Here is a 144,179-nt window from a genome sequence, read left to right as displayed (position 1 = left end):
AGTTGCTCTGGAGACTGAACTGTAGTGATTTTATTTTTAAGTGAAATGTCTGTTTATAAATGACTAGAATTGTTTCCAGTGATGTTTTGACAGGTTCAAAAATTTATACTAACTTGCTGCATTTTGTGTTTATTTTTGTTTGGAAAGTCAGGAAAGAGAAAGTTATCCCATCCTGTTTGCTCTAATAAGCTAGACCATTGGATCAAACCCGTCACGCACAATTTTACATCCTGTGCCTAGAATTTTTTCCATTTATATTCTCCACTTGTAACTTTGAATAATTCTTAACAAATGTTTTCTAACTTTTAAAAATCCGGCTCGCGATGATTCATCCAGCATGTTGCAGAGCCAGACACACGAGATAGGTGCTGCTCTGATCTCTTCTTTCTACTGTTAGCTGATCTCTGCTAGGTTGTGTGCTGCAATTGGCTTAAGTTCCTCTGGATTAGGGAGAAGATCATTGGGCAGGTACCTGCTCCTGATTGCCATTAAGTTACCCCTGTTGGAAGTGTGCATGCATGGATGCCAAGCAAGAACAATCAGGCTTAGTTGTGAACCCACCATGGTCAAATCGCTTGCTCACATTCACTTTTAAGGCTCACATGAATAATTGCTATTTGGGCATGGTACTGGAGAGCGATAGCCCCCAATGAATTGTTTCCAACAATGCTTTTAGTAGGGGAGGGATAAGGTTTTCAGTAACTTTTTAAAAAGTTGAAAGGGCAGCTATATTTGTTTATTTTGACAATACTTCAATTTTTAGAATTGGATAATCAGTCAATTAAGTCCAAGGCTGGCTTAATTCAAATGATGGAGTCAGTGAATCTATTATAAGGTCCTTGCTACAGATGACCAGGAATGAAAATTGCAGTTTGCTCAACCCACCCATGTTCAAATAGCAGACTTGGTGAGGTAGCAGGAGTTCTACTGCACTTGAAATTAATAATTTCATTATCACTTTTTTGGACACAAGCATAAGATCTTTGTGCGTACTTCCTAGAAGGTTAGTTGGGTAAAATTCTAGTTTTTCTTCCTTGCACCTTTTTACAGCTACTGCAATGATTGTTTCAGGTTTGTGAGTTGGCTATCCCAATTGGACAGCTTCCCTTATGATGATTCCCTGTTGTTGGTCAGCCACGCTTAGTCTGTGACTAGCTACACAAAATGGAGCCCTGTTTGAATACTGTAACTGTCTTTCTGAAGTATGACTATCAAACTTATATACAAGTATGGATTAACTAATTCAGTAGAGATGCTGGTATGTTATCTACCTGGATTTAAAATCTAAAGACTAGATCTAAATCTAAAATACATATAATTGGAGTAATAGATCTAAAGTAACTAATATGTTACCATTTAGAGATGCAGTTTGAGTATTATTTGCGATAGCAAAATACTGCAGATGCTGGAAATCCGAAATAACAACAGAAAATGCTGAAAAAACTCAGCGGGCCAGGCAACATCTGTGGAGAGAAATTAGAGTCGACGTTTCGGGTCGAAACCCTTTTTCAAAACTGGAAAGGAAATGAAATAGATCGAAAGGCAGGGCTGCGATAGAACAAAAGAAGTGAAGAGACATTAAGAGGTATTCAAAACGAGACGAGATGGTGAGAGGACAGTGGAGAGACAAAAGACGGCTCAGATTAGGTGTGAAATGAACCAGACAATTTCATTCACTTTGCCTCCAATTTCCACCCTTCCCTCACCTTCACATGGTCCATCTCTGACTCTTCCCTTCCCTTCCTCGACTTCTCCGTCTCCATCTCTGGGGATAGGTTATTGACCAATATTCACTACAAGCCCACTGACTCCCACAGCTACCTGGACTACACTTCCTCCCACCCCGCCTCCTGTAAGGACTCTATTCCATTCTCCCAGTTTCTCCGTCCCCGCCACATCTGCTCCGACAATGCCACCTTCTACACCAGTGCTTCCGACATGTCTTCCTTTTTCCTCAACCGAGGATTCCCCTCGACCGTGGTTGACACGGCCCTCGACCGTGTCCGTTCTATCTCCCACACTTCTGCCCCTCCCTCCCGGAACCACGATAGGGTTCCCCTTGTCCTCACCTTTCACCCCACCAGCCTCCACATTCAACAGATCATCCTCCGCTATTTCCGCTACCTCCAAAGTGATCCCACCACCAAACGTATCTCCCCCTCCCCTCCCCTTTCAGCATTCCTTAGGGACCGCTCCCACCGAGACACCCTAGTCCACTCCTCTATCACCCCCAGCACCCCTTCCCCTTCGCCTGGCACCTTCCCGTGCAAGTGCAGGAGATGTAACACATGCCCTTATACTTCCCACTGTCCAGGGCCCCAAACACCCCTTCCAGGTGAAACAGCAATTTACTTGTACTACTTGCAATCTAGTATACTGTGTTCACTGCTCACGATGCGGTCTCCTCTACATTGGGGAGACCAAACACAGATTGGGTGACCGCTTTGCGGAACACCTCCATTCAGTCCGTAAGGGTGACCCCGAGCTTCCGGTCGCCTGTCATTTTAATTCACCGCCCCATTCCCACTCGGACCTCACCGTCCTTGGCCTCTTGCATTGTTCCACAGAAGCTCAACGTAAGCTCGAGGAACAGCACCTCATCTTCCGATTAGACACTTTGCAGCCTTCCGGACTCAATATCGAGTTCAACAATTTCAGATCATAACCTCGGCCCCTATTACATTTTTACTTATATTTTTTATCCACCCCTTTGTTTTGGTTTTCCCTCCCCACCCCCCTTTTTTTTCTCTCTCCCACATGGCAGCTGTCTCTCATTCTGCCAGAACATTTCACACCTAATCTGAGCCGTCTTTTGTCTCCACTAGTCCTATCACCATCTCGTCTGGTTTTGAATACCTCTTAATGTCTCTTCACTTCTTTTGTTCTATCGCAGCCCTGCCTTTCGATCTATTTCATTTCCTTTCCAGTTTTGAAAAAGGGTTAGACCCGAAACGTCGACTCTAATTTCTCTCCACGGATGTTGCCTGGCCTGCTGCGTTTTTCCAGCATTTTCTGTTGTTACTGAGTATTATTTAGATCGTTTTCTATGCTTTGAAATATGGTTCACTGAACAGGAATTTTCAAAACTCACACCACCCCCCCTTGCTAAATTTACAGAACTATAAATGGTATTTTATTCCTGGTTTTCAGGATTGATTTGCTAGCATTTGACTTCATTAATACATGATTGTGTTATTCTATACAACATGTAATTGAGGGCTTTAACTGCATGTCTTCTAATTGTTTATGATCTGGAGGACTAGGTATGTATAGCTGTTTTTTAATTCTGGTTAGTTATTAAGCTATTAGTGAAGATTGAGTTAGTTATACTTTGTTTTAATAGCTTGATTCAGAATCCAGGCCTGATAGAGCACTAACAGTTGTACATATTTCACTGTCTGAATTTAAGCAGTCATATCTTAACAGCCAATTCCATTTTTAAATAGTCTTTTAAGATTCAATTTCTAACTGCATATTGTTTTTGAGTCTCTTAATTAACTATTTATTCAACAGCCTGCAAGAAAAGACTTAAAGCTGTATTTTTATATATATCTATATATTCCTGTAAGTTTAACTTCAGTAATTAATGAATATTGCCCTTTCTTTAATTTCAGAGTCTATGGTAGTTTAATTGGGTCAGTACACTGAGACATGAGCCTGCTTAAATAGGGCCCAGGAAGGGAGATTGCTCATAAAGACACCCAGCTCATTGGAACTTGTAGTGCAAGCTGTTGCACACTGTTACAATGAAGGTAGCAGTAGAAGGTTGCTGCCATGGTGAACTGGACAAAATCTATGAGAGTATTCAGTTTTTGGAGAAAAAGGACAATGTTAAGGTGGACCTCTTGTTGTGCTGTGGAGATTTTCAAGCAGTCAGGAATGAAGCTGACATGAATTGCATGGCTGTCCCCATTAAATACAGACATATGCAAACTTTCTACAAGTAAGTAGGTGTTCAAGGTCATTCTTTATATCACAACTTCTGTTTCTTTGTCCTATTCTAAACTAAACTCTCATTAATTGTTTATAAATTAAGATTGAGTCCCACCTTTTAAGCTGCTGTGTTCCAATGCTTGCTGTCGTGAGCATTTGCATTAATTTCTGTTTGTAATGTAAAACTTTTTAACATTTCCATCTAGAGTTTTTATACCTGATGAAAAATATACCGAACCAGCTACATTTTATAAACTTTAGTTTAATAACTCTTTGTTGTATAAAATGTACTGTTTGTAAAGTTAAACTGTTTGTTGCATTGTTAAATGTAGATATTACTCTGGAGAAAAGAAAGCCTCGGTTCTCACCATCTTCATAGGAGGCAATCATGAAGCCTCCAATCACTTACAGGAGTTACCATACGGAGGATGGGTGGCACCAAACATTTACTACCTAGGTATTAAACTATTGAAGTATTTATACAGTATATCAATGTATCTTGCAACAAATCTAGGCTTCAAGCCCAATGTTTCATCTGATATTACAATTAATTGTTTCCTAATTTTGGCTAAGATATGATGATCACATATTGTACTTTCTTTGGAAAGATGGAAGCAAATTTATTTTTAAGGATCGGTAAATCACACAGTAGAGTTATGTCCTCGACTTTAAATTGTCTAATTTTGTTTAAAAACTCGTTCATGCTGAAATCTTTGTAGTCTCTCAAATAACGTTCCTTTTGAAATTGTTAAAAATGTGCATTTATAAATAAAAGCAGGTTTAAAATTGCTGTAAAATGTTAGCTGACAATTCTAGGTGATGTACTACAAGTATTGTGCAGGAGGTGGGAGGGTTAGGAAGAATAACAACATGGTTTGCATCATCTAAGATTTGACAACAAGCAATGCAGAGCCAATGTGAATAGGCACTTTACAGCCTTCCGGACTCGACATGGAGTTCAACAATTTCCGATAATAATCCCTGCCCCTATTTTTCATGCTGTGTGAATTTTGCCATTCCCATTTGCAACATTTTATCTTTCAAATCAATCAATCAAATCAAATCAACTTTTATTGTCATTGTTAGTGCACAAGTGCAGTACAACGAAATGTAGGCTTGCGGCTCCCGAGAGTGTACACTTTGGATTAGGACACTTAAACATTTCAACATACATTTTTGTACATATATATTAGCATAAATATGACCATAATAAAGTGCATCGGCAGATGTGCAGGCTTTAGTGTTTATTTGTGGAGTTCAGTAGGATGACAGCCCTGGGAAAGAAGCTGTTCCTAAATCTGGTCGTACGGGTGCGAATGCATCTGTAGCGTCTTCCAGATGGTAGGAGGGCGAACAGACTATGGCTGGGGTGGGTACAAAAGTACAGTATGTTCTTTCAATTCCTTCCTCTCCTCCTAATCCCAGACCTGAAACGTTAACTCTGTTTCTCTCGCCACAGATGCTGCCTGGCCTGCTGAGTATTTCCAGCATTTTCTGTTGTTATTTCAGATTTCCAACATCCGCAGTATTTTGCTATTCTAGTCTCTCTTGCTTTATATTTTTTAATTGTTCTGCTGAAAAAGACAAGGAATTTGAATGACAACTCGGCAATGATTTGAGACAACTGGCTGATATTTATTTTTCTTGTAACAACAAGGTGTGAATAATAAAGGTTGTGGTGGGATGCTGCAACTTTAACATCTTCACCTTTTAAGCTGTGCCTGCAAATGTAGCGAATGTATGTAAATGTGCTTCTCAGAAAGAGTAACAGATTTGTTACTTGTTTCTAGGGTATGCTGGCGTGGTGAAATACCGTGGTGTGCGTATAGGAGGACTCTCTGGTATTTTTAAACCACACGACTACAGAAAAGGTAAATTGATGTAACTTGCTAAAACACAGTTTCCCAAACAGTGAATCCAACTAAAAGTTGCCATGAGCCCATAATTTTTGTCCAAAACAAAATGTATGAAGGCTTAAGTGCAGAAAGCTATTTTGTACTGAATAATAGATTTTAAAAATAATGCTTTTTTTTAATCATCTTTATAAATTTGTTGGGAGCATTATTCCAATCAATGAAACCAAGTTTAATATAAAATTGATATGAGTCATATATAGTGTTACAGATTAATGTTGGGCAAAGAACCAGTGATGATCACATAGCTCCACTTCTGAAGTTCTTCGAAATGCATCTCCTACTTTTTTTCAATGTGATAGGCAGCATATCAGGTTTTGTGGAGTATAATAAAGGAAACTTTCTAATATTACAAAAATATTAATTTCTATTACATTAAAGCTCTATCATGTGTGATTTCTATGGTTTCCAGGTCATTTTGAGTATCCACCATATAATGGGCAGACAATACGGAGTGCATATCATGTCAGAAATATTGAAGTCTTCAAACTGAAGCAGGTTAGAAGAATTAATGCTGTGCACGTCATTTTTATTACCATGTATTTTGCTAATTTGATCTGTTATTCTGTTACAATATTTATTCACTTATTCCTAGTTTTTAACATTTTAGTTTTCTGTATCTAACTTGTTTTACACCAAACTAAGTGCAACCATTTCCTGTAATATCCTTAAGTTAGTATAGGAATGTTCTTGTTTGTTAGATGTGGTACAATTGTAATACAGAACAGGAAAAACTTGAAAAGGTAAGTCTGCATTTGCCTGACTTATTTCTCCTGATTACAGGGCTTTTTAATTTCAGCAAGAAATGTGTCTGGAATTTATCTTGGGTCTGTCTGGACTTGTATGTCTGCTCCCAAGCTTTCATCAGTGCCGCCTTTGGCTAGCTGCTGTGAAGTGAGGTACCAACTAAGCAGAAGATCCCTCTCCAATTTACCTTCCTGCCCAGAATAGAATCAGGGGTCGAACCTGCAACCTTCTCGCTTAGTGCCCGAAAGACATTGCCGATTAAGTAATTGCCCAAAGTAACTGGTGTTCTTTGTGTTAATCGAGGCCAGGAACAAGTTCAAGTGTAAAGAGTAAATTATTTTATCATATTTTCTAGGTCGTCCCATTCTCCAGTTAATTGATAGCTGGGTGAATTGACCATGGGCCTCTACTGATGCTGTTTAGTAAGCCACTACTAGCAGGAGGTCTAGAACAGCCAAGGTGCCTTGACTGACCAGTTTATCTTTATTTCGGTATGATGGGAAGGTTCCTCCATTTCTGCGGAAGAAGTGTCCCACCTCAACACGAGAAGTCACCTGATGATCTGGTTCAGATTGTGAATTGGACAAGTGAGGAATCACAAGCATAAACTTGCCTCTAAATCAGGGGTGTCCAACCTTTGGAGCAGAGGGCAAGATTCTTGTTGCCATAATCAGTGAGTGAGTTGCATAGGAGTACACCAAACTGCAAGCTTCCCATTCATAAGAAATGCAAGCAATATAATATGTGATCTAAAGAGAGTAATAAACCATGGGCCATCCTTAGTAAGTTCTCTATTTCTAACATGTCTGTATTGCACACCAGCATGTAAAGAAGAAATGAACCACAGGCCTGCTGGAAGGAGCTCATGGGCTGCGTTTTTCCTTAGTTTTGGACCCCGCCGTTATAAATAGCATGGAAGACCTTCACAAAAAAAAATGTGCCAAACAAACCTATTTGTTTAACTGCAGTGCTGAAACTGGGTTGACAGTTACTAGTCTATTTAAATAAAATAAGAAAAAGCTATCCATCTAACCCAAACACTTTGTAGTCAATAGTTTGCTTTTAAGTACTTTTCTCATTATCGCTCCTCTATTTATTTGTAGTTAAAACAACACATGGACATCTTCCTGTCGCATGACTGGCCGCGAGGTATCTATCACTATGGTAACAAAAAACAGCTTCTTAAGATGAAGGCTTTTTTCCGCCCAGAGGTGGAGGCTAATACCTTGGGGAGTCCCGCAGCTACAGAGCTCCTGCAGCACCTCAAACCTTCCTATTGGTTTGCAGCACATCTGCACGTGAAGTTTGCAGCTTTAATGCAGCATCCGGTAAGAGATGAGCGAGGAAAAGTGCAGACTCTGTCCTCACTTTGTATTTTACTTGCACGTTACAGAAATGAATGATATTTGTTGTTTGGGGTGTGAAACTGGAGAAGCGAGACTGCAGTTGGTGAAAAGTAAACGTGCCTGCTAACAGCTGTCTCTTCATTATCACATTGATTCATCGTGAAAACTAGGAAATTTAGTGTTTTATTTAGGATTTTGCTTTGATTCTCAGTGTGGAGGGAGTTTTGTAATTAATGTTTGCGCAGAATCTCCAGTAGAAGCAAAAATCTGGCGTTTACCAGTATGGCATAAACCGGTTTATTTTCTAGGGCTAATAGAAATAGATTAGCAATGGAGAGGAGCAAGGAACAATCTAAAGTGGAACTTCTAAACTGGAATAGGGCTAACTTCAGTGGGATGCGAAAGGATCTAGCCAGGGTAAAATGAAACCCAAGACTGACAGGAAAAACTAACGGAACAATGGGTGATCTTTAAGGAGATGTTCCAACTTCAGGCTAGGTACATTCCAACAAGAGGGAAGGGCTTCTTTGATGACGAGGGAGATGGAGAAGATGATGAAACCAAAAAAGAGGCTGTATGATGCATGTCAGGTGAATTCTTCAAGGGAGAACCAGACCAAATACAATAAGTTGAGAGGATGTGAAGATGAAAATAAGATTGGCAAAGAGAGAATATGAGAGTAGAATGGCGGTTAACATAAAAGGGAACCCAAAAATCTTCTACCGGCATGTAAACAGTAAGCAGGTAGTAAGAGGCGGGGTGAGGCCTAAGGTGATATATGCTTAGAGGCGCAGGGCAAGGCTAGAATACTCTGAGTACTTTGTATCGGTGTTTACTAAGGAGGTGGATGCTGACAAAATATCGGTAGAAGTGGAAAAGGTAGAAGCAGTGAAAGGGGTAAAAATTGATAGACAGGATGTACTAGAAAGGCTGGGTATGCTTAGAGTGGACAAGTTGCCTGGTCCAGATGGCTTTCATCCCAGGTTGCTAAGGGAATTGGGGGAGGAGATAGCGGAAGGGCTTGCCATAATTTTCCAAACTTCCCTAGATGCGGGGGAGGTGGCTGAGGATTGGAAAGTGGCAAATGTGACACCATTGTTCAAGAAAGGGTGTAAGGTCAGTTTAACATCAGTGGTGGGTAAAGTTTTAGAAACAATAATCGAGGAAAAAATTAACAGGCACTTTGAGAAGTTTAAGCTAATTAAGGAGAGCCAACACAGATTTGTAAAAGGCAGATCGTGTTTGACTAATCTAATTGAATTTTTTGATGAAGTAACAGAGAGGATTGATGAAGGGAATGCAATGGATGTCGTCTACATGGATTTTTGGAAGGCATTTGATGAAGTACCACATAGAAGGCTGGTTAACAAAATTGAGGCTCATGGAATTGGTGGGTCAGTGGCAGCTTGGATAAGGAATTGGCTTAAGGACAGAAAACAGCGAGTTGTGATAAATGGCTGTTTTTCAGACTGGAGGATGGTAGACAGTGGTGTTCCCCAAGGGTCAGTGCTGGGGCCACTGCTTTTTTTGATATATATAAATGACCTGGATATTGGAATACAGAGTAGAATTGCTAAATTTGCCAATGACTCCAAACTTGGGGGTGTGGCAAACAGTGATGATGATAACCAACCGACTGCAACAGGACATAGAAAGGCTAGCAGAATGGGCAGATGGAATTTAATAGAGAGAAGTGTGAGGTGATGCATTTTGTCAGAAGGAACAGGGAGAGGCAATATACACTTCATGGCACTGTTTTAAAGAGTGTGCAGGGACAGAGGGACCTGGGAGTTAATGTGTATAGGTCCCTGAAGGTGGCAGGACATATTGAGAGAGTGGTTAACAAAGCATATGGGATCTTGGGCTTCATAAATAGAGGTATTGAGTACAAAAGTAGCGAAGTTATGCTGAACCACACTTTAGGAAGGATGTGAAGGCCCTTGAGAGGGTGCAGAGGAGATTTACCAGAATGGTTCCGGGGATGGGGGATCTTAGCTACAAGGACAGGTTGGAGAAGCTGGATTTGTTTTCATTAGAGCAAAGGAGGTTGAGGGGTGATTTGATAGAGGCATACAAGATTATGATGGGTTTGGATAGGCTAGACGGGGAAAGGCTGTTCCCACTAGTTGATGGTACAAGGACTAGGGGACACAGATTTAAGGTTTTGGGCAAGAGATACAGGGGGGGGAAGTGAGGTGAAAATGTTTTTACGCAGCGAGTGGTGATGACCTGGAATTCGCTGCCGATGGAAGCGGAGACATTCAATATTTTCAAGGGGAGACTGGATAGGCACCTGAGGGAAATAAACTTGCAGGGCTACGGGGATAGAGCAGGGAATGGGACTGACTGGATTGCTCTACAGTGCCCCGGCATGGCCTTGATGGTCTCTTTCTGTGCCATTATGACTGATAACTCTTCAAATACACTTTTTTATTGAGGATGGGAAGGAAGCAAGGGTATATGAAATATGTCACAAATTTTAGTACTTCAAAAATATTTTTAAGGTCACAGTTGTTAACTTTCAGGGGGAATTGGATATACACTTAAAGGAAAAGATTGCAGGGCTCTGGGGAAAAGAGCAGGGGCGTGGGACTAATTGGATAGATCTTTCAAAGAGCCAGCACAGGCACGATGGGCCAAATGCCCCCTTTCTGTACTATTTGATTCGATGATACTGCTGGCTATGACCTTTGTCATCCTGCCAAGCAGTACGACTAGGGTGGTATTTTTTTTTAACTTTTTTTTTGAGGGGAAGAGAGGAAATCATTTTCTTATTGTTTATCTGTTGGAGGCTGTTCTGATGGGTCAAAGGATAACTGTGTCACCTGGGCTATTACAGATTGTTGCGGTCCATGGTTTGATCCCTATTCTGGGTTGATTAAGTAAACAACCAAAGCAGCAGTGGGGGTCTACAGTTAGTTTGTTTACTCAGGCTAGGGAAGGGCAAATAAATGAGACGCTCCCGATTGCCATCCAGTGACTCCTGCTGGAAGATGAATGAACGTGAACATTAGATGAGGACAAGATCGGGCTCTGCAATCATACAGTCAGACATCAGATGTGACATGAGATGGGTCAAACAGTAATAAAGATTATTACTGATTAAAGATTAATAGCTCTATCTGATACTATTTTTTGTGAATTCTTGTACTCGGAGGTAACCGTCGTCAACTTCCAGTTTCTGCACCCATTATCCACATCAAGTACTCCTGTGTCAAATGGGAAAAGGGAAATCAGCCCGGTTCCACCCTTTGAAAATTTGAAAATGAAATAGAACTCCACTCCTGTGTTTCATGAAGGCATGTCACAGATCACTTGCAGAGTAAAACTGCTGCTCAGTCCCAATAATGTGCCTTCACCCAACCTCAAAACCAACTCCTGCTGCACTAGTGTGACTGTCGGAAGCTGCATGTTTACTATTGAGATGCATGGGAGATTGGAAGAAATTAGTAAACCTGAATCAAGGAATGGGAGCGAAGACTACTATCTTAATGAGCTGTACAGGTGCAGCCAGTACTCATCTATACTGTGCCCAAGCAAACTTGGCTGTATGCTGCTTCAGTTTCCTGGAGAGATAGCAAGGTATCCATACTGGCAATATGTAGAAAGAGGTATTGCCAAATGACAGCTCTTCTGACTTGAGATCAGGAGATCACTCCAGTGCTCCATATTTTCCAGGACAGTTGGGAAGTTTGCCTTGTATAGTTAAGGTCACGTTGATTGCTAAATACTTGAATCCTGCAAGATTTGATCCATTTCTCCTCCCATTGACATGACCTGTATGTTTGGAGTAATTGATCATGTAACTTTGTCCTTAACCTACACCTCTTTGACCAAGCTATTGGGCATCTGCCCCAATTTCTCCTTTTGGGGCTCGGTGTCAAATTTTTGTCTCCTGTGAACCGCCTTGGGACGTTTTACTACGTTAACGGTGCTATATAAATACAAGTTGTTTATCCATAATAATGGTGCTCCTAACATGAGTGATTGGTAGATGTGTACTGCGGTACCTCATTCACATACTGTGACGTGCAGTGCTCCTGACCTGCTTCTATTCTCTTTGGATAATCTCTGGCAGGGGTTCAGTGACCAGTGTGGAGAGGGGAAGAGAGTTGGCATCCCTTCCTCAGTATGATAGTGTAGTGGTTATGTTATTGGACTAGTAATCCAGAGAATGTGAATTCAAATCCCACCTTGGCTGTTTGAGAATTTGAAATCACTTATTTTAAATTAAAAAAAAGCTGTATCAATAAAAGTGACCATGAAGCTGTCGGATTCCCGCTCCTGCACCATTGGGTACCCCCCAAGAAACTATCCTTGGCCCCCTTCTAGTTCTCATCTACATGCTGCCCCTCCGCAACATCATCCGAAAACATGTCCGTTTCCACATGTACGCCGACGACACCTAGCTCTACCTCACCACCACCTCTCTCAACCCCTCCACTGTCTCTAAATTGTCAGACGAGCAGAAATTTCTTCCAACTAAATATTGGGAAGACCGCAGCCATTGTCTTCAGGTCCCGCCACAAACTCTGTTCCGTAGCCGACTCTTCCCTCTCCCTGTCAACTGTCTGAGGTTGAACCAGACTCTTCGCAATCTTGGTATCATATTTGAGATGAGCTTCTGACCACACATCCACTCCATCACTAAAACCGCCTTGTTCCACCTCTGGAATATTGCCTGACTCCACCCCTGCTCATCTGCTGCTGCTGAAACCCTCATCCATGCCTTTGTTACCTCTAGAGTTGACTATTCCAATGCACTCCTGGCCGGCCTCCCATGTTCTACCCTATGTAAACTTGAGGTCATCCAAAACCTCTGCTGCCCGTGTCCTAACTTGCACCAAGTCCCGTTCACCAATCACCCCACTGCGCTCTGAGCTACATTGGCTCCCAATTAAGTATTGCCTCAATTTAAAAATTCTCATCCTTGTTTTCAAATCCCTTCATGGCCTCGCCCCTCCTTATCTCTAATCTCCTCCAGTCCCACAACCCGCCGAGATATCTGCACTCCTCTAATTCTGGCCTCTTGAGCATTCCCGATTTTTAATCGCTCCACCATTGGTGGCTGTGACTTCAGCTGCCAAGGCCCTAAGCTCTGGAATTCCCTCCCTAAACCTCTTCACCTCTCTACCTTTCTTTCCTGCTTTAAGACGCTCCTTAAAACCTACCTCTTTGACCAACCTTTTGGTCATCTGCCCTAATATCTCCTTATGTGACTCGGTGTCAAATTTTGTTTTATAACGCTCCTGTAAAGCGCCTTGGGACATTTTACTGCGTTAAAGGTGCTATATAAATATGTTGTTAGTGTTATAAAAACCCAACTGGTTCACTAATGTCCTATAGAGAAGGAAACCTGCTGTCCTTACCTGGTCTGGCCTATATGTGACCCCAGTTCCACACCAGTGTGGTTGACTCTCAAGTTCCCTCTGAAGTGGCCTAGCAAACCGCTATTGGCAGTTCAAGAAGGCAGCCCACCGCCACATCAAGGCAACTACGGATGGGCAATAAATGCCAGCCTTGCCAATGACACCCACATTCAGAGAATTCATTTTTTTAAGTTAGGTGAGTTCAAACCATTCTGTTTACCAAGGTCCTGATGAGTGAAGTCTATGGTGTAAGTTTATTACAAGTGTACACTGACCCAACTTAACGGCAGGTTTATTCTAAGTTTTTTTTTTTGTTTTTTTTTACAGAAGAATGATGGTGAGCAGCTACCAAAAGCAACAAAATTTTTGGCTCTGGATAAATGTCTCCCTCACAGAGATTTTCTACAGGTATTGTACAGCAATGTTATCATTTTGATTAGAAACAAATCTACCAGTTTTTTCTTTCGGTTACTTTAAAAGTGTGGTTAAATCCATGTGTTCATTCAGTATTGTTGGAGCGAAGGACAGATATAAAATACAATGCAGTTGTAGTAAAGGTAAATTAGCCTTGTAAAATAATTGATTAATAAAACCTGTTGCTTTCTAAATCTTTAAATAAAAATGTCAATTGAAGAGAACATTTACTTAGGTTGTTTTGCATTTTGGCATTCTAAATATATCTATCTGGCTGCAGCATAGTTTACACTTTTGTTAAATTTAATTTGCATTTTCAATGCTTTTCTTTTTTTTTCCTTCTGACTTTAGATTGTGGAAATAGAGCATGACCCAAATGCTTCTGATCACCTTGAGTATGATTCTGAATGGCTGGCCATTCTAAAAGCAACAAATGATTTGATTAATGTCACCTCTAAAACATGGAACATGCCAGAAAATAACAGTCTGTATGCAAAGTAAGTCTAGCCTATTTGCAGTATTAAAATGAACGCTTTTTACAATAGTACAAATACATGGAAAAATCAGATTATTTATGTAATCTACACATTTTAAAGCTGAAAATTTGAGAATGATGTAAGAAATGCACATATTCAGAAAGGGGAGCTAGATAAGCATATGATGGAGAAAGGAATAGAGGGTTATGCAGATAGATTTAGATGAGGAAAGATGGGAGGAGGCGCGAGTGGAGCATAAACGCCAGCATTGACTGGTTGGGTGCTGTATATCCTATGTAATACAACCCCCCCCCCCCCCTTTTAAATTGGCTCATTAAAGTGTAATAATTAGTTCTCAAGCTTCCCATATTCTGCGTTGTCTGGGAATTATACAGGGGGGAGTGTGCATTGTGTGTCTTCCAACACTTAATACTATTGTGCATCCTAATCATCACTGGCATAAAATCATAGTCCTGACGTGTGCGCAGACATCTTGCATAATCCAATATTGGTTTGGTACTCACTGGACTGTCCCTTACCAACCCTCTGCCAATTGAAGGTTGGATTTTTGAGTCCCACCTGATCTCCATTTGGCGATAATGTGATCACACAATAGGGACATTGGCAAAGGAGGAACTGACGCAAATCAATATCTCTAAGGATATGGTGTTAAGGAAGCTAAAGGGATTGAAGGTGGACAAATCCCCAGGGCCTGATAACATGCATCCTAGGGTACTGAAGGAGGTGGCCCTAGAGATAGCGGATGCACTAAGGATGATTTTTCAGAATTCATTAGACTCGGGAACAGTGCCGATGGATTGGAGGGTAGCTAACGTTACTCCACTATTCAAAAAGGGGGGTAGGGAAAAAGCAGGTAATTACAGACCTGTAAGCCTTACATCAGTTGTGGGCAAAATGCTGGAGTCCATCATTAAGGATGAAATAGCGGAGCACTTAGCAAATGGGGACAGGATAGGACAGAGTCAACATGGATTTACAAAGGGTAAATCGTGCTTGACTAATCTATTGGAATTTTTTGAGGGAGTAACTGGTAGAATAGATGGGGGAGAGCCAGTAGATGTGGTGTACCTGGACTTCCAAAAGGCCTTCGATAAGGTCCCACATAAAAGATTAGCATGGAAAATTGAGGCTCATGGGATAAAGGGGAAAGTTTTGGCGTGGATAGGGAACTGGCTGTCAGATAGAAAACAGAGAGTTGGAATAAACGGCTCATTTTCTGAATGGCAGGCAGTAACAAGTGGGGTACCACAGGGATCTGTCCTGGGCCCCCAGCTGTTCACAATTTACATTAATGACCTGGATCAGGGAGTCGGATGCAGCATTTCCAAATTTGCAGACGACACTAAACTAGGAGGGGGGGTGGGCTCAGAGGAAGAGACCAGGAAGCTCCAGAGCGATTTGGACAGACTGGGCGATTGGGCGGATAAATGGCAGATGCACTATAATGTGGACAAGTGCGAAGTTATCCACCTTGGGTGCAGGAACGGGAGGGCAAATTATTATTTAAATGGCAATAGATTGGGAGAGGGGGAAGTACAGAGAGACCTGGGTGTTCTTGTACACCAGTCACTGAAGGCGAGCATGCAGGTGCAACAGGCGGTCAAGAAGGCAAACGGTATGCTGGCCTTCATAGCAAAAGGGTTAGAATACAGGAACAGGGATACCTTGCTGCAGCTGTACAGGGCACTGGTGAGACCACACCTCGAGTACTGTGTACAGTTTTGGTCGCCTCATCTGAGGAAGGATGTTCTTGCCATGGAGGGGGTGCAGCGGCGATTCACCAGGCTGATACCAGGAATGGCGGGAATGACCTATGAGGAGAGACTATGTAGTTTAGGGATGTACACACTGGAGTTTAGAAGATTGAGAGGGGACCTCATAGAAGTGTATAAAATTCTGACAGGTCTAGACAGACTGGATGCAGAAGGAATGTTTCCCTTGGCGGGTGAGAACAGAACTAGAGGACATAATTTAAGGATAAGGGCTAAACCATTTAGGACAGAGATGAGGGGGAATTTCTTCACTCAGAGAGTGGTGAACCTGTGGAACTCATTGCCACAGAGGGCAGTGTACGCCAGCTCATTAAATATATTTAAGAGGGAATTAGATATATTTCTACGGGCAAAAGGGGTTAAGGGTTACGGAGAGAAGGCGGGGACGGGATACTGAATTAAAGGATCAGCCATGATCTCATCGAATGGCGGAGCAGGCACGAAGGGCCGAATGGCCTACTCCTGCTCCTATCTTCTATGTATCTATGTATCTAACCTTGGTGTCATATTTGACCCTGAAATGAGCTTCCGACCACATATCCACGCCATAACCAAGACTGCCTATTTCCACCTCCGTAACATCGCCTGACTCCGCCACTGCCTCAGCTCATCTGCTGAAACCCTCAGCCATGCCTTTGTTACCTCTAGACTAGACTATTCCAATGCACTCCTAACTGGCCTCCCACGTTCTACCCTAAGTAAACTTGAGGTCATCCAAAACTCTGCTGCCTGTGTCCTAACTCGCACCAAGTCCCATTCACCCATCACCATTGTGCTCGCTGACCTACATTAGCTCCCAGTTAAGCAACACCATGATTTTAAAATTCTCATCCTTGTTTTCAAACCCCTCCATGGCTGCTCCCTTCACTACCTCTGTCATCTCCTCCAGCCCCACAACCCTCAGATATCCGCGCTCCTCTAATTCTGACCTCTTGAGCCTCCCCGATTTTAATCACTCAACCATTGGTGGCTGTGCCTTCAGCTGCCAGGGCCCTAAGCTCTAGAATTCTCTCCTTAAAGCTCTCTGTCTCTCTTTGCTCCTTAAAACATACCTCTTTGACCAAGCTTTTGGTCATCTGCCCTAATTTCTCCTCGTGTGGCTCGGTGTCAAATTGTGTTTCATAACGCTCCTGTGAAGCGCGTTGGGATGTTCTACTATATTAAATGCGCCATATAAATACAAGTTTGTTTGACAGTTCATTTACTTGTATTTCAAAGGTCTATATGGGTGTGCATATGCACACATCTTTGTAATACAAGAATAAAGTCCCTCTAATTTTCATATTGAGCAAATCTTCAATTAACCCAAGCTGCTAAAAGTACACTTGAGTTCAGTTAAGTAAATAGATTTTGTTTTAACCCTTCCACTGCTAGTTCTGATTGTATTGTGGTCTATTTTGTTGTGCTATCTGTAGGCAATTGTATTGATCACTTCTGTTCTGATGCAGGTGGGACTACAGTGTGTCTGAAGATGACATTGGGGAACTGTTGGAAGCGCAAGGTCATGACCTCCAGATCCCCAGTAATTTTAGCCATACAGTCCCCGTCTATGACCCAGCAAACCTACAGAGATCAAGAGAAGCTGTTCATGTGATTAACCCCCAGACAACTGAGTTTTGTGCCACCTTTGGCCTCACTGATCTGAATGCCAAGGTGAAACAGATGGAAGATGAGGGTCTTGTAGAGGGAGAGGAAGAGGAGGATATGGACAGTGCTGATAACCCAGAGGAGCCCAGTGATTATACCACAGACACTTCTGGACTTTCTTCCTCCATAAATCCAGATGAAATAACACTGGAGGATGATGATGATAATGGGGAGCTCAGCGCACATTCCATAGAACCTTCCCCAGACCACCCCTTTACAGACTCAGCAAATTTCTCTGATGTGAGAGATCTCCCTGATTCTATGATTGTGTCATCTGATGAGACACAGGACTCTGCAAACGAGGAACTAGACAGGTCTGGAGACAGCAGCATGACTGAGGGAGAAGGAAAGAGCACACGCACCAAGGCTGTGAAACGAATTAGTAACGAGCATGAGAATGGAAGCAGTGGAATAAAACTAATTAAGAGGCGCAATCAGAGTATATACCACACGCAGAGCAATGAAAATGAAGATAATGAATGATTATACATGTTGAAGGGATACTGAACTTCAGGAGCAGCAGCTTCTGTACACAATGAGTTTTTAAGATCGTATTCCAAGTCATATTCGTGTCAATCAGCATAGGTTTTCTGTTTTAAAAGCTGGATTCATCTCGCAAACATCATTACTAAATATGTCTGATTGGTATGGAAACGATGTTGGAATACACAATGTATTTTTACTGTTAAAAATAATAAATTTTATGCATACATTGGTTCTCTAATGCGTTAGTTGGTCCAGATAGTGATGGTGGACTAGCCCAATCGTTTTATTGTATTGATGTGACATGTGCTATCCTTTTCAAATCTAACCCATGCACACACAAACAGGAAAAAGCTGATCAAAAGTGGCACATAATGCAACATTTCCAAAAGCTCAAGTCCCTTTCACGTGGTTTATTTGCCTGATAACTTATTTCCCACAAAGTTAAAATTTGCACCATTGTTTTGATCTTCCTCCAGGTGCAACTAGCCATTTTATAAGTTTTCTATCTGTTCCTTTTCCCCATTGACAAGATTCTGTGCATCAAACTTGCTTGGTTCATGTAAATTATGTAATATTGAAATCAGTCTGGCTTTTTTTCCAAGTAATCTTGACAACATTTCTTGGAACAGTTTTGTTCTGTTTGTAAATGTGAATATTGAAAATGACAGCATTTCAAAAAATTCCCCTCATTACACTACATTTATCTGGATTTTATTTTCAATCTTCTCCCCTCTTCAGAAGCAGTGATCAGGAGCAGGCAGCTTGGCTGATTTTTTTTTTTCTCTAGCCAGTGGATTCTGAAGCCACGACTACAATGAGTTAAGATCAGCCAACTCAGCAGAGACCAGAGATTAAATCTAGGACCTGACTGCTGTGTGCAGCTCAGTAGTTACCCACAAGCCCAGACTATATAACCTGGTCTCAGATGCTGTCTTGTAATGAGGCTTTGCTACAAAGTATTCATGATTCATTTTAAAAATTGCAGAATAAATGCACTGTGAATTTTGGCCAAGAGGAATACAGGAAACTTTGAGATATCCGGCACCGAGCTGTTGCCGTCCCATCAAAACTGCCGGACAAACCAGCGCTAATGTTAAAACATACGGAGCTTTTGAGCTCCGTATCTAGCAACAAACCCTCAACAGCTTCTAAACAGTCGGCCGTAGCTTGCAAGCGTCTCTAGCTAAGCAACAGCTTTAGCTAGACCTTGCAGAGCCTGACTGGTGGGGAAAAAAAAGCAACGAAAAGAAAAAGAACTTACTGAACCGACTCCTGAATTTTGCCGGTGGATCCAGCATTCCGGACAGTTAACCTCTGGATAAACCACAGTTTCCTGTATTAAACTGTGCAAATACCACTTGTGTCTCAGAACCCAATAATTACATGGGGCACAATTATTAAGGGTTTGCCAATTTTAACAAATTAGAGATTTCTAAAAGTTTTCGAGTATAGTACTGATGTCATTACTTTATGCTAAATCAGTTAATTTGCTGGTCCATTGAACAAGGAACCTGATTGATTTGTGTCCACTGATGGGCAAGGCAACTGAGGAGTCATTTTCCAACTTTGAGCTCTGCAGGAAACCTCGCTTGCTAGGGGTTTATTTCCGAACTTTGGCTGCACACTGCACGTGACTTTCCAACCATATTGGAGAGATGATTGTATGTAGCCTGCTCAAGTTTCAAATATGCATTCGATAGAGACTCCACACACATTCTGGTTTCTGCACTGATGGGTTGTATTAGCCTTGGCTGCTAAATCTACCTATTTCATCACAACACGAGTCGTGTTCCTATTTCCACTATCCCCAACAATTTTTTCATACATGAACAACCACAAGTTTCTTTGAGTCCAAAATAGTGCGCCAGCTCTATCATCATCATTAGCTTTCTCACTTTAATTTCCTATCATAATTGTTCAACATATGTCTAAAGTACCACTGCATTAGAAGCAGTTTAAAATTACACAACTAACTGGGTAATATATTGCATATGAACAATTTGGCATTGTATTTTTCCCCAGTAACTCCCCTCTTTGTGACCTATTACCGTAGTGCTGTATACACCTACCTTCCTATTAAGTACACTAAATATAGACTGCATATCTTCTAAAATGATTTCCACATACCTTAGAATTGCAAGCCATGATAAAATATACAATCTTAATATATCTTGAATGGGACAGTGACTGAATGTGTTCTAGATCTTGGTGTCTTTATATACACCTTATTCTTCACTCCTAGTTAAAACGTCATGAGGATCTGTCTGGTGTGCTAAAACTTAACACATTCTCGCATCTCTTATTCCCTATACAATATTCCAGTCAGTGAATGTGTGCAAGACCTAACCCACCACTGTTTAGAGCAATGTGCCTTATATTTATCTCACCATCTTAAAACTACACCTAGGTATAGTGAGTTAAGAATGTAGAAAGGGTTAATTAATAATCTTGTAAAGGGGCCTTTAGGGAAGAGTAAAAATATAGAATTTTATATTGAGTTTGAAAGTGATTTAGTTAAATCCGAAACTAGGGTCTTAAATCTAAACAAAGCAAACTACATCGGTATGAGGGGCGAGTTGGCTAAGGTAGATTGGGAAACTACATTAAAAGGTATGACGGTGGACAAGCAATGGCTAGCATTTAAAGAATTAATATATAATTTACAACGAATATACATTCCTTGAAGGCACAAAAACCCAATAGGAAGAATGGTCCAACCTAGCTAACAAGAAGTTAATGATAGTATTAGATCAAAGGAAGAGGCTTTTAATGTTGCCAAAAAGAGCAGTAAGCCGGAGGATTTTAGAATTCAGCAAAGGAGGACCAAGAAATTGATAATAGAATGACAGTAAACTAGCCAAAGACACAAAAACAGACAGTAAAAGCTTCTATAGGTATGTAAAAAGGAAAAGATTAGCGAAAGTAAATGTGGGTCCCTTATAGGCTGAGACAGGAGAAATTATATTGGGGAATAAGGAAATGGCAGAGAAATTAAAATACTTTGTGTCTGTCTTCACGGAATCAAAAAACTTCCCGGAAATAGTGGAGAACTAAGGGACTAACGAGAATGAGGAACTGAAAAATTATTAGTAGTAAAAAAGTAGTACTGGAGAAATTAATGGGACTGAAAGCCGATAAATCCCCTGGAGCTGATGGCCTACATCCTAGGGTTTTGAAAGAGGTGGCTATAGAGATAGTGGATGCATTGGTTGTCATTTTACAAAATTCCATAGATTCTAGAACGGTTCCCATGGATTGGAAGGTAGCAAATGTAACCCCACTATTTAAGAAAGGAGGGAGAGAGAAAACGGGGAACTACAGACCAGTTAGCCTGATATAAGTAGCAGAGAAAATGCTAGAATCTATCATTAAGGACGTGGTAACGGCACTTCGAAAATAATAGGATTGGGTAGAATGAACAGAGATTTATGAAAGAGAAATTGTGTTTGATGAATCTGTTAGAGTTTTTTGAGGTTGTAACTAGCAGAATAGATAAAGGCGAACCAGTGGATGTGTATTTGGATTTTCAGAAGGCATTCGATAAGGTGCCACACAAAAGAGGTTACTAAACAAAATTAGGGCTCACGGGACTGGGGGTAATATACTAGCATAGATTGAGGATTGGTTAATGGACAGAAAACAGAGTAGGAATAAACGGGTCATTTTCAGGTTGGCAGGCTGTAACTAGTGGGGTACCGCAAGGATCAGTGCTTGGGCCTCAGCTATTCACAATCTTAATGATTTGGATGAGGGGACCAAATGTAATATATCCAAGTTTGCTGATGATACAGAGCTGGGTGGGAATGTAAGTTGTGAGGGGATGCAAAGAGGTTTCAAAGGGATATAGACAAGCTAAGTGAGTGGACAAGAACATGGCAAATGGAATATAATGTGGAGAAATGTGAAGTTATCCACTTTGGTAGAAAAAATAGAAAAGAATATTTTTAAATGGAGAGAGATTGGGAAACGTTGGTGTTCAGAGGGACCTGGGTGCCCTTGTACACAAATCACAAAGTTAACATGCAGGTACAGCAAGCAATTAGGAAAGCAAATGGTATATTGGCCTTTATTACAAGAGGATTTGAGTATTACTGCAATTATATAGGGCCCTGCTGAGACCACACCTGGAGTGTTGTGTATAGTTTTGGTCTCCTTACCTAAGGAAGGATCTACTTGCCATAGAGAGAGTGCAACAAAAGTTCACCAGACTGGCTCCTGGGATGGGGGGATTGTCCTATGAGGAGAGATTGAGTAGACTAGGCCTATATTCGAGAGTTTAGAAGAATGAGAGGTGATCTCATTGAAACATACACATTTCTTACAGGGCTCGACAGGGTAGATGCAGGGAGGATGTTTCCCCTGGCTGGGGAGTCTTGAACCAAGGGTCACAGTCTCAGATTAAGGGGTTGGCCATTTAGGACTGAGATGAGAAGTTTCTTCATTAAGTGGGTGCTGAATTTTTGGAATTCTCTACCCCAGAGGGCTGTGGAGGCTCAGTCATTGAGTATATTCAAGATAGAGATCGATAGATTTTTGAATATTAAGGGATATGGGAATAGTGCAGGAAAGTGGAGTTGAGGTAGAAGATCAGCCATGATCTTATTGAATGGCAGAGCAGGCTCAAGGGGCCAAATGGCCTACTCCTATTTCTTATGGTCTTAGTCCACACTAAAGATTAAATCCAATTTATTAATGGAGCCGTGATGCAGTACTTTTGAGACAAAAAAATATCTAATTTCAAAGTGTATACAAAATGAAAATTGATAAGATTTTTGTAGCATTTCTGCAGGTTCCTCGTTCCCTACAGCTTGGTGGACTGTTTTAAAGCTATTAGAAAATAACCTTATCATGTGGTAGAATGCCTCACACCTTCCCAAGAAGGAAATTAGTTCTCTGTTCCCAGATTTCATTAGATCTGCTTTGTAACTGGACTGTAGGAGGTGTAAATGTGTGATATATCTCCATTAGGTGCCACTGGCAACTTCACTAATGTCCCTACTCTGTTGTACAATGTGTCATTGCAAACCTGGGTCACTTTACATAAATTACACTGCATTGTAGTGTCAACAGTGGCTCGGTTGGTAGTGGCTCTTTCACCTCCGAGTCAAAAGGTTGTTAGTTCAAGTTGCACTACAGAGACTTGATCACAAGAAAATCTGGGCTGACACTCTGGTGCAGTACTGAGGGAGTGCTGCACTGTCGGAGGTGCCATCTTTCAGGTGAGATGTTAAACCGAGGCCCCATCTGCTCGCTCAGGTGGACATAAAAGATCCCATGGCAGTATTTCGAAAAAAAAGCATAGGAGTTCTTCCCGGTGACCTGGCCAATATTTATTCCTCAATCAACATCACTAACAGAGATTATCAGGTCATTATCTCATTGTTGTTTGTGGGAGCTTGCTATACACAAATTGGCTTCCCTGTTTCCTACATTACAACAGTGACTACACTTCAAAAAGTACTTCATTGGTTGTAAAGCGCTTTGGGACACCCGGAGGTCATGAAAGGTGCTGTTTAAATGCAAGTCTTTCTTTTCACTTTAAATAACCAAATACTTTTTAAATTCTCATGTCTTCAGTAGCATTACAATGTAACCTTTCAATTAGTTTGTGTTCCCTTCAATTTTAAACCTCTAACATCCAGATCAACACAGTATCAATGAGAGCAGATAATCTTCTGGCAGCTGGGGAATGGCAAGTGATACAGAGACAGCTAAACAGAGGAATGAAAATAAATGTAAGATTAGCTTTGCTCTTGTGACCCCATTGCCGCTGGCAAGGAAAGGTTGAGGGTCGTTATTGTTATACTTTGCACTAGGCTGAATAATGGAAGTAAAGTTGTAATTGCCTGAACTGTTTGTAAAAGATTAGTTTGAATTAAATAAACATAAATTATTTACCTCAGATTCCTACTTTTTATTGCTTCCCCTTTGTATATGTTGAAACATTGGACATTTTGAACCTTCAATAATTACAGTGTTCCCTGATTAATGTATCTAGCAATGGGCTAATCTGTTTTTTGAAATCCATGTTACTTTCATGTAACATCTGCAAAATTTGTTTTCTGTAAAAGACTAAAAGTAAACCTCTGTCACAGCCTTTCTTGTCACCCTCTATTTTATCAATTCTATTATGATCAGTACTTCTCGGAACTATTGTTTTAAGCTATCTTACACCTTCCCCCATCGCGCCCCCCCCCCCCCCCCACCCCAACACACACACACAAACCCTTTACTGTGTTGAAATCAAGACCTATTGTACAGTCTTCTATCCCAACTCATTCTTTCTGAAGAACTTCTTACCCCTAAGTCCTACAGGGCGACCAGCCCACATCTGCCATTATGGAGGAATCAATGGGTAGAATGACCTATAAACTACTTAATAGAAGAAGATTAATAATGCAGTCATGTAGAAAGACAAAAGGGTGTGCAAATAAAAATGCTGGAAACACTCAGCAGGTCAGGCAGCATCTGTGGATACAGAAACAGAGTTAATGTTTCAGATCGATGACCTTTCATCAGAACTGGAAGAAGTTAGAGATTGAACCATTTTTAAGCAAGTGCATAGCCAGGGGAAAAAAGGGGGAGGAGGAAATAACAAAAGGGAAGCTCTCGGATAGGGTGGAGGGCAGGAGTGATTAAATGACAAAAGGGATGATGAGATAAAAACAGAAAATGCTGGAAATAGTCAGCAGGTCAGGCAGCATCTGTGGAGAAAGAATCAGATCGATGGAATTATGGTGCAAGGCAAAAGGGGGTTTTAATGGGACAAGTAAAGAAACAAAAGATGGGTCCAGAGGAGCTGCAAATGGCAACTGAAGAACTATTACCAGCACCTGCTGTCTGAGGAAATGGGAGCAGTGGTTATGATCCCCTTATGCCCCCACCTCAAATGCTCACCTAAAAGGATGTACAAATATTGTTGGGGGGGGAGAGAAAGTGGAAAAAACAGTACAAAACGCTAGTTAGGCCACAGCTGGACTACTGTGTGCAGTTCTGGTCACCACACTATAGGAAGGATGTGATTGCATTGGAGAGGGTGCAGAGGAGATTCACCAGGATGTTACCTGGGCTGGAGCGCTTCAGCTATGAAGAGAGACTGGACAGGCTGGGGTTATTTTCCTTAGAGCAGAGAAGGCCGAGGGGGGACCTGATTGAGGTGTACAAAATTATGAGGGGTATAGATAGGGTAGATAGAAAGGAACTTTTCCCCTTAGTAGAGGGGTCAATAACCAGGGGGCATAGTTTCAAGGTAAGGGGCAGGAGGTTTAGAGGGGATTTGAGGAAAAACTTTTTCACCCAGAGGGTGGAATCTGGAACTCACTGCCTGAAAGGGTGGTAGAGGCAGGAACCTTCACAACATTCAAGTAGCATTTAGATGAGCACTTGAAATGCCATAGCATACAAGGTTACGGACCAAGTGCTGGAAAATGGGATTAGAATAAATGGGCTTGATGGCTGGTGCGGACACGATGGGCCGAAGGGCCTCTTTCTGTGCTGTATAACTCTATGACTCTATGACAGGAGAGATCCATATATAGAAAAGTGAGAGAAATAAAAAAAATTGCAGATGCAGGAGATACTAAATTCAAACAGAAAATGCAAGCAAATCCCAGTAAATAGTGGGAAAAGAAAAAGAACATGCCCACACCAGGGGCTCATATCTCTACCCACACAGTGCTCTGATGGAGGGTCTTCCAAACCCAAATGTTAACTCCGCTTCCCCTGGACAATAATAGCCCCGCCCTATACTGCAAGCACCCGTTGCTGTGAAGAAAATGAGAGTGTAGCTAAGATTTGAAATGACTACAGTCAGTGTTCAGACCGGAGAGCTGCAAACTGCCCAACAGACAGTTGAGGCTTGCATTGAGCTTCACTGGAACATTGTAGGAGATCCATGATGGAGAGGTCAAAGTGGGAATGGAAGGAGGAGTTAAATTGGCAAGCCACAGGGTGGTCAGTGGCACACTTCTGGACAGAACAGAGGTGTTCAGCGAAGCAGTCATCTGATCTGTATTTGGTCTCCCCAGGAGACCACACCATGAGCAGAGAAAACAGTATACTAGACTGGAGGAAGTACATTTGAATTGCTGCCTCTGATTTATCCTGGGTTGTTTAAATAAAGATTGAAATACTGGTGAACGCTTTCTTCTGCTAATTATACTTCTTCTCCAGGCTGCCCGTACCCAGTGCAGACCAACCTATTATCGGCAAATATGTTGGATATTGTCAAAAGTATAAGGCAACAAAATTTAAGCATGAACATATTTAATTGGAGCTGGCAGTTGAATTTAAACTGCTTTGGATTGGTAGAATCAGAGATGATGAGAATTTTCTTTTTAGAAAAATGCATTCACGAAAAATGCTCCCCCAATGGCTCAGTGAGTTTATCCACTGAGCTATGTAGATAAGGATAATCCCGACTCTCTGCTAGTTAATTTGATCTTAGGTTTACAGTAGGAATGCTACAATTCACTCCAGGGCCCCTGGGTTAGGGAGGGGATATTAACCAAGGTTCCAACTCTTGATCACTATATCCAGAGATCCAGGCATTTATATGGTGGGTGGATTGCTCCTGTAGTTGAATAGCCTGCTAACACTCCACATCAACGTTCACACATGAATAACAGCCACTTAGAACAGGGTACTGGAGGGTGACTGATTTCAATAAAATCACAGCCCAGCAAGAAATCAACACCTTCTGGACAGGAGGGGAAAGAAATTGAGAAGAATAAAAAAGATAAAAATGTCACTACGTTTCAGTTGTCTAGGCCCTAAGCTCAAGAAATTCCCTCCCTAAATCTCTCTGCCTCTCCATTTCTCCTCCTTTAAGACGCTCCTTAAAACCTACCTCTTTGACCAAGCTTTTGATCACCTGTCCTAATGTCTCCTTTTTTCAGTGTCAATTTTTGTCTGATTACACTCCAGTGAAGCACCTTGGGACGTTTTACTATGTTAAAGACACGATATGATTGCAAGTTGTTGCTGTTGTTCTATTTCCTGTCACATGACTGGCCTTTATGGTAACAAAAACTAGCTCCTCACAAGGAAGACTTTTTATCACCCAGAGATGGAGGCTAATGCCTTGGGGAGTCCTGCAGCGCCTCAAACCTTCCTATTGGTTAGCAGCAGAATCCAGTAAAAGATGATAGAGGAAAAGATGCAACGCCTGTGCCCCGACTATATTTTACACGTGCATTATAGAAATGACTGCTATTGGTTGTTTGGGATAAGAAAATAGAGAAGCAGTGAAATAAAAGCTGGACAATGACTAATACAGTTCAGCAGTCTCCCCGTTAGGTTGCATTGGTTTTTCCCGTGCAATTCACCCAAAATTATCCAAACCAGTTCAAGAGAGCGAGGTATTTCAAGCGCAAATAACTTCCAGCACAAATCAAGTTTCCGCGATCATTTGTGCGGGTTTAAAAAACATCTGGCCCACCCACAAAACTGTCCACGCCCCCAGATCGAATTAATCACCATGGCGAGTTTCCGCTAATTGCGCCTGTTTGCGGGCTTTCGAGGAGGATCTTAAATTAAGCTTTTTTTGGCACAAGGGCACTAGTTTACAATCTTTTGGAAATTACTGCTACCAATATCTTGTATTAATTGGCTTGTATTTCAATCTTTATTTAAACAACTCAGGATAAATCAGAGGCAGCAATTCAAGTGTAGTTCGTCCAGTCTAGTATACTTTTAAAAGCTTTTAAGTATTAAAAAATATTTAATTTACTCAAACTTTCTACTGTACACCAATGAAACGAGTACATAGTTCTGTATAGTTTTTTTCAAGTCATTTAAATCACGTTACTCACAGATGGTGCACCAGACACTCTTATTGAAATGCTTAATTTTTGTGATAAACCCATTTTCAGCTGTATTAATAAAATTACACCAGGTTACCACTCGTAAATATATCAAGGAATATTTTTTAATGGAAGTAAAAAACAAACCATTACATTCTAAAATGCTGCCCGAATACACTGGTTCATGGAAGATTTTACGTTTGCGATTATGCAAATAAGTTTGAGCAGATTCTTGAACCATAAAATCAATTCGGAAAACTAGCACAATTTGCGCCCGAATTGGTGGTTGCGCGCAAACCAGAAACTCTACCCCATTATTTGGAATACTTTACATTATTAAAATACTGCCACCGACCTGTCAATTTAATAAACTTTAGAATTCATCAACCCCTAGTTTCAATACACTTGGGCTGGCCTATCAATAAACAGATTAGTTATAATGTATATAACTTTAAGGGGGGAACTATCTTTTACAGCTCATGTATACTGCAGTACCGGCAGTGACCACACCAGTATATAGCACTGAGTTGTAATCTGTACAGATCAGTTCCAGTGTGAGCCACGTTGAGTAAACACCTGTTGTACCATTCTCCTGCAGTCTGTGTCTTATTATACACAGACACAACATTGGCGACAAGGCAAGTTCGAACCTACCTGCAACTCTGCATCACCTCCCGGGGATTCGTTCCTGGAGATCAGTGGATTGGAGGTCAAGGCCAGAGACTCAGGCGTCGACCACGGGCAACCGCCCAGTCATCCAGCAGAGACTCGAGAATTGCGGGGGAGGCTGTCGAGAGCCAGGCTTGGCTTTCCAGTCGAGGTGGTCCAGCGAAACGGGCTGGCAACAGGTAGTGTGCAGACCCTTCCCGGACAGCGGCGGGCTAGAGCCCGACTGAGCGGCACAGCAAAGGGCCGAGCAGCATCGATGGGGGAGAGAGAGAGAGAGAGAGAGAGAGGGCAGAGCGCACAGGGCGCAGCCGGTGTTCAGGTGCCGAGCAGCGTCGAAGAGAGGGAGAGAGAGATGCGCAGAAACCCGCAAGGCGCCGCCATTGCCACGAAGACCGCCGAAACAGCGTTGGCAGCAGCGCAGGAGAAGCGCGCGAAACCTACAGGGCGCCGCCATTGCCATGAGAACCGCCGGGAGCGGCGTTGGCAGCAGCGGGGGAGGAAGGAAAGCACAGGAGACGCCATTTTAAACCACACCCAAAATGCCGAAGAGTGGCAGTATCACCGCATTTGACAATGAAGTCGAAGATTGGACTACATATGTCGAACGAATAGAGGTATACTGCAAGGCAAATGAGGTGTCAGATGACAAGAAAGTGTCGGTATTGTTAAATTTAATGGGTGCAAAGACGTATGGTTTATTACGAAATCTAATAACCCCAACAAAGCCAATGGAAAAGAGTTTTGAAGACATAGTAACGATACTACAGGAACATTTAAACCCCACACCGCTGCTGATAGCAGAAAGATTCAAGTTTCACAAACGGAACCAGCATAAGGATGAAAGCAATGCTGATTATTTAACAGAACTGCGCAAACTATCGAAACACTGCCAGTTTGGAGCGGGACTGGCAGATACCTTAAGGGACAAGTTTGTGTGTGGGCTTCAAAGTGAAAGAACCCAGAAACGGCTTTTATCTGAAAAGGACCTTATGCTGGAAAAGGCTTTCAGCATTGTGGTATCATATGAAGCAGCAGCACGGGGCGCTGCAGAGATCCAACAGAGACCGCAAGAATATGGCACAAACAAAATGTCATATGGAACAGAGAAGTGCTATCGCTGCGGCAGAACAACACATGACCAGAATGATTGCTGGTTCAAAGACAAAGTGTGCAGACAGTGTGGAAAAGTAGGACACATAGCACAAGTCTGCAGGTCGGGAAAGAAAACCAGCAATAAGAAACCTACCAAAGAAAAGTACAAGAAGGTACATAAGATGACGGAGAATAGTTCAGACGAACAAAAGAGTGATAACGACTCCGAAAGCAGGGAACTGAGTTGTCTGAAACTACATAATGTGATCACAACGGAGGATCACCGAACCATTTGGGTCACTCTCAAGGTAGCAGGAGTCCAGATAAAGATGGAATTGGACACAGGATCAGCCCTAACAGTCATAAACCGACAGGACTACGAGCGGCTATTCTCACACATACCCTTGAGAAACACAAAAATTTTGAAGACGTACACGGGGCAAAAAGTCTACCCCAAAGGAAAAATAAGGGTGACCGTTATATATAACTGTAAGGAAACACCAAAACTAGACCTGTCAGTGTGCCGGGGGACCTTGATGTGTGGCTCCCGAGTGGTAATTCCACCCAAGTTAAGGGATAGAGTGCTCAATGAGCTTCATGAGGGTCATCTGGGAGGGGTAAAAATGAAAAGCCTAGCCAGGGCTTATGTGTGGTGGCCGGGAATCGATAAACAAATCGAGGACCTGACCAAGAGTTGCTCAGGATGCCAGAAAGTCCAAAATGCACCACCACAGGCCCCTCTATACCCATGGGAGTGGCCCTCATCTCCATGGCAACAGGTGCATATTGATTTTGCTGGTCCATTCATGGACTCAATGTTTTTAATAGCCGTGGATGCGCACTCGAAATGGCCTGAGGTCATCAAAATGTCCTCCACCACCACGGAGAAAACTATTGCAGTCCTGCGGACCATTTTTGTCAGGAATGGCTTGCCAGAACAGATTTGCTCCGACAACGGACCACAGTTTGTGTCCGAAGAGTTCCGGAGGTTTTTGAAAAAGAATGGGGTAAGGCATTACACATCCGCCCCGTATCATCCAGCCACAAATGGATTGGCAGAGAGGTTCGTACAAACCTTTAAGAAGGCAATAAAGGCTATGTACAATGACAACATTCCGCTGCAGCACAAGGTGGACAATTTCCTGTTCGCCTACCGGAATGCGACACATGCAGTCACCAACCAGGCCCCAGCCATGATGTTCTTTAACCGAAGGTTAAGATCTCGCCTGGATTTGCTCAGACCAAACGTACGAAGAGATGTTGAGAGTAAGCAATTCCAGCACATCCATGAGAAGCCAACAAGGAGCTTCAATGTAGGGCAACCAGTCTTGGCCCGTGACTACCGAACAGAAAAATGGCAGCCAGGAACGATATGCACATGGCAGGGCCCACTAATGTACACAGTGGACATTGGGGAGAGCATCGTGAGACGCCATGCTGACCAGATCCTACAGTCACAGGAACAAGTCAACCCCATGCCTCGCCCATACGTACCTGGTGATGAACCCGACGTACAGGTCGCATCTACCCCAGAAACAGTAGCATCGGAAGCTGATGAACCAACCGATGACAGGGGGCCAGAATCGCCTCCGCACCAAGAGCGAGACACTCGGGAAAGGCGCTATCCAGAAAGGATCAGGAAGCCTCCCCAAAGACTGAATATATAAATAGACTATTTTCAGCTAATGTTGCATGTTAAAAGTGTTAATTGTAATTAGTTTGATATTTAATTGTTGAGTGAGTGTTATGGTACTGTTAATCTAAAAGGGGAGGAATTGTAAAGTATATACCTTTAAGGGGGGAACTCTCTTTTACAGCTCATGTATACTGCAGTACCGGCAGTGACCACACCTGTATATAGCACCGAGTAGTAATCTGTACAGATCAGTTCCCGTGTGAGCCACGTTGAGTGAACACCTGTTGTACCGTTCTCCTGCAGTCTGTGTCTTATTATACACGGACACAACAACAGTAATAATAAAAATGAAAATAATTCACCATTTCCTTAAGAATTTTTTTTTTGGTTGGATAACTGAATAAAGATTTTGGTGATTTTTTTTTCTCTCTCCACTCTACAGACAATATTACGGCAAATATATACAGAAGGCAGAAGAGATATTTCGGTCGGAATGGAACCATGAAGGGCTAGTGCCACAGGCGAGGGAGTGGAAGATGTAGAGGTCAACGGTATCAAAGGTCACAGAGAGGTTGAGGAGAATGAGGGATAATATGGCACAGTTGCACATGATATCTCTGGTGACTTTGTCACGGTGCTGTGGTCGAGACAGAAGCCAGACTGCAGAGATTTAAACAGGAATGGTGGATTGGCAGGAATTCGCATCTGCACAGATGAAGACATTCATTCATTCCATTGTGAAAAATGATTACACACCAGTGTTCCAATTTATCAATGGTTAAAGCAGCCAAACATCCTTATTGAGCTGTGGTATCTTTTAGGAGTGCACAACTTTACATATCATTGACCGCCGCAGTTTCATTATAAGGTTCTTTTTGTTTTCCCACAGAAGAGTGCTAAGCAACTCCTAAAAGCAACAGCATTTTTGGCTCTGGGCAAAGGTCTCTCTCACAGAGCTTTTCGACAGGTATTGTACAGCTGTGGCGTACCGATCACAGAACGGACACAATCCGCTTTCCAGTCCGTAGACTATAAATCAGGCGTCATGCCTTTAAGAAGCATCACACCTTTAAGAAACTCAGTCTGCATATAGTTAAGCCCAGAGTGGGGGAGGTGCAGTCGAAGCTGTGCACTGATGAAAGGCAGTTGTACTTTGTGTGGTCTCTGACTCCATTTTGTGTTCAGCATGCAGCCTCAACAATTAAACCTTTCCTGTTGAACCTCTCCGAGTGCAATATTTTTTGCTAGGAGTACGTAGACTCCTACATTGGTGACCCCGATGCTCAGGACGACTCCTAAGCATAACCATGGCTGACACAAACGCAATTTCTGTGAAGCTGCCAGAGTTCTGGGAGAACCTGGCCGCCGCCTGGTTCCTTCAAGCCGAATCGCAATTCCAACTCCGCGGCATCACCGCCGACGCAACGATGTACGACTACCTCCTCGCCTCCCTGGGCAGCTCCACAATAACGCCCTCGCGATGTCAGCGGTGGTGGTGGACAATCGTGGACCGTACCACCTGCTGGCCCGAGGCCATTACACTGACGTCCACCACCACCGTCGACATCGCGAGGGCGTTCATCGGTACCTGGGTCGCTCAGTTCGGCATCCCCTCTGACATGACGTCGGATAGAGGCCCGCAGTTCACCTCTGATCTGTGGGCCGCCATCGCCCGAAACCTCAGGGTGGCCGTTCACCGCACCACGACTTACCACCCCCAAGCCAACGGACTGTGCGAGTGATTCCACAGGTCCATGAAGGCGTCCCTCCGCGCCAGCCTCGAGGACGAGGCTTGGATCGACCACCTCCCGTGGGTGCTACTCGGCCTACGCTCCGTGGGCAAGGAAGACCTGCAAGCCTCGGCAGCGGAACTCGTGTACGGCCAGCCGCTGTGCGTACCCGGAGAGTTCCTGCCCACCGCCACGACCCCCTGGTCGGCTGACCAGCAACGCCGCGCTTTCGCCAACCGAGCACAACAGTTCGCTCCGGTACCCACCGGCCGGCATGGCGAACCAGCAACCCACGTACCACCTAGCCTGCACATGGCCAAATTTGTTTTCGTGCGCCATGACGGCCACTGAGGACCTCTACGGCCCCCATATGATGGACCCGACAAGGTACTCCAGATGGGGAACAAGTTCTTCCTCCTCGAAGTGGGCGGCAGAACTGACAAGGTGTCGGTCGACCGGCTCAAGCTGACGCACCTAGAGCCCGACGAACCCGTTCAAGTGGGCCAACCCCCACCGCGGGGCAGACCGCCTAAGAGCCCGACCGCCCCGCTCCCAACACCAACCACCAAGAGCCGTTCCGGCCGTGCCATCAAGCCGCCACACCAGTTTGTACACTCCCTACTAGCGGATTCTGGGGGAGCTCTGTGGCGTACCGATCACAGAACGGACACAATCCGCTTTCCGGTCCGTAGGCTATAAATCAGGCGTCATGCCTTTAAGAAGCATCACACCTTCAAGAAACTCGGTCTGCATATAGTTAAGCCCAGAGCGGGGGAGGTGCAGTTGAAGCTGTGCACTGATGAAAGGCAGTTGTACTTTGTGTGGTCTCTGACTCCATTTTGTGTTCAGCATGCAGCCTCAACAATTAAACCTTTCCTGTTGAACCTCTCCGAGTGCAGTATTTTTTGCTAGGAGTACATAGACTCCTACACAGCATTGTTATAATCTTGTTTCCAAAGAATTCTTCCAACACATAAACTAACCAAGTCAAAGGCCTATAACCTTTTTATTCTGCCACTTTAAATTCCCGGGGGAGCGATTTTTCCCGAGGTGGCCAAGATAGGGCCTTAAGCTAGAACACTGGTTTAGCCCACATTTAGCACAAGACGCCATCTTGGTAAAGGAGTGGACGCGCACACTAGGAATGGCTGCCCAGAGGCTCATTAAGAGGCTGATTACTACTTAAAATGCCTGCTAGTGCTCATTAAGGAGGCTGCGTGGCCTTTTGGTGGCTGGCACTTGTCCTAATGCCCTCTCCTAACAGCGACCAGCTGTTTGTGAGTAAACACGGCGGTTGATGTAGATTTCAAGCACAACTTAAAAGGGATACTCACCTTTTCATGGTCACTTGCCGCTGGAGCTGTGAAGAGGACCTCAAACACATCGGGAAACTTTCTGGGACACTTTGTCAAGACTTCAACACTTTAGTAACATTTATTCTGTAAATTCTCTAATGACTTCACCTAAAAAGAATACGTGCACTGCTATTCCATTTTATTGGAGTTCTTATAGGAGTCACCAAGAGAAAGGGAGTGATTGGTCATCTGCATCTTGTTAGGGGTCCCCTTTGGTCTGAACGAGGATTGAGAGAAGGACATGAGGCTAGACAGAGGAGCACCAACTGCAGGAGAGAAGGACGAGGAAGGTGATGTGGTATCCTTCCCCCCTGTAGGTACAGGACATCCCTCCTCCTCTGGACCTCCTCCACCAGGACCTCCAGTGTCACAGCCGAGAACCTGAATGCCCTCTCCCTCAGTCCCTGAGCCATCCTGCAACATGTCACTGTGTGCCAGCCAGAGCACACCACACCTTCAGTGGAAGTGAATGCGCGGAGTCTACATATACTGCTCGACGAAAATTGCATCTAATCAGCACTTGAGTGCTAAAACTGCTGATATCTGGTTTAGCACCTCCAAGCAAGTTCAAATTATGGTAATCGGCAATTAGCTCCAAAGTTGTGTGCTAAATCCAGACTTTACCACCTGTTTTCACTCTTTGGCCAAAATAACCCCCCTTGTGTTCATTCAGTGATATTGCAGGGAAGGCTGGACACAAAATACAAGACAGCAGTTTGAAAGGTACATGAATCTTGTAGACTACTTGACGAGAAACACCTATTCTTTTTTCACTCTCAAAAATGTTATTCTGAGAATGTTACCTCTGTTACTACCCCACATTTTCTCCATTATTCTGGTCCCAATGACCACATTACTCCAGCAACTAAGATGATGAATTAGATCTGCTTCAGGTCCCTGCTCATGCTTCCCTTAATCCAATTACTAGGCAATGCAGAACAGTGTATGTAATCCTGATACTCTCTCCTCGTCAAGATGGCATCTGCCCACAACAATGCAGCTGAAATTGGGAACTTTGCTGAGTGTGGGATTGAAAGGTGTCAGCCGTGACAGCACTCTCGCCTGAATCAGAAGGTTGTGGGTTCAAGTCCCACTTCAGAGACCTGAGCACAAAAATCTAGGCTGACACTCCAATGCAGTACTGAGGGAGTGCTGCACTGTTGGAGGTGCTGCCTTTCGGATGAGACTTTAAACCAGGTGGTCGTAAAAGATCCCATGGCACTATTGCAAAGAAGAGCAGGGGAGTTACCTGGCCAATATTTATCCCTCAATCAATATCACTAAATCAAAACAGATTATCTGGTCATTATCACATTACCGTTTGTGGGAGCTTGCTGTGCGCAAATTGGCTGCCGCGTTTCCTACATTACAACAGTGACTACATTTCAAAAAAGCACTTACTTGACTGTAAAGCGCTTTGGGGTGTCCTGAAGTCGTGAAAGGTGTTTTTTTTCCCCAACCCACCACTCTATGTTACAATCAGTCCCAGAAAACATTTCAGCCAATTGCTCCATTATTCAACTATATGCATAGTTGGATAAACTCCAGCAGAACCTCTGCACACATTTGGGGGTACCCTAGAGTTGGCTCAGCTGACCTCTTGCTAAGCTCTCTGGATTTGGTTAAGTGGCATGTTTGGCTTTGGGGAGAGAGTGTGCATTCCACATTGGCCAAACAGAAATTCTCCAGGTGTCGATTTCTCAGTTACTCTTAAACACAATGGCCCATAATTTGCGGTCAGCGGCAAAGCAAAGGTGTTCCCCTCTGGCCCCGAAGTAAGTTTCCCACAAAGATCTCGCGATCTCTGTGGCGAGTTCGGCTTTTCCGACGTACATTTGAGATCAGCATAGTTTAGCGGGAATTCCATACTGCTGTGACATCAACAAGCTGTCGAAGCAGCCAATCACAATGCAGAATTCTCACAGACCGAGAACAAGGAATTCAGTAAGCTCCTTTGATTCTAACTTTTTAAAAATATTAGAGAGCAAATCAAAGATGGGGCACTCACATGGGGAAAAGGTAAACCCGAAATAAAGATGAATATACTTAAAAAAACATTTTTGAAAGTGTCTTAAAAATTTTTATTTTTAATAAAATGGATAAACTTGTGTGGTAAACCACTGTTATCGTTCACAACCGTTCACTATTGTTACACTGTTATCACTGTTTACACTGTTGTTATCACTACACAAGGTTACCTCTTGCCACGCACGCTGTTATACCTAGGCATACCTCAGCTGACTCCGCCCATGGCTCCGCCTGCTTGCCCAGGTATAAAGGTGACCGCTTGGCTAGTATTCTTCCTTGTTGGAACCGATCACCCACGAGGGTGGGCTCTGTTATTTAGCCAATAAAAACCTATAGTTACTATCTTAACTCGTCGCTTTTCATGGAATGAATTGATAGGTATATCAATTTTATTGGCTAAATTTTGAAATGACTGACCAGCCCCAGCAGCCGACTTGGCTGCGAGCCCTCCGACCGCCGTACCTGGATCTAAACCCACAGGCAGCGAATTCAGCCCTCGACTTCGATCACTGGCTGAGCTGCTTTGAATCCTACCTGGTAGCCTCCGGCGTGCCATCGGAAGCCGACAAACTAAGAGTTTTGACCGCCCAGGTGAGCCCTAAAGTATTTGCACTCATCCGGGACCTTGATACATGCGAGGAGGCCCTCGACCTGCTAAAAGAGCAGTACCGGAGCCCAGTAAATTCAATGTATGCCAGACATCTCCTAAGATCCCGCTCACAACAGCCAGGAGAGTCTGTAGATGAATTTTTACGGGCGCTACAAACACTCGGCAGGGACTGTGACTTTAAAGCTGTATCGGCTGCACAACATGCTGAAGGAAATATCCGTGATGCCTTCGTGAAAGGCCTTCGGTCCGACTACTCACGGCAAAGACTGCTTGAATCAAAGGACCTCGACTTGAAAGCAGCTACAGCCCTCGCTCGCTCCCTGGAAGTGGCCCATCAGGACCTCGGGGCGTACTCCGGGTACAGTGCTGCGCGACCGTGGGACTCAGGCCCGACTCCGGCCGCAATACCCCTCGCACCGCCGCCCCTGGGACCTACTACGGCGTCTGTGTCCCGGAATCGATCGGGACCGCCACCCCCGGGACCTGCTGCGGAGCGGAGCCCCGCGATCGGGCCGCCAGCTGCTATTTCTGTGGCCAGGCGAGACATCAAAGGGCGCGCTGCCCTGCAAGGAACGCGACCTGCTCCGGCTGCAGAAAAAAAGGCCACTTCGCGAACGCCTGCAGAGGGAAAGCCACAGACGCCAGCAGTGCCTCATGTGAGTCGTGGGGGCGGCCATCTTCTCCGCCATTTTGTTCGCCGCACTCGGCCGCCATGTTGTCTCCAGACCCGACCACCACCTCACCTGCCGACGACAGCAGCTCACTCAGCCATACACTGGCCTCCGTCACGCTTGACCAAGCTCTCCCGCATCATCTGTCCAGGTCCATGATGGACATCGAGGTAAACGGCCACGCCACGACCTGCCTGTTCGACAGCGGGAGCACGGAGAGTTTTATTCACCCAGACACGGTGCGCTGCTACTCCCTCACTGTCCGGCCAACGCGCCATCGGATCTCGATGGCGTCGAAGTCCCATTCAACAGACGTCAGCGGATACTGTGTGGTGACCCTGTCGGTTAGGGGCACGGAATATAAAAACTTTAAACTTCTCGTCCTGCCCCAGCTCTGCGCTGCCGTCCTACTAGGGCTGGATTTCCAATGCCACCTCCAAAGTGTCACTTTGGCATACGGTGGACCCCTCCCCCCACTCACAGTCTACAACCAGCAGTTTTTAAACCGCCCGCGCATACCACCTGCGGCCTCTCCACTCTCAAAGTCCCGCCCCCCTCCTTGTTCGCTAACCTCACCCGCGACTGTAAACCCGTCGCTACCAAGAGCAGGCGGTACAGCGCCGGGGACAGAGCTTTTATTAGCTCTGAGATGCAGCGTCTCCTGAAGGAGGGCATCATCGAGGGGAGCACCAGCCCCTGGCGTGCTCAGGTCGTAGTCGTTAAGACCGGCAATAAAAACCGCCTGGTCATCGACTACAGCCAAACCATAAACCGGTACACCCAGCTGGACGCATACCCCCTCCCCCGCATATCTGACATGGTCAACCAGATTGCACAGTAACGGGTATTCTCCACCATCGACCTTAAGTCGGCCCATCACCAACTCCCTATCCGCCCTGAGGACCGCCAGTATACCGCCTTCGAGGCGAATGGCCGCCTCTACCACTTCCTTCGGGTTCCCTTCGGCGTCACCAACAGGGTTTCGGTCTTCCAAAGGGAGATGGACCGGATGGTTGACCAGAACGCGCTGCAGGCCACGTTTCCTTATCTAGATAACGTCACCATCTGCGGCCACGACCAGCAGGACCACGATGTTAATCTGGAGAAATTCCTCCGTACGGCCCAACGGCTGAACCTCACTTACAATAAGGAGAAATGTGTGTTTAACACCTCGCGCCTTGCCATCCTCGGCTGCGTAGTAGAGAACGGAGTCATCGGCCCCGACCCCGAAAGAATGCGCCCCCTCATGGAGCTTCCCCTTCCCCACTGTCAAAAGGCACTGAAGAGAACCCTGGGGCTCTTCGCTTACTATGCCCAATGGGTGCCCAATTATGTGGACAAAGCCAGACCCCTCATGAAGTCCACCTCCTTCCCCCTGACAGCAGAAGCATGCGCAGCCTTCTCCCTCATAAAAGGAGACATTGCGAAGGCCACAATGCACGCAGTGGATGAGTCCATCCCTTTCCAAGTGGAGAGCGATGCATCCGACTTCGCCCTAGCTGCAACCCTTAACCAGGCAGGGAGACCTGTGGCCTTCTTCTGAAGGACCCTCCAGGGCCCTGAGATCCGACACTCTTCTGTCGAGAAGGAGGCCCAGGCGATTGTGGAAGCGGTACGACGCTGGAGGCATTACCTGGCAGGCAAACGATTTACCCTCCTCACCGACCAGCGTTCGGTTGCTTTTATGTTTAATAACAAGCGGAGGGGCAAAATCAAGAACGACAAGATCTTGAGGTGGAGAATTGAGCTCTCCACCTACGATTACGATATCTTGTACCGGCCTGGTAAACTCAACGAGCCCCCAGATGCTCTATCACGAGGTACATGCGCCAACGCGCAAGATGATAGACTGCGGACCCTCCACAACGACCTCTGCCACCCCGGGGTCACTAGACTTTACCACTTCATTAAGGCCCGCAACCTGCCCTACTCCATCGAGGAGGTCAGGACCATGACCAGGAACTGCCAAGTCTGTGCCGAATGCAAACCGCATTTCTATAGGCCGGACAGAGCAAGCCTGATCAAGGCCACCCGCCCCTTCGAGCGCTTGAGCATCGATTTTAAGGGGCCCCTCCCGTCCTCTGACCGTAATGTGTACTTCCTCAACATTATTGACGAGTACTCCCGTTTCCCCTTCGCCATCCCCTGCCCAGACATGACCAGTACCACGGTCATCAAATGCCTGAACGACCTCTTCGCCTTGTTCGGGTTCCCGAACTATATACATAGCGACCGGGGCTCATCCTTCATGAGCAAGGAACTTCGCCAGTTCCTGCTCGCGAGAGGTATTGCTGCGAGCAGGACCACCAGCTACAACCCCCGGGGGAACGGCCAGGTGGAAAGAGAGAATGCAACAGTTTGGAAGGCCGTCCTCTTAGCCCTAAAGTCTAAGGGCCTCCCAACCTCTCGCTGGCAGGAAGTCCTCCCGGCAGCGCTCCATTCCATCCGGTCACTGCTTTGTACCGCCATTAACGCCACCCCTCATGAGCAAATGTTCGTTTTCCCCAGGAAGTCGACTACGGGAACCTCGCTACCAACATGGCTGACTTCTCCGGGGCCCGTCCTGCTGCAGAAGCACGTGAGGACCCATAAAACGGACCCCCTGGTCGAGAGGGTGAACCTCCTGCACGCCAACCCCCAGTATGCCTATGTGGAATACCCAGACGGGCGGGAGGACACAGTCTCCTTGCGAGACCTCGCACCCTCGGGCACCCCTGAGACACCACCATTATCCCCCACCACTCCCCTAAATCCAGCTCCTGTTGGCGGCATGCCGGAACCCCAGGGGCCTTCGTCGACCACGCAGACACCAGCATTAACATCGGATACTGCACCACCGCCGCCGCTGCTGCGCCGGTCAGAAAGGCTTACGAGGCCTCCTGATAGACTGACATACACGAACTAGTAGTACACTTCACCCCACCGGACTCAATTTTAAACAAGGGGTGAATGTGGTAAACCACTGTTATCGTTCACAACCGTTCACTATTGTTACACTGTTGTTATCACTGTTTACACTGTTGTTATCACTACACAAGGTTACCTCTTGCCACGCACGCTGTTATACCTAGGCATACCTCAGCTGACTCCGCCCATGGCTCCGCCTGCTTGCCCAGGTATAAAGGTGACCGCTTGGCTAGTATTCTTCCTTGTTGGAACCGATCACCCACGAGGGTGGGCTCTGTTATTTAGCCAATAAAAACCTATAGTTACTATCTTAACTCGTCGCTTTTCATGGAATGAATTGATAGGTATATCAACTTGACATTCCACAAAATTTAAATCAGGGCCATAACCTTTGTTTAGCAGTCGATACACTGTTATAACCCCAGTTACACCTAATCCAAAATGGTCTCACTTTTAATGGGATATTTAACAGCGGCATTACCGTGGAAAATCCAAAGTTTTCGTCAGTTTCCAGAATTTCACAGATTACACTGATCGCTGGCTTTGGGGAGAGGGAGGGGCCACATCACAGCCAGTGTCCTAGCTATGCCTGCCTTTTCGTGGGATGTGTGGAACACTCTTTGTTCCAGTCCTACTCAGCTCCCCTCCCTCACCTCTTTTTCCAGTACATTGATGACTGTATCGGTGCCGTCTCCTGCTCTCGCCCTGAACTGGACAATTTCATTCACTTTGCTTCCAATTTCCACCCTTCCCTCACCTTCACATGGTCCATCTCTGACTCTTCCCTTCCCTGACTTCTCCATCTCCATCTCTGGGGATAGGTTATTGACAAACATTCACTACAAGCCCACTGACTCCCACAGCTACCTGGACTACACTTCCTCCCACCCCGCCTCCTGTAAGGACTCTATTCCATTCTCCCAGTTTCTCCATCTCCGCCGCATCTGCTCCGACGATGCCACCTTCCACACTAGTGCTTCCGACATGTCTTCCTTTTTACTCAACCGAGGATTCCCCTTTACTCTGGTTGACACGGCCCTCGACCGTGTCCGTTCTATCTCCCTCAACCCTGCCCCTCCCTCCTGGAACCACGATAGAGTTCCCCTTGTCCTCACCTTTCACCCCACCAGGCTCCACATTCAACGGATCATCCTCCGCCACCTCCAGCGTGATCCCACCACCAAACGCATCTTCCCCTCAGGTTCCCTTTCAGCATTCCGTAGGGACCGCTCCCTCCGCAACACCCTAGTCCACTCCTCTACCACCCCCAGCACCCCTTCCCCTTCACCCGGCACATTCCCGTGCAAGCGCAGGAGATGCAACACATGTCCTTATACCTCCCCCCTTCCCACTGTGCAGGGCCTCAATAAGAACATAAGAAATAGGAGCAGGAGTAGGTCAATCGGACCCTCGAGCCTGCTCCGCCATTCAATAAGATCATGGCTGATCTGATCCTAACCGCCAATCCACTATCACAGAACCATCTCCTGAATCTAACAGAATTAGACACACGAAATAGGAGCAGGATCAGGCTACACGGCCCCTGGGCCCGCTCCGCTACCCACAGGGCCATGTCCAATCCGAACCTAGACTCATGTCCAAATTCCTGCCCGCTCCCCGTAAGCCTTAATTCCCTTTACTTCTAGGAAACTGTCTATTTCTGTTTTAAATTTATGTAATGTTGTAGCTTCTACAGCTTTTTGGGGCAGCATATTCCATGGACCTACCACCCTCTGAGTGAAGTAGTTCCTCCTCATCTCAGTTTTGAAAGAGCAGCCCCTTATTCTAAGACTATGCCCCCTAGTTCTAGTTTCACCCATCATCGGGAACATCTTCCCCGCATCCACCCGATCCAACCCCTTCACAATCTTATATGTTTCAATAAGATCGCCTCTCATTCTTCTGAACTCCAATGAGTAGAGTCCCAATCTACTCAACCTCTCCTCATATGTCCATCCCCTCATCGCCGGGATTAACCAAGTGAACCTTCTTTGTACTGACTCGAGAGCAAGTATGTCTTTTCTTAAGTATGGACACCAAAACTGAATGCAGTATTCCAGGTGCGGTCTCCGGTCTCACCAATACCTTGTACAACTGAAGCAATACCTCCCTATTTTTATATTCCATCCCCCTAGCAATGAAAGCCAACATTCCATTGGCCTTCTTGATCACTTGCTGCACCTGCATACTAACCTTTTGAGTTTCGTGCACCAGGACCCCCAGATCCCTTTGTACTTCAGTACTTTCCAGTTTCTTGCCATTAAGATAATAACTTGCTCTACGATTTTTCCTGCCAAAGTGCATAACCTCACACTTTCCAGTATTGTATTCCATCTGCCAAATCTCTGCCCACTTACTTAGCCTGTCTATGTCCCCTTGCAGGTTTTTTATGTCCTCCTCACTCACTACTTTCCCTCCCATCTTAGTATCATCTGCAAACTTTGATATGTTACACTCGGTCCCCTCCTCCAAATCGTTAATATAGATTGTAAAGAGTTGGGGACCCAGCACTGACCCCTGCGGAACACCACTAGTGACTGATTGCCAGTCTGAGAATGAACCATTTATCCCAACTCTCTGCCTTCTGTTAGATAGCCAATCCTCTATCCATGCCAGAATATTACCCCCAATCCCGTGATTTTTTATCTTAAGCAATAATCTTTTGTGTGGCACCTTGTCAAATGCCTTTTGGAAGTCTAAATACACTACGTCCACTGGTTCCCCTTTATCCACCCTATACGTTACTTCCTCAAAGAACTCCAGCAAATTTGTCAAACATGACTTCCCCTTCATAAAACCATGCTGACTTTGTCCTATTAAATTATGATTATCCAAATGTCCTGTTACTGTCTCCTTAATAATGGACTCCAAAATTTTACCTACCACAGATGTTAGGCTAACCGGTCTATAGTTTCCAGCCTTCTGTCTACTGCCCTTTTTAAATAAGGGTGTTACATTAGCAGTTTTCCAGTCTGCCGGGACCTTTGCTGAGTCCAGGGAGTTTTGGAAAATTATTACCAATGCATCCACAATCCCTACCGCCACTTCCCTCAAGACCCTAGGATGTAAGCCAACAGGTCCAGGTGATTTATCCGCCTCGAGTCCCATTATTTTACCGAGTACCACTTCCTTAGTGATTTTGATCGTGTTTAGCTCTTCCCCCCCTATAGCCCCCTGTTTGTCCAGTGTTGGAATATTCTTAGTGTCCTCTACTGTAAAGACTGATACAAAATATTCAGTGTTTTTGCCATCTCCATATTTCCCACCATTAATTTCCCGGTCTCATCCTCTAAGGGACCAACATTTACTTTAGCCACCCTTTTTCCTTTTATATAACTATAAAAACTCTTACTATCTGTTTTTATATTTTTTGCTAATTTACTTTCATAATCTATCTTCCCTTTCTTAATCAATCTTTTTGTTATTTTTTGCTGTCTTTTAAAGTTTTCCCAATCCTCTATCCTCCCACTAGATTTGGCTACCTTATATGCCCTTGTTTTTAGTCGAATACTGTCCTTAATTTCTTTACTTAGCCACGGATGGCGGTCTTTTCTTTTACACCCTTTTCTTCTCAGTGGAATATATTTTTTTTGGAAGTTGTAAAATAACTCCTTAAATGTACACCACTGATCATGTATCGTCTTACCCTTTAATCTATTTTCCCAATCCACTCTACTCAATTCCGCTCTCATACCTTCATAGTCTCCTTTATTCAAGCTTAGCACGCTTGTTTGAGATCCAACCTTCTCACCCTCTAATTGAATATGGAATTCAACCATGTTATGGTCACTCATTCCAAGGGGATCCTTTACTAGGACATTTTTAATTAATCCCGTCTCGTTACACAGGACCAGATCTAAGGTTGCTTGCCCCCTGGTCGGTTCAGTTACATACTGCTCAAGAAACCCATCCCGAATACACTCAATGAACTCATCCTCAAGGCAGCCCTGCCCAATTTGATTTGTCCAATTAATATGATAGTTCAAATCCCCCATAATTATAGATGTTCCCTCATTACAAGCCTCAACTATTTCCTGATTGATACGCCGTCCAACAGAGTTGCAACTGTTCGGAGGCCTATAGATTACGCCCACTAGTGTTTTTTTCCCCTTATTATTCCTTACCTCCACCCAAACTGTTTCATTATCCTGATCTTTTGACCCAATATCATTTCTCTGTATTACAGTGATTCCTTCCTTTATTAACACAGCCACCCCACCTCCCCTTCCTTCCTGCCTGTCCTTCCTGATCGTTAAATAACCTGGTATGTTTAATTCCCAGGCATTGTCACCTTGCAGCCATGTTTCTGTAATGGCCACAAGATCATACCCATATGTAGTTATTTGTGCCATTAACTCGTCTATTTTGTTACGAATGCTACGTGCATTCAGATAGAGAACTTTCAAAGATGTTTTGTGACACTTAGTTCCTGCTTTTGCCCTTTTTATTACTTTACCTTTTACTCCATACCTTCTGCCCCTTCCTGACATGCTCTGGTTTTTAATTTCCCCACTGCTACCTAAGTCTATGACCTTCTCTGTTGTCATTTTTATTATTTGCTCTCTAGGAACTTCCCCCCCCCACTAGTTAGTTTAAAGCCCTCTCTGCAGCCCTAGTTATATGATCCGCCAGGACTCTAGTCCCAGCACTGGCCAAGTGAAGCCTGTCCCAACGGAACAGCTCCCTCCTGCCCCAGTACTGGTGCCAGTGTCCCAGGAAGCAAAACCCATTTCTCCCACACCAGTCTTTGAGCCACGCATTTAACTCTCTAATTTTATTTGTCCTAGCCAAATTCGCTCGTGGCTCAGGTAATAATCCAGAGATTATTACCCTTGAGGTTGTGTTTTTTAATTTGACCCCTCGCTGCTCATACTCCTTTAACAGAACTGGCTTCCTAGTCCTATCTACGTCGTTTGTACCAACATGGACCACGACAACTGGATCCACCCCCTCCCACTGCAAGTTTCTTTCCAGCCCAGAGGAGATGTCCTTAACCCTGGCACCGTGTAGGCAACACAGCCTTCGGGACTCTCGCTCTCGGCTGCAGAGAACTCTATCTATCCCCCTAATAATACTATCCCCTACCACTGCAACATTTATATTTACTCCCCCCTCTTGAATGGCCCCCCGTTCCATGGTGCTGTGGCCAGGTTGCTCATCCTCCCTGCAGTCCCTGCTCCTGTCCCCACAGGGAGTAAGAACCTCAAACCTGTTGGACAAGAGCAAGGGCTGCGGCTCCTCCAGCTCTCCCTCCTGGATCCCCGTACCTGCCTCACTCGTAGTCACATCATCCTGTCCCTGACCATGGGCTACATCTGAATTAATTAACTTCATAGGTGTGACCACCTCCTGATACACAGGGTCCAGGTACTTCTCCCCCTCCCTGATGTGTCGCAGTGTCTGAAGCTCAGACTCCAGCTCATCAACACGGAGCTGGAGTTCCTGTAGCAGCAGACACTTGTCACAGACGTAATCACCGTGAGCCTCAATGGGGTCCACCGGCTCCCACATCTCGCAACAGTAACACATCACCTGCTCCATTCTATGTAATTCATTAAATTTTTTATTGTTAGTTATGGACACCCTCTGCCCGATTTTAGATGCTAGTATCCCCTTTAATTAATTGGATTTAAATTAAATCAATCCCTCTAGTTTCACCAGTTAAATGGTTTACCAACAGTCACTCTGCACCAGAAAGGCCTTATTAACTACAACCCACAGCGTTAAAGTTTGAAAAGAGCACCCAACACCCCACGTACCCTAACTCACACTTACCCAAACTCACAGCACTCTTTGATGACTCGCACTCAGTGCTTGCTCGCACTAGGACTGGTCTTTTTATACTGTTTGTTTGTTTACAGCCAAATGAGTCACCCCTGCTGATTGGTTAGAAAACTGGTTTCCACTGCCTGCTGTGCCAATTTACTCCTACTGCAGTGTAACCTTGTTTTACTCTTCTTAAACCAACAGAATCCCAAATATTTAACTTTTCCCCTTTACTTAAACTGCTTAAGTAATCTTATCAAGAATGATTTAAAGAGAAATAACAACTAAAGAACTCTCACACTTACCCAAACTCACAGCACTCCTCCAGGTGAAACTGCGATTTATTTGTACTTCCTGCAATTTAGTATACTGTATTTGCTGCTCACGATGTGGTCTCCTCTACATTGGGGAGACCAAATGCAGATTGGGTGACCGCTTTGCGGAACACCTCCGTTCAGTCCGTAAGGGGGACCCCGAGCTCCCAGTGGCCTGTCACTTTAATTCACCGCTCCATTCCCACTCAGACCTCACCATCCTCGGCCTCTTGCACTGTTCCACGGAAGCTCAGCGTAAGCTCGAGGAACAGCACCTCATCTTTCGATTAGGCACTCTATAGCCCTCTGGACTCAACATAGAGTTCAACAATTTCAGATCATAACCTCGCCCCCTATCACATATATATACACATCTTTTATTATTTTTTTTATCCACACTTTTGTTTGGCCTTTTTTCTTCCCTCCCACATGGCAGCCATCCTACATTCTGCCAGCGCAATTCACACTTCATCTATAGCCATCCTTTGTTCCTTAACCTGTCCCATTACCACCTCCTCTTGCCTTGAATATCTCTTAATGTCTCTCTTAGGCCCAGAAATTCGGGTCAGGGGCTTCCCGCGGGTGCAAGCCCCCGATCTGCACTTACCTTGCGCGCCGGCTGTTGAGCTGTAGGCCCCCATGGAATTCTAATCCGGGGCCTGGTCCAGCTGCCGGCACGCAGTGCTTGCGTATCCCAGGGGCGCAGTTAGTTCGATATGTCCCCTGGGATCACGTGGGCCATGGGCAGCCAATCGGAGCAGGGAATACTCCATTCATAAGTCGGACAGGAAGTGCTGTCAAGACTTATAAATACTACGGCCCCAAAATAGCACTAAATCTTCAAATAAATTTTAAAAAACATCACATTTTTTAAATAAACTATAAATTACATGAAATAACTATTTTAAACAATAATTTAAATTTTTGAAAAAAAGAATTTTATTTTCTAATTGGGCTAAAAATATACTTACCTTGTAAAAATAATAATGCTGTGGAAAAAATGTTTTAATTTTAATTAATTCACCACTTACCTTGTAAAAAGCAGGCCTTACGTCTGCTTTTTATATTTCTAAATTCTGCAGGCTTACCCTCCCGGGAAAACCTGTAAAAAAAAACAAAGTTCGATGCGCACGTGCAGCCTCCCCCGCGCACGCGTTCGACCTCTGAACCTCTTCGTTCAGAGGAACGGAAGTGCCAGTTTCCCGCGGACGCGCAGTGCATGCAGGAAACCGGCACTTCCATTGGGCCTACGGGCGAGTACGCCGTGCGTACTCACCCGTGGAGACCCGAATTTCTGGGCCAATGTCTCTTAATCTCTCCTGCTTTCTATCCCATCACTGACCTTCCCTTTTGTTCTTTCATCCCCTCCCCCTTTTCCCAGCCCCTAACTTGCTTCACAATCTGTTCCTTTTCCTGCTTTTTACCAATTCTGACGAAAGGTCATCGACCTGAAACGTTAACTCTGTTTCTCTCTCCATGGATGCTGCCCTGGCCTGCTAAGTTTTTCCAGCGTTTTCTGTTGTTATTTCAGGGCAGTGAATGACTGACTGCAACTTCAGGATTTCCATGTTCGGATGCACATGCGTTACATCCTGAAGTTGCGGTCCATTTCAAAGGGGTAATAACAATGAGCTTTGTTAGTTCCCCGTTATTACCCACCACAAATTCTGGACCAATGGGTTTCCACATCGCAGAGACCCAGCTGACCCTCCAAAAAATAATTAATGGGTTCATTACAACCAATAAATCTAATTATCTTCCTACTTTGTGTTTGTCATGATTAAGAATATAAACTGCATTAAAAAAAATTAATTTATTGGCAGCAAACCGTGTTCTACTGCATCGCTGCTAGTCAGTGAAAACTATAGTAGAAGAGGAGAGTTTATGGATGAGCCTTTCCATAACTCAGTGTTAAATAAATTTTAGATGATCATGAAACTGTTACAGCACATAAGAGAACTAATAGAAGCTGTGCTACAGTCATACCTATTCAGTGAGTTCTTGCTATGCTGCCAAACTGAGGTTCCAAGTGTAACATTTGCATATTGAATTATCATTGGCCCGCAGGCATCTGTAAGGAATACCTATTATATTCATGTGATCACATGCTGAGTTGTCATTGGCCTGCAGGCATCTGTAAGGACTACTATTGTTTTGAAGACCCAGGCTAGGGGTCCTAATGCCATGCTTTTCCCCACTGCTGCTATGAGTAAGATCACAGACCTAATGCTTAATAAAAGAGTTAAACTGTAATACTCCGTTGTCCTGCAATTTATTATTTTATACAAAGTGTGTAAAACAAGACACCAAGCAGAGTCTGGGCTTTATGTGCAGGATGAATGCATAAGTCCTAGGCGCAACCATCTTCAGCTGCTTAAGAATATAAGAAATAGGAGCAGGAGTAGGCCATACAGCCCCTCGAGCCTGCTCCACCATTCAGTAAGATCATGGCTGATCTTCAATCTCAACTCCACTTTCCCGCCTGATCTTCATATTCCTTGGTTCTCCTAGAGTCCAAAGATCTATCTATCTCAGCCTTGAATATACTCAAAGACTCAGCATCCACAGCCCTCTGGAGCAGAGAATTTCAAGGATTCACAACCCTCTGAGTAAAGACATTTCTTCTCAGCTCGGTCTTAAATGGCCTACCCCTTATCCTGAGGCTCTGCCCACTAGTTCTAGGCACTCCAGCCAGGGGAAACAACCTCTCAGCATCTACCCCGTCATCCCTTTCAGAATCTTCTATGTTTCAATGAGATCACCTCTCATCCTTCTAAACTCCAGAGAGTATAGGCCCATCCTACACAATCACAGGAAAGCCCCCTCTTCCCAGGGATCAATCTAATGAACCTTCATTGCACCACCTCCAAGGCAAGTATATCCTTCCTTAGATAAGGAGACCAAAACTGTGCATGGTACTCCAGGTGTGGTCTCACCAAGGCCCTGTACAATTGTAGCAAGACCTACTTACTCTTATACTCCAACCCCCGTGCAATAAAGGCCAACATACCATTTGCCTTCCTTATTGCTTGCTGTACTTGCATGCTAGCTTTCTGTGTTTCTTGCACGAGGACACCCAAATCTCTCTGAACACCAACATTTGAAAGTTCAGAGAGCAAGACACCCCAACAATTGTTGTGCAGAATATTGTGACGAGTTACACAGCAAATTATTGTAAACAGGAGGGACTCATTTATGACAAGTTTTGTTTATACGTTGCTTCTAGTCAGTTGTATTGATCACTTCTGTTCCGATGCAAGTCAAGAGGTCATGAATGAAGAGCTTGGCCATGAGCTTCAGATCCCAAGTAACTTCAGCCACACCCCATCCATCTATGACCTAGAAAACACACAAGAGATCAAGAAAACCTATCCACATGATTAACCCTCACACAACTGGGTTCTGAGCCACCTTAGGCCTCACAGATGAATGTCAAGGTGAAACAGATGGAAAATATGGACAGCGCCAATAACCTAGGCTTCCTTCTATAAATCAAGATGAAATAATGCTGCACGATGTTGATGATAATGGGGAGCTCACCACACATTCCATAGAACCTTCACCAGACCACCCCTTTACAGACTCATCAGAAATTTCTCTGATGCAAGAGATAGCCCTGATTCTATGATTGTGTCATCTGATGAGATACAGGACTCTGCAAACGAGGAGTTGGGCAGATCTGGAGACAGCAGCATGACTGAGGGAGAAGGAAAGAGCACACGCACAAAGGCTCTGAAAAGAAACTTCAAGAATGGGATCATAAGAAGATGGGAAAAGATTAAGAGACACAATCAGGATATATACAGAACGAGTAACTGTAGAGGCTGAAAATGCACTGATCTTTGCGGACATGTTTCTACAGACAAGTTTTAAAATAGAATTCTAATTTATGATCAGCATAGTATTTTGAATATGTAGTATTTTGAATGCCCGTTTTAGTAAGCATTATTTGAAATATCCCGAAGCAAATTTTTTTAAATGCTCAATCTATTTTTAGTGTAAAGTTAAACTATTTGTGCATATACATTGTTTCACAATATATTTTAACTGTTTTAACCAGTGATGGACTCAGTATGAAAGCAATTCATGCCTTTGATATAATAAAGAGCAAACTTGTAGTTAATTTGAAGAAAATATCTCTAACATGAAAAAGCTAATTTTTTTTTTTTTTAAAGCACCTGAAAGGTCTCTCCTTGCCTAGTATAGGTATCACCCTGTGAAATACTAACCCATACAGACCAGAAGGTACCATATTCAATTCTCAAACTGTGCTGAGTTATCTGATCTCTGCCAGAGGGGAGTTGGGGGGAACAGCTGTAGTGGTATTAGAATTGGCCTTAGCAACCCTGGGCTGGGGAAGAGAGCTGGGAATTACTTTTTAAATCAGCCAGTTCCAGCTCCTGATCACTTTCCTGTAGCCCTGCTATAAAGTGGGAGTGTGATGACTTTAGGTGAGGACAGTATTGACTTTGGTGGTGATGCTCTCTATAGCCAAATAACTTACTGCAAATGTCAACACTCACAAATGAAGAACTGCTACCTGGGGAAGATGCAAGAGAGCTGTATTCCTGCAAGAATCAGTGCCTTTGGGAGAGGAGCGAATTGAAAGAAAAAAAGTACCACACAAGATATTATGTAATGTGCAATTTTAAATCTCTCAGCATCACCACAGACATAGGTAAAGCAAAAACATAAATCAAATTAAAAAGTGTTAATATATTTTTCATCCACTAAGTTGAAACTGATTTGATTCTAAAATAGGGACATCGGAATTGCCGATTTCAGGCATGCGAAGCGCATGCGCTGAAAACCAGCATTTCCGATCTGTCAAGAATCCTCTTGACAGATCGGACACCTGCTCTGGAGAAGGGCCTCTGCGGGTGGAGAGTTTTGCTTTCTGCAGAACCTCCGCCCGCTGAAAACCCTTAGAAATCTTACGCCTGGTAAAAGCAGGCGTAAGGCCTGCTTTTACCAGCATAAGAGTTTTAAAAAGTTAAAATAAAAAATTCCCACTCATTTATAATTTAGGTAAGTTTGTTTTTAGCCCTGTAAAAAAAAATATTTTTTCAAAAAATTAAACTTGTTTAAAATATTTAATTTAATGTAATTTTAAAAACGTGATGGTTTTTAAAAAACTCATTTAATGTTTTGATGTCTTTTTTCAGTGATCCCCATTCATACTTTTGACAGTTCTGTCAAAAGTATGAAGGGGGATTCCCTTCTTTCATTGGCTCATCTGGCCCACGTGATCCCAGGGATGCTTGCGAACCGCATGCGCCCCTGGGATACGTGGGCCCTGCGCATTTCGACTGTGGACAGGCCCAGGATCAGAAGTGTCCGGACCTCGGTAGCCCTCAGGTAAGTGCATAGATTTTTCTCCATGGAGGCATCCGCACGCAGGAAGTCGCCCATCGGAAATTACGGGCCATTATTGGCTGCTAAATGTGGATTTACTAAAAGGAAATTAATTCATCCTTTTTTCTTCATGAGTTTACTTACCAGACCACAGCACCTTACAGGGAGGAAAGAGGGGCAGCCTGTCCAGAAGCCAAATGGAAAACCAAACACAGCTCAACCGAGCTTCTTCCTTTTCTTTTGTAACACTTGCTGTCATCTTACAAGCAGCTGCAAAATAAGATAGGACGAGCATAGATGGGTGGTGGCTTGTATAAACGGCCAATACATCCTCATCAGAACGAGGATATGCAGCTTGGGGATTTCTAAAATTATATTATTTGTGTTCAGACCCATGCTCGGGTTCCAACATCGAGTCTGGGTAACCATAAGATGCGGCATCTTCTGGATAAGGACTAGAAAAATCACAGGGAATTCCCCAGAAAATAACTCATCTTTTGGCTACCAGAGTCAGGTGACAAGAGCATTATTCATACCTTAATAATATTTTGCCATAGTGGCATCTTGCAGGGGACTCAATTTCTACATGATGGTGAGCATATCATCACATACACCCAATTAACCATTAGAAACTATAACAATAGTTATCACACACGAGAGGAATGGAACACGTAGATACCACCAGAAACTTTTCAATCCACAGGCAATGAAGAACAATTCCACTTCACCAGGAAACATGGCTGAGATGGTACAGAACATAGTACAGGATCTGGACATTTGAATTCCAACAGGACTAGCAAGAAATTACAGAAATATGATAAAGGCCAATTCTCGCCCATCTTCTAGGTTCAAATAGTGGAAAAAGGGCATACCATAAACTGGATCAAAAGTAGACACAAAACTTCTTGCCCTTCAAGTCATACACATTGCTCATCAAACTCTAGCAAAGGCTTCCTCCATCACGGTATCTCAAACTATCCTTGTGTGGGGAAATCTAAAGTGGTTGGTTATCCAATGTAACAGGAAAAGAAAGGCACCCAACACTGGCCTTTATTGGGGTGATGAATTAGCAAACAAGCAATAATTGAGTTAGAAGGGTTGTGGGTTTAAGCTCGACTCCAGGATTTAAGCAGATAATTTAGGCCGACCCACCAGTGCAGTACTGTTGGAGGTGCTGCCTGCCTGTTCAATTGGACATAAAAAATTCCATGGCATCATTCAAATAGGAGCAGGGCGTTTTACCGGTGTCCTGAACAACATTCCTCCCTTGACCTCCATCATCAAAACAGTTTAACTGGTCATTCATCTCATTTTGCTGTTTGTGGGATTTTGCTGTGCGTATGTTGACTGCTGCCTTTGCCTCCATAATAGTGACTACCCTTCAAATGTAATTGATGCGCTATGAAATGTTTTGAGGTGCCCCACGGATATGATGAGGTATCTTATATAAATGGAAGTTCTTTCTCTTCTAGTAGCAAGTGATGACATATGATCAGATGAGCACGAGCTTGTGTCTAAAAGAAAATAGTTTTGAACGGAAGCCATAGCTATGCAACTGGCAAATTTAATTTACATCAACTTGAAGGATTTTTTTTTGTTCTGAGTTTTACCCAATGGAAATGACATTTAAAAACAGTGGCCTAGAAATTCAGTTTGGGCCCACCAGCTGGTTTGCGCCCAAAAGTTAGCGCTGGGCGGGGAGCCATTAGTGACCGTCAGATATTTGGCTTCTGCGCCCCAAGTCGGAACCGGGCGCTATTCCAGGGTGTGGTCGCCCCTGCTTGGGGCGCTGAAACTGAATTTCAGCGCTGTAGGCGCCGCTGCGCCACCCGATGCGGTGCGGCAGGCTGCAGTACTGCAGGCCTCCTCCTTCTCTTAAGGTGGAGGTGCCTGCAACGGGGAGATCGCCGCTGGATTGTGCCGGCAAATGAGCCCGGCACCACGGAGAAGTGCCGGGCTCGTGGAAAGCAGCCGGCAATGCCGCGGGGGGGGGGGGGGGGGGGGGGGTGGTGGTGGAGGCGGCCGGGGAAGGAGGTGCGGGCAGGCGGCCGCCGAAAAAGCGGCCGGCCGCACCTCCACCTTTATACGCCCCACTAAGGCCCTGGTCTCCGGATGTAAGTAGCGGCCGCCACGGAGGAGGCGGCGGCAACTGAATATGGGATTCGGGCCGGCATCGGGGCGGAACCGGGGCACTGCGCACACCGATGGATACAAAGTTAAATCCACTTATATTGAACCCAAGAGTATTAGTGTGTTATTTTATATAGTGTTTATTTTAAAACTGTACTCAAGTTACAGCACTGGTTTCCATTAGAACAGGGATAACAGTTCTAACACATCTGTCCTCCATCTGTGCAAGAAAAAATGGAATAACCAGTCTTCCGAATTAATTTTGCCTCCTTTGAAAACTGGGCCAGGGAAAATATTTCCCCCCCAATTTTCTGCCTCCTTTCCTGATGCTGGGCTACAGTTTTATGAATAGGAAAACCCTCTGGCACCTTGCTATTTCTTGATGCATAAGCTTAGACCACGAGCGACTATGGGCTATTTGACCATGCAGTGCACCACAGCAGAGTCCAATCCTGCCCTCATCCAATGTCCACACATGCACTTTTTCCAGCATTAGTTAGGAATCATAAGCCTCCCTAGCACAGGAGTGCCCAATTACAGGCACGGCTGAAATCAGATAACATAGACCAGGGAAAGTACTTTTAAACAGCTCAGTCAATTCTGGCTAGCAGGGCAGTTCTGCTGAAGCTGCCAAGTTTCTGATGCATTGTTTTCACTAGTCAGATTTATGCTGTCTTTTACTGCAACCTACAAATGCAAGGCCTTTGTGTAAGTCATCACTGTTTTAAAAACACTGCTTTTTAAGCACTAAACAAATTTTGCTGTTTAGGATTTATTTTTAGAAAGAATAGTATCTAGGTTGCGTATAATCTGATTTGGACAGTACTCTTCATTTTCTTTTTGTTTTACAATTCTGGGGAAAAAAAAAGTTAAACCACACACTGTTCTCAAAGATTTCAAAAACTAGTCACCATTACATACAAGCCCTTAATGAGAATAAAGCTCCACTTAAAAAATATGTATTTGATATGGGGAAGAAACATGAAATACCAATAATATAAACAATTAGAAGTAATGCTACCACTTTTAAAGAGTATTACAAACTGAATTTTTGAGGAACAAAGCAGAATGCATCAACAGCACCATGATAGAGGTTTACACTAGTGAGAAAATGTATTGTATGTAAATAGGGCCAATTCTGGTATCCCAGTGTACTGGAACACCAATATATTGCATCACCGCAGTGAAGCCCAAGGTTTCATCAGATCCACTCTTACCAACCTGCTTGGGGAGTTGGGGAACGGTGGTGGTGGGGGGGCGGTGAGGAAGGAAGGGAAGAAACAAATGAAGGGGTACCCATCACTGTTTCAGTTGCAAGAGGCATATGTGCCATCAAGACAACAAAGAAAAAAGTAACATATTAAATAAAACCAATCACACACTTCAAAGGTTAAACTTTCCTTTAAACACAGCATAAACTAATACTGTAAGGAACATTTTCAAAAGTTGAAAACATTCTAATGACAGATGTTAAACGTTGAGCAAGTCTCATCTCCTCCATTTCAATTTATCCCTATCCCAGGCACTCACCTGTATGTTATTCTTCTTTAAGGAAAATGAGATATGCTTCCATACAACAAGAGGCCATTGTATCTCCTCCACTCCCCCCACCCCTCACCCTCTAGTATGGTCAAACATCTCCATTTAGCAATTTAGTAGGTAACTAATGTAATCTACTACATCTATCAGATTAGATTTGAACAACTGCACTCCTGGTACAAAGCTTCACCCATCAGACCACATTCTGGGAATTCAGGCACGGAAGTCAGCACGACCCACAGGATTTTCCATTATGGATGAAAAGTACCCTGGGACCTGTTGAATTCTTTGCCAGAATTCCCAATATGCAGTCCCAAACAGGGAAAGCTCAACTCGGAGTGCAAATTTGTAAAATCTACCCTATAGTGTAAAACACACTCAAGTGATAACTGCACATAGAAACATAACAAATGCACGTCTTTACAGCAGGCTTCGATTGGATTTAGAAAGGCACGTCATTCAATTTCAGATGCACTAGTCCTCGGTGTTAATCTTCCACATTCCATGGATAAATAAGGCAAACCAAACCGATTGTGAGGTGGAGGGTAGCTGAAAGGGAGAAAAGTGATGCCTTTCCCTTCATGAAATTTTCACATTGCACCAAGTTTCCCCCCCTTCATGAAATTTTCACATTGCACCAAGTTTCCCTTATTATCACAACTTATTTTCAGAGTACAGGTACAGTACTTCTTGTATTTCCCCACTCCAAATGTTTTTCTTTTTACTCTCTCTGCTCCTGAGGCAGTGACTCATGCTGGGGTGCAGTTCCACAGGCAGGAGTAAAGGAGCATCTCAACCAAGTAGACATTCTCCATATACAAACCTGAAAATTAAGTTGATGGGCTATTTAATCATTGGACCATCACAGTCTATCCCAATCATGTCCTCATCTGGTGTCACCACACACACACACACACTGTTCCACCAGGGTACTTGGACAGCATTCCCTAGTCTAGCCCTGGGACACAAGTGCCCAACTGCCACCACGGCTAACTCAACACAAACCAGGGATTGAGACTTCACAATTTGTACGGCTCAGGTGTCCCACTTTGTGGTGCATTTACTAACTAAGGCATTAACAAGCCCTTGATTTTCCTAATTTATCAAAACCATTAAATTAAGCATTAAGTACAGAAGATTGAGGGGTGAACTGATCGCGGTGTTTAAAATGTTAAAAGGATTCAATAGGGTAGGTAAAGTATTTCCTTCGGTGGGGAATCAAGAAGATGGGGACATAATCTTAAAATTAGAGCTGAGCCATTCAGGAGCGCAATCAGAAAGCACTTCTTCACACAAAGGGTAATAGATTGTCCTGTGAGAAGAGATTGGTAGATTGGGCCTATAATATCTGGAGTTTAGAAGAATGAGAGGTGAGCTCATTGAAACATATAAGATTCTGAGGGGGATTGACAGGGTAGATGCTGAGAGGTTGTTTCCCCTGGCTGGAGAGTCTAGAACTGGGGGGCCTAGTCTCAGGATAAGGGTCAGCCATTTAAGATTGAGGGGAGAAGGAATTTCTTCAGAGGGTTGTGAATCTTCAGAATTCTCTACCCGAAAGGGCTGTGGATGCTGAATCATTGAGTATGTTCAAGGCTGAAATAGATTTTTGGACTCTAGGGGAGTCAAGGATATGGGGGTCGGACGGGAAAGTGGAGTTGAGATTGAAGATCAGCCATGATCTTATTGAATGGGGGAGCAGGCTCGTGGGGCCGTATGGCCTACTACTGCTCCTAATTCTTATGTTCTTAGAAAACTGGAAATCTCTCCCCCAAAATGGGCTGTGGATTCAGGGACAATTGAAGCTTTCAAGACTGAGCTCGATTGATTTTTGTTAGGTACGGGTATCAAGGGATTTGGAGCAAAGGTGGGTAAATGGAGTTGAATACGGATCAGCCATGATCAAACTGAATGGTGGAGCAGGCTCGAGGGGCTGAATGGTCTACTCCTAATATTCCTAGGAGATAAGATTACCTGACATCTGCAAAGTTAGTAAACACAGTTTAGTTCGGAGAGGCAAACCCAGTGCTATTTTGCTATTGTACCAGTGCTATTAAGTATTAGTACAATACACACTGATGGACCCAGAAGATATGGTGATAAGGATGGAGCTGCAGAACAAAGACTACCTACAACAAAGATGCTATCTACCCCCAAAATCCGTGATGATCAAGATGGAATCTTATAATCTGTGATGCAGCTTCATTAATAGCCTGTTTAACTGCACTAAATCCTTGCCTCCGGTAGGTGTTAATACTACACAGTAATCTCAGGAGAATAAATCAATGCTTCTCACCTTCTTTCCCACACCAACTCTAGTCCCCAAAATATTGCCAGTTCCTTGTGGAAATGCATCTGGCAATCCCCACGTTTCAGGATAACTGGCCAAAATGAAATCCCAACACTCAACAGTATTGTATCAAAGTTTCTTATGTCTTCCAACAATGTACATTCGCCCTGCTGTTCTCCTGACAAATGGCTTAAGAGTGTCTAGTTTTAAGTCATCTGGCTCAATATGGCAATGAGAAATCCATTAATGGTACAACAATTTTCCACTGCAATTTAGGCAGAAAATAATGCTTGGTTGCAAAACTACCTAGGTTAGCCCCTATCCTCCATGCCAATCTAGTTGGTCAATAAAAGATCATCATTACTACATTTCTGTGCATTTTTTTGGTTTCCTGCAATTACGTACCTGATGCAGACTTTAATGTTGAAGCAAACATCAAATACAGAGGGAAATTTGCACCTCCAGGAATAGGTTTTGAGCGAATACATCAAATGCTTTCCTTTGGCATGGACTTAGGAAAAACAAGACTTGTAGGACAACTTTACACACATCTTGAGGTTTGACGAAAAGGGAGTCATCACTTCAGACTATCAATTTTAAATGCGCTGCAACCAACTTATGATCTGTCACAAGTGTGTTAAAAGAAAAAACTTCCTGCAATCAATACAGATTTGAAAACCTGTATATGGCCTACATACTTACTTTATGCAAGAATATTGAATGTCCACTCAAAATTTACCATACTGAAAATAGAAAAAATAGACATACACAACAGACTGTCAGTAGACCATTTTCTCCTCTACTGATATATAGGAAGAGAGATGTACATGGCTGCGCTATATATAACGTGTGCAAAGCAAAATGTCACTCAGTGAAGCACAAAAATCAGTAAAAGAACAGGCAACTGTAACAATTTACCCCAATAGCTTCCTTTGACTTAGCCATGATATGTGGAAGATAAATGAAGAAGGGCACCACCACTTGCATTATAGACAAGCCTTGTTCTAAGCAATATTTTTGTTCATCTTCATTTATTGAATTAACAGGATTTCATTGTATGTTAGTATGGGTTAGACACTACCAGGGTTTTACACTACAACAGCGGAAAGCAGTGTCGAACTTCTATAATACTGGGCCCAAGTAATCAGAACTAGCGTACTGTTGTTCTTAAAGATTCTCATAAGCAACTGCTGAAATTTTTTCCAAGCTGCATTATTTTACATTTTAAAAATACTGTCCCTCCCCACAAGCTAAACCTATCTGTGAAATTATGAAAAAATGCAGTTAAGGAAGGAGATTCTATGCATCGCATTTCAGAATATTTGCAAATCAGGCTTCTGTATTCTTAATGTACATGAAATTGTATTAAAATGAGTTACAATCGGGGAAGAAATTATAGTGGATAGGGTAGGAGAGTAGGAAAGAGTGGGAGAATATTTTCCCTCAACAAAGTTTGATTTACAGAGAAAGCCTTCATTGAATCTGGTGAAAAAGGGCGAGTAACTAACCTTTACATAATGATTTGTCACGCTATTTACATCATTTACTTTCTACAGGCGCCTGATAAAAGCAGAAGAGACCTGTAGTCAACTGTGAGAAGAATGACTCATGCAGTAGTCCAAAAATGGAGAATAAAAGGAATTAGCACAGCATTGTGTGCTAATAATATAAAAAGGAAGCCAAATCTCCAATATCCACATTTTGTATTGTTCATGTTGTTCGAGGCCCAAATACTGTTAATTGCCGCAGCAACCCCTTTGGCTCTGCTGATTCGTTTCCTGAAGATTTACCCCTCGATTTCTGGCAGCAGTTGCTGGATTTTGAGGATCATTTTTTGGCATTTTCTTAGCTGTGGGGAAAACAACAGAATTCAGTTAGTAATGTGGCTAAATAGCCCACTCTGAAAACAGTTTCAGCTTCCAAGGAAGGTTTGTGTTTCAGCATGTGCTGTATATGCTGACGTGCTACCTGCTGCAGAAGAGCTCGGTATACGTTAATATAAAAATTATAGCAGCATACAAAATCAAGGACAGGTTGATGTTATGACATTATTGAGTTATTGTTCATTTCTCTGTTCTCATGTTATGTTAGAAATGATGAATCTGATTTAGTCCTTAGTACCAAATGCACTTTGGCATTATGAGCTACTATTTATACACTGAGCTGATTTTCCCATGCAGTGTTCAAATTTTGCAAATATTTTTCCTTGTTCAACTTCTGAAAAAAAGTTTTCTCCTGACAGCAAAACCTGATGTTTGTAAGTCTGAGCTTGAGAAATGTACAGCGCCAGTATCTCCTTTTAAATCCATGTTTTTTAGTGAAACACTGTGTGCACTAATGAAGAAATATCATTGCTGAGGAACTCCGTTTTTTCCATTTTTGTCACTCAGTGCTAGCGAACAATCTCAAGTGATTCATCACCTGATGCAGGGTACAAAGCCCTTCTCTTCACTATAATGCAATGCCTTGGAATTCAATTCAAACTGTCTAAGATCATTTCATATAGGATCCATACAGCCAGAAAAGAGAGAGATGGATACCTCCATTAGTTTGAACTGAATTCAAACCCAGATCGCTGTTGAAAGGATAGTGTAAAAACATTAGTGTGCAAATGCAGTTAAAAATGTAATATACAAATGCCACTGCAATCTTCAGAGTGTTAATCTGGTTAGTAAACTTCAATTCAAATAATAAAATATCAAACAGTTCCCTCACTGTCAGCTACTGTAAAATCTCACAAGGAGCTACACTGTTACTGGTAACTATGAGTGAAATAACATGAGGGTGCAAGTTATACAAAGTAGCATCTGATTTAACCAAGATGGTTCTGGTTTGAAGTGTTAGACAGGCAGGATTCAACATTCTTACATTTTGTCCTTTTTGCGTGTACATGAGTGTGAACGTGGCCACCTAGTTTCTCCACCCATATAAATACAATCTGGCTATGAACTTTGTGTGGGAGGTTTGATGGGAGAGGATGACAACACACACATCATTCACCAAAAATACAGCATCATTTATAGCACTACCATCTCCACAGTAGTGGTCCCAGGCCTGGTGAACAGCCAGGCCAGAGGATGTCTGAAAGCACATGCACTCAGGATGCTAAGAGACTAACTAAGGGTTTTGCCCAAAGACAACTTTTTACTTAAAAAAAAAAAAAATCTGTATAATAATGATAGAAAGATAAAAATTTGTATGGCACAAGAGAAAATGTAGCAGCATGAACAGAAACTTGACTGGTGGGCAGGAAGCAAAAATGGGTGTTCCTCAACTGCGAGGGTCACTGGTGTTCTCGGGATACATATCAATCATTTGAACTTGGGTATAGGAAACACAATCTCGAAATTTGCTGACACAAAAGTAGAAGTGTCTGCAAATAGTGAAGAGGTCTGTAACAGACTTTAGGGACAGAGACAGGTTAGCAGAATGGGCAGACAGGAGGCAGATGTAACTTACTGTGGATAAGTGTGAAATAATATATTTTAGATTAAAAAAGAAATGGATTATACACTTAATGGAAAGATGTTGAAGGATGTGGATGAACAGAGAGACCTAGACGTTCAAATACGTAATTCCTTGAAAGTACAAGTGCAGGTAAATAAAGCCATAAAAAAAGCCCAGCAGAATTTTGTGTTTCATAAATAAGAATATACAGTATATAACATAAGAAATAGGAGGAGTAGGCCATACGGCCCCTCGAGCCTGTTCCGCCATTCAGTAAGATTATGGATGATCTTCGACCTCAACTCCATTTTCCCGCCCGATCCCCATATCCCTTGATTCCCCCAGAGTCCAAAAATCTATCTCTCTTAACCATGAATATACTCAACGACTGAGCATCCACAGCCCTCGGGTAGAGAATTCTAAAGATTCACAACCCTGAGTGAAGATATTTCTACTCATCGCAGTCCTAAATGACTGACCCCTTATCCTGAGACTATGCACCCTAGTTCTAGAGTCTCCAGCCAGGGGAAAACAGCCTTTCAGCAGTTAAAGTACAAGAGTAAAGAAGTAATCATGAATTTATACAAAACGTTGGTTAGGCCATGCTTAGAGGGTAATGTGCAATGTTCGGCACCCCATTATAGAAAGAACATTAAATCCATAGAAAGCATACAGTGTAGATTCACTAGTATGATGCCAGGGATGGGCAACTACAGTTATAAGGAGAGATGAGTTAAGAACATAAGAAATAGGAGCAGGAGTAGGCCATTTGGACCCTTGAGCCTGCTCCGTCATTCAATAAGATCATGGCTGATCTTCTACCTCATCTCCACTTTCCTTCACTATCCCCATATCCCTCAATTCCCTTAATATTCAAAACTCTATCAATCTCTGCCTTGAATATACTCAACGACTGAGCCTCCACAGCCCTCTGGGGTAGAGAATTCCAAAGATTCACCACCCTCTGAATGAAGAAATTTCTCCACACCAGTCCTGAATGGCCGACCCCTAATGAGACTGTGACCCCTGGTTCTAGACTCCCCAGCCAGGGGAAACATCCTCCCTGCATCTACCCTGTCAAGTCCTGTTAGAATTTTGTATGTTTCAATGAGATCACCTCTCATTCTTCTAAACTCTAGAGAATATAGGCCTAGTCTACTCAATCTCTCCTCATAGGACAATTCCCCCATCCCAGGAATCAGTCTGGTGAACCTTCGTTGCACTCCCTCTGGGACTACTTCCACTATAGCAGAGAAGGCCACGAGGAGATTTGAGAGAGGTTTTTTTCAAACAATTAGCAAGAGTTTTAATAAGAGTGAATAGGAAAACATGGACCCGTATTTTCCGATCGCAGGCCTCACGCGGGCAGAGGCCTGCGATCTGGAAAAATCTGCGCCCTTATCCGAGGGCTCCTGGGACGCGCACACCTCCGATGCTGGGCCTCACTAAACTCCAAGTGTGCAGGGCCCAGGTATCCCAGAGGCGCATGTACTTCGCAGCGTCCCTGGGATCACGTGGGCCATGGGGAGCCAATCAAAGAAGGGAATCTTCCTTCATACATTTGACAGGAAGACCTGTCAAATATATGAATGGAGATCAATGAAAAAACATAGTAAAACTTTAAATCACATTTTTTTTTAAATCACATTTTTAAAATGACTTGAAATATAATTTAAAAAAAATTAAAGTATTTTACGGGCTAAAAATAAACGTACCTTTTTTAAAAAAGTATTTTTAAAATGATAAATCAGTGAAAAAAATTTTTAAATTACTTTTTTCTACTCTTATCCTGGTAAAAGCAGGCCTTACGCCTGCTTTTACCAGGTGTAAGAATTGCAAGGGTTTTCTGTGGGCGGAGGGTCTCCAAAAAGCGGAACTATCCGCCCGCAGAGGCCCTTCTCCACAGCAGCCAGAGGATCTGTCAAGAGGATTCTTGACAGAGCGAAAATGCCGGTTTTCAGCGCATGCGCTATGCATGCCTGAAACCGGCATTTCCGATGTCCACATGTAGGGATCGGAATATCCGGCCCAAAGTGTTTCCTCTGGTTGAGGAATCAGTGACGAGGCATCGTTAATTTAAAATTGTTACTGAGTTAGGGGAGGGGTTAGAGAAATTTCTTTATGCAGAGGAGCCTAGAATGTTTTGTCACAGGGAGTGGTTGAGGCAGGGACCATTGCTTCTCCGAAGCAAAATTGAACAAATATCTGAAACAGAGGAAGATAAAAGGCTATGGAGAAAGTGCAGGGCAGTAGGCTTAGTTTTGGATTGCTCAAGACAGTACAGACATGATAGCCTGAATGGCCTTCTTCACTGCTGTAAACAGCTCCAACTCCAACTTTAGAAACATATAAACTTTATTACTTTCCGAATCTTTAAAAACAAAACTTGAACAAATTAGCATTGAGAGGGAGGAGGTACCAGCGGTTTTAGCGGGCTTAAAAGTGGATAAATCCCCAGGCCCAGATGAGATGTATCCCAGGCTGCTGTGTGAGGCAAGGGAGGAGATTGCAGGGGCTCTGACACAAATTTTCAGAACCTCTCTGGCCACAGGGGAGGTACTGGAGGGCAGCTAACATAGTACCATTATTCAAGAAGGGTAGTAGGGATAAACCAGGGAATTATAGGCCAGTGAGCCTAACATCAGAGGTAGGGAAATTATTGGAAAAAATTCTGAGGGACAGAATTAGTCTCCACTATCCGGGCAGGGTCTTCATAACTAATAAGAAGAAATTTAATTAATTATATAGAATGGAGCAGGTGATGTGTTACTGTTGCGAGATGTGGGAGCCGGTGGTCCCCATTGAGGCTCACGGTGATTACATCTGCGACAAGTGTTTGCTGCTAGAGGAACTCAAGTTCCATGTTATGGAGCTTGAGACCGAGCTTCAGACACTGCGACACATCAGGGAGGGGGAGAAGTTCCTGGACTCTATGTTTCAGGAGATGGTCACACCTATGAAGTTAATTACTGCAGATGTAGTCCGTGGTCAGGGACAGGACGGTGTGACTACGAGTGAGGAAGGTACAGGGATCCAGGATGTAGTGTTGAAGGAGACGCAGCCCTTGTTCTTGTCCAGCAGGATCGAGGTTCTTACTCCCTGTGAGGGCGGGAGCGGGGACTGCAGGGAGGACGAGCAACCTGGCCACAGCACCGTGGTATAGGGGGCCATTCAAGTGGAGGGAGTAAAAAGAAATGTTGTAGTGGTAGGGGATAGTATCATTAGGGGGATAGATAGGGTTCTCTGCAGTCAAGAGCGGGAGTCCCGAAGGCTGTGTTGCCTGCCCCGGTGCCAGGGTTAAGGACATCTCTTCTGGGCTGGAAAGAAACTTGGAGTGGGAGGGGGAGGATCCAGTTGTCGTGGTCCATGTTGGTACAAACGACGTAGATAGGACAAGGAAGACGGTTCTGTTAAAGGAGTATGAGCAGCTAGGGGTCAAATTAAAAAACAGAACCTCAAGGGTAATAATCTCTGGGTTATTACCTGAGCCACGAGCGAATTTGGTTAGGATAAATAAAATTAAAGAGTTAAATGCGTGGCTCAAAGACTGGTGTGGGAGAAATGGGTTTTGCTTCTTGGGACACTGGCACCAGTACTGGGACAGACTCCACTTGGCCAGTGCTGGGACTAGAGTCCTGGCGAATCATATAACTAGGGCTGTAGAGAGGGCTTTAAACTAATTAGCAGGGGGCAGGTTTCTGGAGAGCAAATAATAGAAATGACAACAGAGAAGGTCATAGACTTAAGTAGCAGTGGGGGAATTAAAAAACAGAATGTGTCAGGAAGGGACAGAAGGTATGGAGTAAAAAGTAAAGTACTAAAAAGGGAAAAAACAGGAACTAAGTGTTACAAAACATATTTGAAAGTTCTTTATCTGAATGCACGTAGCATTCGTAACAAAATGAATGCGTTAACGGCACAAATAACGACATATGGGTATGATCTTGTGGCCATTACAGAAACATGGCTGCAGGGTGACCATGACTGGGAATTAAACATACCAGGTTATTTAACAATCAGGAAGGACAGGCAGGAAGGGAGAGGAGGTGGGGTGGCTATGTTAATAAAGGAAGGAATCACTATAATAGAGAAATGATATTGGGTCAAAGGAGCAGGATAGTGAAACAGTTTGGGTGGAGATAAGGAATAATAAGGGGAAAAAAACACTAGTGGGTGTAGTCTATAGGCCTCCGAACAGTTGCAACTCTGTTGGGCGGAGTATCAGGAAATAGTTGAGGCTTGTAATAAGGGAACAGCTATAATTATGGGGGATTTTAATTATCATATTAACTGGACAAATCAAATTGGGCAGAGCAGCCTTGAGGATGAGTTCATTGAGTGTATTAGGGATGGGTTTCTTGAGCAGTATGTAACTGAACTGACCAGGGGGCAAGCAACCTTGGATTTGGTCCTGTGTAATGAGACAGGATTAATTAAAAATGTCCTAGTAAAGGATCCCCTTGGAATGAGTGACCATAACATGGTTGAGTTCCATATTCAATTGGAGGGTGAGAAGGTTGGATCTCAAACAAGCGTGCTGAGCTTGAATAAAGGAGACTATGAAGGTATGAGAGCGGAATTGATTAGAGTGGACTGGGAAAATAGATTAAAGGGTAAGACGGTACATGATCAGTGGTGTACATTTAAGGAGTTATTTTACAACTTCCAAAAAAAATATATTCCACTGAGGAAAAAAGGGTGTAAAAGAAAAGATAGCCATCCGTGGCTAAGTAAAGTAATTGAGGATAGTATCCGACTAAAAACAAGGGCATATAAGGTAGCCAAATCTAGTGGGAGGATGTAAGATTGGGAAGTCTTTAAAAGACAGCAAAAAATAACTAAAAGATTGATTAAGAAAGGGAAGATAGATTATGAAAGTAAACTAGCAAAAAATATAAAAACAGACAGTAAAAGTTTCTATAGTTATATAAAAAGAAAAAGGGTGGCTAAAGTAAATGTTGGTCCCTTAGAGGATGAGACCGGGAAATTAATGGTGGGAAACATGGAGATGGCAAAAACACTGAACAATTATTTTGTATCAGTCTTTACAGTAGAGGACACTAAGAATATCCCAACACTGGACAAACAGGGGGCTCTGGGGTGGGGGGGGGGGAGGAACTAAATACGATTAAAATCACTAAGGAAGTGGTACTTGGTAAAATAATGGGACTCAAGGCGGATAAATCACCTGGACCTGATGGCTTGCATCCTAGGGTCTTGAGGGAAGTAGCGGTAGGGATTGTGGATGCATTGGTAATAATTTTCCAAAACTCACTGGGCTCAGCAAAGGTCCCGGCAGATTGGAAAACTGCTAATGTAACACCCTTATTTAAAAAGGGTAGTAGGCAGAAGGCTGGAAACTATAGACCTGTTAGCCTAACATCTGTGGTTGGTAAAATGTTAGAGTCCATTATTAAGGAGACAGTAACGGGACATTTGGATAAACATAATTTAATAGGACAAACTCAGCATGGTTTCATGAAGGGGAAGTCATGTTTGACAAATTTGCTTGAGTTTTTTGAGGAAGTAACATACAGGGTGGATAAAGGGGAACCAGTGGACGTAGTGTATTTAGACTTCCAAAAGGCATTTGACATGGTGCCACACAAAAGATTATTGCTCAAGATAAAAAATCACGAGATTGGAGGTAATATTCTGGCGTGGGTGGAGGATTGGCGCTCTAACAGAAAGCAGAGAGTTGGGATAAATGGTTCGTTCTCAGATTGGCAACCAGTAACTAGTGGTGTTCCGCAGGGGTCAGTGCTGGGTCCCCAACTCTTTACAATCTATATTAACGATTTGGAGGAGGGGACCGAGTGTAACATATCAAAGTTTGCAGATGATACAAAGATGGGACGGAAAGTAGTGAGTGAGGAGGACATAAAAAACCTGCAAAGTGACATAGACAGGCTAAGTAAGTGGGCAGAGATTTGGCAGATGGAATACAATACTGGAAAGTGTGAGGTTATGCACTTTGGCAGGAAAAATCATAGAGCAAGTTATTATCTTAATGGCAAGAAACTGGAAAGTACTGTAGTACAAAGGGATCTGGGGGTCCTGGTGCACGAAACTCAAAAAGTTAGTATGCAGGTGCAGCAAGTGATCAAGAAGGCCAATGGAATGTTGGCTTTTATTGCTAGGGGGATGGAATATAAAAACAGGGAGGTATTGCTGCAGTTGTACAAGGTATTGGTGAGACCGCACCTGGAATACTGCGTACAGTTTTGGTGTCCATACTTAAGAAAAGACATACTTGCTCTCGAGTCAGTACAAAGAAGGTTCACTCGGTTAATCCCGGGGATGAGGGGGTGGTCATATGAGGAGAGGTTGAGTAGATTGGGACTCTACTCATTGGAGTTCAGAAGAATGAGAGGCGATCTTATTGAAACATATAAGATTGTGAAGGGGCTTGATCGGGTGGATGCGGTGAGGATGTTCCCAATGATGGGTGAAACTAGAACTAGGGGGCATAATCTTAAAATAAGGGGCTGTTCTTTCAAAACTGAGATGAGGAGAAACTTCTTCACTCAGAGGGTGGTAGGTTTGTGGAATTTGCTGCCCCAGAAAGCTGTGGAAGCTACATCATTAAATAAATTTAAAACAGAAATAGATAGTTTCCTAGAAGTAAAGGGAATTAAGGGTTACGGGGAGCGGGCAGGAAATTGGACGTGAGTCTAGGTTCGGAATGGTCATGGCCCTGTGGGTAGTGGAGTGGGCCCAGGGGCCGTGTAGCCTGGTTCTGCTCCTACTGTGTTCTAATTCTGTGTTAGATTTCAGGAGATGGTTTTATTCCTGTTCCTGGCTGGGGTGGAGATCGCCTTTACAGAAGGTAAGTACTGTAGAAAATATAGGGACAGAGTGATCTCCTGGAAGAATTTCGATCGCCTAGATGGGTCGGAGAGGAATTTCCCAGATTTTTTTCTCCCAAATTGGCCATTGGGTCTTTATCTGGTTTTTCGCCTCTCCCGGGAGATCACATGGGTTCGGGTGGATGCAGAGTGATAGAAGATTTGAGGTTAGGATCAGATCAGCCATGATCTTATTGAATGGTGGAGCAGGCTCGAGGGGCCGATTGGCCTACTCCTGCTCCTATTTCTTATGTTCTTATGTTCTTGGAGAGGTAAGGATTAATCAAGGATAGTCAGCATGGCTTTGTCAGGGGGAGATCATGTCTAACCAATTTGATTGAATTTTTCAAGGGGGTGACTAGGTGTGTGGATGAGGGTAGTGCAGTTGATGTAGTCTGCATGGACTTCAGTAAGGCTTTTAACAAAGTCCCGCATGGGAGACTGGTCAAGAAGGTAATAGCCCATGGGATCCAAAATTGGCTTAGTGGCAGAGGGTGATGGTCGAAAGTTGTTTTTGTGACTGGAAGCCTGTGTCCAGTGGTGTACTGCAGGGTTCGGTGCTGGGTCCCTTGCTGTTTGTAGTGTACATTAATGATTTAGATATGAATGTAGGAGGTATGATCAGTAAGTTCACAGATGACACAAAAATTGGTGGAGTGGTAAATAGCGAGGCGGGAAGCCTCAGGCTACAGGACGATATAGATGGGTTGGTCAGATGGGCAGAACAGTGGCAAATGGAATTTAACCCTGAAAAGTGTGAGGTGATGCATTTTGGGAGGACTAACAAGGCAAGGGAATACACAATGAATGGTAGGACCCTAGGAAGGACAGAGGATCAGAGGGACCTTGGTGTGCATGTACATAGATCCATGAAGGCAGCAGGACAGGTAGATAAGGTGGTTAAAAAAGTATATGGAGTACTTGCCTTCATTAACCGAGGCATAGAATATAAGAGCAGGGAAGTTATGATGGAGCTGTACAAAATGATAGTTAGGCCACAGCTGGAATACTGTGTGCAGTTCTGGTCGCCACACTATAGGAAGGATGTGATTGCATTGGAGAGGGTGCAGAGGAGATTCACCAGGATGTTACCTGGGCTGGAGCGCTTCAGCTATGAAGAGAGACTAGACAGGCTGGGGTTGTTTTCCTTAGAGCAGAGAAGGCTGAGGGGGAACCTGATTGAGGTGTACAAAATTATGAGGGGCATAGATAGGGTAGATAGAAAGGAACTTTTCCCCTTAGTAGAGGGGTCAATAACCAGGGGGCATAGTTTCAAGGTAAGGGGCAGGAGGTTTAGAGGGGATTTAAGGAAAAACTTTTTCACCCAGAGGGTGGTTGGAATCTGGAACTCACTGCCTGAAAGGGTGGTAGAGGCAGGAACCCTCGCAACATTCAAGTAGCATTTAGATGAGCACTTGAAACGCCATAGCATACATCGCTACGGACCAAGTGCTGGAAAATGGGATTAGAATAGACAGGGCTTGATGGCCAGCATAGACGCGATGGGCCGAAGGGCCTCTTTCCATGCTGTATAACTCATTGACTCGCAAAATACTGCATATGCTGGAAAATTGTACATTTGTTTTTGCTTGGCTAAAACTATCCAGCATGAGTGAGAATGTACATATATTGGAACCGATGGAGGAGTTCGCTGTTGAGCTCTGGAATTCGAGGAATTGCATCATCCCCCTGCCCCACAAACAAAGGCGTATTCCGTGTTTTATGCTAACCCAGTTGTATTTAGATTTTGCGCATTCTTAATCCAGATTTAAATTAACAATGAAAACATTACAATCCAAAAGACTGTACCTATTGCTAGAAATATATCATTGACATTCATGGCTGTCTTAGCTGATGTCTCCATGAAGAGCAGACCACAGTCCTCTGCATATGCTTGTGCTTCCTGAAAAAAAAATCAAAGGAAATGTATATTTAATACTTCAGCAATAAATTTAAAAGTTAACTGCCAAGCCTCAGTATCAATCATAAACATCACCCCGTGCCAAATCCATCCTGCCAACTCTTTTACCTTTTTTTCGTGCACTGTGCAATTAAACTCTTACTCTGCAGTCTCAGATTTGCTAAGTTCTTGCCCTAACTGCAGTGGCATATGAATGTTAAACTTCTGTAAAATAAACTTTGGATGTTTGATAAGTAATTCTTTTTTTTAACCAAAGGGGGGGGGGGGGGATTAGAGAAGGAGTTGTAACTGCAGACCACAGGTTTATCAGTGTCAGTATTCAACTCTTTGTCACTCAACTTCAATAGCGCCATACATCATCATCTTAGTGCAATGTGCTTTGTATCATTCTCTTGCTAGATTACAGGACATTGATTATCCCAGGATAAGGCTTAAAATGCCATTAAAGAGGAATTACACTGCACTTAATTCCCCTACAATCCTAGTTATAAAGGAATATTTCTGTACACTTATCTGTATATTCAAACTCCTCACTCATGTCGTCACTGGACTGTAACTTTCTGATGTCACAGGAGAGGGAAGGTGGGAGTGACATTAGGCACTGAGGCTCTGTGCCACTCTGCACAGCACAGAAGGAGGCCATTCGGCCTATCATGTCTGTGCCAGTCGAAAGAGAGCTATCCAGCATAATTCCACGTTCCAGCTCTTGGACCTCTCTGCTAAGAGAAATAGGTCCTCCCTATCCACTCTTTCTAGGCCCCTCAAAATTTATACACCTCAATTAAGTCTCCCCTCAGCCCCCTCCGTTCTAAAGAAAACAGCCCCAGTCTATCAAATCTTTCCTCATAGCTAAAATTCTCCAGTCCTGGCAACATCCTCATAATTCTCCTCTGTACCCTCTCTAGTGCAATCACATCTTTCCTGTAATGTAGTGACCAGAACTTTAAACAGTACTCCAGCTGTGCCCTAATATTTTATACAGTTCAAGCATAACCTCCCTGCTCTTCTATTATATGCCCCAGCTAATAAAGGGAGGTATCCCGTATCCCTTCTTAACCACCTTATCTACCTGTCCTGCTACCTTCAGGGGTCGGTGAACATGCACTCCAAGGTCCCTCTGTTCCTTTACACTTCTCAGTATCCTACCATTTATTGTGTATTCCCTTGCCTCGTTAGTCCTACCCAAATGCATCACCTCACACTTCTCCGGATTGAATTCCATTTGCCACTTTTCTGCCCACCTGACTGTGAAGGAATAAGCAATATACCTATTCAGAAAAATACACCATTCTATAAAAGAATTCTGACTTTATTAAAACATGACATACTTGGTCTGAAAATCTAAAAACCCAACATGGAAAAGCTGTGAACAGCATACAGGCTATTGAGAGAAGATAAGTTGTTGACACTGAATCAATAACCTTGTTGAAACAGGAGGGTGGAAGTTCCTGATAATTTGAAGCCTTGGAAAGAACACAATGGTATACCCTGTTACGGTGTTTTAAAGTACACTTTGTAAACAAACAGAAAATTAAGAAACATATGCCTTCGTGGGATTGACATCAAGTGGGGGAGGCACCAGCCATCACATTGTTTTTGTGTTGAACTTGGAACACCTAGGAGACACGATTCTGTGTTGCAACCAGCTGAGGTGACTTAAGAATTGCACAGAAGACTTTGGTAAGAATGACATCAAATAGATGCACCTGCTGGTCACATCGTTTTTTTATGATAAGCTTCAAACACCTAAAGGAGAGACACAAGTCTGCATTGCTACCAGCTGAACTGACTGTAAAAATAGCAGGGGTCAGCAGAAAAATGACGAGATAATTAGCTTATATCAGCAGAATACTTCAAAGGAAATACCACTGAGAAAGTGTATAAAAATTGAACTTTCAAATGGGATGATAGATTCGCTTGAAGGGGCAAAGCGATTCTCGGCTTCAGAGGCAAGCTCTGTAAGTCTTCAACTCTTTGTATCTCGGGGATCAAAGTATTGTATTTGATTTTGGTGGATATCCTGGAATAAACTGAGAACTGTAAAACTAGAGAAGTTAAGATTTGAGAATAAGGATCTCTGATAATAGAATTGTAAGATTTCTGTTTTTGGAACTGTTAATGTTGCGATTGAATCACCAACTGTAAATTACATGTCGGTTCTTTAATAAATCTATATATTTTTAGAATTGTCTCACATAATACTTCTGTATCAAACTCGCGAACTCAATCTCTGTACACTCTTTGGTGAGGAATTGCAGAATTCTGGGGGAGTTTTCCGGAATGTTACAGTCTAGCTAAACTTATTAAAAGTGCTATCTGGAGGACGTTAACATCTTCAGGTTGTTCCTTTCCTTTAGGGAGAGATAGTCTGGACCTTTAGACCCAATTAAGCATCTTTAGGATTCGGCTACCTCTAACTTTAGTTGAAAGTGAACGTCTGGGGAATACGCCTGATCCGGGGTAGCCCTAAAGGGGCTAGGACTAGTAATTATCCCTTCATGACCAGTCCATTGATAATTTCCTGCAGTCTACAGGTTTCTTCCTCACTATCAACCACACAACCAATTTGTGTATCATCTGGAGACTTCTTAGAAAAATAGGAGCAGGAGTAGGCCATTCGACCCTTCGAGCCTGCTCTGCCATTCAATATGATCATGGCTGATCCTCTATCTCAATACCATATTCCCGCTCTCTCCCCATACTCCTTGATGCCTTTTACATCTAGAAATCTATCTATCTCCTTCTTAAATATATTCAGTGACTTGGCCTCCACAGCCTTCTGTGGTAGAGAATTCCACAGGTTCACCACCCTCTGCGTGAAGAAATTTCTCTTCATCTCAGTCCTAAATGTCCTACCCCGTATCCTGAGACTGTGACCCCTCGTTCTAGACCCCCCAGCCAGGCGAAACATCCTCCCTGCATCTAGTCTGTCTAGCCCTGTCAGAATTTTATACGTTGCAATGAGATCCCCTTATTCTTCTAAACTCCAGTGAATACATGCCTAGTCGACCCAATCTCTCCTCATACAAGTCCTGCCATCCCAGGAATCAGTCTGGTGAACCTTCGCTGCACTCCCTCTATGGCAAGTATATCCTTTCTTAGGTAAGGAGACCAAAACTGCACTCAGTACTCCAGGTGTGGTCTCACCAAGGCCCTGTATAACTGTAGTAAGACATCCTTGCTCCTGTGCTCAAATCCTCTTACATTGAAGGCCAACATACCATTTGCCTTCCTAACTGCTTGCTGCACCTGCATGTTTGCTTTCAGTGACTGGTGTACAAGGACACCCAAGTCCCTTTGTACATCAACATTTCCCAATCTATCACCATTTAAATAATACTCTGCCTTTCTGTTTTTCCTACCGAAGTTGATAACTTGACGTGTCCCCTACATTGAAGTTAAAATCATTGATATATATGCCACAAAAAGCAAGGGACATAGTACTGAGCCCTGCAGATCTCCACTGGAAACAGCCTTCCAGTCAAAAAAACACCTTTCAACCATTACCCTTGGCTTCGTTCCACTGAGCCAATTTTGGATCCAACTTGACACTTTCCCTTGGATCCCATGGGCTTTTACTTTTCTGACCAGTCTGCCATGTGGGACCTTGTCAAAAGCCTTGCTAAAATCCATGTAGACTACAAACGTGCTACCCTCATCGACCCTCTTCAAAAAATTCAATCAAGTTAGTCAGACACGACCTTCCCTTAACAAATCCAAACATGGAAAACATCAAAAGTCTGATAGTAGTTCCATTAATGGTTTAGTATAGGGGAGGGCCTCCTCTTGAATCTGATTTCTAGAGGACTCCGTTACCTTAATTATATTACAGGAATCAAGTAGAAGTCTTCCATCAGGACAATCAAGATAGTTTTCACCTATACATTGCTAGGTGGACAACTGGACTGTGTTCCCTTTGTGTTCCTGATTTGAATCCTTCACTGAAGTAAAGCTCCAGGATATAAGTTCCTGTCACCTGGAAACCTTTGGCTCCAGGCTACTCTTTTACATTTAGTTTGAAGAAACGGAATTACTATATCCTCAGCAATAAAGGGAATGTTACTAAACTGCAAGAATGAGTCAATAGTTCACATTAGATTTGCCTGTTTTGAAGATATATTTCTATGATGTCATTTTACTTTTTCAAAACTATAGTAGTGGAACAGTTGCAAACATTATTTGTGTACATGAAGGAGACTTAGGCATGTAAAGCACTCCATGATGCTCTAACACCCTCTGGCTGACTGGGATTGATAACCCCAATGCTCTCCTTGCCAGCCTACTGTCCTCCACCTTTCATCTAGTTCTGTGCAGCTCGAGTCCTCTCGCACAAAATCCCACACACCCATTACCCCTGTCCAGCTCTACTGGCTTCCCATGTACTGAAGTTCACGGTCCTCATCTTCAAATCTTTTCATGGTCTTGCGGCATCTTATCTTAGCAATCTCTCCAGCAGCAAATCTCATAGCATACCCCTCTGTTTCTCAAATTCTGGATTACTGCTTATCCCCTACTCAGTCATCAGAAGCCAATCTTTTAGCCACTGCACCCCTGCTCTGCAGAACTCTTCCCCAAAACCACTCTGTCTTATTACCTGACTCTTTTTTTTTACAAAGGTTGCGTAAAAAGCTATTAGTGACCATACTTTTGGCCCTCCCCACTATCCTAAAACATTTCTTGTCTCCTGCAGAATGTTCTCCTCTTCCCTATAAAGAATCTGAGACATTCTATATAAGGGGTGCTGTATAAGTATAAATTATTAATTATTACCTCGTACTCCACCATTCGTTTATCTGCCAGATCAGCTTTGTTGCCAGCCAAGGCTATCACTATATTGGGACTGGCTTGTCTCTGTAACTCTTTTACCCATGCTTTTGCTCTATCAAATGTTTCCTAAATAAAACAAAAAGCAAATGAATAAATGCATCAATTTATTAAAAATATATTCAAATACAGTAACATTTGCAGTGAGTTGCCTCATAGAATTATTATTAGCTACACATGCAGTTTATGGGAGTAACCCGCAGCTTCTTTCCGAGATCCCAGTATACATTTTGAGGCCACTAAAATTCCCAAGAAGACCAGACTATTTCTTATTGTTTGGCACAGATAACGATGTCAGGCCTACAATACAAACAAAACAGATCTTCAGCTAATACAATCAACTTCCTGTGAATGAAAAAACTTCCCTCCAAATTTCAAAAGTCGACCTTGTCCGTGGCTACCACCAGGTCCCCGTACACCCGCAAGACGTCCCGAAAACTGCAGTCATCACCCCATTCGGCCTGTTTGAATTTCTGCGGATGCCGTTTGGATCGAAGAACACTGCACAGGCTTTCCAGTGCTTGATGGACTCCGTGCTTCGGGACCTCAAGTTTCTATTCGTCTACCTCGACGACATCCTCATCGCCAACCCTAATAAAGAGGAGCACATCTGCCATTTGCGCACCCACTTTAGACGCCTCAGTCAACACGGCTTGATCATCAACCCGGCCAAGTGCCAGTTCGGCCTGCAGCAGGTTGATTTCTTAGGCCAACGCATCACATCGGACGGCGCAATTCCTCTGCAAACGAAGGTGGAGGCAGTTACTTCGTTCCCGCGCCCGCAGACTGTCAAGGCCCTGCAGGAGTTCCTCGGGATGGTAAATTTTTATCACCGGTTCGTCCCTAATGCAGCTCTGCTCATGCAGCCCCTGTACGAGGCCCTCAAGGGCAAGTCCGGCAAGGATCCTATTAGCTGGACGGTCGACATGGACCGGGCGTTCGTCGACACAAAAGGCGCCTTAGCCAACGCAACCATGCTGGCGCACCCGCTGCCAGGTGCACCATCGCTCTTACCACCGACGCGTCAGACTACGCCATCAGCGCAGTGCAGGAACAGTGGGTGCATGGGACGTGGCAACCGCTGGCGTTTTTCAGCCGTCAACTACGGCGAAACGAACGGAAGTACACCACGTTCGACCGGGAGTTGCTGGCCCTTTTTCTGGCCATCCGCCATTTCCAGTTCTTGCTAGAGGGACGTCCGTTCACTGCTTTTGTGGACCATAAGCCACTAACGTTCGCTATGGCCAAGACCGCCGAACTGTGGTCAGCTCGGCAACGACGTCAGTTGACGTTTATCTCAGAATTCACCACTGACATTCAGCATGTGTCCGGTAAAGACAACCTGGTGGCGGATTGCCTCTCCCGCGCGACCGTTCATGCAGTCCAGCTCGGCATCGGCTATGCCCTCATGGCTGCAGATCAAGCCTCGGATCCGGAAGTCCAATCTTACAGAACCAACCCCTCTAGCCTCCAAGCGGCCGACGTCAAATTCCATGCCGCGGGCACTACGCTACTCTGCGACGTCTCCGTAGGAGATCCTCGCCCTATCGTGTCGGTCGCCTGGCGCCGAAAAGTTTTTGACGCCATACATGGGTTGTCGCACCCTGGCATGAAGGCCTCGCAATGGCTGATGTCGTCCAAATTCATGTGGCGGGGCATGCACATGGATGTTCGCGACTGGGCCAACACCTGCGTGGTCTGCCAAAAGGCCAAGGTGCAGCGTCACGTCAAGGCTCCATTGGCCACTTTTGCTGTTCCGGAACGTAGGTTTGATCATGTGCATGTGGACCTGGTGGGGCCACTTCCGCCTTCGCATGGGTTTACTCATCTTACAATGGTGGACCGCACCACTCGATGGCCGGAGTCGGTCCCTTTGTCATCCACCACTTCCGCAGACGTCGCCAGGGCATTCATCTCCTCTTGGGTCGCACGTTTCGGGGTACCGGCGGACATCTCGTCTGATCATGGGCCGCAGTTTTCTTCGGAGCTCTGGAACGCTGTGGCTCAGGGGCTCGGCGTCAAGCTACATCGCACCACTGCCTACCATCCACAGGCGAACGGCCTGTGTGAACGATTCCACAGGTTGCTCAAAGCCGCACTGCGAGCCAGCCTTCAAGGCGTGGGCTGGGTGGACAGGCTTCCATGGGTCCTTTTGGGTCTTCGTACGGCGCCTAAAGAAGATCTTCAATCGTCCTCAGTGGAGCTCGTATATGGCCAGCCGCTACGCGTACCAGGGGATTTCCTTCCGACTCCAACAGAGCCATGGTCCACATCCCAGCAGCTCATCAGCCACCAGGAGGCGGCCAGAAGTTTCGCTCCAGTGCCTACGTCACATCACGGCTTGCAGAGCTCCCACGTCCCAGCTGAGCTGAAGAACGCCGACTATGTGTTTATCCGCCACGACGCTCATCGGGATCCGCTCAAACCCCCTTACACTGGTCCTTTCCGCGTGATAGAGCCGGGCGTCAAAACTTTTTCGGTCAATGTCGGTGGTAAACTGGACCACATTTCGGTTGACCCCTTGAAGCCAGCTCACTGGGACCTTGACCGCCCAGTCGAGATCGCACAACCGCCAAAACGTGGCCGACCGCCCACAGTCGCCGTGCCAGATCAAACGCAACCGCCCGCCAGCTCGCCCGCCGTCCATCAGCTTCCACTTCAAGGCTACAGAAGTCGATCTGACAAGCTTGTCAGGCCTCCTCGCCGTTTTACTTTTGCTATTAAAGACAATTCTGGGGGGGGCGCATGTGGCGGAGCCACTAAGGGACGCCGATCAATTGTATATAATTTCCTTTAATAATATGTTAGCTACAGCCCGAGTCTGTATCTTTGTTTTCACTGTTTACATGTACAGAGCGCGGTCACTTTAATAGCGCGGGTAAACGCGATGACGTCACGCCGTTCATCACGTGATCACGTCACGCCGTTCATCACGTGATCCTCCACTGGCGGGAAAAACGTCATGACGTCAGCCACGGGACCGCCCAAGAAGTCCTCGTGGAGCCTCTGAACTGACTAGACCTATATTCGATGTTCTCCTGTAGTTATCCGTTAAACTCTTCGTTTTCATTAAACTTTGTTTATTTGATCGCCTGAGTGGACCTCAGTCTTTTGCATAGGAACTAGACATTCCTACAGCATAGCAATGATAAAAATACTAATAGAAATACAGTAATAATAAATAAAAATAATAATAAATTATTCTTTCATGAGTCTTATGGCCTGGGGGTAGAAGCTGTTTCGAAACCTGCTGGTACGAGACCGTATGCTTCGGTATCTCTTACCGGACAGGAGCAGGGCGAAGAGGTTGTGGCTCTTTGCAGGATATCTACCCCGAGAGGTGCCAGGGGAAGGCCCTGAGAATCATCTTTGAGGTTGTGATACCTTGTGGGTGAATGTAAAATTCCCTTACTGAAGTTCAGGCAGCATGTCAGATATTTTAAAACTTTGAAACAGCACTATTCCATGCAGGAAATATTAGGTTAAATTTCAATAACTGTTGTTACCTGTTTTGTGATATCAAAAACCACTATGGCAGCTTGGGCCCCCCTGTAATACATTGGTGCTAAACTGTGGTAACGTTCCTGACCAGCAGTATCCCAAATCTCAAATTTCACTGTTGTGTCATCCAAACAGACTGACTGAGCAAGAAAGGCAGCTGCAAAATAAAAATGAAAAGTTGCATTAATTTTATACAGTCAAGTAATGATTCTTACAGCTTGTTTATCCCTCTCAAAAAATTGTATTTGTTATCCCTCCATGCCAGGCACTATTTCCAGGCTGCAGATGCAAAACCACGTCCTATAGTGCAGTGCAACATGGTGGAGCTCTGGTTCAATGCTGTCACAGTTCCATATGATCAACTATGCACCTGAAACAAAAACATTACAGCCTAATGCAATGTTGCATCGTACCAATAGGATGTTGAATAGCACAAAGGAAGATAGTTGTGGTTGGAGGTCAATCATTACAGCCCCAAGACATCACTGCAGGAGTTCCTCAGGGCAGTGTCCTAGAACCAATCATCTTCAGCTGCTTCATCAATGACCTTTATCCATCATAAGGTCAGAACTGGGATGTTCGCTGATGACTGCACAGTGTTCAGTTCCATTTGCAACTCCTCAGATTATGAAGCAGTCCATGTCCACATGCAGCAAGACCTGGATGACATTCAGACTTGGGCTGATAAGTGGCAAGTAATATTTGTGCCACACAGGTGCCAGGCAAGGAGAATCTCCGACAAGCGAGAGTCTAACCATCACCCCTTGACATTCAACAGCATTACCATCGCTGAAACCCCCAACATCAACATCTTGGGGGGTCACCATTGACCAGAAACTTAACTGGACCAGCCACATAAATACTGTGGCAACAAGAGGTCAGAGGCTGGGTATTCTGCGACAAATGTCTCACATCCTAACTCCCCAAAGTCTTTCCACCATCTACAAGGCACAAGTCAGGAGTGCGATGGAATACTCTCCACATGCCTGGATGAGTTTTTTTTAAAATTTGTTTATGGAATCTGGCTGTCGCTGGCAAGGCCAGCGTTTATTGCCCATCCCTAGTTGTCCTCGAGAAGGTGGTGCTGGAGAGTGCAGCTCCAACAACGCTCAAGAAGCTCGACACCATCCAGGACAAAGCAGCCCTCTTGACTGGCACCCCATCCACCACCTTAAACATTCACTCCCTCGACCACCAGTGCACCGTGGCTGCAGTGTGTACCATCTACAAGATGCAATGCGGCAACTCGCCAAGGCAACTTCGGCAGCACGTCCCAAACCCACGACAGCTACCGCCTAGAAGGACAAGGGCAGCAGGCGCACGGGAACACCATCACCTTAAAGTTCCCCTCCAAGTTACACTTGGAAGTATATCGCCGTTCCTTCATCGTCACTGGGTCAAAATCCTGGAACTCCCTCCGTAACAGCACTGTGAGAGTACCTTCACAACATGGACTGCAGCAGTTCAAAAGGTGGCTCACCACCACCTTCTCAACTGCAATTAAGGATGGACAATAAATGCTGGCAATACTGAGGGAGTGCCGTCATTCTAAGGGTACAAAGTGTAACATCCCCACCGACACCTGGGAATCCCTGGCCCAAGACCGCACAAAGTGGAGGAGAAGCATCCGGGAAGGCGTCGAACACCTCGAGTCTCTTCGCCGGGAGCAAGCGGAAGCCAAGCGCAGGCAGCGCACGTCAACCCAAGCACCCCACCCACCCACCCCTTCAACCACCGTCTGCCCCACCTGTGACAGAGACTGTAGGTCCCGCATTGGACTCATCAGTCACCTGCGAACTCATTTTTAATGTGGAAGCAAGTCATCCTCGGTTCCGAGGGACTGCCTAAGAAGACGACGACGACATGTTCCAATGATTCAGGTGAAAGTTAACAATCTCAAAGTTAACAATCTCACAAAACTACTTAAGGAATAGGACCTGGTCAACATTTAGCCTTTAAGAAGTACAATCAAAACACCCAATTGTTATTTGTGGAATCTTGCTGAAAATGGCTGCCTCATTTGCCTACATAATAGTTACAGTCAAGAGTGATTCACTGTGTGAAGCAATTTCAGATGTTTCTGAAAGATGTGCTAAAATACTAATAAATGCCAGCTGTTTAAATAAAAACTAATTTAGGGAAAAAACTTAATGGACATCACTTTTTCTTTCTAAGTAAGATTGTTTGAAAGTTCCACATCCAAAACCAGATCATTCCTCAGCTAGGAGAATAATAATATAAAATTGGACGCCATCCCTGGAAAAATACAATATGTAAAGCACATCAAATGTTCCGAGGACAAATGAACTGCCTGGGTGAAGAGAGGAACTTTTTACGACTGTTGCACTATCCAAACAGGTTGACTGTCTGAGTGAAGACTCTGATTTTCCCACCATCTGCCCACATCACCACCATTATCTTTACCAATTCATCTCTTCCTTTTCTGGAACTGCACAACCCCTTACACACACACTCCTTCCAGAGAGTTCCACAACTTTATACTATAAATTACCTGAATAGGAACAGCCAACTGTTTAGTTGAAATACTTTTGTCAATTGGGACGGTTAGTAAAAGAGGGGAGACCTTGTAATTAAATCAAAACATCTTAAAGAAGCAGAGCTCTTCTCTCAACAACTATAGCATTTCCACAATGTCTGCTACTCAACAGCTAGGGACCAGCAACAAGTAGTTGCAGCCCCAGCATCTTAAAGTACAGAAATAAGTTAGTAGCTGCTCCTTACCCTCCTCAGATTTCCTTTTCCTCCTACAATCTTCTGACTTTTAAAATCCAACTTTGGAGTCAACTAATCACTATTTCCTGATTTACCTCACCATTTTGTTTCATCATTTAATTGGTGGTATTGATTTGATTTAATTTAATTTAAATTAATTAAAGGGTAAGTCATGGCAGGACAGCTCAGCCCCGTAGTGTGCTCCTCCTGCACTATGTGGGAAATCAGGGACACTTCCTGTGTCCCTGACGACCATGTGTGCAGGAAGTGTATCCAGCTGCAGCAACTGGCAGACCGCATTGCGGCGCTGGAGCTGTGAATGGATACATACTGGAGCATTCGCGATGCTGAGGACGTCGTGGCTAGCACGTTTAATCAGTTGGTCACACCGCAGGTAAAGGTTGCACAGGCAGAAAGGGAATGGGTGACCACCAGGCAGATTAGTAGGCGCAGGCAGGTAGTGCAGGAGTCCCCTGTGGTCATCCCCCTCTCAAACAGATATACCGCTTTGGATATTGTTGAGGGGGATGGCTTATCAGAGGAGGGCAGCAGCAGCCAACTTCCTGGCACCAGGGGTGGTTCTGCTGCACAGGGTGGGAGGAAAAAGAGGGGGAGAGCTACAGTAATAGGGGCTTCTATTGTAAGGGGAATAGATAGGCGTTTCTGTGGCCGCAAACGAGACTCCAGGATGGTGTGTTGCCTCCATGGTGCAAGGGTCAAGGATGTCTCAGAGTGGCTGCAAAACATTTTGGAAGGGGAGGGTGAACAACCAGTTGTCGTGGTGCATATAGGTACCAGCGATATAGGTAAAAAACGGGATGAGGTCCTAAAAGCTGAATATAGGGAGTTAGGAGGTAAATTAACAATAGGACCTCAAAGGTAGTAATCTCAGGATTGCTACCAGTGCCACATGCCAGTCAGAGTAGAAATAGAAGGATATTTCAGATGAATACGTGGCTAGAGGAATGGTGCAAGGGGGAGGGATTCAAATTCCTGAGACATTGGAACCGGTTCTGGGGGAGGTGGGACCAGTACAAACCGGACGGTTTGCACCTGGGCAGGACCAGGACTGATGTCCTAGGGGGTTTGTTTGCTAGTGCTCTGGGGGAGGGTTTAAACTAAAATGGCAGGGGTTTGGGAACCTGAGCAGGGAGACAGAGGAAAGGGAAACAAGGATAGAAGCAAAAGGCAGGAAGGAGAAAAACAAAGGTGGCAGTCAGAGAAATCAAGGGTTTAAATCAAATATGGCCACAGTAAATAATAATTCTAAAAGGTCTAAGAGCATTAAAAAACCAAGCCTGAAGGTTTTGTGTCCTAATGCGAGGAGCATTCGTAATAAGGTGGATGAATTGGCTGCGCAAATAGAGGTAAACGAATAAGATATGATTGGGATTACGGAAACATGGCTCCAGGGTGACCAAGGCTGGGAACTCAACATCCAGGGGTATTCAATATTCAGGAAAGATAGGCAAAAAGGAAAAGGAGGTGGGGTAGCATTGCTGGTTAAAGAGGAGATTAACACAATTGTAAGGAAGGATATCAGCTCTGATGATGTGGAATCTGTATGGGTAGAACGGAGAAATAGCAAGGGGCAGAAAATGTTAGTGGGAGTGGTATATAGACCCCCAAACAGTAATGCGGAGGTTGGGGATGGCATTAAAAGGGAAATTAGAGAAGCGTGCAATAAGGGCACAGCAGTTATCATGGGTGTCTTTAATCTACATATAGACTGGGTTAACCAAATTAGAAACAATACTGTGGAGGAGGAATCCCTGGAGTGTATACGGGATGGTTTCCTGGACCAGTATGTCGAGGAACCAACTAGAGATCAGGCCATCTTAGCTTGGGTATTATATAATGAGAAAGGATTAATTAGCAATCTTGTTGTGCGAGGCCCCTTGGGTCGGAGCGATCATAATATGATCGAATTCTTCATTAAGATGGAGAATGAAGTAGTTGACTCAGAGACTAGGGTCCTGAATTTAAATAAAGGAAACTACGATGGTATGAGGTGCGAGTTGGGTAGGATGGATTGGGGAATGTCACTCAAAGGGTTGACGGTGGATAGGCAATGGCAAACATTCAAAGATCGCATGGATGAACTACAGAATTTGTTCATCCCAGTTTGGCATAAAAAATTTTAAAAGGTGACTCAACTGTGGCTAACAAGGGAAATTAGGAATAGCATAAGATCCAAGGAGAGGACATATAAATTGGCCAGAAAAAGCAGTAAACCTGAGGATTGGGAGCAGTTTAAGATTCAGCAAAGGAGGACAATGGGATTAATTAAGAGGGGGAAAATAAAGTATGAGAGTAAGCTTGCCGGGAACATAAAAACTGACTGTAAAAGCTTTTATAGATATGTAAAGAAAAAAAGATTGGTGAAGTCAAGCATAGGTCCCTTGCAGTCAGAATCAGGGGAATTTATAATGGGGAACAAAGAAATGGCAGACCAATTAAATACATACTTTGGTTCTGTCTTCACAAAGGAGGACACAAATAACCTCCCAGAGATGTCAGGGAACATAGGGTCTAATGAGAGGGAGGAACTGAAAGAAATCAGTATTTGTAGGGAAATGGTGTTAGGGAAATTGACGGGATTGAAGGCCAATAAATCCCCAGCGCCTGATAACCTACATCCTAGGGTACTTAAGGAAGTGGCCCTACAAATAGTAGATGTATTGCTGGTCATCTTCCAAAATTCGATAGACTCTGGAACAGTACCCATGGATTGGAGGGTAGCTAATGTTACCCCACTATTCAAAAAAGGTGGTAGAGAGAAAATGGTGAATTATAGGCCGGTCAGCCTGACATAGGTAGTGGGGAAAATGCTAGAGTCCATTATAAAAGATGTAATAGCAGAGCACTTGGAAAACAGTGACAGGATCGGACAAAGTCAACATGGATTTACAAAAGGTTAAATCGTGCTTGACTAATCTACTGGAATTTTTGAGGATGTAACTGGTAAAATAGATAAGAGAGTACCAGTGGATGTGCTGTATTTGGACTTTCAGAAGGCTTTCGATAAGGTCCTGCATAAGAGATTAGCGTGTAAAGTTAAGTCACATGTGATTGGGAGCAAGGTATTGACTTGGATAGAGAACTGGTTGGCAGACAGAAAGCAAAGAGTTGGAATGAACGGGTCGTTTTCCGAGTGGCAGGCAGTGACTAGTAGGGTACCACAGGGATCAGTCCTAGGACCCCAGCTATTCACAATATATATTAATGATCTAGACGAGGAAACTAGATGTAATATCTCCAAGTTTGCAGACGACACAAAGCTGGGTGGGCATGTGTGCTGTGAGGAGGATGCCGAGAAGCTCCAGTATGATTTGGACAGGTTGGGTCATTGGGCAGGAGCATGGCAGATGCAATATAATGTGGATAAATGCGAGGATATCCACTTTGGTGTCAGAAACAGGGAGGCAGATTATTATCTGAATGGCAATAGATTGGGAGAAGGGGAAGTGCAACGAGACCTGGGTGTCCTTATGCACCAGTCGCTGAAGGTAAGCATGCAGGTGCAGCAGGCGGTTAAGAAGGCAAATGGTATGTTGGCCTTCGTAGCGAGAGGGTTCGAATACAGGAACAAGGATGTCTTGCTGCAGTTGTACAGGGCCTTGGTGAGACCACATCTTGAGTATTGTGTGCAGTTTTGGTCGCCTTATCTGAGGAAGGATGTTCTTGCCATGGAGGGAGTGCAGCGAAGATTCACCAGGCTGATACCTGGGATGGCAGGAATGACGTATGAGGAGAGATTGGGTCGATTGGGCTTGTACTCGCTGGAGTTTAGAAGAATGAAAGGGGATCTCATTGAAACTTATAAAATTCTAACAGGGCTAGACAGACTAGATGCAGGAAGGATGTTCCCGATGGCCGGGGAGTCCAGAACCAGGGGTCACAGTCTAAGGGTAAGGGGTAAGCCATTTAGGACAGAGATGAGGAGGAATTTCTTCACCCAGAGAGTGGTGAACCTGTGGAATTCTCTACCACAGAAGGCAGTAGAGGCCAATTCATTAAATATATTCAAGAAGGAGTTAGATATATTTCTTAAGGCTAAAGGGATCAAGCGATATGGAGAGAAGGCAGGGACAGGGTACTGAATTTGGATGATCAGCCATGATCTCATTGAATGGCGGAGCAGGCTCGAGGGGCCGAATGGCCTACTCCTGCTCCTATCTTCTATCTTTCTATGTTTCTATCCTTGGCAGTACCTTGCACTATGGGACTTGCTAAATGTTAATTTGAATTTAGGACTCATATAGTGGGAAAGTAAGGTTCCCCTGAGATTCAAAGTTGAAGACTGTGATTCATTAGTCCAAATGATGTCAATCTTTAGCCAAGCTCCTTTGCTGCTCTACGAAAATATTTCGGAGATGGGTGAGGAATAAAACAGATCAGTGGAGAAAGTCATTAACTGAGGATATTTCATTCATCATGCATATTGTAGTGTATGTGCCTTTAAGAGCCCCAGGTGTGCTGTAATGCCGGTAATTGCCACTCGGTCTATATAAGCCTGTATATTGTGTATATCCGTTAGAACCCCCCCAGACTTTGCTTAGTAAACACCTATAAACCAACTCCTGTCTTCAGTGTCTTTATCAGCACACGGACACTACAGTGGTGACGAAGTGGAAACGGACTTACCTGCAATTCGGCAGCACCTCAAGGACATCGATTCCTCGGGCGTCCAGGAGACTCAAGAAAGTGAGAGAAGCTGTGGTTTCACCAGCTGGCCAAGCTGGTGGCAGGTACTGCGCTAATCCTTCCTGGGCGTCAGGCTGGGGCTCCAGCAGCTGGCTCTACAGCGGAGACAGGCAGCGAAATCGGAGGCAAGCAATAACGGACTGGGAGGGAGCACTCGGGAGACGGCCGGCACGGCAAGCAGGTCAGCGTTCAGACCTGGAGAGAAAGTCCGGCGGGAACGAGTCTCCAACTGTAAATAAATTTAAAAAAAGAGAACGGAAACCGCGGGAAACAGCGTTGTCATCGGCAGCAGCGGCGGGAAAGCGCGGGAAGCGCCATATCTTTGCTGCAGAAAAGAAAGAAAAACGCGGGAAGCGCCATATCTTTTCTGAAATGCCTAAGTCTGGCAATATTGATGCTTTTGATAGCGAAATAGAAGATTTGACCACATACGTGGAAAGAGTAGAGGTATATTGCACTGCAAATGGAATAGAAGATGAAAATAAAGCTTCAGTACTGCTGAACCTAATGGGCACAAAGGCATACGGGCTGTTACGAAATTTAATCACTCCAGCCAAACCAAAGGACAAGAATTTTAAAGAAATTGTTGATACCCTGCAGGAGCACTTAAACCCAACACCGCTGCTGATAGCGGAACGATTCAAATTCTTCAAGAGAAATCAACACAAGAATGAAAGTAACGCTGATTACCTAACCGAATTAAGAAAGCTATCAAAGTACTGCCAATTCGGGGCAGGACTATCAGATTATCTTCGAGATAAATTCGTTTGCGGTCTCTTAAGTGAAGGAACACAAAAAAGGCTGCTTTCTGAAAAAGATTTAACATTGGACAAAGCTTTCAGTATGGCTGTATCATACGAAGCAGCAGCAAGAGGAGCTGCAGAGATACAACAAAAGACACAGGACTTTGGCACCCATGAAATGACACAGGGTTTCGAAAGATGTTATCGCTGCGGCAGATCCGCCCATAACCAGAGGGACTGCTGGTTCAAGGACAAAGCATGCAGGCAATGCGGAAAGATTGGACACATTGCACGGGTATGCCGATCTGGACAAAATAAATCCACAGACAGAAAAAAAAAAATCAATAAAGAAAAGTACAGGAAGGTACAAATGACGGACAGTAGCTCCGAAGACCAGAAGAGCGATAGCGACTCCGAAAACAAGAGACTAAGCTGTCTCAAATTACATAATGTACTTGCCAAAGATGATTACCAAACCATTTGGGTTACCCTCACGATAGCAGGGTCCCCAGTTAAAATGGAGCTAGATACAGGATCAGCTCTAACCGTAATAAATCGACGGGATTACGAGAAGCTATTTTCGCATATACCTCTAAAAGACACATCCATTATCTTAAAAACATATACGGGGCAGAAAGTATACCCCAAAGGAAAAATAAGGGTGTCTGTTGTATACAACGGCAAAGAAATACAAAAGTTGTATTTATACATTCTACAAGATGGTGGTCCACCGTTGTTGGGACGTGAATGGATCAGAAAGATATGTTTAGACTGGCACTCCATTCAGGCACTGACGGTGACCAGTAAGAAAAAAAACAATGATGACATCATACCTGAACGATTAAAAGACATCTTGGCCAACACCAAAGAAGTGTTTCAAGAGAAACTAGGAACCTTGAAAGGCATCACTGCCTCAATAAAAGTGGAAGATGCAGCAATTCCAAAAAATTTTAAGGCAAGACCGGTGCCATACGCAATTCGTCCAGCAGTCGAGGCAGAGCTGGAGAATTTGGAAAAGGCAGGCGTATTATCCAAAATAGATTGGAGCGAGTGGGCAACACCCATCGTTCCAGTCATGAAAAAAGCATTGAATAATGATAAATCTGAAGAACAGAGAAAAATTCGCATCTGTGGAGACTTCAAGGTGACTGTAAACCCGGTCCTTCACACAGTACAGTATCCTCTTCCGAGGATAGAAGATATTTTCGCCTCATTATCCGGAGGGAAACGTTTCACCAAAATTGACTTGGCACAGGCATATCTACAGATGGAGGTTGAGGAGGCCTCTAAAAAGTATCTCACGATAAACACACACAAAGGTCTGTACCAGTACAATCGACTGGTTTTTGGAGTAGCATCAGCTCCAGCTATCTGGCAAAGAGCTATGGAGCAAGTCCTGCAAGGGATTCCGGGGACTCAATGCTACCTAGACGACATCCTTGTAACAGGAGAAAATGACAACGAGCACCTTGCCAATTTGGAGCAGGTGCTCACTAGGCTGAAAGAACGGGGCCTACGAGCAAATCGCCCCAAGTGCGAATTTTTCCAAAATCAGATATCATATTGTGGCCACATAATTAATAAGGAAGGGTTGCATAAGTCACCTGAAAAAATTGAAGCAGTTATAAAAGCCCCAGCACCTGAAAATGTTTGACAATTGAGGTCATTCCTGGGATTAATAAATTACTATCATAAATTTTTACCGAACTTATCAACTCTTCTACACCCTCTTAATGAACTTCTACAAACAGGAGTGATTTGGAAATGGAACGAAGACTGTAAACGTGCCTTCCATAAATGCAAAGACTTAATCACATCCGAAGAAGTTTTGGCTCATTACAACCCATCACTGCCAATCAGACTGGCGTGCGATGCATCCCCTTACAGCATAGGAGCAGTATTATCCCATAAATTCCCTGATGGCTCAGAACGGCCGATAGCTTTTGCGTCACGCTCATTAAACTCAGCTGAGCGTAACTATGCCCAAATCGACAGGGAAGCACTCAGCCTGGTATGGGGAGTGAAGAAATTCAACCATTACCTACACGGACAAAAATTTACCTTGTTGACTGACCATCAACCCCTCATCTCCATATTCAACCCTAAAAAGGGTGTTCCCATTATGACAGCGCAAAGGCTACAGAGGTGGTCCCTTTTTCTAGGGGCACACCAATACAACATAGAATACAAAGGATCAAAACAGCATGGGAATGCTGACGGTTTATCGTGCCTACCGTTGCCAACGGTAGAAGAGGCACCTACAGTAGACCCAGTAGAGATGTTCCACTCTACCATAGTGGAATGTCTACCAGTAACAAATTCTGCCATTGAAAGGGAGACGAGAAATGACCCGACTCTCTCACGGGTCTATGATTTAACAGTGAAGGGATGGCCAGCACATGGCGAACCACTGTTGCCAGCATTCTCGCAAAGAAGAGAACAGCTGTCAGTGTGCCAAGGAACCTTGATGTGTGGATCCAGAGTGGTGATTCCACCCAAACTCCAGGATAAAGTGCTAAAGGAGCTTCATGAAGGGCATCTGGGTGGAGTGAAAATGAAGAACCTAGCTAGGGCGTTTGTATGGTGGCCAGGTATCGATGGAGACATCGAAGAAATGACCAAGAGCTGCCTAGGATGCCAGAAGGTCCAAAACGCTCTACCACAAGCCCCTCCACATCCATGGGAGTGGCCCTCATCTCCCTGGCAAAGGGTGCACATCGACTTTGCTGGTCCATTTATGGACTCAATGTTCTTAATCGCAGTTGATGCACACTCCAAGTGGCCGGAGGTAATAAAGATGTCCTCCACCACCACGGAAAAAACCATCACAGTATTAAGGACCATATTTGCCAGGAATGGGCTACCGGAACAGATATGTTCTGATAATGGACCGCAATTTGTGTCCGAAGAATTCAGAAAGTTCTTAAAAAACAATGGGGTAAGCACTACACGTCCGCCCCATACCATCCTGCCACCAATGGATTGGCTGAAAGGTTTGTCCAGACCTTCAAGAAGGCCATAAAGGCCATGGGTAATGAAGACATAAAACTTCAGCACAAGGTGGATAACTTCTTATTCGCATACAGGAATGCAACACATATGGTTACCAACCAAACTCCCGCCATGATGTTCTTCAATAGAACCCTAAGATGCCGGCTGGATTTGGTCAAGCCCAACATCAGAAGGGACGTGGAGAACCGGCAGTTTCAAGGCATGAATGATAGGCCAACTAGAACCTTCCAGATAGGTCAACAAGTTTTGGCCCGGGACTACCGTACCGAGAAATGGCAGCCTGGAACTATCTGCACACGACTAGGACCACTGATGTATACCGTGGATATCGGAGAAAGCATAATAAGGCGCCATGCTGACCAAATCATAAAGTCATCCGAAAAGGGACAACCTACACCACAACTCTATACGTCTAACGATGAAGTAGAGATACCCATATCTACCTCCGATCCGGTGATACTGGAACCCGATGAACCAGACACTGGCATTCAAGCCGAATCAGCCTTGCCAAAAGAACCTACTACACCACCAGAAACTACTACACCCCCGAGGCGTTATCCGGACCGAGTCAGGAAGCCTCCTGAGAGACTGACTTATAATTAATTAACTACAGCAATGTGTATATTATTTTGCTTATAACATGTAATTAATAATTACTTAAAATGATGTACTGGTTAGCTAAAAGGGGAGGAATTGTAGTGTATGTGCCTTTAAGAGCCCCAGGTGTGCTGTAATGCTGGTAATTGCCACTCGGGCTATATAAGCCTGTATATTGTGTATATCCGTTAGAACCCCCCCCAGACTTTGCTTAGTAAACACCTATGAACCAACTCCTGTCTTCAGTGTCTTTATCAACACACGGACACTACACATATTAATTCAACTCTCTAACACGATCATGCTCTATTCCAAATCAGCCATCTACTGTCATTGGCACGAGAAAAAAAATTCTCTCCAGTCTCCCAAACATGCCCAGTGCTTATCCTGCTGTGGCCAAGAACAATGTCAAGTGGCCTGATTGCAGGTCTCTGCCAATACCACTGAATTCACCCCAGGGCCAGCTCACCAGGATGATCTTGGACTTTGCTACTGTAAACAATGGGAGAAATGGTTTCAAAAATATTTCTAATATAGGTTTTTATAAGAATATTAGTTGATCTCTTGCGCATAGATTTATATGGATTGGACTCTTACCTCTCCCTGCTGTTGCTGATGGGTGGTCAGCCTCCAAACTTTTCTTCTCTCTCTGAGCTCATTCCTTGCAAGCCTCGATATTATGTTAATTCAAAATGTGCTCGCCCTACTCCACAGCTGTGTTATGACTTGATCAGCTGTACACTCATCCTTCTTGTGGTCTGGTTGCTATGCTGCTCTGCTTTTAGTTTGTTTTTCTCAACCATATGCTTAGAAAAAATTAAAGTTGGGAATTCAGCTGGAATTTTAATGCACTCTCAACTTCAGTTACTTTTCTTCAGCAAACTCCAGGCTTTATTTCATTATTTTTGAGTACAAAATCTAATATTGCTTTTTTTTAAAAAAAATTCTTGGGCTTGGGTTACTTGGTCAGTAGGGAGCAATGCTGGAATCCAATTGGCTCTGTGGTACCATGTGGTTAATTTGGACCAATCAGCAATATTATAAATCCAGCTGTTTTAAGTATTTTGCTGCATTATCATAATGAAAAACATGGTATGAACAGATTTAAGGATAGGCTCAAGGTGCTGGGGCTTTTTTCAGTCGCGAGACAAAGGAGCAGAAGGGATATAATTGAGGATTTCAAAATGATGAAGGCAAGAGATAGGTAATTTAATAAGGACAGGGATAGAGGCAATCGGGGACATATACATAAGCAAAGTATTAGGTTAGATACTAGGAAATATTTCTTTAAGCATTGCCCACTAGAACAGATTATTAAACCGTGTGATCAGTATGGATTCCCTGCAGTCCTTCCAGAGGGAGCTGGAAAAGTTCCTGAGAAAGGAAGACATATGAAGTTAGAAAAGGTAGGTTGCGGGGTAGCTGTGAATATCTTCTGGTGCTTAACTGCCTTGAAAGGTAAGGGGAGGGGGCTTCAGAGTGCAATGTTCCAAAGTTTTTTCCTAAATTGGCCACAGATTTTTTCACCTCGACCAGGAGATTTTAAGAGTGGGGTAAGGGGGGGGGGGGGGGGGGCGCTAATGATACACATGGTTGCATCATATCTGGATGGGGTGAGCTTGATGGACCAGATGATCTTTTCCATGCTTTTTTGTATGTTCCTAAGTTCTATATAAATGTTAACAAACCTGTGTCAAAAATACCAAAAACGTTGCCGCTTTGGTTATAAAGTTGTAAGACTGTCTGTTTCTGCACTACTCCATCCATGAATGTTGCACTTGTCACTCTTATATCCACACTATATGAGGAAGGGTAGGTCCATTCCCTCGACATCTTTTTGCAGCGCAGTTTGGGATTTTCCTCCCCCCTTTCCATCTCCCCAGATCTGGTCAGAATTCAACAACATCATGCTTTGCAATGGCCAAGGTACATCTTAGATATGTATAACTAATTTACACCAAATGCTGCATAGTTTAAAAAAATACTTACCACCAATTGTTGTCTCCTGGAATTCGTCAAACTGGCCTTTAACAAAACGCAGGACTAAACTCGATTTCCCCACTGCCATATCTCCTAGTAGAACCAGCTTGAATTGACAGATCTTTGTTTGGCCTAGACCATTTGGTCTAGAAGCTCCTCTGCTTGCCATGATCCCTTATGTTTGCAAGTTCAGTGTTCCAGTTTCAATGATATTTCAACTGCTCAACCATGCAAGAAGAAATCTTTACGATGCTGCCGTTCAGTGACCACTTCAGAACTGTAAAAATAAAGGAGCAAGACAAGATTCAAGTACTGCAACAAATAGATTTGTTGAAACCATTCAACAGTGCTGGAGATATAGGTAATGTTCACCCAGAACACAATGCATTATTGAAATACCCCTTCTCAAGGCTGTAATTACACTACAATTGTAGCATCAGCGCCAAGTGCTTTTGCTTCACATTGATGTTAAAGTTGTACTGTAAATCCAGAGTCAAATTAGGCCCTGACTCCAGATTTACATTGTAGCTTCTTAGCACTGCTGTGAAGTGAATTTGCTTTGCATGGAAGTTACAGCTGCAATGTAAATGAAGCCTACGATGTAATATTGAACACTTATTTATTTGAAACCAGCAAAACACACTATTGTTTTCACATTAAACAAAAGATTTGCAGAACTTTTATTTTCCCTTAAACTGAAGTCATCTCACCCGTCAATTCACCCTATCCAAAGAATCACACAAGTCTTCAATATGTAACTTTCACTCAGTTTAACAAAAATTAATCAGTACAATATAACTGAACCCAAATACAACTGCTACATGAATTTTAAAAACCTAATCACAACTTAATTTAGTTTATCAAATGATCTACAAACATCTCAAAAACAAAATAGATTATACAAGAAAATAACAACCATTTCTGTCTGAGCTACTTATGATTAAATTGATTTAAACCAAAAATGTAAAGTGGACTTACTCAACTTTAATGTATCCAGTACAAACTGGTATGGAGAATGAATTACAAACATTTACACTAATATTTACACATTGCTGTCCCAAGTTACTTTTGTACAGATAGTTGGGTAGTTGGCAAAGTCAGGGGTGTACATATGATCCTCAAAACCAGACAGATTGCATTCGCTGCAGTAAACCATCTCTAACTGGTATATATTTACTTATTGGAGTGATTTCCCCCCCACACCGTGACGAGAACATTGAATAATTTTAGATTTTTAGCACAGATATCAGGATCAAGCACTTCCAGGATGGGTCCAGCATCGGCTATATGGAGATTTTTTGTTTCAAAACATCTGTGGCTACAATCTGTCCAACTCCAGTTTTGATACTAGCACTGTAAACAAGCTGTCCAATCACCATAAAGATCCTGTAAAAACAGGAATTTTACATTTAAACACCAGTTCTTGAGCATTCATATTAGATAAATCAGCAATTTGAAATTTAATAAGGCTCAGTGGCACTAGACTATCAAACAGAATTCTGCCCTTAATCCAGACGATGATAAATCTCTCTGCCCAGGCTTGCTGGTTGTCAAAATTACTGGATTAGTAATGGTTAGACTGCACTCAAGTACTGATACAGGGGCCTGGTTTAAATTCAGACCTCACCTGCCAACACATTTGGATTTCCCAGATACCAATCTCATCTGAGTCATTAGGATCAGCAACAAAAGTGCCTGAATGGCATAGGGAGAAAAAGACACTGTAGGTTCTACCTCCAACACTTTGGGTGGCTAAAGTGCAGCATTGTTAGAGGTTATGGGGGTGACCAGGATCACTTACCATTATCTCAGCTAAAGCCCTGGTGCTGAACAGAAAAAAAACTCCCCACAATTAAGGAATTTGACAATTGCACCAAAGAAAAGCCAATCTGCAGTGAGCAAACTGCTTCACATATTTCCACTTGTGCCCTTCGAGCTTGCTCCGCCATTCAACATGATCATGGCTGATCCTCTATCTGTTCAGCACCAGGTCTTCCATGAAGACAGAACCAAAGTATTTGTTTAATTGCTCAGCCATTTCCTTGTTCCCCATTATAAATTCTCCTGTTTCTGACGGTAAGGGACCTACATTTGTTTTCACTAATCTTTTTCTTTTGACATACTTGTAGAAGCTTTTACAGTCTGCTTTTATGTTCCTTGCAAGTTTACTCTCGTACTCTATTTTTCCTCTCTTAAATCAATCTCTTGGTCCTTTTTTGCTGAATTCTAAACTGCTCCCAATCCTCAGGCTTGTTACTTTTTCTGGCAACTTTATATGACTCCTCTTTGGATCTAATACTATCCTTAATTTCTTTTGTTAGCCATGGTTGGGCCGCTTTTCCTTTTGTGTTTTTGAGCCAGAAAGGAATGTATAACTGTTGCAATTCATGCATTCGTTCCTTAAATGGTAGCCATTGCCTATCCACCGTCATGCCTTTTAATGAAGCTCCCCAATCTATCATAGCCAACTCACTCCTCATACCTTCGTAGTTTCCTTTGTTTAGATTTAGGACCCTGTTTTCAGATTGGACTTCTTCACTTTCCATTTTAACGAAGAATTCTATCATGTTATGGTCACTCTTCCTTAAAGAACCCCGTACAACAAGATAATTAATTAACCCCTTCTCATTGCACAATACCCAATCTAGGATAGCCTGTTCCTTAGTTAGCTCAACGTACTAGTCTAAAAAATCTATCTCGTACACACTCCAGGAATTCATCCTCCACAGTATTATTGCTAATTTGGTTTGGTCAGTCTATATGTAGATTAAAGTCACCCATGATTACTGTAGTACCCTTGTTACATGCATCTCTAATTTCCTGTTTGATGCCATGCCCTACATTACCACTACTGTTTGGAAGCCTATAGACAACTCCCGCCAATGTTTTCTGCCCCTTAGTGCTTCTTAGCTCCACCCAGACTGATTCTACATCTTGATTTTCTGAACCAGTATCCTTTCACACTATTGCTCTGATTTCATCTTTTACTAACGATGCCACCCCACCTCCTTTTCCTTTTTGCCTGTCCTTCCTAAATATCCTCTGATATTCAGCTCCCAGCCTTGGTCACCCTGTAGCCATGTCTCCGTAATTGCAATTATATTGTATCCGTTTACATCTATTTGCGCTGTTAAGGAACATATAAACCACACAGCAAACAAGAAGAGGCAGAACCAAGGCCCCTGTTCTAACTTCAAGATAGAAAGTTGCGTAATTACATTTGCAGAACATTTAAAATGAATCATCGGCCCAGAACTTGCTGGAGCGGGGCATCTCACGGTGTGCTCGGTTAGTTAAGACTTGTTCCTGCACCCTTCAGCTCAAAAATGTTTTTGCCCACAAAGTTGCTGTAAGTGTGAGCTGGTAACAACGCAGCAAGGGAAACAGGGCATCTGGGACCTTGGTGAACAACGGGACAAACAGTGTATCTCCTTAACCAATGAGATTTATGATTGAAAAATAACAGGAAGTGAGAAAGGAGGGTGAATTAGAGTGGGTGAATTCAATGTCAAATCAGGTACAGAACAAGAAATAAAGAGAGAGATTGGATTAAGAGAGAGAGAAAAAAAGACAAAGGAAAAATAAGAAAAAAAAATTAAAAATCTTTAATGGGCAATTAATGGGTAAATGCAGAAATTTCATGAAAATCATGGGATGGTTAAAGGGCAAGCTGCCGTTTTTGCAAACCTAACGGCAGAGCGGCACAAATCGGCCAGCAACTTGTGGCAATTCACAATGTCTCTCTTCCTCACTACAAGTTACAGGCCGCTTGTCACATTAATAAGTGTGCATCATTCAGATGCTGTTATTTTTTCAGCAAAATCTGGGCCATTATTTTAGTTTTGCTGATTGCAAGTCAGTTTGAATTTTCTTTGTTCCATACATACCTATTTTTATTTAGGAAAAGAAACAGCCATATGTTAGAATCATAGAATGGTTACAGCACAGTAGGAGGCCATTCGGCCCATCAAGCCCGTGCCAGCTCTCTGCAAGAGCACTTCAGCTAGTCCCACTCCCCCGCCCTTTCCCCGTAGCCCTGCAAATTTTTTCCTTCAGGTACTTATCCAATTTCCTTTTGAACGCCGCGATTGAATCTGCCTCCACCACCCTTTCAAGCAGTGCGTCCCAGATCATACCCACTCACTGCGTAAAAAAGTTTTTTCCTCATGTCGCCTTTGGATCTTCTGCCAGTCACCTTAAATCTGTGTCCTCTGGATTTCGACGCTTCTGCCAATGGGAACAGTTTCTCTATCGACTGTCTAGACCCATCATGATTTTGAACACCTCTATCAAATTTCCTCTCAATCTTCTCTGCTCTAAGGAGAGCAACCCCAGCTTCTCTAGTCTATCCATGTAACTGAAGTCCCTCATCCCTGGAACCATTCTTGTGAATCTTTTTTGCACCCTCTCTTAAGCCTTCACATCGTTCCCAAAGTGCGGTGCCCAGAATTGGACACATTATGCCAGTGTTTTATAAAGGTTCATCATAACTTTCTTGCTTTTGGACTCTATGCCTCTGTTTATGAAGCCCAGGATCCCGTATGCTTTTTTAACTGCTTTCTCAACCTGCCCTACAACCTTCAATGATTTGTGCACAAATACCCCCAGGTCTCTCTGTTCCTGCACCATCTTTAGATTTGTCCCCTATAGTTTATATTGCCTCTCCTCGTTCTTCCTATCAAAATGTATCACTTCGCACTTTTCTGCGTTAAATTTCATCTGCCACGTGTCTGCCCATTAGCCTGTCTATGTCCTCTTGAAGTCTATCACTATCCTCCTCATTGTTCACTAAACTTCCAAGTTTTGTATCATCTGCAAATTTTGAAATTGTGCCCTGTACACCCAAGTCCAAGTCATTAACATATATCAAGAAAAGCAGTGGTCCTAGTACCGACCCCTGGGGAACACCACTGTATACCTTCCTCCAGTCCGAAAAACAACCATTCACCACTACTCTCTTTCCTGTCACTTAGCCAACTTCATATCCATGCTGCCACTGTCCCTTTTATTCCGTGGGCTTCAACTTTGCTGACAAGCCTATTATGTAGCACTTTATCAAATGCCTTTTGGAAGTCCATGTACACCACCTCAACCTCATTGCCCTCATCAATTCTGTTACCTCATCAAAAAATTGAATCAAGTTCGTTAAACACGCTTTGCTTTTAACAAATCCGTGCTGGCTTCCCTTAATTAATCAACACTTGTCCAAGTGACTTAGTTTTGCCCCGGATTATTGTTTCTAAAAACTTCCCCACCACCGAGGTTATGTGGCTGGGCTTATCCTTGCACCATTTTTTGAACACGGGTATAACATTTGCAATTCTCCAGTCCTCTGGCACCACTCCTGTAATCCAAGGAGGATTGGAAGATTATGGCCAATACCTCCGCAATTTCCACCTTTATTTCCCTCAGCATCCTCAGATGCATCCCATCCAGTCCTGGTGATTTATCTACTTAAAGTACAGCCAGCCCTTCTAGTACCTCCTCTATCAATTTTTAGCCCATCCAGTATCTCAACTACCTCCTCTTTCACTATGACTTTGGCAGAATCTTCTTCCTTGGTAAAGACAGATGCGAAGTACTCATTTAGTACCTCAGCCATGCCCTCTGCCTCCATGCGTAGGTCTCCTTTTTGGTCCCAAATTGGCCTCACCCCTCCTCTTACTACCCGTTTACTATTTATATGCCTATAGAAGACTTTTGGATTCCCTTTTATGTTAGCTGCCAGTCTATTCTCATACTCTCTCTTTGCCCCTCTTATTTCCTTTTTCACTTCCCCTCTGAACTTTCTATATTCAGCCTGGTTCTCACTTGTATTCTCAACCTGACATCTGTCATACACTCCTTTTTACTGCTTCATCTTATTCTCTATCTCTTTCGTCATCCAGGGAGCTCTGGCTTTGGTTGCTCTACCTTTCCCCCTCGTGGGACAGTACATCGACTGTCCCCGAACCATCTCCTCTTTAAAGGCAGCCCATTGTTCCATTACAGTCTTGCCTGCCAATCTTTGATTCCAATTTACCCGGGCCAGGTCCATTCTCAACCCACTGAAATTGGTCCTCCTCCAATTAAGTTGTTCAAAAGTAAATAAGATTGGTATTAGTGATTATTAAGGTTGCATTTTCTCAAAGGGGGAATCAATACAGAAAGCATTCTGCAGTGTTTATATATTTAAAAGTTTTTTTTAAAGAGTTAACATTCATTTTATTTTAACCATCCCAGAGCAGGTGGTGTAGTGCGCTAGAACCTCAACTTGCTGTCCCACAGAGTTGTGGGAAGTTGGTGTACACCTGCAACCCTAAACGTTAAGAGTTCCCAACTCGGTGGTCACTATGGGCAAATACTGAGCAATGATGTGGCTCTTCTACACAGAAGAGGGGAATCATCCTGGGTCACTTTTAAACCCCCCAACCCCAGACCAGACCAGGAATCAAATATAGGACCTGGCGTGTACGGCTCAGTTACACATCAAGCAGTGCAATTACCTACTAGTCATTAGGGGAGCTGCTGAATCGTAGAAATCATATTACAGATGGCAGCCATTGGGGCCTGTACCAGTGCCAGCTCTTCAACTGAAACTATCTAATCCCATTGCCTTTTCCTTTTGCCAATCCTTTGATATTCTTTTTCAAATACAGTACTTATCTACTTCCCTTGTTTCAATAGCCACTCAAGTATTCAATAAATAGATAAAACTTATTTTTCTAACTTAAGCATAATACTTGATGGAATTGCCTGCCAGCAGAGCAACCTGGGGGTTACATTCCAATACCTGTGCATGAGTGAATAAAACAAAGCAACTAATTGTCTGCCAAAGAAATACCATAATATTTACATTTTTGCGAGTATCCATGATTTAGCAATTTAAGCTGTTTTTTATCGGCCATGGGCATGAATTGAATACTATGTTGGCATCATTTCAGAATAATCTTCAGAAGAAGAAAATTAAGTTGCAGAAAGCCATTTAAAAACCTACGGGTATTATGGAAATGTTTCTAAAAATAAAATCTAAATGTAAGGAGCAATATGGTTTATCTTTACTTATAGTTTAGTACGTTTTGCTGAATGTGGCAAAGTGCCAGGATATTGGATCCAGCCCACCATATAAAATTAATTTGACACTCCTGATCTATAGGATACAACTGCAGAAATTCACCAAGCCTACTTCAACAGCACCGACCAGTGCTGTGACCTCTACCACTAAAAAGGACAAGAGCAGCAATATCATGGGAACACCATAAGCTCCAAATTCCCCTCTGAGTCACACACCATCCTGAATTAGACATATATCGTTGTTGGGTCAAAATCCTAGCATTCCCTAACACTATGGTGGGAGTACTATCACAGCAAGTACTGCAGCGGTTCAAGGTGGCGGCCCACCACCCTCGACTTCCCAGGGCAACTAGGGATGGACAATAAATATGACCTTGTCCACGTAGCAAATCCAATGAACAAACAATAATAATAAAAGACCGCTCCTTTTGGTGAAATCTGACGTGCAATTCAGAAACAGAAAATTAAATTAATATTACACAATCACCTCAACATGATAATATAACAAAATGGCAGACTCTTGGATTAAAATGGTTTCTAAATATGTTTTAGTATCACCTTATCCACAAAAATCCACTACTCATACTCATGTGGCCTGGTTTAGAAAAATGATAGATATGGATCAGCCTTGGTGACACAAGTTCCTGAAATAGAACTAATTCTTTTCAGTTTATTCACAACATTCTCAACAAGCAGCGTTCTTCACATGTTGTAAACTGTTCTGTTTAAATTTCACATGATCTATTTATAGATTATTCAATGTTCATGGGGTGCTGCAAGCTGTAGAGAAGAAACAGCAAGTTCTGTGGTCAGAATGATATTCTGGACAGCATTGCTTACTCTAAACAATTAATGTGTGCTGTATCCATCCCTTCCTCAGAATGTTACCACTCTATCAGGCAATCAGGGCCGTATCTAACTCTTTACAGTTTGCTATGTAACAAAAACATTATGTAGTTTCTGGCTTCCTGAAAACAGATCAGATTATAATTTTGCTTTTAAAAGGAGTGCCAGCACTATTAAATGCTTACACATTTATTGCTTACCATACATAACACAATGAAAGGGTCGGCAGATATGTCTCACTGCAAGTTTGCAGTCCTAGTTCCCTAAAACTGCTAACCTTTAGCTTTACATGGAGAAATTGGAACAAGGCAATTAAACACACACACACACGCACAAACTAATCACGAGTTGGTTCTGTTGACACAGCAAACCAGCTGGGGCTTCAAGCACCTCCAGCACTGATCAATTAAATCTTTCCATTTCATGTACATTATCATTTTTAACCCTGTGAAGTACAGCAGAAAATACTTGAACAAAAAAATTGTACTTAATTGATTCCTCCCAACCAGTGCCACATATTATTCCCCATTCAAGACCGGCTGTCATTTGAACACTAGAAATAAAATACTTAACGGACAGTTTGTGGGGGATTATGGGTGAATTCAGCACAACAACCTGTATTTATATAGTGCCTTTTACATCGTAAAACTTCTCACAGGAGCCTTATCAGATAGAATTTGACACTGAGCGACAATAGGAGATATTAGGACAAGTAACACAAAACTTGGTCAAAGGGGTATGTTTTAAGGAACATAAAGGAGGAGGAGAGAGGTAGAGAAGCAGCGAGGCTGAGGGAGGGAATTCCAGACCTCAGGGCCCAGGCAGCTGAAGGCACAGACACCAATGATGGAGCGATTAAAATCGGGGATGCGCAAGAGGCCAAAATTGGAGGAGCGCAGATATCTCAAGAGGGTTGTAGGGCTGGTGGAGATTTCAGAGATAGGGGGGGGACATGGAGGGGTTTGAAAACAAGGACGAGAATTTTAAAACTGAGGCACTGCCGGACCAGCAACCAATGTAGGTCAGTGAGCACAGGTGTGATGGTTGAGCAGGACAAGGTGCGATTGAGGGTACGAGCAGCAGAGTTTTGGATGAGTTCAAGTTTATAGAGGGTGGAAGCTGGGAGGCTGGCCAGGAGAGCATTGGAATAGTCAAGTCTAGAGGTAACAATGGCATGGAGGGTTTCAGCAGCAGATGAGCTGAGGCAAGGGCGGAGACGGATGATGTTATGAAAGTAGAAGTAGGCAGTCTTGGTGAAGGAGTGGATGTGTGGTCAGAAGCTCATCTCTGGGTCAAATAGGACACCAAGGTTGCAAACAGTCTGGTTCAGCCTCAGACAGTGGCCAGGGAAAGGGAGTTGGTTGCTAGGGAACAGAGTTTGTGGCAGGGACCGAAGACAATGGCTTTGGTCTTCCCAATATTTAGTTGGGGGAAATTTCTGCTCATCCAGGACAGGATGTCATACAAGCAGCATGACAAATCAGAGACAGTGGAGGGGTTGAGAGAGGTGCTGATCCATTAGAGCTGGATGTCATCAGCATACATGTGGAACCTGACATTGTGTTTTCGGATGATGTCGCCGAGGAGCAACATGTAGATGAGAAATAAGAGGGGGTCAAGGATAGATCCTCGAGGGACTTTAGAGCAACGTTCCCTCTAAGTTCTTTGTCAATCCCACGCAGCCCAGGACTGGCTTTTCCAATGGTAAATTTCGCGCATGCACGAAACTGTGAATGCGCCACGCCCCCCCCCCAAAAAAGGAGGAACATTGCTCCAGAGGTAACGGTGCCGGAGCGGGAAGAAAAGCCATTGCAGATGATTCTTTGGCTATGATTCGATAGATAAGAATGGAACCAGGCAAGGGCAGTCCCACCCAGCTGGACGACCGAGGAGAAGCGTTGGAGGAGGATGGCGCAGTCAACCATGTAAAAGGCTGCAGACAGGCCGAGAAGGATGAGGAGGGATAGGTTACCATGGTCAGTCACATAGGATGTCATTTGTGACTTAGATAATGGCCGTTTCAGTGCTGCAGCAGGGCAGAAACCTAAGTTCAAACATGAAGCAGCGGGAGAGATGGGCATGGATTTAGGAGGCAACGTGTTCAAGAATTTTGGAGAGAAAAGGGAGATTGGAGATGGGGCGGTAGCTTGCAAACGCAGAGGGGTCAAGGGTGTTTTTTTCTGAGGTGTGAGGTGATTACGGCAGATTTGAAAGGGAGGGGGACAGTACCTGAGGAGAGAGAACCATTAACATAATCAGCTAACATGGGGGCCAGGAAGGGAAGTTGGGTGGTTAGCAGTTTGGTGGGAATAGGGTCGAGAAAGCAGGAGGTGGGTCTCATGGACAAGATGCATTCGGAGAGGACATGAGAGTAGGTAGGATGCACACACACATATTATATAGCTATATATTAAAGACATGTGCACACCTCCTGTCTATTAAAAGCTTACTTCCTGTTGTTACATTTTTGTCACATTTTCCATTTTAAATGCCTGTCCACATCTGTATGACCTCACCCAATGTTTACATAGCAGCAGCAGCCCCTTAATTGATTCCTGTATGAACCCAATGTTTTCCCAACAGCAAATAGGTTGGGTAGTCTTAAATGGACCCAAACCTACTTTTTATGGTATAATGTTCTTGACCTTGTGGAAAAACACATCCCTGACTTATGGGAGTAACGTCCATCAGTGATTTGTTAGTTTTATATTAAAAAAAGGTATGTCTGTACATGCACACTACCAACACCACACTTCATTACAGATACACAATATTTTTAAATGCTGGGTGCTGCTGAAACCAGCAACCACATTCCAGTCTATAAAGTTCCCTGTTTAATGGAGTGTGTTGTCCCATACGGTATGGCATGGTGTTCTGGGATTTTTAGCAATAGTTTCGGGATCGAATTGCACAATTCTGTTCACTTGCTATGAAAACTAAACTAGTAGCTGTGATTATGTTTCTGCACCTATGTACTCAATTTTTATCTCTGACCTTTTTTTAAAGCCCAAGATACAAAACAAGATATTAGGCAAGATGCATCAAGTGGAAGGTAGGTACCTGCCATTTAGCAACACTGGGGTGAGGGTCATAGGGTTTAGCAGCACTGAGATTGTGGTCCTGAGATCAGCAGCTGCAGGGAGGATTGAGGTTTAACAGCAGTAGAGTTTTTTTTTTTGGGGGGGGGGGGCTGGGGGGGAGTGCATCCTGGGGTTTGGTAGCACTACAGAGGAGAGCCTGGACTTTGGGAGACCTGGGAGGTGAAATATGGGGTTTGGCTCATTGTGAAATTCCTGTCAGTACAGGGAGGGGAAGGAAATTATCCTGGGATCTGACAGCAATGGGTGTACTGAGCTCTGAGGTGGGGAGTGGTCTAGGGTCTGGCAGCAATAGGGGAATGGGGTTTCCTGAGCCTGGTGGTATGAAAGGGGGGGGGGGGGGGATGGGGGATTTGGCATCACCGAGTCCCTTTATGGTTGGTTTATTGGTTGTAAAGCACTTTAGGACAACCTGATTTTGTGAAAGGCACTATAAAAATGCAAGTCCTTTCTTTCTTTATGGCCAGAAATGTAATCTGTTTGGTCAGGGAATTTTGCAGATTGGAATATGAAGTTCAGTTTCAAGTTGTGGCTGAGAAGCATCCAGTAATTTAAGATTGTTTTGCAACTGTAAATATATGAACTGAAGGTTGCAACTGTAGCCAGCATTACTGCAATTTCAGACCACTCAGCTTCACAGCCTATACCTGACTCCAAGTTACCATTAAAACTTTTTGCTCTGTAGCTAAATTAATCATAATATTCCATCATTCAAATCATTCTTTAGCAGAACTTTGAACGGTAGGAGCATAGACACCCCGGCTTCTTTTACTCTCGACTATAAGTAATATTTAGTGAGAACTTGGCCAATGCTACATTAACTGACCTAGTAAGACCATAAATGTGGGTCATCCTCTAAGTATTGGTTGTCGTGCACACAACGTCAACAGTACAACCAGTATTGTATAATCCTTCAGTAGTTTATTTGTTAACTAAGAATGGGCAAAGGAATAGAGTCATATTCTTCAGGTGTCACTGTACACCCTGCAGCCATTTACATGCCTTTTTAACCAGGTTTATCTTCCCACTTGGTATCTAGCTCCACATTTTGATCAGCAATCACTTGTAATATGTCCCATTGTGTTACAGTTGAGCACCTGCAATCTCTGCTGTCATCTCATGGGTTCTTATTCTGTGGCACATTTCCTGGTTCTTGGGGTTGTGGACGCACACCAGGCTGGGTGTGTCTGTGTGACAAAAAATGTTTTTGTCTGTATTAGATGGTTGATTTTAATTCTTTATTACTAGTTACAGTACATGCACAGGGTTAAGATTCAGTTATTGCTAGCTGTATTTTTGCAAAATGGAGATTATTTGCATTACAGTCTGTCATCCTCAGGACAAAGTAGAAACATAGAAACTTGCATAGTTCTGGAAATCCTTGACATGCACGATCTGGTGGCTACCGTTGTGTCTGAATGGGAATCCAGACAGGTTACCTGAATTGGAATCAATGGGGGTATATTTATGTATCAGGAAGTGTCACGAGCTCCTACTGAAACAAAGTTGCTTTTCATATGCTAATATAGATTGGAGGCAGAGGCATTAAGTTGTACCTGTTTTATTATATCTTTGATGGCTGGATGGATGAGGCATTAAGATCCAATTATTATATATTTCAAACCAGAGACAAATATCCTATTTAACTGACAAAGAATGGCTACTCACCTAATATAAATAAGGGAAATGCAGATTTTGTGGAGGAGCTTTGTTTAAGTACACCTTCAAAACAACAACAACTTGTATTTATATAGCGCCTTTAACATAGTAAAATGCCCCAAGGCGCTTCACAGGAGCATTAACAAAATTTGACACCGAGCCACAAAAGATGATTTTAGGTGACCAAAAGCTTGGTCAGAGAGGTAGGTTTTAAGGAGTGTCTTAAAGCAGGAAAGGTAGGGAGGTGGAGAGATTTAGGGAGGGAATTCCAGAAAAGATTTGGAACAATACTGCCATTGGCTGAGTTTATCTCAGAAGGTAGTCCACAGAAAAACTGGGCTAGGCGGAGTCTATGACAGTGGTTCACTACATAAGAAGTAAACATTCATGTTCAAGGTAAAATGTATGTTAAAAAATAGCTCAGGAGAATTGTCTATTATTTTTATGTAGTGTGTTGTGAAAGATAGCAAAATTTACAGCAATCAACCCTTCTATATTTAATATCATTCATTTACCTGTTCTAGGTTGAATAAACTGTCTGTTGGTTTATATCCTGAGTCTCAGTTTGATAGCGTGTATAGTCAATCCATCTATCGGAGAATCACATGGTGGTACGTAGTACATTCCAGTAAGCCAGTATACAGCGGCAGGGGTTCTCTGTTTGATCCTCAGGTCTCACTATTCTTTATTTAGATCCTAGGCAGGTAAAGATACATTGGGGATGGGAGGAGCGGTCAGTGAAGCTGAACCCAAATAGAAAGACTAATATAAAACTCAAACATAATAATCACTCTCCAGCCAACTAATGGGAGAAATTAGATCATCCATTAAATCACCACAACCTTGAGGTCACATAATGGTCTACTCATTCGCCTAAATGCTTCAAGGTGTTACATTCCTGGTCAAGCAATAATATCCTTAGTTTGTCTGGAACCACTTCCAGAAATCAATCTTTTACATTTTTATTTTCAAGCCATGATTTTCAAATAACTCTAATTAATTCTTCAAACACACTCTGTGGAGTTTTCCTTAATTTCTTATACTTTTGCTTGTATGCTTCAAAAATAGCCCAAGTCCTCCCTCATGCTTTGCAAACAACCAGCAAAACCTTAACCTTTGTATCAAGTCAAGGGGATTCCTGGAACCTGGGAGCAGAAGGGTCCTGGGACACAAGACGACTGGGGAAGAGAGTTCTGGAAGCATGGGGATGTGGGTGGGAGTGAGGTAGAGGGTCTGATTGTACTCGGCAGCAGGGGGGGGGGGTGGGGTTGCCAGGGTATGGCAGCCTCGAGGTCAGGGTGTCCAAGGAGAATGGTGCCAAATTGCCCTTGTACCCTTTTAAACCGTAAGGTGCCACACCGTTCCAGTTGTCAGCTAGTTCCTACCTTAAAACACTTAGTGCACCATGAGTGTATTTGCTGATTTCTACAGTTTTTAATACACATTAATTTCTATAAACAAACAAAAATGGCTACATAAAATGCTCAATAGTTTATTTATGAGATTTCCCAGTATTTCATACTAAAAAAAAACTGTTCGGCTGCACAAAATGGTTTGCTGTCTTTCTCAGAAGTGCAATTTTTCAACTCAATTTGAAGAGAGTGACTGACATGGATAGTAGCCAATCAAGAGGTACCCAATAATTCAAACTAATCTTCCAGTTAGGTCTAAATCACTTGAAAAAACAAAGAAAAATCCTCTTCAACTTTTTCCAGTAAGACAAAGAAATTCATTGTGGAAAACCCATATTTGTTTTACTTCCTAAATGTCAATAATAGCTACAAGTACTGTTAATCATAATTATTGTGTAACTGCCTGATGAGTAAAAAATGAGCAGTTATATTAGAAAAGCAGTTAATATTTTAAATGTGAAACTTACCTGAAATAAAGATTTGAGAACTTGTGTCATTGGCCCTGAAATTGTGGTCTCCCTGACATTTGAAAAGCCCCACAACTTCCGGGTTTCCGCATGCACTTGTACATACTCAAAATCCGGAACTTGCGATCTGGCTTTTATGACAGGCTGGACCTTTGAAGCAAAAACTTTTAAAGGTATTAAAGTCAAAAAAGACAATTTAATGGATAAATTTATTTATGTTCTTGTGCAACGTCATTTTTTATGCTTTTATTTTGTTTACAACTTTATTTTGGACATTAGGAATCGCAGTTAGAGAGAAAATATTTTCCAAGAAGTTTTTTCTCTGCTTAGATTGGTTCATCATCTTTTGATAGACTCTTCTGACTAGTCATTCAGGATTGGTTGTTTCCATAAGTCCCTAGTAATTTTGTATTGTAGTCACTTTTCTCGCTTACGATTCTTATCTTTCCTACCTCTTCAGTTCTGACTGGATGTTGTTTTACTTTGAGCCAACCAACAGCGTGTGATGGGCAAAATGTAACATTACATGAAGTAAGTATTACACAAGAAGTGAGTGCAGGCGAGATCTTCCATAAGCAAATGTGCCACGCAATTCTCTCCAACAAGAAAGTGGCTAGGTTACCGGTTCCAAGACAGCTACCAATCTTATTTATTGAGGACAAGCAGGTGCATAAAAGCACCGCAGGTTTAGCCATCCTTACTTTTTTCTCTGTCTGTGGGGAAGTTCAGTCTGTTGCAGTTGTGACACTGCCCCTGCAAGGCTCAGATTGGGACCTCACTGCATTGTGAAAATTAATCGAGAATTCAGTGGATTTTAAAGTGGACTGTATCTTACCAAAGATACTTTTTGTTGGTGGCCTGTTCATTTTTGGGAGGGAAGTAGCTTGCATTTTATTAAAAACAGTTTACAGATCACATTTTAGTTTTTTGTACAACCTCTTGCAGAAATTTAATTTCAGGAAAGCAAAACATTACTAAAAAGGATTCTTATATGTTTTAACCACTGACCAGAGTTTGGGTAGTTCACCATAACCCCAAGGTTACTCCATAGCAGCTATGTTATCACTTGGTAATTTACTGGACAGTGACACTCAAATTGAAAATAACTAGGACTGCATTCATCCCACGTTTATCAGGTTCCAGAAACAATTTCCCTCTTGACCCATGAACTTCATGTGCACGTGCAAATGCACCTGTCCAAATTAAGACATAATGGCCTAGAACTGGGTTGGGGCGCCAAAGTGGCGTAAAAGTCGCCTGAGCGCAGGATTTAGCGCAGCGATCGGAGTAATTCCGATCGGCAGAAATTCAGTTTCAGTGCCGCTCGAGGGACACGGGGCGAGGCTCGAGGCGCTCCACGTCCCTCTTAGGGCGCTGAAACTGATTATCGCAGCGCCACACGCTGCGGCACGGCACGCTGCGGTACTGCAGGCCTTCCTCCCACTGTTAAGGGGGAGGTGCCTGCAACAGCACGATCCCCGATCGCGAGTGCCGGCAAATGAGCCCGGCACCAAGGAGAAGTGCCGGGCTCTCGGGAAACAGCCGGCAATGCCGCGGGGGGGGGGGGGGGGGGGGGGGGGGCGGTTAGGAGGCCGGGGACGGAGGTGCTGGCAGGCGGCCGCCCCGCACCTCCACCTTAACTTGCGCCGCTGCCGGCACATTAAGGCCCCGTGAACCGGGCGCGGGTAGCAAGCGGCGCAACTGCGGCGTTCGTTACCAAATATCGCGAACAGGGCACTGCGCACACCGATGACGTCATCGGTGGCGGCGCAGCGCAAAAGCTTAACGCCACCATTAGCGCCCCTACTGAATATCGCGGGAGACGCAGCCAGTGGCGCTACAGCCACTGACTACCTCTTTAGGCGCTAACAGGTGGCGCTACGCACCCAATTTCTCCCCCAATGTTCCCTCCCTCACCTGGTAAGTATTGATATAATTACAGCAGTGTAATTTCTAGTTTTTAATGATTGTATTGAAGTTACTGACCAATCACACACTGTTTAGCCTTTTTTTAATTGTAGAAACGATCACACTTATTAGCCACAAATTACATTTATAGATGCCAATGATTTCCATTCCACACTGCTGGATTCCTGGCGCTCAAGAAAGCCAGAACTAGAAAAGTGTAAACATCAGCCTCTTTTGGGAATAAAGAAAAAACACAGCTTAAAAAGTTCAATTTTATCTACCAAAAAAGTTATAAATTACAAGCAGCATTCCTTAATCTAAATCTCCAAATCAATATTAATAATGACAAGCTTTTAAAATTCTGATATGGAATTTAATGAAAATAACATTCAAAGCTACAAAGTTGTGGTTTCAAGACCCAGTCCAGAACTTGAGCACATCACCTAGGCCAACACTTCAGTACTGTACTGAAGAAGTGCTGCATTGTCAGAGGTACCATGTTTCAAATCAGACATTGAACCCAACGCCCTATCTTCCTGTTAGGTGGACATAGAGGATCCTGCAGCATTATTTGAAGAGAAGCAAGGGACGTCTCCCAGTGTCTTGGCCAACATTTGTACTTTAACCAACATAATCAAAACGGAATAACTGCTCATTTATCTCATCTGCTGTTCGTAGGACCTTGCTGTATACAACTTGGCTATCATTTTTGCCTACATAACAACAATAACTACAATTTAAAAGTATTAATTAGCCGAGACGTTCTTTGGGAGATTCCAAGGACCTGAAAGTCCTAAATAAATGCAAATCTTCTTTTTCATAAAAGTAACAGGTATACAACATTTTTGTGAACTAATGTTATTGCTTGCATTTAACTCACGTCATGAATTCAAGTTTAGCCTTACCTCATGACATTAACAACAACTTGCATTTATATAGCGCCTTTAACGTAGTAAAACGTCCCAAGGCACTTCACAGAAGCGTTATCAAACAAAATTTTACACCAAGCCACATAAGGAGATATTAGGGCAAACAAAGAGCTAGGTTTTAAGGAGTGTCCTAAAGGAGGAAAGAGAGGTAAAGAGGCAGAGAGGTTTAGGGAGGGAATTCCAGAGCTTAGGGTTTTGGCAGCCAATGGTGGAGTGATTAAAATCAGGGATGTGCAAGAGGCCAGAATTGGAGGAGCACAGGTATCTCGGAAGGTTGTAGGATTGGAGGATGTTACAGAGATAGAAAAGGGCGAGGCCATGGAGGGATTTGAAAACAGATTTCAATTAATATTGAATCTGCTTTCACCACCCTTTAAGGCAGTGCATTTAAAATCATAATTAGAATCAAATTTAGAATCTTACATCGTAGGAGGTCATCATTCAGCCCATCGTGCCTGCGTTCTCGGAAATTGGTAGTGTAAGCACTGTGCGTTCTCTGAAATCAGTAGTGTTAGCGTTGTGTGTTCTCTGAACTCAGTAGTGTTAGTGCTGTCTCTTCTCTGAAGTCAACAGTGTTAACACTGCAATAACAACAGAAAATGCTGGAAAAACTCAGCAAGTCAGGCAACATCCGTGGAGAGAAATTTGAGTTGACGTTTCGGGTTTGACCCTTCTTCAAAACTGGAGAGAAAAGGAACTAGATCGAAGGCAGGGCTGCGATCGGACAAAAGAATAAAAGAACCAAAAGAAGTAAAAGAGATTAGAAGCTAGACGAGATGGTAATAGGCTGTGATTAGGTGTAAAGTGTACTGGCAGGGCAAAAGATAGCTGCCAGGTGTGAGAGAGAAACAAAAGGAAAGGGGGGGGGGGGGGGGGGGCGGAAAGGAAAGGAGTGGAAAAATATAAGTGAAAATGAAATAGGGGCCGAGGTTATGATCTGAAATTGTTGAACTCGATATTGAGACCGGAAGGCTGCAGAGTGCCTAATCGGAAGATGAGGTGCTGTTCCTCGAGTTTACGTTGAGCTTCCGTGGAACAGTACAAGAGGCCAAGGACGGTGAGGTCCGAGTGGGAATGGAGTGGTGAATTGAAATGACAGGCGACCGGAAGCTCGGGGTCACCCTTACGGACTGAACGGAGGTGTTCCGCAAAGCGGTCACCCAATCTGCGTTTGGTCTCCCCAATGTAGAGGAGACCGCATCGTGAACAGCGAATACAGTATACTAGATTGCGAGAAGTACAAGTAAATCGCTGTTTCACCTGGAAGGGGTGTTTGGGGCCCTGGACAGTGGGGAGGGGGGAGGTATAGGGGCAGGTGTTACATCTCCTCCGCTTGCACGGGAAGGTGCACCCTAGTCCACTCCTCTATCACCCCAAACAGCCCTTCCCCTTCGCCTGGCACCTTCCTGTGCAAGCGGAGGAGATGTAACACCTGCCCCTATACCTCCCCCCTCCCCACTGTCCAGGGCCCCAAACACCCCTTCCAGGTGAAACAGCGATTTACTTGTACTTCTCGCAATCTAGTATACTGTATTCGCTGCTCACGATGCGGTCTCCTCTACATTGGGGAGACCAAACGCAGATTGGGTGACCGCTTTGCGGAACACCTCCATTCAGTCCGTAAGGGTGACCCCGAGCTTCCGGTCGCCTGTCATTTCAATTCACCACTCCATTCCCACTCGGACCTCACCGTCCTTGGCCTCTTGTACTGTTCCACGGAAGCTCAACGTAAACTCGAGGAACAGCACCTCATCTTCCGATTAGGCACTCTGCAGCCTTCCGGTCTCAATATCGAGTTCAACAATTTCAGATCATAACCTCGGCCCCTATTTCATTTTCACTTATATTTTTCCACTCCTTTCCTTTCCGCCCCCCCCCCTTTCCTTTTGTTTCTCTCTCACACCTGGCAGCTATCTTTTGCCCTGCCAGTACACTTTACACCTAATCACAGCCTATTACCATCTCGTCTAGCTTCTAATCTCTTTTACTTCTTTTGGTTCTTTTATTCTTTTGTCCGATCGCAGCCCTGCCTTCGATCTAGTTCCTTTTCTCTCCAGTTTTGAAGAAGGGTCAAACCCGAAACGTCAACTCAAATTTCTCTCCACGGATGTTGCCTGACTTGCTGAGTTTTTCCAGCATTTTCTGTTGTTATTTCGGATTTCCAACATCTGCAGTATTTTGCTATCGTACTAGTGTTAACACTGCCTTCTCTGAACTCTGTAGCCTGACAATGACTGGATCAAATTACATATTGCAGAGAACTTGAACTACTCTACAGAAGATTGGATCAAATTACACATTCCAGACAAAGTGTTGGGTGAGTAGTGTCCTCCCGCCTCCTGTCAGTTAGAATAAGAAATTTGCTATTTCAATCACAGTGATGGAAATAGATGCAGCCCTCTTTGAAAGAGCTATCCAATTAGTCCCACTCCTCTGCTCTTTCCCCATAGCCAACGTTCCCCCTAATATTTTTGTGTTCGCGGCCCTTCACAGTTTTTTTAACATTAGAAAAGCTGGTCCTGGGCTGTGCAGGACTGGCAGAGGGCTCCCTAACCCTAAATTTACTCCCCTTCAAGTATATATCCAATTCCCTTTTGAATGTTAATATTGAATCGACTTCCTCCACCCTTTCAGGCAGGGCATTCCAGATCATCATAACTCGCTGTGTAAAAAATTTCTCATCTCCCCTCTGGCATTTTTGCCAATTACCTTAAATCTTTGGCCTCTGGTTACCAGCCCCTTGTCAGTGGGAGTAGCTTCTCCTTATTTACTCTATCAAAATCCGTCATGATTTTGAACGCTTCTATTAAGTTACCTTTTAATCTTCTCTGCTCCAAGGAGAACAATCTCAGCTACGTAACTGAAGTTCCTCATCCCTGGTACCATTCTAGTAAATCTTCTCTGCATCCTCTACAATGCCTTGACATCCTTCCTAAAGTGTGGTGCTCAGAGGACACACTACTCCAGCTGAGGCCTAAACAGTGATGTATAAAGGTTTAGCATAACTTCCTTCCTTTTGTACTCTGTCTCTATTTATAAAGCCAAGGACCCCGTATGCTTTATTTTAAACCGCCTTATCATCTTGTCCTGCCACCTTCAAATATTTCTGTACATAAACCCCCAGGTCTCTCTGTTCCTCCACCCCCTTTAAAATTGTACAATTTCGTTTATATTGCTGGATATTATTGTGTATTCAACAAATACACAAAAATCTTATGTGTTCAACTCCAAATGTCCATCAGTGGAACAGTTCATCTGTCAACAAGGGAGCAACACAGCTTTAGCGATAAAACAGAGCAAGATTGAAGATTTTGAACCTCTGAACACAGCCTTAATTAAGGGGCCCAATTGACTACCAAAATTGTAATGGTGACTTTGAAAACTAGAAAATAAATGCAGATGGTGACTGCAGACTTGAGAGCTCCACTGTGAAATATATTAGAAATTCTATTGTAGTGTGCATAACTAATTTTTACAAGAGAAAAAAGACTGACGTTTATATAATGCCTTTCACAGCCTCAGGACATCCCAAAGTGCTTTCCTGTCAATTAAGTATTTTTAAAGTGTATTCACTGATGAAATGTAGGAAACGCAGCAGCCAATTTGCGCACAGCATGATCCTACAAACAGCAATGAGATAATGACCAGATAATCTGTTTCAGTGATGTTAGTTCAGGGATAAGTATTGGCCAGGACACCAGGGAGAACTCCCTGGTGTCCTGGCCAAATGCATTACTGGAACTGTACATATCATTTTTCTGTCCTTGCAAGATGTTATATAATTGACAGGGCATTCCCTATTCTGTTTCTATCAGTATCTTGTTATCCATATACTGTAGTAATAAAATACAGTAATTTTACATTGCAGCTACAGCCACATTTTTACAAATACCATAATCTTGGGAAGCTCAGAAATGGGAAATCCTGCAATAGGGTACAGACCAAAACTGTACCAATTTGAAAAGCACCACTCCAGATTCATGCTTTGAACCATAAGGTTACTAGGAGAGAGAAAAACAAACAGATGTTGACATATACAATACAAAATAACACAGAAGAGACATTTAAATGGCCATTTCAAAAGCAGCAAAGGCTGAGGCCTGTGAGCAGGTTGCCTTCTTAAATGCAGCTGGAAGTGGTGAGTGTAATCAAGCATAAAATGAGGAATAAAAACAATAATGAAAATGGGGCAGCTTTCCTAACTGGCTTGGTGGGTAAATGCATGCACCATCTCGTGCTGCACTGAGCCTTACAGATCAGGAAGATGTCGGGTTTAGTCCTTGGTCTGTGTTGAGTTAATCTGTCTCAACCAGAGGAGCAGCAGATGTTCTACAATTGATCTAAGTATCCCATAGACTGTGGAGGGACTGCTAGCATCATAGAATCATACTTCAAACAAGTCTGTACCTTCAGAAGGGAGAAAATCCAAAGGGAAGAAAATTATGAAATATATTCTATGTTAAATCTGTTCTATTTCTGGATTCATTTATCATTTGAAATGTAATGTTTTTCTCCCCTCCTTAAGGCACTGACTTGGGATATTGTTCCTAAGGAGTTATTAGCCTTCTGCTACCCACCCAACCTTCACATAGGTGCACTTTCCAACAATGGCTGCTGGATTGAAATTGTGGGAACACTGCCTGTTTCCTCTCACTCCTGATCACTATCCAGCGATACTTGTGCGGAAATTTGTGTGCGACAACACTGGGTGAAATCAAAATCAGGCTCACTTGTGATGCCCCTACAGTCAAGTAACCTATAAGTTACTGTCTGGGTTAAAAATAAATAGAAAGGAGTCCATTTGGACCATATTGTTCTTGCATTCGGGGGAGATAGTGTCCCTTAATATCCACCCCCTTTAACTGTATCTTGAACAGATCCACAGTTTATGCCATCACTACTCTGCCCAAAGTCCATTCCAAGTATGACCAGTCTGTGCGTGAACAAGTTTTTCCCCACCATCAGTCCTAAATTAGCATTTCAACAATTTTAACTATGTCCTCTTGATTTAATTTTTTTTAGCCGTTTATGGGATGTGGATGTCGCTGGCAAGGCCAGTATTTATTGCCCATCCCTAATTGCCCTTGAGAAGGTGGTGGTGAGCCGCCTTCTTGAACCGCTGTAGTCCGTGTGGTGAAGGTACTCCCACAGTGCTATTAGGTAGGGAGTTCCAGGATTTTGACCCAGCGATGATGAAGGATCGGCTATATCCTTCTAAGTCAGGATGGTGTGTGACTTGGAGGGGAACTTGGAGGTGATGGTGTTCCCATGCGCCTGCTGCCCTTGTCCTTCTAGGTGGAAGAGGTCACGGGTTTGGGAGGTGCTGCCAAAGAAGCCTTGGCGAGTTGCTGCAGTGCATTTTGTAGATGGTACACACTGCAGCCACGGTACGCCGGTGGTGGAGGGAGTGAATGTTTAAGGTGGTGGATGGGGTGCCAATCAAGCGGGCTGCTTTGTCCTGGATGGTGTCGAGCTTCTTGAGTGTTGTTAGAGCTGCACTCATCCAGGCAAGTGGAGAGTATTCCATCACACTCCTTACTTGTGCCTTGTAGATGGTGGAGAGGCTTTGGGGAGTCAGGAGGTGAGACACTCGCCACAGAATACCCAGCCTCTGACTTGCTCTTGTTGCCACAGTATTTATGTGGCTGGTCCAGTTAAGTTTCTGGTCAATGGTGACCCCCAGGATGTTGATGGTGGGGGATTCAGTGATGGTAATGCCATTGAATGTCATGGGTGATGTAAGAAAACTACTAGGCACTTGGTCTAAGCATTAAACAAAGCTTTAATCAACTGTTTTACAACATGGAGGTCTAGTTGTGTCCTTCACTATTTCCTGTTAAGAATGTCCTGCCCAAGCTGGGCCCGTGCCCGAGTATTTATACTCTCCCTGGACAGCACCACCCGTAGGCCGCTCAGTATTATTTCATAAGTCTTTCTTTCATGAATGACTGATTCATGTCGATGGGGATGTGGCATTCCTTCAAATGGTGCTCTGGATTTATTTTATCTGTACTATTTCATATCTTGTATACTTCTACAAGGTGGCCTCTCAATCTCAAAACTAAAGAATTCTCAGTCTTTCCTCAAAAATCAATCCTCTGACACCAGTGATTAGCTTCATAGCTCTTCTCTGCACCGTTTCCATGGCCTGAATGTTTCTTTTATATTTTGATGACCAAAACTGAAAACAATATTCAAGGTGCAATCTGAGCAGAGAATTGTACAGTTTTAGCACAACACCCTTAAACTGGCTATCTACTAAATTAGCAATAATTTAGCATTCTATTTGTCTTGTAGATTGTTGCTCCACAGTGATTTGGCATTAAGTGCTAAGTCTATCACCCCCAGATCCCTTTCAATTTCACCTTTGGCTATTTACCCGCAATATACATATGATGTTAACTTTTCATTCCAATGTGCAGTATCCTGTATTTGTTTATATTCCATTGCATCTGCCACTGTTCTAATTACAAATATTATCTAGATCCTTTTTTAGGTCTCCTGCTGCTTCTTCCAACTCAACTGCCCATCCCTCCCTATGGCTACTATAATCTTTAGATTTAACGAATTGCATTGGTTTCCTGAAACTAAGTGGCTAATGTAGATTAGGACCCAGCAAAACTCCATCGGGTATGGTCAGTCTCTCTCATTTACTATTAATGATAGATCCCAGATTTAGGTGTTAAATTCACATGTTAGTTTGAGAACTAAATCACAGGGCTACTCCCTTTTGGTCTGGGTCGTACCGGTAATCCCAAGGAAATTTGTGTGGTTTACATCTGGCCGAGACACAATATAGGTGTAGCATTGTACTGAATAGGTACCCTTACTGTAACAGTTCCAACTGCCCAATTTATTTATATTCATTCATGTTTTCCATTGCTTGTTCAATGAACACTATTCATAATTTTAATCAAACAAAAATTATTTGAAGATTACAAATTAAATAAGTAATTTCAAACAAGATGGCCAAAATGGGCATAATACCAAATATGTACTTTCATAATTTTATCAAATGTACAATATTTGAATATTACAGGTTAAAGTTAACTTCAGCCAATGTGGACTTAATATTAATACATTGCAGTGTAAAAAAAAAGTTAATACCATAAATTGATCATCAATTAAGATTAAAAATGCGACTATTGGGAGGGGCCTTAGGAGGAAGCCTAATCCACTTAGACAGACATAATGAAAGTCTCCCATCTGTTGGCTGTAAGGGTCCTATGTGAAATGAGTGATAAGACTCGGCAGTTTGTAGGATGAGTTGACATTAATTGGCGATCTCAGTCCAAGGGGCCACAGGATGGCTGGGATAGGAAGTGGTGCAGTAGTAGACACTGATGCAGTAGTGATTGCTTGCTTGGGGTTGGAGCTGAGCTGCATTGAGACAGAATAGAGGAAGCTTTACTCTGCATCTAACCATCTAAAATGGGAATGGTCCATTTTCTAGCACTGATGCGGCTCAACTTGATGAGTTTACATTTACCAAATAAAAGAAAATCAACGTTACAGAGTACAAAGTTCTCATAATTGTGCAGAGAATGGTCCAGGCTTCAGTATAAAAGCTGCAAATACCACAAGCTCCAACTTTACCCCCACTACTGCAAATGAAGAAGAAAAGATCTAAAGTCCTTCCAATAGATGAAACTGCCACTTCTGAAAGCCAGTCTCTGTGCTTTAACACAGAGTGGTCAACCAAAGTAGTCTTCAAGCAAGTCTGTCTTCTTCCTCTCAATGGTTAACCGCAGGGCTCCTCAAATGACTTATACTTTTAAAAACGCAGAATTTGCAGACACAGAAAGGTTGAGCAATTCTCATACAGCTGATTGCACTGTAACCCTCAGCAATATATTAAGTGCTGCACTTCACATAGTCACGATATTGACTAAAATCACATTGTTGGCTGCAGACTTTTTAGCATAGAACAGAAGACTGAACTTGGAAAGGGTTCAATCTTCTATTCTGCATTTAGAAGCCTTTGTCGTCAAAATAATGATCTTAATCACTACTTTATGTGATGAACGCTTTGCAGCATTCAAATAGTGCTGAATGGCCCTGTGTGAGATTTACAGTGCAATATGCAAAAGGGAAGTAAAAAGTTAAGCAACTTCCATACAAGCCTTCTACAGTCCACATGATCCCCAGAAATCCTGGTTAGTCTTTCTATATACAAAAGGGTAGGTTCTGTCCAGGAGAGAATTCCACAGGCAGAAGTGGAGTGTAAAACATTGCTGGCAGATTTCAGACAGAACTTTGAGCTGCAGCTGCTATTGCTATTTGCAGCACCAGAAGCAAGTGCCACTCTCAGAATAAAACAGCATTGCACAATACAAGACTACTAAACATTAAAAATTTGTAAAGTTTCTCCGATGCAATTTGTGAATTGTCAATCCTAAGTATTTTATAATGACAAATAGGCAGCAAATACCATCAAATGACAGAAATTCCAAGTTCACATTTGATGCTTTTGAGATCTTACTCTATAGCCTATTGTAATAAGGGGGATAAGGGAATGGAGGTCCTACAATGTGTACAGGACTCCTTTCTAACCCAATATGTAAAAAGCCCAACAAGGGAGGATTCGCTTTTGAATCTAGTAGTGGGGAATGAACCAGAGCAGATAAGAGAAGTAAAAGTAGGGGAACATCTAGGCAATAGTGACCATAATATAATACGCTTTAAGGTGATAATTGAGAGGGACAGAAGTGTGACGAAAACCAGGGTAATAGATTGGAGAAAAGCTGATTTTGAGGGGCCGAGAATAGAACTTGGGAAAATAAAATGGGTAACAATATTTGCAAACAACGATGGGAAACATTTACAGGAACAATATATTCCGCTAAAAAGAACTAAACACTAATGTTTAACTTTACTTGGCGGGTGAGAGTCTAGGCGGGATAGAGGAACAAAGGGTTCTCGGAGTACAAATACACAAATCACTAAAAGTTGCAAGGCCATAAAAAAGCAAACCAAACACTAGGGTTTATTTCTAGAGGTATAGAATTGAAAAGTAGGTAAGTTATGCTAAACCTGTATCGAACCTTGGTTAGACCACACTGAGTACTGCGTACAGTTCTGGTCATCATATTATAAAAAGGATTCAGAGGCACTGGAGAGGGAGCAGAGAAGATTTACAAGGATGATACCAGAAATGCGAGAGTATACATATCAGGAAAGAATGAACAGGCTGGGTCTCTTTTCTCTTGAATACCTAATAGAGGTCTTTAAACTTATGAAAGGTTTTGATAGAGTAGATACAGAGAGAATATTTCCACTTGTGGGGATGAGCATAACTGGAGGCCATCAATATAAGATTGTCACCAAGAAATCCAATAGGGAATTCAGAAGAAATTTCTTTACCCAAAGAGTGGTGCGAATGTGGAACTCGCTACTACAGGGAGTGGTTGAAGCGAAAAGTATAGATGCATTTAAGGGGAAGCTAGACAAGCATATAAGGGAGAAGGGAATAGAGGGTTATGTTGATAGCTTTAGATGAGGAAAGACGGGAGGAGGCTCGATTGGAGCATAAATGCCGGCATGGACTGTTTGGGCTGAATGGCCTGTTTCTGTGCCATATATCCTAGGTAATCCTATGTAATTTTGAGAAACTATACTAGGGCCCAAAGGGACTATTGTTTCATTAATTTTTTTGGGGGGTGGTGGTCACAAGTCAAGGATTTTAGCCTTTTGAGGGAAGATGCATTAATTCTTGTTTTTAAAACTACATTTTAAATTATAAAATGAGCACCAATAATGAACACATATAACAGTAATTGATTATAAACTTAAGTGACCTTGGTGGACGTGTACTTATTTAGCAAATAAATAGTCACGTGGTTTAATTCATCCAGTCAGTGCAATGTGATAATGACTTGTTCTTTACGTCAACCAAGCCTACAAGACAGTGCACTTGATACGTTATTTTAGGCTGGCTCATTGCTTAGCCTGTTCAAAAAGCGTACCATAATGCCCACACTCAACTAACAAACAACCCTGTTTTAATATACAGGAGGGCAAGTCACTATATCGCTGCCCTCTTTGACCCACAGGCCCTGATTCAAGACTCCATCTCCTTCCTTTAGTTACATTATATTTTTTGGAAATATTTGCATTCATGAAGGTCAGGGAAATAGAACATATTTCCCCCGTTCAGTAGCAATAGTGACCACTTCCATACAAGATAAAAGGCAATCAGATTCAAGGTATTTCATACATTGACATACCTGAAGCTCAGCCTCAAAAGAGCTGCCCGAATGTGAATATTTCTACTTAGCAGATCAGCCACCCTTATGCCACCTCTTCAGGTAGAGAATAAATGTCTTCCTCTTGATAATTTTAGGAGGGAAAAAAAGCCAGAGTTAGTGCAAAAAGAGAAATCCCATTTTGTACCCATGCTGACTGTCTTGCTGAAGTAGGAGGAATATTATTCCATTGATGTCAACTTTTATTATTAACTAATGTCTCCCATTAACTGCTGAAAACGTGTTTTACATAGAACTGTTGTAAGCCAGAGAGAAAAGCAACTTTCCACAAGCGTGTGGGCTCAGCCCAGGCCCAAAAGGTGAAAGGATAGTGTGCTAACTCACTGTACCGCACGGCTCTTGTTCAGTCAGATATTTCATTGAAATTATTCCGCATTCCAAGAGATCACAAATGGAGAATAAAGAGAAAAAGAACACAAAATCAATGAGCACAAACAATTAAGAACAAAGGCCAAAAGCAAGGATTTATAGCAGAGCAGGTGAGTATAATTTGTAAGTGTTGACTAATCTTAAAATAATGGGGTATTTTACTGAACAAGATGTTATGGTCAAACATGACAGGATTAATGAGACTCCACAACAACATTGCATATTATAGAATCATAGAAATGTCTGTGCCGGCCAAAAAAGAACTATCCAACCTAATCCCACTTTCCAGCTCTTGGTCCGTAGCCCTGAAGGTTACGGCACTTCAAGTGCTTATCCAAGTACTTTTTAACTGCGATGAGGGTTTCTGCCTCTCCCACCCTTTCAGGCAGCGAGTTCCAGACCTCCACCACCCTCTGGGTGAAAAAAGTTCTCAACTCCTCTCTAATCCTTCTACCAACTACTTTAAATCTATGCCCCCATTATTGACCCCGCCGCTAAGGGAAATAGGTCCTTCCTATCCACTCCATCTAGGCCCCTCATAATTTTATACACCTCAATCAAGTCTCCCCTCAGCCTCCTCTGTTCCAAAGAAAACAACGCCAACCTACAGCAATCTTTCCTCATAGCTAAAAGTCTCCTGTTCAGGCAACATCCTTGTAAATCTTCTCTGTACCCTCTCTAGTGCAATTTCCTGTAATGTAGTGACCAGAACTGTTTGCAGTACTCTAGCATTTTATGCAGTTCAAGCATAACCTCCTTGCTCTTATTTTCTATGCATCGGCTAATAAAGGAAAGTATTCCATATGCCTACTTAACCACCTTAACAACTGTCTTTCGAATGAGACGTTAAACCGAGGCCCCGTCAGCTCTCTCAGGTGGACGTAAAATATCCCATGGCACTATTCCGAAGAGCAAGAGAGTTAGCCCTGTTGTCCTGTCCAATATTTATCCCTCAATCAACACCTTTAACAGATTATCTGGTCATTATCACATTGCTGTTTGTGGGAGTTTGCTGTGCGCAAATTGGCTGCCACGTTTCCTACAGTGGCTATACTTGTAAAAGTACTTCATTGGCTGGAAAGCACTTTAGGATGTCCGGTGATCATGAAAGACGCTATACAAATGGAAGTCTTTCTTTTTCTTTCTTTATCTACCTGTCCTGCTACCTTCAGTGATAATTGTTTTTAAAATTATCCTATTATTTAACAATAACTTTCTAAATCCCTCTGTGTAGTTAAGTGAGTAAAGGCACCACGCAATGTGGTACTGAGGTAACCAGATCAAGGAAGTTGCAGATTTGACTCCTGATGTGTGCAGAGTTATTGGCCCAGAAATTCGGGTCAGAGGCTTCCCGTGGGTGCAAGCCTCCGACCTGCACTTACCTAGCGTGCTGGCCGTTGAGCTGTGGGCCCGTGTGGTATTCTGATCCTGGGCCTCCTCCAACTGCCGGCGCGCAGTGCTTGCGTATCCCCAGGGGCGCAGTTAGTTCGAAGCGTCCCCTGGGGTCACGTGGGCCATGGAGAGCCAATGGTAGCAGGGAATGCTTCATTCATGAATTTGACAGGAAGAGCTGTCAAACCTATAAATACTATAAGCCCCAAAACATAACTAAAACTTCAAATAATTTTTTTTTTTAAATCACATTTTAAAAATAACTATAAATTACATGAAATAACTATTTTAAACAATAATTTAATATTTTGAAAAAATTAATTACATTTTCTAACAAGGCTAAAAATAAACTTACCCTTCCTTTAAAGTATTTAAAAATAATAAACCTGTGGAAAAAATGTTTTAATTTTAATTAATTCACCACTTACCTTGATAAAAGCAGGCCTTACGCCTGCTTTTTAAAAGTGTAACTGCTGGAGACTTACCCTCCCAGAGAAACCGGCAAAAAAAACGTAAGTTCGATGCGCACGCGTTCCACCCGTCAACCCCTTCTTTCAAGGGAACGGAAGTTCCGGTTTCCTGCGCATGCGCAGTGCATGCACATAACCGGCACTTTCGTTGGGCCTACGCGTGAGTACCCAGCGTGTACTCACGCATGAGGACCTGAATTTCTGGGCCATTTTATCTCAGTCGGGCTATTACAATTGGCCTATGTCTATGGACTACAGAACTGAAAAGTTAGCCAGGTTTCTTATTCCTGATCTTGATCTGGTAACTCCTGCTGGAAAATGTGCATATGTGGACATCAGGCAAGGGCAGTATTAGACTCAGGTGTGATGTCCTTCACAGTTAAATAGCCGCTTGGGTGAGATACCAGAAGACTGCTGATGTTTGAGAATCCATATCCTAGCATAAGTAAATGCCTTCAGGAGAGTGGAGAAAATGGAAAAGAAAGTTATTTTATGACAGCCTAACTACAACCCACATGGATGGCCATCATACCATAAATACAGTAATCGATTGCAGTGTTTCCAATGCAAACAGCGCCAGACTTCCACATCATAAATAAATAGGTAACTGGCACTAGATACTGGAAAATAAAGGAATGACAATGGAATTAAAGACCAACCTTTGAAAGGTCACAATTCACAAAACTGAATACTTATGGCAACAGCTTCATCACGGAAATATCTTGATGTCGAGCAAAGCAGTATTTTTTTTAAATGCATGAGAAACTAATTGATGCCTAACCAAATATTCCTATTGACATATTGACTTTTGTCTTGACCAGTCTATCAGGAAAGATACTGAACAAAAACAAGGAACTTCCTTGTAAGGATACTCAGGATGTTCAAAGCACTTTACAGCCAATTAAGTACTTTAGTTTTGTATTCACTGTTGTAATTTAAGAAGAACAGCAGAAGCTGCTCTCAAGCACCTCCTAGCAGACAAATTACAGCACAGCAAAAGTCTGGATACAGGTCAGTTTGCCTAGCTGCCATCTCAGTTTGGGAACTGTGCATGTGGGCCCTGAAGAGTTGGAGGATATTTTTAAAAACAATATCCTCATCATTTAAAAACTCATCAACCAATATGTACTATAAAAGAAAGTTTTTCACACTGCAATTTTAATTTACAGTAATTGGTTTAGAATGCAACTCAAAATACCATCATCAACCTAGCTCCTACTAGCGGAATGGCTGCAGTACAAATAATGTGTCGAACCAAGACAGCACCTTAAACAGGATAATGTCCTACAATTCTATTTGTTTTAAAAATAGGCAAGTTAGATTCATTCATTTTCATATAAAAGGGTATTTATACATTTCATTTTTCCTCTTCATTGCCCTGCACTCGCCATACCACAGGTCATTATTGGCCAAAAAGCAACCTGTTCTAGTACTGGAATAATCTATGTTACACCGAGGGGTGCTGACAATACAAACCACAAGAGCTCTTATAATCTGCTCCCACCATACAAGATATGATGTATTTTGTTTCCTAATCCACAGACAAGCACACCCACCTCCCTCCTCAGCCACACACACACATACTGAATCAGACCATTCACTGGCATCCTGCTGAACCCTGAGCTGAGCTTTAAATGCCACATCCTACCACCAGGATAGCTGTAACACCACCCTTCACCACCCCTACCATAGTCCCTTCAATGCCAAAACCCTTATACACTTTTTTGTCACTTCTAACTCCCTCCTTGCTGGCCCTTATCCTCCTCCTCCACAAATTCCAACTGCAAAACTTTGTTGTTAGTGCTTTGCTTTACACCAAGTCCTGCTTGCCCATCTAATATCTTCGCTTACCTTCACTGGTTCCTAATTGAGTTTAAAATTCCAATCGTTGTCTGCAAATCAATCCATCGCATTGCATTGCCCTACCCTACCTCTGCAAATTCCTCCAACCCAATAACCCTTATAAAACACTCCCTTCCTCTGACACAGAACATCTTGTCATTCTCGCCTTCTCTTCAACCTGGCATTGGCGACAAAGCCTCCAACGCCTCAGTCCTATCCTCTGGAGTTACCACCCTAAATCTCTCTACCTTTAAGAAGCTTCTCAAACTTCAACTCTTCACACAAGCTTTCCCTTACCCTTCTTAGTCTTGTCTTCCTGGCTTGGCATCCATTGTCTTATGCCCATCTGTGAAACACCTTGAAATGCTTAATTCATGCTGTTTTGTATGCAAAGTGAAAGATGTCAGTGATGGGGAATGTAACATTTTTCCACTTTTGCCACACTGTACCAGCACTGAGCATCTCCAGATCCGGTACATCACTGTTCAGATGCAGAGATGTGCTATCTAAACTGCACCAATAATATGGCTTAACTTCAGAAAAGCACTCCATATGTCAATGTCTTTCTTCAATTTCCAACACCAGTTATCTGCAGAGCCTCTGTGATAATTTATGCCAAATTCTGATAGTGGACATGAGTCAGTAACACAAAACTAAGAATGGATTGAAACTGCCCAAACTCATTTCATTACAGCTGGCAATGAGAAAACTTGCATTCCATCACTCTGCAAGGTTCAAACCCAAATGCAAGATGTGAAAGTACAGTGTGCTAATCTACGGTGTCACCTAGTCCCTAATTAAGCTCGTCTCTTACCATGCTTGTTCTTGATGTTGTATGTTATGAGACAACTTGATGAAATATGGTTTTACTGATTAAAAAATGCATTTTTTTGTAAAACAACTAAAACTCCAAAAGTGATTTAAAAAACCTCGAGGTACATGATGTTTCTCATGAGCTTTTCAGCATTTTCTTGCAAATAACTGGTTCCTTTGGTGTGGTAAATTTGTGAGCGATGAGAATAGCACAGAAGTGACACATGTACAAGGGTGCAACCACTGTTGACAACCGACCCCAGAACAAAAGCTCTACACAACAGAGACTGTAGTACAGTGTATAACACCATTATATTTTAGCAGATTACTGGGGAGCAACACATATAAATATATATGAAGCTCGAAGAACAGCACCTCATCTTTCAATTTACAACCTTCCAGACTCAACATTGATTTCAATAACTTCAGATCATAACCACTGCTACCATTTTTTCGGACAGCAGATGCTGGTAATGGTTCTGCGGTTGCCATTTACAGCTCCTCTAGATCCATCTTTTGTTTCTTTACTTGTCCCATTACCACCACCTTTTGCTTTTGCTTTGTACCATCATCCTGTTGTCATTTAATCTCTCCTGCCTTCTACCCGATCACAGACCTTCCCTTTGGTTCTTCCCCCCCTCCCCCCCGCAACTACTTCCCCTGCCTCTGAACTTGCTTAAAAACTGTTACATCTCTAATTTCTTCCAGTTCCGACAAAACGTTAGCTCGGTTTCTCTCTTCACAGATGCTACCTGACCTGCTGAGTATTTCCAGCACTTTGTTTTTATTTCAGATTTCCAGTACTTTGTTTTTTTTTTAAACATATAACCACTACAAAAATGACTAGCCTCACTGAATCAAATTTTTTTAAAGCTGCAATGGGAAGTCAGTGGGATTGGTATTCTGGTAGGATGAGATCAAATGGGTGTACGGCCTCCTTCATGTGACCCTATCTTATGATCCTGCTGGTCAGTTACATAGTAACCATGATTCAGAGATATGAATACTCCAGACCAACCTGTTCTGCTGGCTGAAGGATGACGAAAGAAACAAAAATTGCACAAAAGTTAAAAAAGGCGGTATTCCCAATAAAAGTTTGGTTCTGTATACTTTAGTTCCATTTTTAAATTCCTTTACATAGTCGTACTCCAGCAGGGAAGCAAACATACATTACTCTCCCACATTATGCTGATATTGGAATGCTCCCACCTCTTTGTATAAAAGTAACTGTCTTCAACATGTGTTTCTTTTCTGTTGTTTAGTCATAAACTGTTCCCTTCCATTTAAAATGCAGTACATTCCTCATTACATTGCCTGCAAGACCTTTCCTATTTCGGACACATAATTTTCACATTTTTTCTCAGAGATAAATCTATTTGTTTTATACCATATTCCAGACAATGAATTGCTTTAATAATCAACAAATCTCAATAAATCAGCAGAAATGCCAAAGCCATTCACTGTTTTGGGAATACATTTTATGGTCAACCAGGGCAGGGCCATTAGTGCTGGGAAATGGAACACTTTTCATTTTAGGCATCCAGTCTCAGCACCATACATTCCCAGGTCAGGGGCCAGGTATAACGCAGTCAGATACACAGGCAAGCGCTCTCAAATGCAACCTTCAAAAAGAATTCCACTGCATCCGAGTCACAATTATCCACTGGCCAACGTGGTGTCAAACGAAGGGCAGTTTTTAATGCTGCGAGAGCCCCTGACCACTTAGAACTGGATTGATCCTGTCACCTGTCATTTCACAAGGGATCTTTACTGCCAGCAGAGAGAGAAAATCATCCCATCAATTTTGGTATATCTGGACTCAAGTTCCAGAGATGGTCATTCATCTTTTTATCTGAGGTATGAAGTGCATCATCAACAGCTCCCATGTGCACAGACAGCTGAGGAACAGGATACAGCCCCATTTTCAAAAGATCAATAATTATAACAAAGTTGTTGCCATGTTAGTTTCTGATTAACAATTCAAGTTTATGCTTACAATTCCCTACTTGGCAAATTACTGATCACAGTCATGTCACTGGAGAAGGTGCCAAAGAGAGGCAAAATAACTCGCCAAAAGAGGGTCAGAAATATCAATTGGAGAGCCACCCTTTCCCACTCCAACCTCTTTGTGGACACATCAAAAGTAAAAACAGAGCCCTAGCTCACCCTATGAGCACACAGCCAAGGATTCAAAAACAATGACAGCCAGGAGCAGTTACTGTTTTAGAGACTGTAATCTAATCTTGGTGTGCAGGTGACAGTTAAAGCCATGTGAGCTGTGCTCTCGCAGTCAAAGACATAGGGACCCCTCAATTATGTTCCTGTGTTATAATCGCTCACATAAATCACAAACATACAAAAGAAACAAAATCATGCCAGGCCTTCAAAAAGATAGAAAACAAAAGACTGTGGATGCTGGAGATCTGAAAAAAAACAGAATCTGCTGGAAATACTGAGCACAGTCAGCAGGTCAGGCAGCATCTGTGGAAGCAGAAACAGAGTTGACGTTTCAGGTCCATGAAATGTCATCAACCTGAAATGTTAACTGTTTCTCTCTCCACAGATGCTGCCTGACCTGATGACTATTTCCAACATTTTCTGATTTTACTTCAAAAGATAGATATCTATTTGAAAATTTCTCAGTACAAAGGCTAACTATACATCAATCAATAACTAGGGCGACATGCTCCACATGCCCGATGTCAACAAAGCACACCTAACTCACTTCCTTCTGGGTGCTTACGCATGAGACGCTCAACCAAGGGTTGTTCTTGAATGACAAACGGTTAACAGAAGAGCTCCCAGTTCCCATTCAGTATAATTCATCATTCCTATATATGTATAGCTGGGTTTGATCAGGTTTGACTATACGATATTTTACATTAGCGCGTCACAAGCAGTTGTTTCTTCCATCAGTCTTGTTTGGATCTCTGTGATACATTACTCAAAAGGTATTGGTAAACTCCACCCCACCAAAGACAAGTCCCGTCAGTGTAGGTGGAAAAACTCTAATCACTTTGAACAATGCCCGGTGCAGTCAGTCGGGTGAAACAAAGCCGCTGCTGCGCCCGGCACCCACCTCACTCACCCAGAAAACAGTTGCGCACCCAAAATAACTCCTGCCTGCGGCTTGCTGCCGGTCACCCAGCGCACGGCGCAGGCTCTACCCCCGGGGCCGGGGGGAGGGAGGCTCTACCCCCGGGGCCCGGGGGGGGGGGGGAAGCTGTCGCCTCCCTTCAGCTCCAGCCACGGTTAAAGGCCGCGGGACCGGCGCCAGCCCATCAAGAGCCGAGAAACGCCCCATCAGTGTAGTAACAAGACAAAGCTTCACGGACAGCCGGAGAGCCGAGGCCGGGGGCCCGGAGGCTGGGACGGCTGCTCCTCCTCCCCCTGCCGCCGCCTGTCAGCGAATCCCCCGGGGGCGGGGGAGGCTTTGCTCGGTGGAGGAACCCCCGCAATCAGCTGACAGCCTCGGTGTAAACAAAGCCGTCGCGGCCTGACAGCGAAGGGTGGCCCGGGTCTCTCCGCTCCTCTTCTCCCCCCGGCCGCTCCTCACCTGCTCGCCGCCCCGCCGCCTCTTCACTCCCCGCTCCCGGCGCCGCATCCGCCGCACTCTTTCCCCGCGTCTCCCTCACTTCCGCTGCAGCGCGAGCCGCCGTGCTGGAAGTGTATCGGTCCGCGGCAAACAGTGCCCCTATTGTCCCGAGCGCAGGCTGGAGCCTTGCTGCTGTGGCATCAAGCTGCGCAGTGTCTTACCCTGGAGTCACATCAGCTGCACCACCAATCTGACTCGGTCAGTCTCAATATTTTCAGAGTGGGATAAATAGTGCAAGCATTTTTTTAAAATAATGTCATGAAAATAAACTAACCTTTCTCCAAATAGGTGAGATACTAACCATGTCTTTCGAAAGTGTTACGACTTTTTTGTCAGTTGACAGGAGTATGTGCAATTTGCATTGAGATGCAACGTTGCATCGCCAAAAATGGCACCCCATTGTCCTCTTTTAATTGGAACAAGTAAATTAAACAAATAAACTGTAATTAGGACTGTAAAACTTTAAATAAACCTTATCAAATCAAATTAAAATTTGGTTGTCCAAATCAATTATGCACTCCAGTCCCCGCGGCGCCCACCGGTCACGGAAGTAGGCATCCCATTGTTGTCACATTATGCCACCAGGTGTTTTGGCTTATCTCCTTCCTTGTTAACAAAGATAGAGTCCCTTTGAAAGATGCTAAGTTAGCCTCCTCAACTGAGGCATGCTACAATGGACATTTTTTTTTTATTCCTCGGGATATGGGCATTCCTGGCAAGGCTGCATTTATTGCCTTGAGAAGGTAGTGGTGGGCTTTCTTCAACTGCTGCAGCCCTTGTGACGATGGTGCTCCCATGATGGTGTTCAGTTAGGATTGCCAACCCTCCAGAATTGTCCTCGAGTCTTCAGGAATTAAAATTAATCTCCTGGGCATTGCTGCAAGCAAACCGGAAAGAAAATCACTGGTGCATTAAAAAATGTTTTTTTCCATTGAACACTAGTTATAAAGGAATTGGAGATGGGAAAAAATGCTGTTTGACTAACGGTCAAGAATCATCCAATCAGGTAACAAAATCTGTTCACTTTCTAGTTGGCATAGGAAGGTGATATGTCGCGAGGATGGACGTGTCAGGAGACCAATAGTGGGAGTGTGGGGCGCGGTGGTTGGGTGCGGGAGACCAGGTGATGAAACCTCCTGGAATACCTCCAACCAGTAATGGCAACCCTATATTAAGTAGGAAATTCTAGTATTTTTACCTAATAGCAGTGAAGGAACAGTGCTATATATCAGGATGGTGTATGACTTGGAGGGGAACTTGAAGGTGATGGTTCTCATGATATTGTTAACTGACATTGGGCCAGCGAGGGGAAAATCATCCAAATTCAGTGACTCCTGCTGCAAAGAGCTTACATGTGGATATCAATTGTGAACACATTCTGGCTTAGCTATGATGGCCACCATGGTGAAGCAGCCTGCTAACAATCATTGTCCAGGTTCACACATAAATAATGACAATGTGGGTGAGATCACAGAGAAAGCCTGTAAAATATACCACAACATGAGCCAGTGCCTTCAAAAGAGCAGGAAAGAAAATTAGGATGGGGTGAAAAAGTATTATTTGGTCGTGAAAAGTTCTCACACAGGTTCAACTCTTGGAACAGATCAGATTAGTATGATCTGGGTACTAAGTATAAAAGCTGTCAGGTTGGCTGTCTAACAAAGTTGACAGATGCTACTTCTGCTGAAACTCAGTTTTTAATGTTAGCTTTTAAGTAAACATTTATTTATGAAGTAGTACACATTTTGGGGTGGATACAATGATGCAATCATGTCATCAATCGTATCTCAGCTCCTGACTAATCTATAATCAAAGTGTTTCTGTGTATTCCTCTGTTGCTTTAAACATCTTTCTGTGTACTGTCAAAAATGAATTACTTTGGAAACACTGTAGATGTGGGACTGTTTTATTAAGGAGTCCAAGCAAAACTGAGGTTAAAGTGGGTGAAAGGGAAAACCCTCCAATGACTGGAGTCATATCTGACACAACAATAACAATTGCATTTATATAGCAGCTTTACTGTAGTAAAACATCCCAAGGTACTTCACAGGAGTGTTATCAGACAGAATTTTGACACTGAGCCACATAAGGAGATATTAGGATAGGTGACCAAAAGCTTGCTCAAAGAGGTAGGACTTAAGGAATGTCTTAAAGGAGGACAGAGAGGAACAGTTTAAGGACGGAATTCCAGAGCTTAGGGCGTAGACAGCTGAAGGCACGGTCTCCAATGGAGGGGCGAACAATATTAGGGATGCACAAGAGGTTAGAACACAGAATTCTCGGAGGGTTGAAGGGCTGGAGGAGTTTACAGAGATAGGGAGGAGTGAGGCCATGGAGGGATTTGAACAAGGATGAGAATTTTAAATTTGAGGCATTGCCAGACTGGGAGTCAATGTAGATCAGCGAGCACAGGGGTGATGAGTGAATGAGACATGGTGTGAGCCAGGAGGGCATTGGAATAGTCAACTCAGGAGGTAACAAAAGCATGGATGAGGGTTTCAGCAGCAGATGGGCTGAGGAAAGGGCAGAGACGGGCAATACTACAGAGGTGGAAGTAGGCAGTCTTGGTGATGGAGAGAACATGGGATAGGAAGCTCAGCTGAGGGTCAAAGAGGATGCCGAGGTTGCAAACAGTCTGGTTCAGCAAGGGAGAGAGATGGAATCAGTGGCTAGGAACAGAGATTGTGGCGGGGGCCAAAGACAATGGCTTCAGTCTTCCCAATATTTAATTGGAGGAGATTTCTGCTTATCCAATACTGGATGTCGACAAGCAGCATGACAGATCAGAGGCAGTGGAGGGTTCGAGAAATGGTGGTGAGATAGAGCGGCACAAAGGAAGACCATTGTGATTGTTGACCGCCAATCATCACAACCCCAGGACATTTCGCTGCAGGAGTTACTCAGGGAAAAGTCCTTGGCGTAATCATTTCCAGCTGATTCATCAATAACTTTCGCTCCATCATAATGTCAGGAGTGGGGCAGTTCACTGATCATTCCACACTGTTCAGTTCCATTTACAACTCCTCCGATAATGAAGAGGCCCAAGCCGGCCTACAGGAGGATCTGGATAATATCCAGACTAGGACTGACAAGTGACAGGTAACGTTCACACCACGTAAGTACCAGCTAATGAGCATCTTTAACTAGAGAAATCCCAGCCATCTCCCCCGACCTTCAATGACACCACCATCACCAAGTCTCCCACCATTATTTTGGGTCACCATTGACCAGAAGCTTAATTGGATCAGTGATATTAATACAGTGATCACAAGAGCAGGGCAGGGGCTGGGTACTCTGCAATGAGTGGCTCACCTCCTGACCCCTCATTGCCTTTCTACCATCTACAAAGCTCGTCAGAAGCAATGTTCCCTTTAAGCTACGCGGCCGTGCAGCTCTCGGGACCTCCCGCGCAGCTGGCCCGCCGGCTTTTCAATGCGAAAAACTGTGGGGTTATTTTGAATGGGCCACGCAACCCCTTAAAGGAGCTGCGCACCCAAAAAAAATTAAGAAGGAACATTGGTCAGGAGTTTGACGGAAAAGCCACCACTCAGTTGGATGGGTGCACAGACATCAACACTCAAGAAACTCAACAACAACTAGGACAGAACAGGTCACTTTATCAGCACCCCTGACACTGCATTTAATATTCACCCCCTCCATCACCAGTGCACTGTGGCGGCAGTATGTATGACCTACAGGAGGCACTGCAGCAACTCACCAAAGTTACTTTGACAGCTCTTGTGACCTCTACCACTGAAAATACAAGAGCAGCAATTCCACGGGAACACTATCTGTCCAAGTTCTCCTTCAAGTCACAAATCATCCTTCATTGTCGCTGGGTCAATATCCTGGAATTCCCCACCTGACACATTGTGGGAGAACCACCACCACAAGAACTGCAGTATTACAAGGGGAAGGCCCAACACTAACTTCCCAGGGCAAGTAGGGATGGGCAATAAGTGTGGTCCTGCCAGTGTCCCCCCACAGTTTAAGAACAAATTAAAAAAATAATAAATAAACATCTGTTTTATAGCTGGTGGTTATTTGGACTTAATTTATACTGCAAAAATATCCTTCCAAACCATATGCAGTTCATTGCTGCTGATTTTGAGTGCGCATAGCAGCAATGTGGTAATGGGTCCTGTGCAGGGCAAATATTAGCTAGCGTTTTCCTGTGCGCATAGGAATTCTGAAGTTATCTGGGTGTCTTGCGTCACTGCAGATTTCTGTGTTTGCAAGGCTGCTAAAGTGGGATGAAAGTGCAAAGGGTTTAGAAACTGGTAATTCAGTTGATTTTATCTGGCCGAACCAGTTTAGAAGTTTTACTGTAACATAGTCTGAGGGTGCTCGATACTGTGAAATCCATCCCATTTATATTATGATAGAATTCCACAAGAGTGGAGTAATAAATTGGTGAACTTGTGACTTTATTTTCTGGTTGATGTAATGTACCTTCTCCTTTCAGACCAGTACGTGGAAAAAAATCATTGCTGGCCAGGAGTAGGAGAGAGGGTTGAACTGCTTAACTTTCCAGTGGCCTGAAAAACATAGGGGGGATTTTTTTGGGGGGTCAGTAGGCACGTTTGGTGGCGGGTTGGGTGGGAAAACATTTTTTTGACAGCAGGTACGGAACCCATTGTCAAGCTGCCTCCACGCTAGTCTCCCAGATGTCGGGTCTGCCATCACTGAACAGACCCAACACCAAGCGGCGGGGGACACAATTTAGATCATTAGAGAGATTGTTAAGAGGCACTTAAATAGTATTCTAAGCTCACCTTTCAATTTTACGTGTTTCTCCATGGGTTACATGCAGCTCGGGGATCATGTCAGCTCAGCAGGTTGTGAGTGGATTCAGCATTGAATTATCTGATTACTTGACAGCTGCAAATGTGCTATAGAAGCTCCCATCTCATAGCTTTCCAAGCTCAGAAACTGTTGCTTACTGCTTTTGGAAGACAGATTGAGCTTTATGCAGCTTGCAAGTGTTTGGAGCCAACTCTCTATCCAGGGCCACCTCATTGGAACAACCTCTCTCACCATTGACAGGTTACTTCTGTCATCTCAACTTCACCTGCCATCTATTCCATCAGCATCGTTGCCCTTGAAACTACCTCACCTTGGTCCTCAGAATCCCACCACGATCAGCCCCAACGCCAGCAGCACCAAGCACACCAGCAGCACCAACAACAACACCAACCTTCTCCGCAATCAACTGATGCTGCACAGGGAATCAGTACCCGACCACATTGTTGCCCAGGACGCCAAGGATGGCCTCACCATGGCCAGATTTACATAACTTGATGCTGTACACCCTGGCTGCCACATGATGCGCCAGGTTGGCACCACCACACACCAACACCATAAAGCATCCCTACAATGCCCAAGCCATTCCTTTCACACTCAGCACCATTGCAGGGGATACCATTATACCTCACCATTCACTGCAACTCACTAAGCCACTTCCAAAAGTGCACACAAATCTGTCCAAGAATGCAAACTGTTGAAAATAAAGATTTCAATGTTTGACAGCACATTAACAGAAATGTCACATGAACATTGGCTAAAACACCCTTGTGTGTTGATAGTTGGTATGATTGGACTAGGATGAGGGTGAGTGTGAGGGGTGGCTAGTGAGATGGGGAAGTGATAATGTAGATAGAGAGGAATGAGTGGAGGTGCAAGGTAAGTTGGTGTGAGTATGGATGTGCCGGAGTAGGGTAGGGAAGGCAGAGTTATGGGGATCTGATGAGTGGCACAGCAGGATGAAGTTGAGTATGGCATTGCAGTAATGTTTCGTGATCTACTGGGATCATTGAAAGATTTGCGCCACTGCAGCCTGGTCCTCCTGACGACATCCCTGCTTGTCCTCCTGTGCAATGTGTAACCAAGCTGCATTGATCTCCTGGGAAGATCTCTTCCGCCCATGGGAAAGGAAAAGGACCTCCCTGCGTGCTGTGACTCCCGCCATAATCATATGGCGGGAGTCATGGGAGAACCTGGGTACAACCCTGCACCTCTGCAGTCATTGTCAGTGTTTGCAGCACTTCAATGCTGTAGAACACTGACAGCACAACTGTCAAAATCAATTTGCACACGGTCCCTTTAAGAAAACCGGCTGAGGGCGCGTCATCAAGTGATGTCATCAGACCCGCTTCCTTCAATTGGACAGGAAACGTACTGGGCGGGCTTAACAAGCCCAATCAACGTAAAATCTTTTCACAGAGCGGGCTGGAGCCCAAGACCGCACAAAGTGGAGGAGAGACATCCGGGAGGGCGCCAATTACCTCGAGTCTCTTCGCCGGGAGCAGGCGCAAGCAGCGCAAGGAGCGCACGTCAACCCAAGCACCCCACCCACCCACCCCTTCAACCACCGTCTGCCCCACCTGTGACAGAGACTGTAGGTCCCGCATTGGACTCATCAGTCACCTGAGAACTTATTTTTATTGTGGAAGCAAGTCATCCTTGGTTCCGAGGGACTGCCTAAGAGAGAGATAGTTGCATCTTCCTTCAACAGCAGCATTTCAATTGCTTGTGGCAGTCACATTGTCTTTGAAGACAGCAGCCAAACCCATCACTTTGAATAAGTCTGGTATCTCTGGAGACATCAGTACCAGCTCATTTACTTTGCACTAGTCAGGGCTGCTATTGGCAGCACTGTGAGGTAAAAGAACAGGAAATTTGTGAAAGATAAGAATAAAAAAGGGTTGGGCTCATTGGCTCTAATGCCCTTTTCTGGTTTCTAAACATTCTTATGAGCAACATAAAATCTGAATATTTGCAATCTGAGGTTAGAGAATGAGATGTTATATAAAACATCTCGTTCTCTGAGCTTAGGTATTAAATATTCTAATTGCAGATATATACATACACACACACGTGTATATGCTTATATATATTATATATATATGTGGGATCGCTGATACGTGGGCAGTTTAAAAAGAGGGGAAATCCATTAAGCCCAAAGACTTTGGCCCCAAACATCTGAGCGCTTATATTCCTGGCTCTCAATTACTTTTTCATCACAAAAAGCTTATGTTGACCAACTTGACCCAATTCTAATTTTTCACAACATGTCAGGTCAAAGCAGTCACTAAAAGCTCTCCACAATGGAAATAAATCTATTCCAGACAGAACACCGATTAGTGATTACTTACATTAATTCCAGAGGGAAAAGCCAACGGTCTAGAAAATTAAGAGAATTGTCAAATTGAGATACTATGCAACCAGTCATATAGTACCAAAGAAAGCTGTACTATTCCCATTCTGGATTGAAGGAAGTCCACAGTGATCAGCACAGACTGACTAACTGCAACATCTCCATTGTGGTTCTCTCTTAATTCAGCAATATTCCTGTCTCCAATCAGTTTCTAGATCTCCAAAAGCTGTATTATTGGATCTAGTGTTCCAGCAGTTATCCCACTCTTTGTTCAATGTCCCTTTTTTATAATGACAACACAACACAGCGGTGCATCAGTGTATCAGATTCAGTAGATATGCTTCAGCACACTCCTTCCTCCTCCATTCCCAACTGAGTAGTGTCCAGGGTACAGTGCAAGGTGAGAGGGTGTGACAATACAGTAGCAAATTATATCCAAGTGTGTGCTACCCTGGACACAGTAGCAAGCTGCGAAAGAGTTTGGTAAGAGGAAGAGAGATTGTGACTAATAGTTATGTCCATATGAAATTGTTTGTGCTTTTTATTTTATATCAAAATATTCAATCGGAACAAAATCTGAATGGGCAGTACTGCTGATATGTGACAAGGGATGGTGGAGATGGCAGCGATTCATATAGTTGATCTCTTTTGGTGATACAAGTGAGCATGGTGCTTTAGCCAATGCCTCAGCACATTTCTTTCCCACAGAAGAGCAAATAAAACATTTGGAAACAAAAGGCCCTTAATTGCTCAATGGGTAGCAAACTCCCCAGTGTAACTGTTAGAAAAATATCCTGGAATGAGATCAGGCAACACTGGAATGAGATCAGGCAACATATTTGAATATGAGTGCCTATTTGCTAAAAAAATTTTTTTGCAGCTACCCACAAACATTGCCATAGTAACTATAAGCAGATGACTGCAAGATCACAGATTTACTTAAAGGGGGAAAACCTGCTTTTTTCTCACAGAAGGAGGAAGGGAGAAAGCAGACTGAGATAGCAGTGTAGAAAAATGAGAACAAGAGCAAAATGTGCAAGAGCCATACAAAGAGAAAATGTGAAAGACAAACAGAAAGACACATAGAAACATAGAAGATAGGAGCAGGAGTAGGCCATTCGGCCCCTCGAGCCTGCTCCGCCATTCAATAAGATCATGGCTGATCATCCAAATTCAGTACCCTGTCCCTGCCTTCTCCCCATATCCCTTGATCCCTTTAGCCTTAAGAAATATATCTAACTCCTTCTTGAATATATTTAATGAATTGGCCTCCACTGCCTTCTGTGGTAGAGAATTCCACAGGTTCACCACTCTCTGGGTGAAGAAATTCCTCCTCATCTCTGTCCTAAATGGCTTGCCCCTTATCTTTAGCCTGTGGCCTCTGGTTCTGGACTCCCCCGCCATCAGGAACATCCTTCCTGCATCTAGTCTGCCTAGTCCTGTTAGAATTTTATATGTTTCAATGAGATCCCCTCTCATTTTTCTAAATTCCAGCGAGTATAAGCCCAATTGACCCAATCTCTCCTTATACGTCATTCATGCCATCCCAGGTATCAGTCTGGTGAATCTTTGCTGCACTCCCTCCATGGCAAGAACATCCTTCCTCAGATAAGGCGACCAGAACTGCACACACTACTCAAGGTGTGGTCTCACCAAGGCCCTGTACAACTGCAGCAAGACATCCTTGCTCCTGTACTCGAATCCTCTCGCTATGAAGGCCAACATACCATTTGCCTTCTTAACCGCCTGCTGCACTTGCATGCTTACCTTCAGTGACTGGTGCACAAGGACACCCAGGTCTCGTTGCACTTCCCCTTCTCCCAATCTATTGCTGTTCAGATAATAATCTGCCTTCCTGTTTTTGCCACCGAAGTGGATAACCTTGCATTTATCCACATTATACTGCATTTGCCATGCATCTGCCCAATCACCCAACCTGTCCAAATCATACTGGACATACTACAGAGAGGAAGATAGGAAGAATTAAATTTTTTTCCCCGTTTTCCGGCCATAATGTGATGGATTCTTGTGATGGTGGAGGGAAAGCCAGTCTATAACCCTGTTGTCATTTTCCTTCACCCAATGGAATCACACCGATGCATGCAAATTTTATTTAAATAAGTGCCTGAAGCACAATGGTGGATTTTCTTACTTTACTGTCTATGGACCACCTTAAAAAAACGCTGGTTGCCAAGTTAGATGGATGTACTGTTAAAGGCCAGCTTATTAGGATAGTGCACTTGGTCAAACATTGGGGGCGATTTTCTGTCGTCGTCGGAGGTGGGTTTGGAGGCGGGAAAATCAAATTCAAAGAGGTCAGGTTCAGAACCCGCCTCCGCAGGATTTTGCCGGTGCCGGTTTTGGAGGTCGGGAAACGGTCCCGCCTCCAGCTGGCCATTGCGCTATTTAACCTCCTTAAATGCTCGGCCTCTCTAAGCCTATTATGAGAGGCCTTCCTGATTTTTCCAGCATTTCGGCGTGATCCACGCACCTCCTGAACCACGCCAGGTAAACCTGGCAGGTTGACTCGTGGGTGGCCTCCTCACTGCTACAGGTCTAAAAAGACATTGTTTATTGCAGCAAGGATTACTTGCAGGTGCCAGACCTTGGCTTTAAAAGGTCTCTGAGCACTTTTAGAAGGCCTTTCGAAGTCGGAGGTGCTGCAGCTTGAATCAATCAACTGTGGGACCTCCTTGTAAGACCCTCTCCCTGCTTGCAGTGAGCGCTTCCCCAAAGGAGGCATCTACAAGCAGAATGGGAACCATTCATTTTCTTTCTGCATGGACCTCAGATGAGGAGGAGGAGGAGGATCTGGATGAGGAGGAGGAGGCGGTCAGAGCGCCAGTGTATCGACCAGTGGCAGCGGCAACACGCGAGCATATGGCTGCCCGGGATGCAAGCAATGAACTTATCATGGCCAGACTTGCATAGGTTGCCCAAGTTGGCACATGTCCTTTGCTCCATCCTAGGACATCATTGACAATGGACATGATTCTCTGGCCTCCTTTCACTCAGGCCACCAACCTGACAACGCAAGTGTGCTGGTGCCCACAATGTGGAGCTGCCTAAGGCGAAAGAACAGATGGCATAATGCCAATATTTTGGCTTCAAATCATTTTAATACTTTCCATCAAGGATGGCATTTCATCATTACACAGAAACTGCACACAGATCTGGAGGTTATATCCCTTGCCAGCTGTACCCACACAGCCTTGGTTTCTTTGGCAGGCCCCTTCCTCCGAGATGAGTGGAAGAGCACCTCCATGCTAGCTGTCACCCCCACAAACAACATTTGCAGCGCCTCACCCGAGAGCCTCAGGTAGGCCCTTGCCTTGGAATTGGACATAGTGGTTTCTCAAAAGATGTTGGACGTGGTGCAGGAGACGCAGAAATGCTGTGGAATGAGCCAAGGGAGCAAGAAGTCATAAAATCAGACTGGAAAAGTGCCGTCAACAGAGGCGAGTTTCAGTCCCAAAACACTAATTGAGCAAGGGCATCCCACACCTCTGAAATCAAGTGGCCAATCATAGGTTTCAAAATTTGCGATTTTCCCATCAGTGGAGGCGAGTTTCAAACCCACCCAAAATGAAACCCGCCTCCATCTCGCCACCAGTGGGAAAATCGCCCCCATGGTTATTGAAGAATTGTTTATATTTGGGGGCGGGGTTGGGTGGGGAAGTTCTATCTGCAGTTTGCTAATAGTTTCTGCTTCACCACTGGTACTGGAGATTTTTTTTATATTTCAGTCATGAACCACAGGACACACTGGTGGTTCCACTGGGGAAGCCCCTACACCTTTTCATAGAGTCATAGAAACTTACAGCACAGAAGGAGGCCATTCGGCCCGTCGTGGCTCTTTAAAAGAGCAGTCGTGCTTCGTCCCACTTCCCCGCTTTTTGTCTGTAACCCTGTATGTGGCTCATTCTCAAGTAGCTGTCTAACTCGGTTTTAAAATTATTTATGGAATCAGCTTCCACCATCTTCCACATAATAAGCTTGCCAGCAAAGTTGAAGCCCATGGAATAAAAGGGACAGTGCCAGCATGGATACAAAATTGGCTAAGTGACAGGAAACAAAGAGTAGTGGTGAATGGTTGTTTTTCGGACTGGAGGAAGGTATACAGTGGTATTTCCCAGGGGTCAGTACTAGGACCACTGCTTTTCTTGATACAGGGATATATTAATGGCCCAGAAATTCGGGTCTCCACGGGTGAGTGCGCATGGGGTACTCTCCCGTAGGCCCAATGGAAGTGCCGGTTTCCTGCATGCGCTGCGCATGCGCGGGAAACCGGCACTTACGTTCCCCTGAAAGCAGGGGTTCAGAGGTCGAATGTGTGCGCGGGGGAGGCAGCGCATGCACATCGAACTTCGTTTTTTTTTTTTAGAGGTTTTCCCGGGAAGGTAAGTCTGCAGAAGTTAGACATGTAAAAAACAGCCGCAAGGCCTGCTTTTTACAAGGTAAGTGGTGAATTAATTAAAATTAAAACATTTTTTCCACAGGTTTATTATTTTTAAATACTTTAAAGCAAGGTAAGTTTATTTTTAGCCCCATTAGAAAATAAAATTATTTTTTTCAAAAATTTAAATGATTGTTTAAAATAGTTATTTCATGTAATTTATAGTTTATTTAAAAAATGTGATGTTTTTTAAAAATTTATTTGAAGATTTAGTGATATTTTGTAAGAAGGGGCCCGTAGTATTTCTGAGTTTGACAGCACCTCCTGTCAGACTTATGAATGGAGCATTCCCTGCTCCGATTGGCTCTCCATGGCCCACGTGATCCCAGGGGATGCATCGAACTAACTGCACCCCTGGAATACGCAAGCACTGCGCGCCGGCAGCTGATCCAGGCCCCGGATCGGAATTCCACGGGGGCCCACAGCTCAGCGGCCGGCGCGCAAGATAAGTGCAGGTCGGGGGCTTGTACCCGCGGGAAGCCCCCGACCCGAATTTCTGGGCCAATGACTTGGACTTGGGAGTACAGGGCACAATTTCAAAATTTGCAGATGACACAAAACTTGGAAGTATAATGAACAGTGAGGAGGATTGGGATAGCCTTCAAGAGGATATAGACAGGCTGATGGAATGGGCGGACACGTGGCAGATGAAATTTAACACAGAAAAGTACAAAGTGATACATTTTGGTAGGAAGAATGAGGAGAGGCAATATAAACTATAGGGTACAATCCTAAAGGGGGTGCATGAACAAGGGTACAATCCTAAAGGGGGTGCATGAACAGAGAGACCTGGGAGTATATGTGCACAAATCGTTGAAGGTGGCAGGGCAGGTTGAGAAAGTGGTTAAAAAAGAATATGATATACTGGGCTTCATACATAGAGGCACAGAGTACCAAGCAAGGAAGTTCTGATGAACCTTTATAAAACACTGGTTTGGCCTCAATTGGAGTACTGTGTCCAATTCTGGGCACTGCACTTTAGGAAGGTTGTGAAGGCCTTAGAGAGGGTGCAGAAAAGATTCACGAGAATGATTCTGGGGATGACCGACTTCAGTTACGTGGATAGACTGGAGAATCTGGGGTTGTTCTCCTTAGAGCAGAGAAGGTTGAGAGGAGATTTGATAGATGTATTCAAAATCATGAGGGGTCTAGACAGAGTAGATAGAGAGAAACTGTTCCCATTGGCGGAAGGGTCGCGAACCAGAGGACACAGATGATTAGGTGATTAGCAGAAGAACCAAAAGCGACATGAGGAAAAACATTTTTACACAGCGAGTTGTTAGGATCTGGAATGCACTGCCTGAGAGAGTGGTGGAGGCAGACTCAGTCGTGGCTTTCAAAAGGGGAGGAAAAAATTTGCAGGGCTACGGGGAAAGGGCGAGGGAATGGGACTAGCTGAAGTGCTCTTGCAGAGAGCCTCGATGGGCCGAATGGCCTCCTTCAGTGCTGTAACCATTCTATGATTCTATCTTTTCAGATGGTGTTCAGAACCTGTGTTTTGATGACGAGGCAAAGGAAAGTGAAGTAGGGCAATAGGATAAGCAGGCAACTGAGGCCTTGCTTCAGGAAGAAGTCGTCCAGGATTCAGCTCATAAGGAACATCTTGAGCTAAATAAAATCCATGCCAACTGCAAAATCAGTCCTATTGTGGTCTCCGTCTGGCAACAACACAAACTGTCACGTAGCTCTCCTGACAACTAGAAACATAGAAACATAGAAGATAGGAGCAGGAGTAGGCCATTCGGCCCCTCGAGCCTGCTCTGCCATTCAATGCGATAATGGCTGATCATCCAAATTCAGTACCCGGTCCCTGCTTTCTCCCCATACCCTTTGATCCCTTTAGCCTTAAGAAATATATCCAATTCCTTCTTGAATATATTTAATGTATTGGCCTCCACTACCTTCTGTGGTAGAGAATTCCACAGGTTCACCACTCTCTGGGTGAAGAAATTCCTCCTCATTTCTGTCCTAATTGGCTTACCCCTTATCCTTAGACTGTGACCCCTGGTTCTGGACTCCCCGACCATCGGGAACATCCTTCCTGCATCTAGCCTGTCCAGTCCTGTCAGAATTTTATAAGTTTCAACGAGATCCCCTCTCATTCTTCTAAACTCCAGCGAGTACAAGCCCAATCGACCCAATCTCTCCTCATACGTCATTCCTGCCATCCCAGGTATCAGCCTGGTGAATCTTCGCTGAACTCCTTCCATGGCAAGAACATCCTTCCTCAGATAAGGCGACCAAAACTGCACACAATACTCAAGATGTGGCCTCACCAAGGCCCTGTATAACTGCAGCAAGACATCCTTGTTCCTGTACTCAAACCCTCTCGCTACGAAGGCCAACATGCCATTTGCCTTCTTAACCGCCTGCTGCACCTGCATGCTTACCTTCAGCGACTGGTGCACCCAGGTCTCGTTGCACTTCCCCTTCTCCCAATCTATTGCTATTCAGATAATAATCTGCCTTCCTGTTCTTGCCACCAAAGTGGATAACCTCACATTTATCCACGTTATATTGCACCTGCCATGCTTTTGCCGAATCACCCAACCTGTCCAAATCTTCCTGGAGTTTCTCATCCTCCTCCTCACAGCACACACGCCCACCCAGCTTTGTGTCGTCTGCAAATTTGGAGATATTACATCTAGTTCCCTTGACTAGATCATTAATATATATTGTGAATAGCTGGGGTCCAAGGACCGATCCCTGCGGTACCCCACTAGTCACTGCCTGCCACTCGGAAAAAGACCCATTTATTCCAACTCTTTGCTTTCTGTCTGCCAACCAGTTCTCTATCCAAGTCAGTACCTTGCCCCCAATCCCATGTGCCTTAACTTTACACACTAATCTCTTATGCGGGACCTTATCGAAACCAAGGCTAACATTTAAAAAGCCAATTGTTTTTCATAGACATGCCCTCATCTTGCCTCAAGTCATTCTGCACATATCCCATCAATGCTTTTGAAGGAAAACAAAACTGTGTTCCTTTCTACTGTTTTTTAAACCACCATGCCTCTCCTAGGTGTCTATAATTGTGTACGTTTTGAATCTAAATCTCTTATTTCTCCTCAGTGCTCCTTCGGTGCCCAGAGGTTTTGTAGTGGCTAGCTGATATATTCCAGCAAGAGTGTTGGAGGACTGAGGTGGCATCTCCTTTTCTTACACTGTGGACCATTTTCCCCTCTTGGAAGAAAGTAGAGAGTGTGAAGACACTCAGCTTGCCATCATATAGAATGCAATCAGGTGTCAAAAAGCATAGTGAACAAGATGACATATCATGTTAGATTTCCACTGTTTCCCCATATGCTGTGCTTGAAGAAACACTTATTTTCCGAAGGGGTTCTGAAGGATATTGTGATACTTCCTGCGCATTGTTGATTGTGATCAAAGTAGTGAGGGCACAGTGTCTGGAAATGAGAAACATGCTTATTGCAGTGCATTGTTACAAGGTATGATTGCTTCGTGTAGCCTTGCCCGTTCTGATGATGTCAGTAAACTTCTTCCAACATTGCATAGTCATGTACGAGTTATAGAATTTTACAGCACAGAAGAACGCCATTTGGCCCGTCATGCCTGTGCCAGCTCTCTGAAAGAGCTCTCCACCTAATCCCATTCTTCTGTTTTCGCCCCATAGCCTTTAAAATGTTTCTTTGTAAAATATTTATCCGCTTCCATTTTAAAAGCTATTATGGATTCTACTTCCCCCAGTGGCTAGAGGAATGGTGCAAGGGGGAGGGATTCAAATTCCTGGGACATTGGAACCGGTTCTAGAGGAAGTGGGACCAGTACAAACTGGACGGTTTGCACCTGGGCAGGACCGGGACTGATGTCCTCGGGGGAGTGTTTGCTAGTGCTGTTGGGGAAGGTTTAAACTAAAATGGCAGGGGGTTGGGAACCTGTGCAGGGAGACAGAGGAAAGGGAAACAAGGATAGAAGCAAAAGACAGGAAGGAGAAAAGCAAAAGTGGCAGTCAGAGAAATCAAGGGTTTAAATCAAACATGACCACAGTAAATAAACAAGCCTGAAGGCTTTGTGTCTTAATGCGAGGAGCATTCGTAATAAGGTGGATGAATTAGCTGCGCAAATAGATGTAAACGGATATGATATAATTGGGATTACG

General features: G+C 43.7%; 2 protein-coding genes and 1 long non-coding RNA gene across 10 annotated transcripts in view; 2 read left to right on the top strand and 1 right to left on the bottom strand.

Annotated features, from left to right (window-relative positions):
* dbr1 (debranching RNA lariats 1) overlaps nt 1-18,350 on the top strand; it is a 19,131-nt gene extending 781 nt beyond the window's left edge. Inside the window, exons 2-9 of one of the 2 annotated variants that reach the window (XM_085985778.1) lie at nt 3,615-3,943; nt 4,266-4,390; nt 5,724-5,804; nt 6,259-6,344; nt 7,697-7,921; nt 13,636-13,716; nt 14,074-14,219; nt 17,440-18,350. In XM_085985778.1, coding sequence (XP_085841904.1) covers nt 3,747-3,943; nt 4,266-4,390; nt 5,724-5,804; nt 6,259-6,344; nt 7,697-7,921; nt 13,636-13,716; nt 14,074-14,219; nt 17,440-18,121 — 1,623 coding nt within the window. In that variant the 5' untranslated portion in view covers nt 3,615-3,746 and the 3' untranslated portion in view covers nt 18,122-18,350. The remainder of the gene's footprint in view (nt 1-3,614; nt 3,944-4,265; nt 4,391-5,723; nt 5,805-6,258; nt 6,345-7,696; nt 7,922-13,635; nt 13,717-14,073; nt 14,220-17,439) is intronic. The other variant, XM_085985779.1, reaches the window with a different exon arrangement.
* Nucleotides 18,351-54,314: 35,964 nt separating this feature from the next.
* On the bottom strand, nt 54,315-128,503 carry rab5b (RAB5B, member RAS oncogene family). 7 transcript variants are annotated; one of them, XM_085985771.1, is made up of 9 exons: nt 128,409-128,503; nt 105,501-105,681; nt 104,995-105,048; nt 104,424-104,513; nt 92,339-92,606; nt 78,563-78,714; nt 75,003-75,125; nt 70,121-70,214; nt 54,315-59,865 (listed from the first exon to the last, which is right to left on the bottom strand). In XM_085985771.1, exons 5-9 carry the CDS (start codon nt 92,496-92,498, stop codon nt 59,753-59,755), a joined length of 642 nt encoding a protein of 213 aa, XP_085841897.1. In that variant the 5' UTR covers nt 92,499-92,606; nt 104,424-104,513; nt 104,995-105,048; nt 105,501-105,681; nt 128,409-128,503; the 3' UTR covers nt 54,315-59,752. The 7 variants fall into 7 exon arrangements, with proteins under 7 accessions (XP_085841897.1, XP_085841896.1, XP_085841893.1 ...); XM_085985770.1 differs by lacking the exon at nt 104,995-105,048 and having other exon boundaries at nt 104,329-104,513; XM_085985767.1 differs by lacking the exon at nt 104,995-105,048.
* A 52-nt stretch (nt 128,504-128,555) lies between these two features.
* Nucleotides 128,556-141,695, top strand: LOC147120188 (uncharacterized). The gene is made up of 3 exons (XR_015078139.1): nt 128,556-128,645; nt 129,390-129,453; nt 141,537-141,695. It is a non-coding gene; the product is annotated as an uncharacterized LOC147120188 (long non-coding RNA).
* The last annotated feature ends 2,484 nt before the right edge of the window (nt 141,696-144,179 follow it).

Source organism: Somniosus microcephalus, chromosome 4, assembly GCF_052327205.1.
Source record: "Somniosus microcephalus isolate GS21.2 chromosome 4, FLI_Smic_1.0, whole genome shotgun sequence".
Taxonomy (NCBI): Eukaryota; Metazoa; Chordata; class Chondrichthyes; order Squaliformes; family Somniosidae; genus Somniosus; species Somniosus microcephalus.
This window is presented reverse-complemented; position numbering and strand designations above follow the sequence as displayed.

Excerpts from the sequence above, each read along its gene's own strand:
- rab5b (XM_085985771.1), bottom strand. The coding sequence starts at position 92,498 with ATGGCAAGCAGAGGAGCTTCTAGACCAAATGGTCTAGGCCAAACAAAG. Across the intron at positions 78,715-92,338 it reads CCAGGAGACAACAATTGGTG|CTGCCTTTCTTGCTCAGTCA; the intron begins GTAAGTATTTTT and ends TTTATTTTGCAG. Across the intron at positions 75,126-78,562 it reads TTTTTGATATCACAAAACAG|GAAACATTTGATAGAGCAAA; the intron begins GTAACAACAGTT and ends TGTTTTATTTAG.